Consider the following 140,828-nt stretch of genomic DNA (forward strand, 5'->3'; position numbering starts at 1 on the left):
CACCACACCAGGCTAATTTATTTTATTTTATCTGTAGAGGGGTGGGGGAATAGTCTCACAATGTTGCCCGGGCTGGTCTTGAACTCCTGGCTTCAAGCAATCCTTCTACCTTTGCCTCCCAAAGTGCTGGGATTATAAGCATGAGCCACTTCACCTGGCCCCAACTTCTTAAGTAGTAATGCTGATCAGCCTTGTCTCTCTTCTCCCACTCCCTAGAATTTACCGGGACAATGGGAACTCTGGATACGGAAAATGGGAATGATTGAAAACCTGAGAAAAGGAATTGGCAAGGTGGTGGAAATGAAGATAACTCTTTTTGATTTATAATTTTTCCTAGGACCTTTTGCTTTGTGTCTTGAAAGAAAGTTGAAATAGAGTTGAAAATTTTCTTGAGTTATGGAGTTAAGGCCTCATTGGAATGGCAAGAATATTTTAATGCTAAAATTCATTCAAGTCTCTAAGATTTAAGGGTGATTACTAATTTCCTCTTTTTAATCTTGATTAATTTGGTTCTTCTTCATGGGGCTTATTTCCTAATTTAGTCTTAATAATTCAACAAATAAACCAGCTTATTTATTGAGTGACTACTGTGTCCAAGAGGTATTGTTCTAGATCAGTGTTTTTCAGCATGGAATATTTGTACCAAAACCTCCTACAACAGGGCTTATATAAGTACAGACTTCTAGGCCCCACAACAGACTCGCCTACCTACTAATGCTAATCTCAGAGGACAGGGATTGAGCTGTTTCTCAAGCATCCATAAATACCATGGTACTAGAGCACTGGTTCTCAAACTTGAGTGTGCATTGGAATCACCTGGAGGGTTTGTTAAACCACAGAGTGCCTGGACCCACCCCAGAATTTTGGATTCAGTGGTCTGGGGCGGGTCCTAAGAATTTGCATCTCTAACAAGTTTCCAGGTGATGCTGATGCTGCTGGATCACATTTTGATAATTACTATGTACTTCTTGAGAATTACTTTGAGAATTATTATGTACTGTAGAAGTACAATGCACTGCAGTAGAGCATTGTGAGAAATATAAAAAAGTATTAGAGGCCGGGCGTGGTGGCTCATGCTTGTAATTCCAGTACTTTGGGAGGCTGTGGCGGGCGAATCACCTGAGGTCAGGAGTTCGAGAGCAGCCTGGCCAACACGGTGAAACCCCGTCTCTACTAAAAATACAAAAATTAGCGAGATGGGGTGGTGGGCGCCTGTAACCGCAGCTACTCGAGAGGCTGAGGCTGGAGAATTGCTTGAGCCCGGGAGGTGGAAGTTTTAGTGAGCAGAGATCATGCCATTGCACTCCAGCCTGGGCAACAAGAGTGGAACTCCGTTTCAAAAAAAAAAAGAAAAAAAGTATTAGATACAATTCCTGTCATTAAGGAGCTTATGCTGTAGTTGGGGGAGATACAATGTACACTATAAACATACAACAAGGAAGATATGTATTTGACAATATAAAATATAATACAATATAATATTTGACATTGATGGGGTCTTTAGGAGAAGATGGGATTTGACCTGGGTACTAAAAGATGATGAGGCCGAAGGTTCATAGGCATTCTTGGATATAAAAGAAGGAAAATATAGAGGTGTACAGGGGTGGGGTGGTAGATACTTGTTTATCTAGCTTAGAGCTTTTAATTTTTATTTTTTATAGAGATGGGGTCTTGCTATGTTGCCCAGGCTGGTCTGGAATTCCTGAGCTCAATGGATCCTCCCACCTTGTCCTCCCAAAGTGCTGGGATTACAGGTGTGAGCCACCACGCCTAGCCTGGTGTAGAGCTTTGTTTAGGACACTTATGGGGGCATAAGACCAAAAAGGTTGGTGCAGTCTGTGAAGAGCCTTGAAAGCCTGTCGTTCTCCTCAGCTCCACCCACTTCATAGCCTTACCAAAAGTGCTGCACAGCCAGAAAGAGGAAGTCTCCCCTGCTGAGTGTGCAAGAGGAAGCACAAGAAGGCTCTGAGGGCCTGTGAGCCATAATGACTGATTTCACCCATGAGCCAATTGCAGAGGCAACAGAAGACCAGCGCACCAACCAGGCTGGGTCCCTCCGCCAGAGGGTGTCACCATCTAAGCTGAAAGTGTTTGGGGAGATCAGACATTGCAGTCTGGTGCTCCTCTCTCAGTGGCCATCATGTCTTTGACATCTGCTTACCAGCATAAATTAGCAGAGAAGCTCACTATCCTGAATGATCGCGGTCAGGGGGTTCTCATCCGTATGTATAACATCAAGAAGGTAAGCATGAACAATGGGACTAGTACTGATTATTCCAACAATAATAGGGCAGGGAACCCTGAGGCGGCAGGTGCAGCAGTTAGACGCCCATCTTTTTTCCACTGCTTTTCCACTGACTATAATCTACATAATCACTCAGATTATATAGGCCAGCCAGTTCAGGAAGGCAGAAGTGGAGGCTTCTTTTCAAGGCTTCCCCTTTCTAGATATGATTCTCGCCCCAATGATGGCATCTGCTTTCCTCTGGGGATGGGGGTGAGGGTGGGGATGGGGAAACAACAGTTGTATTCCGAGCGACTTGGATAAAGGTCTGGGGTCCAACCTTCTGGGTTTTATTATTTGTTGTTGATCCTCTACACTCTGAAGAGATCTGAGGCTATGTCTCTGGCAAAAACTTTTCTGTGGAAGTGCTTCCCTAAAAGGAAAAAAATTAGATAATTAGCTATTTAGATTAAAAAGGGTAGGTGTCTTCTGAGCTGCTCCTGCGGTAGTTCATGCTGTGGTGGTTGTGTGTGTGTGTGTGTATGTGTTTAGAATAGGGACTGAGGAATTGAAAGAAGCTGGTGACAAGAGGTGGGCTAGGGGCTGGGCAAACCATAGGAAGTAAAGAGATAAAGACAGGGGTGTTTATGGGGAGTTCCTGGCATAGAAAATAGGGGACTTTGGGGGAGGGAGCTTTTGTGTCTTTTGTAATAAAACAAATCACCAGGAACACGGTTTCTCTGTCACCATGAATCCTGTAAATGCCCTTTGGGATAAGATACTTACATAGTGAACAAAACTGTGACACTGAATCTTGTACAAAGTCTGTCTCCTGAGCAGCTGCTTTTCTTGTTCCTTCCGGCTTCAGTTGAGGGGCGGGGAAACAGCTTCCTCTTTGTGCTGGGGCCAAGCAGGCATTAAACTCTACCCATCAAGACAAAATGCCCAGGTTATTATTTCGCTCTTAGATACTTGGCTTAATGTCTTGGATTTTTTTCTTGACCTACTCTCATGCTTTTTATTTTTATTTATGTTTATTTATTTATTTATTTATTTATTTTTGGAGTCTCGCTCTGTCACCCAGGCTGGAGTGCAGTGGCACGATCTTGGCTCACTGCAACCTCCGCCTCCCGGGTTCAAGTGATTCTCCTGCCTCAGCCTCCCAAGTACCTGGGGCTACAGGTGTGCACCACCATGCTCAGCTAATTTTTGTATTTTTAGTAGAGATGGGGTTTCACCATGTTGGCCAGGCTGGTCTCGAACTCCTGACCTTGTGATCTGCCTGCCTCGGCCTCCCGAAGTGCTGGGATTACAGGTGAGAGCTGCTGCGCCCGGCCTCTCATGGTTTTTAAATTAATTCCCAGGTTGCCTTTTCCTAAGACAGATTATGAGAATGAATGTTGCAAGAAGAGGTATGTTTCTGAGGAGGAGGAGAAAGGGTTGAAATATATATGGTTTCTCTCTGCAGACTTGTTCAGACCCCAAATCTAAGCCACCTTTCTTATTGGAAAAGTCCATGGAACCATCTCTCAAGTATATCAACAAGAAATTTCCCAACATAGATGTCCGAAACAGCACGGTGAGAACTTGGTCCTTCTCTCCTTTCTCTGAATAATTCTCTGCTTGAATGGCTGAAATTCTCCTCTTTTGATGCCTCTCTTCAAACTTGGCAGGGGATGGAGTAGTCTTTTTTATTAATAGTTTTCCAAGGCTCAACCACAGGGCTTCAGGTTGTTGTAGAGCTTTACGTCTTGAGCATTTTGAGATAAGATGGGATTCTTCCAGCGTAAGCTGGAGCGAATCATCACCCCTTTTCCATTGCAAGATTCATGGGAAAACATTGTTTTTGTACAAGACATCTGTATCAACCCAGCAGCGTACATGTATTTTATTGTTTCTGTTTCCCACTCATTGTTTCCTTGCTGTTTGTCTTAGATTTATGCATCTAATGGGATATCTCTACTTTTCCCTTATTAAATGTTAACCCTAGATTTTTCACCCATCTTTGTAGCATCTTTGCATTCTGTTTCTTTTGACTTTGATATAAATAGTATATCTGTTAATCTGAAAAGGTCCTTAAAATTTCCTCTCATTTAGCCCTCTATATCTGGTCAGGATCACATGCAACCATTCTACCTAGATAGACAGTCTCCTTTGTTTAAAGACCTTCAGAGCATTGAAGCGTTTCTAACTTCCTCTGTCAGTATATTTCAACCCTCTTTCTTTTTCTTTTCTTTTCTTTTTTTTTTTTTTTTGAGATGGAGTCTCACTCTGTCGCCCAGGCTGGAGTGCAGTAGCACAATCTCGGCTCACTTCAAACTCTGCTTCCCAGGTTCATGTGATTCTTCTGAGTCAGCCTCTCGAGTAGGTGGGATTACAGGCGCCTGCCACCACACCCAGCTAATTTTTGTATTTTTAATAGAGACAGGGTTTCACCATGTTGGCCAGGCTGGTCTTGAACCCCTGACCTCAGGTGATCCACCTGCCTCAGCCTCCCAAAGTGCTGGGATTACAGGTGTGAGCCACTGCGCTCGGCCTCAACCCTCTTTAAGAATGTTTTAGGTATAACCACTGTTCTTCTTGAGTTATTTGGATCAATTGTCTTATTTTGCACTTTTTATATTGTTTTGTTTTGTGTTTCAGCAACATTTAGGACCAGTACATCGTGAAAAAGCCGAGATAATTAGATTCCTCACCAACTACTACCAGTCATTTGTGGATGTCATGGAATTTCGGGTGAGCTCTCTTGAGCCCTTTCCAACGTAGGCAAGGTCTTTCAGAGGCTATTCTTTCTTTAGATGTTTATGTATTTGCTTAAAACAAGTTCTTGAAAAAATGAGAGAGATGTACTAATATGGAAGGATATCTAAGTTGTATTGTTAAATGAAAGCAAATTTCAAAATAGTATATGATACATCATATTTCTACTTTAAAAGAGTATGTATGTATATGTATTTAGTAAATATCTAGGAAAGATCTGGACTATTTTACATTAAACTGTTAAAAATAACTACCTTTGGGGACTGATTATGACGGCTTCAATTTACTATGCTATGCATGTTTTTTCTATTTTAAAAATTGTGGTAAAATAAACATAACAAAATTTACCGTCTTAACCATTTTTAAGTATACAGTTCAACGGTACTAAGTATATTAATAATGCAACCATCTTTTCACCTTGTAAACCTGAAACTCTCTACCCTTTATGCAATAATTCCCCATTTCCCTTTCTCTCCAGCCCCTTGCCATCACAATTCTACTTTGTTTCTGTGATTTTGACTATTCTAATTAGGTACCTTATATAAGTAGAATCATAAAGTATTTGTCTTTTTGTGGCTGGCTTATTTCATCAGCCTAATGTCCTTAAGGTTCATCCCTGTTGTAGCATATTGTAGAATTTCCTTTTTAAGCTAAATAATATTCCATTGTATGATTATACTACATTTTGCTTATCCGATCATATGTTGATGGACACTTAGGTTGCTTCCAAGTTTTAGCTATTGTAAATGATGCTGCTATGAACGTGGGTGTACAAATATATCTTCAAAACCCTACTTTCAATTATTTTGATTATAAACATGGAAGTGGAAATGCTGGATCATATGATAATTCTATTATTAACTTTTTTTTTTTTTGAGATAGGGTCTCACTCTGTTGCCCAGGCTGGAGTGTAGTGGTGCAATCACAGCTCACTGCTGCCTTGACCTCCTGGGCTCAGGTGATCCTCCCACCTCAGCCTCTTGAGTAGCAGGGCTAAAGGCACATGCCACCACACCTGGCCAATTTTTTATATTTTTTGTAGAGATAGGGTAACCCCATGTTGGCCAGGGTGGTCTCAAACTCCTGGGCTCAAGCTATCCACCCACCTCGGCCTCCCAAAAGCTGGACTGTGCCGGCCTATTTTTAACTTTTTGAGGAACTGCTATACTGTTTTCCACGGTGGTGTACTGTTTTACATTCTCACCAACAGTGCATAAGGGCTATAATTCCTCCACATCCTCGCCAACAATTGTTATTTCGTTTTTTTGAGAGTAGCCATCCCAATGGGTGTGAGATATTATGTCCTCTAAGTTTTTATTTGCATTTTTGCTAATGATTAGTGATAATGAGCATTTTTTGTAGGCTTATTGGCCATTTATATATCTTCTTTGAAGAAATGTCTGTTTCATTCTTTGACCATTTTTGAATTGGATTTTGTGTGTGTGTTGAGACTTAGGAGTTCTCTATACAGGTTGAGTATTCCTTATGGAAAATTCTTGAGACCAGAAGTGTTTTGAATTTCATATGTTTGCAGATTTCAGAATATTTGCATTAGGCAGTTGAGCATCCCTAATCTGAAAGTCTGAAATTTAAAATGTTTCAATGAGCATTTCTTTTGAGTGTCATGTTGGTGCTCAACAGGTTTCAGATTTTGGAGCATTTTGGATTTTCGGGTTAGGGAAGCTCAACCTGTATAAAACTATATATCTTTGCATTATTTGAGCTTTAAAAATTTCAAGTATTTTTCCACAATACTTTATTACAAACCTACTTTAAAATTTCTAGTATAGTACAATGAATATTGTCATACTCTTCTCCTGGATCTCCTAATTGTTAGTATTTTGCCACATTTTCTTATCCTTCTCTATTTTTTAATGAACTGTTTGAGTTAGCCTCATACATCATGACATTTCCTTTCCCAAATACTTAAGCATACATTTGCTAAGAGCAAGAATATTTTCTTACCCAACCCTAATATAATTATCATACTCAGGAAATATAACATTATGGCTGGGTGCTGTGGCTCACGCCTGTAATCCCAACACTTTGGGAGGCTGAGGGGGATGTATCGCTTGAGCCCAGGAGTTTGAGATCAGCCTGGGCAAAATGGTGAAACCCCATCTACACCAAAACATGAAAAAAAATTAGCTGGGCGTGGTAGTGAGTGCCTGTAGTCCCAGCTGCTTAGGAGGCTGAGGCAGGAGGATCACTTGAACCTGGGAAGTCAAGGCTGTAGTTAGCCATGATTGTGCCACCGGCCACTGTACTCCAGCCTGGGTGACACGGTGAGACTTTGTCTCAAAAAAAAAAAAAAAAAAGAAACAAAACCCCACCCAAACTAATATACAGCCCATATTCACATTTCTCCAGTTGTCTCAAGGGTAATACATTGGATTTAGTTATGTCTCCTTCGTCTTTAATCTGGAATGATTTCCAGTCTTTGTCTTGTATGACACTGACATTTTTGAAGAGTCTGGGCTAGTTATTTTTGAGAATATCCTTCAATTTGAATTTGTCTTATTGTTAATAGTTTTTGGGAGCAATACTACGTGGATGATATTTTATATGAATTTTAAATAACGAGCATGTATTATTTTTATAAACATAAAAAATAAAAATTAATATATTTTTGAAAGAAAAATTGATAAGGTATTATTAAAATTTAAAAAATTAATGTAGTAATTTTACCTTTAGAAATTTGTCATAAGGAAACAGAATTTTTTCATGGGGAAATAAAAAAAGGAAACAAATGCAAAGACATATGTATAAGAATATATTCCATTGCATTATTTATGATAGTTACAATGTGATAATTGATATATCCAATAAATAAAGGTTTGGTTAAAAGTTCAGAGTATGTGCCCACAAATGAATATTCTGTAGCTGGTAAAGTATATATATATATATATATACATATATATATTTTTTCTTTTCTTTTCTTTTCTTTTTTTTTGAGGTGGAGTCTCACTGTGTTGCCCAGGCTGGAGTACAGTGGCGCGATTTCGGCTCACTGCTGCCTCTGCCTTTGGGTTGAAGCGAGTCTCCTGCCTCAGCCTCCTGAGTAGCTGGGATTACAGGCACATGCCACCACGCCTGGTTAATTTTTGTATTTTTAGTAGAGATGGCAGTTTCACTATGTTGGCCAAGCTGGCCTCGAACTCCTGACCTCAAATGATCCACCTGCCTCGGCCTCCCAAAGTGCTGGGATTACAGGCATGAGCCACTGCACCCAGACAATAATGTATTTTTTATATTAATTGGTATAGAAAATGATCATCATATGTTGTTTAATGTAAAAGCAAATTGCAGTAAGACAGTTTAAGATAGATGTAAAATGTAAGATGTCCCTAAAATGTGTATTTACATAGGTAAATATGCATATAAAGAAGATTGGAATTTCTGATCAGTGGAATTATAGTTTAAAAAAACTAGTTAAAATTACACTTGTCGGTATTTTCTAGTTTTTTCTACAATAAACATGTATTATTTATGTATTCAAGAAATAATGCAAATTTTAGCCCTTGAGCAACCCAAGCTTGTGGTGGTGTTATAGTATTTTTTCAGATGATACAAGAATAACGTGTTCTGTGCCTACCCTAGGAAGCAAATCCAGGATATTCAGTAGATCACATAGTGAAGAGAGAAGCGAGGACAAGAAGGACTGTAATGTATGAACGAGGGTCAGGTCAGAGAGTATCCACTGTGGAATTGAGAGTAGTGGTTAGCAAGATGGTAGGCGCTGGTGGAGGCAGTGGGAAGAATGCTGGAAGCACATAAAAAAAAGTCTCTTACTGAGAAAAGTTGAAGGGCAAAGGAGATTTTAGAACACCTTCTGGTTGCTGCAGTGGTAAATAAAGTTCTGAGCCCAAGGTGTTTGGTATGGCGTGTTTAGGAAAGGAGGGGAAATAGGGACATTGAAGTATGATGCACTGTTAAGTAGGCCCTGAATTAGACAGACTTGGTTTCAAATCTCAGCTTTACCACTTACAAACTGTATGACTTTAGATAAGAAACTTTTTGAATTCCAGTTTCCTTATCTATAAAATGGGGAAATAAGATTTACTATGTGAGGCGTCTGTGAGAATTAAATGAGATAATGCGCGGACAACATCTAGCTTGGTGTTTAGCATATAGTAAGGCAATAGACCAATACATATTACTTCTGTTCCCTTCTGATTCTTGTCTGTAGAGAATAAGACCTGCATAGTGACACTGGTTGCGTGAGTGGCTGAATGTGAATTTCAGCTATATTCCACTGGAATTTGGGTGTAGGCTGGAGTTGTAGAAAGGCATTCCTAGCAAATGAGGAAGTATAGACCTAGACAGAGGTCATGTAGCATACAGGGAAAATCAAATCTCTGGGTTCAAGTTCTAGTACCATTCCTTACTAGCTCTATGATCTTAGGCAAGTTTCTTAACTGCTCTTGGCCTTGGTTTCCTTATCTGTTAATTTAGACACAGCCTTTTTTTGGAAGATAAGTAAGAAGCACTTTTCCTACACATTTTAATAAATTTTGACAAATGTATATGCCTGTGTAACCACCACTACAAAGTATTGAATATTTCCATCACCCCAAAGTTTCCTTGTGCCTTTTTTTTTTTTTCCTTCAGCCAATCCCTACGCTTCACTCCTGGCTCCAGGCAACCACTGATCTACTTTCTAGAACAGATTTTTCTTTTCTAGCAGTTCAAATAAATGGAATCTACACAGCATGTATTCTTTTGTGTCTGGCTCCTCTCACTCAGCATCATGTTTCTGAGACTGATCTATGTTGTTGCATGTATCAGTGATTCAGTCCCCCCGCCCCCTACTTTTTTTGAGATGGAGTTTCACTCTTTTTGCCCAGGCTGGAGTGCAATGGTGTGATCTTGGCTCACAGCAATCTCCGCCTCCTGGGTTGAAGGGAGTCCCCTGCCTCAGCCTCCCAAGTAGCTGGGATTACAGGAATGCGCCACCACACCCGGCTAATTTTGTATTTTTAGTAGAGGCGGGGTTTCTCCACGTTGGTCAGGCTGGTCTCAAACTCCTGACCTCAGGTGATCTGCCCACCTGGGCCTCCCAAAGTGCTGGGATTACAGGCGGGAGCCACAACACCCGGCCTCAGTCCCCCATTTTGCTGAGAACTATTCCATTTTATGGGTACAATTTATTTATCCATTTACCTGTTGATAGACATTTGAGTTGTTTCTAGTTTTTGGCCATTATGCGTAAGTTGCTACAAATTTTCAAGTACAAATCTTTGTGGGGACATATTTTTCATTTCACTTGGGTAAATCTAGAAGTTGGATTGCTGAATCATATGGTAAGAGTATATTTAATTTTATAAGAAACCGCCAAACCTTTTTTCAGAGTTGTTCCATTTTATCCTCCCACCAGTAATATATGAGAGCTTCAATTTCTCTATATTCTCATCAGCACTTGCTATTATTAGACTTACATTTTAGTTATTCCAGTGGGTGTGTCATGGTATCTTATTGTGGTTTAAATTTGCATTTCCCTGATGGCTAACATCATTCAGCATCTTTTCATGTGCTTATTATAAATATATATATATATATATATTTTTTTTTTTTTTTTGAGACAGAGTCTTGCTCTGTCACCCAGGCTGGAGTGCAGTGGGATGATCTCAGCTCACTGCAACCTCCGCCTCTCAGCTTACTGCAACCTCTGCCTCCCAGGCTCAAACAATTCTCGTGCCTCAGCCTCTTGAGTGGCTGTGATTACAGGCATGTGCCACCACACCCAGCTAATTTTTTTTTATTTTTAGCAGAGATGGGGTTTTGTCATGTTGGCCAGGCTCTCTTGAACTCCTGGCCTCAAGTGATCCTCCCACCTCAGCCTTCCAAAATGCTGGGATTACAGTTGTGAACCACCATGCTTGGCATCATATTTTTTTTATGGTATTAAGTGCCTGTTCAAATCTTTTGGCAACATATTAAAAAATGTATATATATATATATATATATATTCCTTAATCTATCAATTTTACTTTTTTAGAAATGAAAGTACCAATATTCAGTGGATAAGGCTAGGAACTAGGAACAAAATGAATCAGTGGAAGAAAGGCTGAATGAATTGTGGTATACCATGGGCTATTATGCAGCTATGAAAAAGAATGCATTCATGCTCTAGGAGATGACTCTGAGGACTTTTGGCAAGTGGGAGTGAATGAGCAAAGCAAAATTACAAGCCGGGAATAATATTATCTCAATTTTATAACACAAATAATGACCAAAAAGCCTGTTTCTCTCTCTCCCTTTTCCTTTTATAATCTAATAGTATTATATAAATAGGGAGAAAAGTAAGAAAATATTATAAGAAAAATAATATCAGGTTGTTAAAGTGGTTTACCTGGGCGTTCTGCAGGATGGAGGGTGGGTGCTGATGTTGGGGGAAAGAAGTGTCTGCAATAAAAGTGCATATTCATTTAGGTAAAATTATGTGTGAAAAGGAAAAGAATCCCTATCATACTAGAATGAGAGTTAAATGAAGTATATGCAAATTACTTGGTAAATACCTCACACATAGTGAACTGTCAGTAAATAGAAACTCATGGAAAATTGGATAGTATTCCCATTTGTTAATGATTAACTCCTGAGAACAGGAGATAGAATCCAGGAACAGACTTTCTTTGTGGTTTGTCAATACAAATGGTTTGATTTTTGGCATTTTTGAAGCTACCTATTAGATAATCTACAGTTTACAACCTTTTTTAATTTGGAGGATTGGGGCACAGGGATGATAAGCTCAGGAAAAGTGTGTGTAATATAATAGAGACTTGTGCCTGTGGAAATGTAGGCATTTGGCAGTGTAGCTGATAGGGGCCCACTGGTGGCTTACTGAGGCGGAACTTCCTCCCTCTTTTTGACAGTGACTTTTCTCTGTTACTTGGTGGCTTTCTAGGACCTCTAAGGGAGAGGTCCCTTTCCCTCAAGTTCTGGTAGTACGTCACCTTCTCTTTGTTTTTTTATTAATTCTTGTCTTCACTTCCACCCCCAGGATCATGTATATGAACTTCTCAACACCATTGATGCCTGCCAGTGCCATTTTGATATCGTAAGATCCTTTGCAATTCTCTTCTATGGTAGAGTCAAAGAAAAGGCCAGGTCTAGGTTGGGAGGTCTAGGTCTAGTCACAGGATGGGGTGGGAAGGGACTGGAAGGATGGCTATTTCATTTATTCCTTCTCAGGACTACTATAATTGTTTTGTAAAAAGTGCTGAAGTGAAAATATATTTACATGTTAAGCAGATCAGCAATGTGATTTAATTAATTAAAAAATTACATAAAAATCTTCTTCACCTTTTCCATCTCCTAAAAGCTACCTTATTTCCTGGGCTCCTTGTGTCTTGAGCTCACTTTTAGCCCCTGATTTTGTTCCAATTTTCTTATTCTTCTTTTCAATCCTGTCCTACTTCTAAATAGATTCACTCGGAATCTATTGAGCACTGTCCAGAGTGGTTGGGGAAAGAAGGAGATCCAGGTTAATTGGCCATGCTGTCCTTGGGTTCCTATGTATTTTCCTTGTAGAATCTCAACTTTGATTTCACTCGGAGTTACCTGGACTTGATTGTGACTTACACCTCAGTCATTTTACTTCTGTCACGAATTGAAGATCGACGGATACTCATTGGCATGTACAATTGTGCCCATGAGATGCTGCATGGGCATGGGTGAGTTAAGGCGAGAGTATTATATGAAGAGTCTCATACATGGTGCTATGATGTAGAGAGTCCCTCGTGCAAAGGAAATTGATGCCATGATTTCTTATATGAGAACCTATAATCTACATTGACCCAGGCAAAATAAGGTACACTTTTACATATTCAGTTGACTCTGAAACAACACGGGTTTGAACTACGCAGGTCCACTTTATACATAGATTTTTTTCAACGAAACATGGATTGAAAATGCAGTGTTCATGGGATGTGAAATCCACATATACAGAGGGCTGACTTTTTAAATGATGTGGGTTCCGCAGGACTGACTGCCAGACTTCAGTATACACGGGATATTGACACACGTGGGACTCTTGGAACCAATCTCCCTGCTATAAGGAGAGACAACTGTGGCTAACCCTTGAATATCTGCTAGTGGATTATTCAATTTGCATCATCTCTGAACAATTTTTAATCCTGGGCTGGCTTCTACTCTGATTTTCAGGTTATTACAAAAGGCAAAGAAAATTCTTTTTAGTGTTGGTAGGAATAATATTAGTAAGGTAAATCCATTAGAGGTAACTAATGCATGATAATACATTTGAAGCCAAATATAAATGGATTTTGAATTGTCTGCAGTTCTGTCCCCATCCATTGTGCAAATGTAAGTATTAAAGGGCTGAAAAAATGAAGACTAGAAGGATCAGAGTGGTTGTGGCACATTGTTCTATGATGATGTGTATTCCCACGTACCTACGTGGATACCCAGACACATGCCTTACCTGTTAGCTTTGAATATTTATATATCCTTTCGGGTTGTATAACGATTTGGATCTAGGCATATTACTTGATTTTGAACTAATTAACAGATTATAGAGTACCTATCATGTGTCCAACCCTATTTTTGGTGCTTATAAGGAAGAAAATTTCATGGACCTGCTCAAAATGAAATGGTTCTATTTAGCCATAGCTTAGTAACCTGAGCCTGGAGTGGGGTATCTTTATATGTAATTTACAGTGTAGTATGTATATCTTTGGAGGTGGTGGGGAGTGCCAGCCTATGCACATATCTTTGTCTTATATGCAAACATAAGAGTCCAAGTCATGGGTAAGGGAGGGCTGTAACCCCACTCCTCTGCTTTCTTTTAGTGACCCCAGTTTTGCCCGTCTGGGTCAGATGGTCTTGGAGTATGACCACCCTCTGAAGAAGCTGACAGAAGAGTTTGGGCCTCACACAAAGGCAAGTTCCCTGACAGTGGAGAATTCCTCAGGCAGAAGTATATTGTCCTCATGTTTGCCGCTAAGGTTTCATTTGCTTTTCCCCACAGGCTGTGAGTGGAGCCCTCCTCTCTTTGCATTTCCTCTTTGTCCGAAGGAACCAGGGGGCTGAGCAGTGGCGCAGTGCCCAACTTCTAAGCCTCATCAGCAACCCCCCAGCCATGATTAACCCTGCTAATTCAGATACAGTGAGTGCCCTTTTCCTTTTGTTAGTGGAAGCATTCTCTTTGCCAAGGCCATCATCTCTGTAGAGGGTGCTTCTTTCAGGAAATATCAGTACTAAAGAATGCTTTAGTCTTCTTCTAGGGTATGCCTCTAAGTTGAGCACTTCTTGTAGCTAAAAAATCATGGTTGGTTTGGAGCTTTTGTTTGGATCAGGGTTAGTGGTTTAACAAAAGTGATCTATAAGCAGTTAGCCTGTGCATAGAAGGAATTTAGTAAATATTCATAGAATGAATGAATGAATGGATGAAACAGAGTCATTAGGCACCTATTAAGCCTAGCAGCAACTTGATTTTAGGAATCAATTAACTTATTTTTATTTTTTTGAGACAGTGTCTTACTCTGTCACCCAGGCTGGAGTACACTGGCATGATCACTGCTTACTGCAGCCTCCACTTCCTGGGCTCAAGTGATCCTTCCACTTCAGCCTCCTGAGTAGCTGGGACTACAGGTGTGTGTGCCACCATGATTGGCTAATTTTGTTTATTTAATTTTAATTTTAATTTTTGAGACAGAGTCTCACTCTGTTGCCCAGGCTGGAGTGCAGTGGCGCGATCTTGGCTCACGGCAACCTCCCCATCCTGGTTCAAGCAATTCTTCTGCCTCAGCCTCCCAAGTAGCTGGGACTACAGGCACGTGCTGCCATACCTGGGTAATATATATATATATTTTTGGTATCTTTAGTAGAGACAGGGTTTCACCATGTTGGCCAGGCTGGTCTTGAACTCCTGACCTCAAGTGATCTGTGTGCCTTGGCCTCCCAAAGTGCTGGGATTACAGGCGTGAGCCACCGCGCTCAGCCTGTTTATGTTTTTGTAGAGATGAGGTATCACTATGTTGCCCCGGCTGGTCTTGAACTCCTGGGCTCAAGTGATCCTCCTGCCTCGGCCTCCCAAAGTGCTGGGATTACATGTGTGAGCCACTGTGCCTGGCCAGGAATCAATTAATTAATAAATGTTTTTGTTTGATGACTGTGGGCTCAAAGTCCTTCCCTCAAAGAACTTATAGTCTGGTAGGGAATATATTCCATGTAGTCATAAAAATACAACTGATGGTACATGATTAGTGATAAGTGCCAAATAAGTGATTTACACTTTAAGTGGTAAAAGAATCCAAAGGATTAACCATCACAGGGAGAAATCATGGGAAGGTTTTTGAGTCTTGCTCTCCTCATTTTATTGTTATTAAAAATATCTGAACTGTTGAAGAGAAGTTATGTTAAACCTTTTGCTTGTTCTGACTTCCAGCCCAAGTTCCTCTTTCTTTTCTCAACTGTATTGTTTTTCCCTCACTCCACTTCCAGTGCCTCATCACCTCCATTATTGGCAGGCTTCCCTGCTGTTGATTTATCAACATGCCCTAAACTAGTCTGGTAAAATAAGTTAGTTTTTAAAAAACATTTAGAGACAGGGTTTTGCTCTGTTGCCTAGGCTGGAGTGCAGTGGTACAATCACAGCTCACTGCAGCCTTGACCTCCTGGGTTCAAGAGATCCTCCTATCTCCTTCCCCTGAGTACCTAGGACTACAGGTGCACACTGTCATGTCTGGCTAATTTTTAAATTTTTTGTAGAGACAAGGTCACACTGTGTTGCCCAGGCTGGTCTTGAACTCCTGGCCTCAAGCTATCCTCCTGTCCCTGCCTCCCAAAGTGTTGGGATTAAAGGCGTTAGCCACCACCCCTGGCCAAAAGTTAGTTTTGATACTCAGATTCTAGCTTGTCCTTTCTCCTTTAGAAGAAGGCCAAGTTAAATAACTGATCATCTTTGCTTCTCTTCTCACAGATGGCCTGTGAGTATCTGTCTGTGGAAGTAATGGAGCGCTGGATTATCAGTAAGTTTAGTGGGATTAGATGGGAGTGGATGAAGCGCATGTTACATGAAGAAAGAGTTCTAAAAGTCTTCCTCTGCACTGTTTTCCCACCTACAGTTGGGTTTCTTCTTTGTCATGGGTGCCTCAACTCCAATAGCCAGTGCCAGAAGCTGTGGAAGCTGTGTCTGCAGGGCTCCCTGTACATCACCCTTATCCGTGAGGATGTGCTGCAGGTGCACAAAGTCACCGAGGACCTGTTTAGCAGTTTGAAAGGGTGAGAAACACGACAGCCAAACTGATCTTCCTTGAATAGTTTTTAGCCCCTCCCAACATCCTTTTTCAGTCTCCACAGGTGTTCCCAGATACAGGTGGTAATGATTAATTCTAACTATTGAAGAAGTATACATTAAATACCTACTGTTAGCTAACTGCTTCACTGGGTTTTAGGGATACAATAATGAATAAGATAACATGGAGGTTAAGAGCACAGACTCTGAAACCAGATTGCTTGGGTTTGAATTCAGGCTCTACCACTAGTTGTGTGGCCTTGGGCAAGTTGCTCAAATTTCCCATGCCATTACCTCAATTTCCTCACCTATAAAATGTGGATAATAGTAGTACCTCCCTATAGCCTACCTCATAGGGTTGTTGTGAAGAATAAAAGGGTTATTATTTGTAAAGCAGGTAGAAAATTCCTGATACATTGTAAGTGCTATGTGCTTGTTAAAGAAAAAAAAAAGACAGTTTCTGCTCTCAAGGGATCTATGAATTGGTAGAAAATAAACAAATTGTTTGATAGAGTAAGAGATTATAATGTGTAAACACAATGTACTGTGGAAGCATTTAGAAGAACACTTAAACTGGCCTCTCAGGATCTGGAAAAACCTGGAGACAGGTAGATCTGAAAGGCTAAACAGTTGAACAGTGTGTGTATGTGTGTGTGTGTGTGTGTGTATGTGTGAGTAATTGTGTGTGTGTGTGTGCCTGCGCATTGGGTAGAAAGGTAGGGGAGTTGCTTGAGGCAAAGAAAGATATTCTAGGCAGAGAAACTATCAAGATTTTTGAGGCAACGAAGAGCATGGCAAGTTCTGAGAAGTTCATGTAGTTCAGTGCATGGGCAGCTGGGTTATAAAAAGGAAGATGTTGAGAGATGAATTTGGAGAGGTAAATTAGGATGTTGTATACTTTGCTATGGAGTTTGAATCCATTCCAAAGAGGATGGGGAACTATTGAGTGATTTCAGACAGGGAAGTGACATGATCATATTTGCATTTTAGAAAAGATCATTCTGGCTGCATGGAAGAAAAGAAATTAGATGGGCAAAACTAGAGGCAGAGATTAATTAAGTAAATTAGGAGGAATTGAGGATGATGTTGAGGTTTCTGGCGTGGATATCTGGCATTCCTTAAGATAAGAGAGCATGTGATAAAAGCAAGTTTGTGGGAGAAAGATTGTGTGGTTAGTTTTAAACAGGTTGACTTTGAAATGTCTGTGGGACACTGAAGACAGATGTGTTAGGCCTTCTATTTTATGGTTCTGGAACTTGGGAGTGAGGTCTGGATTCAGATAAAGATTGCCGAGTTGGTAATTAAAGCCAGGAGAGTAGTTGAGATTACTCAGGAGCACATGTGGAGTGAGAACAGCATGGGATAAACCTCTGTGTATGTTGATATTTAGGGGCCAGAGAAATCAGTGGGAGATACTGAAAAGAAAAGGGAAAAGAGAAGCCAACAAAGAAAGCATTCCTAGAAGGAACGACCAGTGATCTGTTAGATGATGTTGAGAGATCAAATAAAATAAGAATTGAAAAAATGTTCATTGGATTTGGCTCTAAAGATGGTTTTAGTGCCCTTCTTGTGAACAACTTGAGTGGTGAAGTTGAAAGCTGGGCTGCAGTGAGTTTAGGAGCAAGTGAGAGATATGGCATTTAATAAACAACTCTTTCAAAGTTTGACTGTAAAGGGAAGAATAGAGAGAGGTAAAATGAGAAGGAGTGGGTTTAAGGAAAGGGTCAAAATACCAATTTTTTTTCTGGTTGCAAATAAAACATCCAGAAATGTAGAAAGTGCAAAGTGGAAGTTGACTACACTATCACCTCCCAGAATAGTTTGATGTGCATCCTCCAGGTGTGTGTGTGTGTGTGTGTGTGTGTATAAACACATAAAGGTGACAAGTATTTTCAACCTTATGAAAGTAACTTTTAAAAAGCAATGGATCCACACTCTATATTATGTTCTATGGTTTGCTTAAAAAACTTACTATGTTTTGAATATCTTTGAATATCAGTCTATAGAAACTTATTATTTTTAACAGTTGAATAATATTACATTACGTGGTTGTAACATAATTTATTTACAAAATCCTCTATTGATGGATATTTAAACTGTTTCCATTTTAAAAAATCATTATAAACAATGCTATAATGAACATTCTTAGACATATATCTTTGTGAATCTGTGAATATTTTTTTCTTTTCTTTTTTTTTTTTTGAGACTTGAATTTTGCCCTTGTTGCCCAGGCTGGAGTGCAATGGTGCCGTCTTGGTTCACTGTAACCTCCACCTCCCGGGTTCAAGTGCTTCTCCTGTTTCAGCCTCCCGAGTAGCTGGGATTACAGGCATGTACGACCACCCCTCGCTAATTTTTTGTATTTTTAATAGAGACGGGGTTTTACCATGTTGGCCAGGCTGGTCGCAAACTCCTGATCTCAGGTGATCCACCCATCTCAGCCTCCCAAAGTTCTGGGATTACAGGCATGAGCCACCGTGCCTGGCCTTGAATCTGTGAATATTTCTATAGGCTAAATTCTTAGAAGTGGAATTGCTGAAGTAAAGGGTATGTACATTTCAAATTTTAATAGCTCTTACCAAATTGTGCTCTAACCAGTTATTATCAAGAGCCTATAAGAATACTGATTTCTCACACTCTCAACAACTAAGTATTATCATCAAAAACCATTGCCAGAGTTAGAAAGAGTAAATCTGAGATTAATAATTAGAAGTTACAGGAGGTGGATTTGGGCATATGCATGAAAAAACTTTCTAATGATTATTGCTTCTAAGGAATGGAAGAGATGTTCGAAGCGTGTTCAGTTCTCCATCACTGAGAGCAGCAACTAACTTGTATGATTTATAGTTTAGGGAGTTCTTTGACATAAATGATCTAATTTATCTTCATGAAAATTCAAGAATAAGTATTAATATCTTTTTTTATAAATGAGAAAATGGAGGCTCAGTCTCAGTGTCACTTAATAAGAGGTGAAATTAGGACACAATTCCAGGTTTCTGGACTCTGAATCTTTTCTCTTTCCATTGTGCTCTGCAGAGATTAAAATAATTATCCAATAGGATTGCTGTGAAGTTGAATCTTGATTTAATTAAGATACTTTCCAATGCCAAACTTCTTTGATTTTGTGCTAGTTCAATAAAGTAGTGGTTTGGAGAAGGGAAGTGAGAGGTGATGAAGTCCCAATAATGTGGTGGCAATAGTGATACAGGACAAGAGAAAACAAATATAAGGAACATAGAGAGGAAAGAGTCTAAGGTAATGCTGGGATTCTGAGCATGGGTCACTAGTAGAAAAAAAGAGATGTGGTTAGGAGAATCAAATATTGCAGAAAATTAAAAACAATGAAAAGGCCTTCTAATTTGGTGATTCAAAAGTTCACATTGACTTTAGAGAGAGCAGTTCCTTAGTGCTTAAGGCTTTGTGGGATTCAAGGGTCAGTGAGAGGTGAGGAAGTAGAGAGAGTATAGGTGTCTCTTTAGAGAAGTTTGGTGGTGTGGGAAAATAAGCAGAATTCAGTGAATTGTCAGGGTCAAGCAAGGATCTTCTTAGAATAAGGGAGGCTTTGAACTTGTTTGTTGGGAGAAGAGAATAAGCCAGTGGAGAAGGAGAGATTAAAGTATTAAAAAGATAACTGATAAAGTGAAATTCTAAAAGGAAGTTGGTGGGAATGGGACCCAAGGTAGAGATTGAGTAACTACTTTTACTTGAGAGTGGGGCCTGTGTTATATTTATACACTGCTCCCTTTAACCCCCTCAAACCTGGAAGAGTGCCTTGATTTGAAGGAGTCAAGGCAGGAGCACAGGAAGAGAAGTCTAGCCCCAGCTTTGCCATTAAAGCCCTATGTGACCTTGACAAGTCATTTCCCTTCCCTAGGTATTATTTTCTGTATCTGTAAAATTATGAGGTAGAGTTGAATGATCTCTAAGCTGTGAGTCTTTTATTAGTAGGCTAGGGTGAGAAGCAGGGTTTGGAAAGATCCTGCCTGTGAGGGCTGCCCATGCTTCCACCAGGGTATAGGCTGGACTCTCTGAGGACTGGGAAGGTGAGGCAAGGGCCCTAATGGGTAGCATGGTCAACCCCACTGTGCTTGTGTCAATCCTCAGGTATGGCAAGCGAGTGGCAGACATAAAGGAGAGCAAGGAACATGTAATTGCAAACAGGTAAAGGGTGGTGAGTGCACTCTCTGAGAGGGGATGGAATAGGAATTTCTTCTCACTTTTGTTCTCACCTAAGCCTTCCTTAGTTTCTGTACAGCTTTATTGCCTCAACCCAAGAACTTGCTGCTGCTCCATAAATTCTTTATTCTTTTCTTTTTTTTTTTTTTTTTTGAGATGGAGTCTCACTCTGTTGCCCATGCTGGGTGCGATGGCATGATCTCGGCTCACTGCAAACTCCACCTCCTGGGTTCAAGCGATTCTCCTGCCTCAGCCTTCTGAGTAGCTGGGATTACAGGCACCCACCACCATGCCCAGCTAATTTTTGTATTTTTAGTAGAGACAGGGTTTTGCCATGTTGGCCATGCTGGTCTCGAACTCCTGACCTCAGGTGATCTGCCCACCTCGGCCTCCCAAAGTGCTGGAATTACAGGCAAGAGCCACCGCTCCTGGCCCTTTTTTCTTTTTTAAACCAAGTCTAACTTGAGCATTGAACCTTCCTTCTGCCTGATATCTCTTCCTAAATATAGCTTTCTTCTGTGCTGCCTGTGGAGGGTTTTTAAGGGTGGGAGAGGTGATAGTCATGTTCCCCTTTTCTTCCTTAGTGGCCAGTTTCATTGTCAACGGCGGCAATTTCTGCGGATGGCAGTGAAGGAGCTGGAGACTGTGTTGGCTGATGAACCGGGACTACTGGGTCCCAAGGCAAGAGGAAGAAATGTTGGGAGGGGGATGATGGCCAGTGATAAGAGACAGTGTAGCTACATGGCATTCATGAGATTTTGCCTTTCTGTGTCTTTTGTGATTCATTTGTATGTATATATGCTGATTCCCTTGAACATTCTTGGAGTATCCCAAAACCTTTTGTATCTCTTTTTTTGGCACTATACGTAGTATGCAGTGTATTATAGTTGCTTTTATACTTGTCTTATCCTCTATTTGAGTGTGAACTGATTGGAGACAGAGCTTGTTTTTTTTATTTCAAACCACATAAATGCCCAGTAAATATTTCTGAAACTTAATTTGATAGGGAGAGAAGGGTACTAATTGTGAGCCAGTGTCAACATGTGTACCTGCCTGATTGTGTGTTATATAGTTGAGGTTTTTTGGTGAGTCTGAATGTTTATTATTCACACTATTGTGGCTATACAATTACATCCATACCTATATTATCATGGTAGTTTTCTCTGTGCTTTGAAATCCATTTTTAAAGTTGAAAATTCTAATAGTCTCTACCCTCTCCATAGGCTCTTTTTGCTTTCATGGCTCTGTCCTTCATTCGTGATGAGGTCACCTGGCTGGTTCGCCACACAGAGAATGTCACCAAGACAAAGACACCTGAGGACTATGCTGACTCGTTAGTACTTGACATGGCTAAGAACCTTGTCCTTAGATGGACTGGGGACAGGGAGGCATCCGATGACCTCAGGAGGTCTCAATTTCTGCCCTATTATCACTGTGTTTGTCTCAGTTCATATTTCTAGTCTTATTCATCTCTGTTCTCATCCTAAACTTTATAGGAGCATTGCAGAGCTACTTTTCTTGTTGGAGGGGATTAGGTCTCTGGTCCGAAGACACATCAAAGTGATACAGCAATACCACCTTCAGTACTTGGCAAGATTTGATGCTCTTGTGCTCAGTGACATCATTCAGGTAATGATATTTAATTGATTATACTTTGGAAATTTCAGGATGATCCCTAGTGATTTTCCTATTGAAACCACTCTGGTTGAATCTTATGCTCTGTAAGTTGGGTGTGAAAAGGTCCAATCTAGGCCGGGCGCGGTGGCCCACGCCTGTAATCCCAGCACTTTGGGAGACCTAGGCAGGCGGATCATGAGGTCAGGAGATCAAGACCATCCTGGCTAACACGGTGAAACCCCGTCTCTACTAAAACTGCAAAAAAAATTAGCTGGGCATGGTGGTGGGCGCCTGTAGTCCCAGCTACTTGGGAGGCTGAGGCAGGAGAATGGCGTGAACCCGAGAGGCAGAGCTTGCAGTGAGCCGAGATGGCGCCACTGCACTCCAGCCTGGGCGACAGAGCGAGACTCCGTCTCAAAAAAAAAAAAAAAAAAAGGTCCAATCTGCCCATTCATATTTGTTAAAAGAAAAAGAAAGGACTAATAATCTCAGCAGTCTTTTTTTCCCCATAATCTCAGCAGTCTTTTTTTCCCCACTAAGTGAAATTACATAGAAATAGGAGAGAAAAATAAAGAGAAACTGGATGTTAGAATGGCAGGGAACCCGGGAAGTTTCATCCATCTCTTGCTTGGCTTTTTCTCTCTGTTTTTGGCACTTAGCAATTCTTTCTACCTTCATACGCTGACTGAGCCTCATGGTCCTAGTTTCTGTCCTAGGGATCCTATGCCCACTTGACAGTAACTGCAGCTCCTTTTTTAGAACTTGTCTGTGTGTCCAGAGGAGGAGTCCATCATCATGTCCTCATTCGTCAGTATCCTCTCCTCTCTGAATCTCAAACAAGGTAATTGGAGGGAGGTGGGGGAGGCAAGACATATGTGAGGATGAACATCTTTTATCTGGAAATATTGATCTTTGAGCCAGGAAGTAGGACAAGATGTTTTTGAAGAGGATCTACCATTCTACGCAGTTGCATATTGGTGTGCTGTTTATTGTTTCCTTTTATACTTCCGTTTTTCTTGCAGTTGATAATGGAGAGAAATTTGAATTCTCAGGATTGAGGCTGGACTGGTTCCGCCTACAGGTAATGATCTGTTCCTGTTAAAGATTCCCATCCTCAGATTCTTCCTCACCCACGATCCCTTCTCTTTTTATCTCCTAAATTTGCTTTACGGAGTGAGTCAACTTTGAAAACTGCTAATTGGACAAGACATACTCAGGCCAAACTGTAATTCCAAGGCTGGGGGCCCTTTTCATTCATCTTATTTTTCTCCACCCTTTCCCAACTCCAACCGCAGGCATACACTAGTGTGGCTAAGGCCCCTCTGCACCTACATGAGAACCCTGACTTAGCCAAGGTGATGAACCTCATTGTCTTCCACTCCCGAATGCTGGACTCAGTAGAAAAACTGCTGGTGGAAACTTCTGATCTGTCTACTTTCTGGTATGTCTTGGTTCAGAGCTCTCTTTAAAAAGTTTTATTGTTTCCTTTTTTCATTTTTTTCTCCATTATGCCACTTACTTCAAAGAATTTTGTTTAATTTTTTTTTTTTTTTTTAAAGAGACAGATCTCACTATGTTGCCCAGGCTGGTCTGGAACTCCTGGCCTCAAGCAATCCCCCTACCTCAGCCTCCTAAGTAGCTGGGATTACAGGCGAGAGCCACCAAGCTCTGAACTAGAGCTCTTTATCAATTCATTTGCTCTCTTGCCTGGCCTCTGTGGAGGACTGTCATTCCCCTAGACAATTGGAAAGTGTTACTGTTTTTGAGATCTCCTTAAGGTGCTCAAACTCCGCAGCTCACTTGTGTCAGCTTTTTACCAATAATCTTAAGTAATAGGAATTTGAAGTTGATTCCTTTTGTTCTGTATTCCCTTTTGTTCTTTTGTGGAAAGTCATTCGGATTTTACATAGTCTTCCCTTCTCTGGGGTAGTTAGCCCATATGTCTAGTTTCAATCTCCTCTCTTTAGAAACATCTTCAGTTTTTTTTTTTGACTCTAGGAACATTATGATTTAAAAGAAACAGGAAAAACTTTGAGTTTTAGTGGACAGGAGTGAAAATAAGTGAGAGGCCTAGAGAATAGGGACTTTGGAGAATGAGCTGAATGAGTTTGTCTTCCTTAGATAGCACTTGACGTTTTTAGGTGACCACTGTTGTACATACATAATTCCACCCTTTGAAGGATCAAACAAGGAGTATGTAGCTTATTCATTCATTCAACAAAATGCAATGTATTGTCTCTGCCTTCTGTAAGCAATGTAGTTGGGGAGATATGATACCTATATGTGAAAAGGACGTCAACATAATACTTGCAAATGTAAGAAAGTGTAAAAGAGTACATAAAGTTGAGAGAACATGGATTGAGGAAAGATCAGTCTCATGGGATTAATTTGAGAAGATTTTCTGGAGCCTGAGTGTTAAATTTTGAGAGGAATGTGAATTAACACTACCGAAGGACTTCTAAATTAGGGGGAATGGCTCAAATCGTGCCAAGGTTCTAAGGGAAGAATAGCAAATTTTGTGCAAGGAAAGGGAAGAAGATTATCATCAAACTTGTCTGGGGTCCCTTATAAAAGTCTGGAAGGATTAAGTTTCTTGGGTTCCCTTCTATCTTAAGGGTTACGGAAATTAAGGAGGGAGTGGTAAATATCGGTAAATGTTTTTTGAAAGAATGAATATTCTCTCCGCCTCAAAGGGACTAGCTCTTAAACTCTATTTTTCTTTTCCTTTATTTTTCACTCACCACTTTACTAACAAGGACTAAATCCCGATTTAAAGTCTTCCCGTTTCTCTGCAGCTTTCATCTCCGTATCTTTGAGAAGATGTTTGCCATGACCTTGGAGGAACCTACCATGTTGCGTTATGCCATTGCTTTCCCCCTGATTTGTGCTCACTTTGTCCACTGCACTCATGAGATGTGCCCAGAGGAGGTAGGTATCCTGATCTCCAGACCCTGTCATCTTTCTAGTCACATCTCATCCTTATCACCCAAAACACAATTCCAAGGATTGATTTTTGTCCCAGAAAGGGTATAAACATAGATGTATGATATGAGTCCCTAAATATCTCAGCTTGATGTAGAATGTATCCTGTCTCTGGGCCTCAGTTTCTTCTTCTGTAGGAATGGGTAGGAATCTTCTGTAAGATTCAGGCAAGGGATGAGAGCAGTATTGTGAGGAAGAAGTGGCCGTGCTGGTGATGACAGTCTCTTCTTTGGTCCCTCTTTCCCATAGTACCCCCACCTGAAGAACCATGGTCTTCACCACTGCAACTCCTTCCTGGAAGAGTTGGCCAAGCAGACCAGCAATTGCGTCCTGGAGATCTGTGCTGAGCAGCGAAACCTGAGTGAGCAGGTAGGTTCAGCCCTCTCTGTTTCACTCTCCCCTCTGCCAGCCCTCAGTGCTTTCCCCTCTATCTAACTTTGTTTCCCTCTCAGATGCCAAGCTCAGTAACTCTTCCTCTGAAGTAGGGCTAGGGCCTTTCTGTACTTGAGTTTATGGCAGAATTCTTTTCTTAGTATAGTCCCTTCAGTCTTTCCTCCCTTAGGACTGGATAGAAGTGTCTAAAAATACTCTTATTTGAACAGCTGCACTCCAACAAAATCTGTGCTCTCACTTGAAGAGTTCTGAGAGATGAGTTAACTTTCTAATTTACCCCTCCTCTCTTTGCCCTGTGTACACATACTAAGGACAGTGGCCCCCAGGTCACCTGTCTTGTCTCATCTTTCCGTCTATCTGCATCCTAATCTGTGGCTATCTGGACATTTTGAAGCACCTCTTCTGTGTTTATCCTCAAGGCTGCTTTCTTGCATTTTTCTTCTTATTTTTTCCCTCTCCTCCCTTGACTGACTCTTAGCCCCTCGTCATAATTAGTTCAACCTAAATTTCAGAAAATTTGAAAATGAGAAACTTGTTTTGCTGTTGCCGTGGAGTCTTTTGGGTTTTCCAGACTACCCACCTTTCCTGGGTTTGAGTCAGGCTTGGTAAAGGGGAGTGTGTGTATGTGTGTGTGTGTATACAGATGCACAGTTACATTATTACTTAACCTTTTTATTTTTCATATGCAAATTACGTACAATGGGGATAAAAATACTTTCTTCACAGAAGTGTCATAAGGATTAAATAGAGTACATTTAATATTTGACATAAAGCACTCAATAAATGTTACCTGTTATATTAGTTGATACTTACTGGGCACAAAACCCTGTGCTGGGTTTTTGGGTGGGGACCCAGAAGGAAGGTACACAATTCCTGCCATTGGGGAATGTCCCAGTTTAAGAGAAAAGGGGGTATAAATACATGTTTGAAAGAAATTTAAATAATTAATGCAAGAAGATATGCATATGAGTACAATTGCAGGTATATTCATTACTCAGTATGCTTAATCTCAGCCAAAAGACTGAGAAAGCCAAGAAGAGATCATCAGTCAATATGAATAACTACTACATGCAAGAACGTTGGTAAAGAGATTTGCTCAGTGCTGTCTCAGGGATGACTGAAACATGATGTGAATAATTTTCACACATACCAGAACTTTTGCAACCAAATGAGTATAGGCTTTCTAAAGTTAACATTCTGAGTAAATAATTAGTGGCATTGCCATTACTAGTGGAATTACATATTTTGGAACTGCTTTCAGAATCTGCTACAGACACATAATCTTTTGCATAATCTCAGGGTTGACACATCTTTTTCCATCAAGGGGGACTTGATTTTTTTGAAACAGCCAAGAGTTTGGATTTAAAAAAAGAAGGCATGACTATAAAGTAACAAAACTGGTTTCCTTGTGTGGGTCTTATGCTGCTCTCAGAATGATTTCAACTGAGGAGCTTCCAGGCATGCCCTGCTCATGCTCAGCAGCTCTGGAGTAAATGGAGAGAATTCCAGTCACCTTGAAGGAGATGCCTGACTAGGATGTCTGAGTGAAGACCAGAGATGCCTGGTTGATGTTTAAGCTAATTAGCAAGAAGTATGATGTTAAAAAAAAAAGTGGAAAGACAATGCTGGCCACGTTGTGAACTCCAAATCTTTGGAGGGCTGTGGTGATGTGGGTAATTGTCTCATGAGATAGAATAGGAAGGAATGTAGTACGTGAGATGATTGTTCCATCTAGCAAAAAATAACTGTTTTCCTACGTTGGAAGACCCTGCAAAGCACAATTGAGTGGGACTTTTAGATCTTGTTCTTTATACTTGAGTTTTTCCATTAAGAAAGTTTCTCTCAGGATGTGGGTGTGGGAGTGAGGCTCTGATCCCTGAAAGACACTGCCATCTTGAGACTTAGAGCCTGTACACACAGAGATATTTATGAAACCTGAAAGAGGTGAGCACATTCTGAATAGGCCCCCATTAAAGAAAGAGGTGTGTGGAAGGAAAGAGAGAGGAAGGCAGAAAGACAAAATAACAGACAACAATGGACAACAACCTTTTTATAACTGTCAGATGCCGTTTTAGCAACAAATCTCCTTTCTCCATTTATGTGTGTTTGTTTCTGAAGCTTCTACCTAAGCACTGTGCCACTACGATCAGCAAAGCCAAGAACAAGAAAACCAGGAAGCAGAGGCAGACTCCCAGAAAAGGAGAGCCCGAGAGGGACAAGCCAGGAGCTGAGAGTCACCGGAAGAACCGCAGCATTGTCACCAAGTGAGGACCTGGGCCCTAGACGGCCAGCTGGGTACTGCATCAAAGAAGGCAGGAAAGGAAAGAGGGAAGGTGACACAGAAAAAAAAGAGCGCAAGTCATGGTGGGGAATGAGGGCCATGGAAAAGCACTTAAATGTGAATTTCCTCCTTTACCTTTGAAGTCTACATCAATGTGTACTCTTCTAGGCTGAGTATCCCTAGAAACTGGGTCATGGGCCCAACACGTCCTTCCTAGACATTAGCAGGCAGTGCCAGACCTGTAATCCAGGCTCATTTTACTTTCTAGCATGGACAAGCTACACCTCAACTTGACAGAACTGGCACTGACAATGAATCATGTATACAGTTTCTCCGTGTTTGAACATACTATCTTCCCTTCTGAGTACCTCAGCAGCCACCTGGAGGCCAGACTCAACAGGTATCACTCTTTCCTTGTCCTCTGTTTTGGACAGTAGTCCTCATACCATACCATATACCTCTATGTGTAGTATGGTGGTCCTCAAAGTTGGGCCCCATTACATTCATCCTGGTGGTCATGCCACACGGTGGAGACTCTGTTGCAGTCAGTCTAGCATAGGTCCCAAGCATCTCTATTAAAAGCAAACAAAAGGAACCCCAAACCTCTATAGGTAGTTTTGATGAACACCCAAAATTGAAACCACTGGTTTAGTAGAATGAGCAAGGCCTTTGCAGTGAGCAGACCTGTGTTGACAACCTGGTCATTAGCTAAGACATTGGAGCAGATCGTCCAACTTATTTGAACCAGTTTCCTTCCTTGTAAAGCAAGGATAATGGCATTTCCCTTACTTATGGATAGTTCAGAATTACCCATAATTGAGAACTGGTAGAGAATTAAAGTTAGTAATGAGTGCAAAGCTCCTGACATATGTTAGGCTTTAATAAAATACATCCCTTGCCTCCACTTTGCCCCTCACTCCATTGCCCCGTAAAGTAAGAGGCACACCCCTTTACACTGGAATTGGGCACTACAGTCTGCAAGTGGGTGAATGGGAGGAAGAATTATTATGAATAAGTCTCAACACTTCTGTGTTTTCTTTTGGAGTATGTAGCTTATTCATTCATTCAACAAATATTTATTGAACACCTGCTGTGTGTCAGGAGTATTCTAAAAGCTGTTTATACAGCAATATACGAAACAAATAAAAACCTCTGCCTCCATGCTTATTTCTAGTGGGGAAGATAGCTAAACAAAATAAGAAAGCAGAATACATAGTAGATTAGATAGTGATAAGGGCCAAGCAGAAAAATAAAGCGGGAAAGGGAGATAGGAAGTATGTGTGGTGCTGGTGCTGGTGGTGGTGGCGGCAGAAGTAGGTGTTGCAGTTTTAGATGGAGTGGCCAGGAAAGGCCTCTTTGAGAAAGTAACATTTGAGTAAACCTGTGAGGACACTGAGAAAGCCAGGCATGTAACTATTGGGGAAAGAGCGTTCTAGGCAGAGGAAACAGCAAGTGCAAAGGCTCTGAAGTTCGAACATGCCTTCTAGGTTCAAGGGACATGGAGAAAGACAGTGTGTCTGCAGCACTATGAGCCTGGGAGAGACTGGTAGCATGTAAGGTGAGGGAGGTCAGAAAAGTGGCAGATTGTGTATGCGCTTATATGTCATTGTAAGACTTCGGCTTTTATTCTGAGTGAGATGGGAGATGGGGAGCCTTGGCAGGTTTTGTGCAAAGCTGTAATGATTAGACTTGACTCAATATTTTACTCTGGCTACATTAGCAGGGGCAAGGACAGAAGCAAGGAAACCAGTTATGAATCTATGTTTTGATTGTCAGAGAAGCAAATTTATTTTTCAATTGAGGTTTTTGCTTGGGTGAAGTTAAATTAGTTTCTTTTCATTACATACACATTAACTATAAGGAAGAAAGTGTCTCAGTTGCATACACAATGTCAGGAAGATGACAGTTTGATAATGGCCCATGTGCAAGCCTTCAGATGCTGGTGGTGGTTTCCAGGCCCTGGAGCAGCATGAGTGTGACATTCAAGTTTTACCTGAATAATCTCTGATACTTGCTTCACTGACATCATTGTTCCCAAAGCCCTAAGGCTGGCCTAGAGGTTTGGCCTCAGTGTTAACTTTAATTAGATTAGTCTTGCCCTTAGTCTGTCCCTTCTGTATTATTTTCCCTCAAGTGGTACTTAAGAGCCTTTTTCCTTTCATTTGTGGAGCAGACCAGCACCCCCTTTCCCATCCCCTCCCCTGCCATAAGCATTTTGCTAAAAAACACAAAACAAACGAAAAACTACCTCTTTCCTCTGTGGTTTACATTTTAAGGAAAAAAGTCCTTAGTCAGAGGACTGACTCTAACTGTGAAATCTCAGATACCTGGGGGAGGTATTTTGAAAGGAATTGGGGGTCCAGTGGTGAGGGGTCTTGCTGGGGTGCCCCTACAATAATATAGTGTGGATAGTTATTCTACCCCTCTAATGTTGCCTATAGCTGCATGCCAGCCACACATGATCTCTATTCATCCCTGGCGTGCCATGGCTACTCAGGATTATACTATACTTCCAAGGATTTCTGAGCATGGTTTTCCATTTCTAGCAGTGATCAGAAGTAATTCTTTTCAAGGAGAAAAGATAAATACTGGCACTGGGAATGCAGAGGGTGTGAACTCTCAGGTAGAGTTAGTTGGAATTAGAGAGCCCAGGTCTTCTACTACCTGAGCTATTTCTCCAGAGGAGGAAGAAAAGCACAGTAATTAGGGATCAAATGTTACTGGAATCAAGTCCCAGCTCTGCCACTGCCAGCTGTGTGGTCTTCAGCAATGATTTATTATCTCTGTGTCTCAGTTTCCTCATCTATAAAAATGAGGATAATAACTATCTCTAGCTTATTAGGTTACTATGAGGTTTACATGAGATAATATGTGTAGTAAAATCCTAGCACAGCATCTGGAACACAGTATACACTCAACAATTGTTACTGTATTTACCATTGTGATTGTAATTCTAATTTTTTTATTTTTTTATTTTTATTTTTTATTTTTTATTTCTGTCACCTAGAGCCATTGTGTGGCTGGCTGGCTACAATGCCACGACCCAGGAGATCGTACGGCCTTCTGAGCTGTTGGCAGGAGTCAAAGCATACATTGGTTTCATACAGTCACTGGCCCAGTTTTTGGGTGCAGATGCTTCCAGAGTCATCCGCAACGCCCTCCTGCAGCAGACACAACCACTGGATTCCTGTGGGGAACAGACAATCACCACTCTCTACACAAACTGGTCAGTGTTGCTTAGGCTTTCCCACTGCCTTACTTTGTGTTGGCACTTTTTCCTTTACATGGTAGGACCTCAGGGCCCGAGCATTTTAGCTCCTAGGGTCATAGACTCCAAAATGGAGGGTTGCTTCTCCTTGAGGAATGGAGCAATAACCTGAGACAAGCCCAGATCCCCTTCTGTCCACCACGAAGTTTCCTTCTCACCTTCACTGGAACATCCTTCGGCATACCCTGCAGTTATTTGACCTTTTCCCTCTAATATCCAGTTCTTAACCTTTCTTTTTTGGATTCTTACTGTTTCAATTTCAAATGATCTCTCTTTCTCTTTCCAAAGTTCTCTTATTTCTCTTTTTGCCCTCACTTCTCCTTCTGAAAACCATCTGCCTACTACCATCTCTCTGGAACGTCTCCTTGTCCTCAGATGTGACTATTGTTCTTAATAGAGAAGGGGGCCTCCTCCCTGCAACTGGAGAAGGTGGGAATCAGCACTGTTTCCTTTGACATGTTAAGGAATGGAAAGGAGCTGAATTTCTACCTCCCCAAGCCACTGGGTGGCGCTCTTAACCCAAAATCAGCTCAGTAGGTGACAGGCTGCCAAGAAGAACCCCCCCAGAACAAGGTGAAACAAAGTTTGCAAATGCAAATGCCAGTTGGGGCCAGGCAGGAAAGGTAAATGGATGTGCCCCATGGGCCAGGCAGAGACTTTCAGGAGTTGGAGAGAGAATACCCCTCTAAAGGGAACAGCCACCGCTTAGCTCCACCTGATTGCTGCCCTACTAAATCCTTATTTTTTATGTAAAAATCTGTTTCAAAATTTTGACAAAGAATTTTCCATAGGTGCCAGAGAAGGTGATTCAGCCCCTCTTCCCCTGTCAGCCTTTTCAGCATAAATTCAAAGGAAAAAAAAAGTTCGACTGGGTTTGGCCCACTGGCAGTTAGCTTGTGATGTCTATTAGATACAGACCCAGAGCAAGTGCCTGGGAGAGGCAGGTTGGTCAAGCCCTCCTCTACCCACATTGGCTGTAGCCTAGCTCCTTTAAGTTTGCCCAGAGGTCAGGAGGAAATATTTGGAGACTGATGACCTGTGCTCACAGGTACCTCTTTGCCCAGGAGGTTTGAGAGTATATTTCAAAGGAGTCTAATTAAGTAGTGACTTTTTTCTTGCCAGATTGAGCCTGTCTTACCTGACAGAGGGTATGGGTGAGGGGATTACAGCTGTTGGAAAAGAGCAGTGGTTGAGGGAGGGGAGTGCATGCTATTGCATTTGACGATATAGCAAAATACCCTCCAGGTTAGAGGCGAAGTGGAATTCCAGTACTGCCAGTTGTTTCTGATTCAACAGCTTGGGGTGTTAATTGGAACACTGTGCCATCTTCTTTGAGTTTCTTCTCCCTACCCCAGTCTTTTGCAGAGTTTTTCTTTCTGAGCTCAGTGGTAGTAGTAGGGAATGCTGGTAGGGAGAAGGGATTGGACCCTAATCTATGTTTTCTTGGCCAACCCTGTAGGTACCTGGAAAGTCTGCTTAGACAGGCAAGCAGTGGGACCATCGTCCTCTCCCCAGCCATGCAGGCCTTCATCAGCCTGCCCAGAGAAGGGGAGCAGAACTTCAGTGCAGAGGAGTTCTCTGACATCTCTGGTGAGCTCAGGGCCTGATCTTCTTGTCGAGGAGCTGAGCCCTTCCTTCAATGCACAGAGAATAAAAGACTAGGACATGTATTTAGGTTGATGCAAAAGTAATTTTTGCAATTAATTTTCATTGCAAAAACCACAGTTACTTTTGCATCAACCTAATAGTGAAGGGTAAGGGATAAAGTGTAAGGAGGACATTCTCCTGTTTGGAATTATTAAATAGTGGTCTGCTGTCACGGCATCTTCTTCTTCTCCTTCTTCTTTTTTTTTTTGAGATGGAGTCTCGCTCTGTTGCCCAGGGTGGAGTGCAGCGGCACGATCTTGGCTCACTGCAACCTCCGCCTCCCGGGTTCAAGCAATTCTCCTGCCTCAGCCTCCCGAATAGCTGGGACTACAGGCACATGCCACCATGCTGGACTAATTTATATATATATATTTTTAGTAGAGATGGGGTTTCACCATGTTAGCCAGGATGGTCTCGATCTCCTGACCTCGTGATTTGCCCGCCTCAGCCTCCCAAAGTGCTGGGATTACCGGCATGAGCCACCGCGCCCAGCCAGCGTCTTATGCTTTAGGGATATATTTTAGAGTCTTAGCCAGTGTTTGGATTGCTGATGTTTAATAATAATGATGATGAGATGATACATAGCATTTATTGTGGGCTAAGTTCTAAGTGTTTATACATATTAACTCACTTAATCCTCATAACAGCCTTGAGGTATAATAGATACACTTATTCCCATTTTTCAGATGAGGACACTGCGACACAGAGAGTTTAAGGAACTTGCCTAAGTCCACACATTCATAAATAGTAGGACTTGGAGTTCAACTCCAGGCAGTCAAACTCCAGGACCTGGGGGCTTAAGCACTATACAGTGCTGCCTTCCAGTGTCTAGAAGTGCTTTTGTGTCTTAGGGGGAGGCAGGTAAGGAGTGTGTAGTGAATGAGATGGGAAGCCTTTCCCTTTCTCAAGAGGGTTTGAAACCATACAGATCCTTTTTAATAAATTTGTTTTTACCAACTAATTCATGAACTATCCTACTTCTTTCTCCTTCCTCTCACCTCCATATAAATCAGGGATGCTGCATAGTATCTGGGACAAGGAGAAGATGTTCCAGTGATGCTCTCCTCTCCAGTCTTCTTCTTTGGGGGGTGCTAAGAAAGCCAAAGTACACAGTTCTGTTTTCCAGTTCTGCCTCCTTCCCATCATCCCGCCTCCATCAGTAAGCTGACCCTATGCTTTACCTGCTGCAGGTTTCAGATGTCCCTTTCTCATCAACTCTACCCACAAACTGTAGGCAGCCTCTAAAATCAGCTTTAGGTCTTGCTGACAAATGACAAGCAGCAGGAGGTAATGCTGATTCCCCCTTCTACCACCCCCACCCCAATTTCCCTGGGTTGCCATAGTGATGGGGCAATGCTACTGCAAAAATAGATAGATGGAAAGAGAAGGATGCCCTAGGGTTGCTAGCTGGGGGTAGAGAAGACTGGAGTAAGGAGCTTTGGCAGATCCAAACTGGTAGATCAGTGTGTCTCCTTTCCGTCAGCTACAGAGGGCGATTCAGCTCCTCTTCCTCTCTGTCAGCCATTGCGGCATTATCCAAGTTGATCGGTCAGGAAATCCTTTCATAGTTCTGAGCTCAGTTCTTCCTATTAAAACAGGTTGACTCTAAAAATGTCTAACATCTACTGCGGACAAGACTCTGTGTCAGTGGCTGTGACCAGTTCCATTTCCTCTGTCATTGATGAAGGTGGAGATCACTGGTCCTGCCTTGAAAGACTTGAGTGTGGAGCCTTGACTTCCATTTCTCTCTGAACTCTTATTAGCGATATTAACCTTGCCTTTCTTCTACTGGTCTCTTGTTGTTGTTACTTCTGGTATTTCATGGTTTTCCCTGCTGGGATGGCCCACAGCCAGAGATCATAGCTAGAGCTCCTTCCTATCTGGATTTGTCACTAGTGTTTCTAACATGGGATTTCCCTGGGCAGGCTTTATTTAATTCACAAAGGGCCAGAGCAGGCTGGATGGCAAGGGATAAAGCACTGGGACTGACTAGAGAAAAGAAGGATTTAGAGGAATAAAGAACTGAGACTCTGGGGGATGTGTGTTGATTATGAAAAAAGAAAAGGTAGCTCAAGGAGAGGAAAATTTGGACAGTGGGACACTAAGTAAGGGAAGTAAAGGGAAAAACATACAAAAAACATCAGATCTTAGATGAGGAAATAGTTGTACCTGCTGGGATGCAGTAAGGGGCAGTAAGACATTGCACTAGGCTTCCAGTACCAGCCCCTGCTGTGGTTGAGTGGCCTTGGACAAGCACTTAACCCCCTTGTCTGTAAAACCATGATGATCCTTCCTATGCCACATAATTCAGAGGACTCATAACATCATCATAATAATCCTTTATCCATATATTTTCCAAAGTTTTTATAATGCATCTTATTTACTCTCACATCAATTCTGTGAGTTCTTCATGGCAGATATTCATATCCTCATTTTACAGAGAAGTAAACCAGGCTCAGAGAGGTTCAATGACATAAGGTCTTACATCTAATAAAACTAGTATAGCTAGTACAGCAAGAGTAAAACCCAAGTGTCATATAAAGGAACACGGGAAAGTATAGATTCTTATAGGAAAGTAAAGAATTAATTATCATTTGTGGTAAGTCTTGGTGTGAGTACCAGTGGAGAGAGGGTAAATGTCTCATGGACTTGCCAGATTTGTCACTTGAATGTAGGATTTTAGGCCATTTTTGCTCCTTGATGTCTCATTTTCTTTCCTTGCTGGAAAACATTTTAAATATTCAAATTACCCTTTAGCTGTTGTACAAATACTCCAGTGCCTTCTGAGTCCCATCTGGGGCCTCTGTAACTCTGTTCCAGAGATGCGGGCCTTGGCTGAACTCCTGGGCCCCTATGGCATGAAGTTCCTGAGTGAAAACCTGATGTGGCATGTGACCTCTCAGATTGTGGAGCTGAAGGTACTATGGAAACAATCCCTTGGGGAAAAGATCCTACCCTGAGGAAAGAGGGTGGATATAGGAGACTGGGGGGAAAGATGTAACATTGGTCTCTTCTTTTCCTGCTTAATGTCTCTGTGTTCCTGGACTGCAGAAGCTGGTGGTGGAAAACATGGACATACTTGTTCAGATCAGATCCAACTTTAGTAAGCCGGACTTGATGGCTTCCCTGCTGCCCCAGCTGACAGGTAAGCATCCTCTTCCCCCGTAGTGAGAAGGAGCTGTGGAATCACATTGCAGATGACAGGGTTTTCAGGAATCTGGAGGCTAGGCTGGGTCTGTAGAATCGAAATCATCACCAATCCCTCTCTGAATTATCTTTTCTAACACGCTTCTTTCTCCTCAGGGGCTGAAAATGTGCTAAAGCGCATGACCATCATTGGGGTTATCCTCAGTTTCAGGGCCATGTCCCAAGAGGGACTTCGGGAGGTGAGTTGGTGGGGAGGGGTCTGTCACAGAGTCACAGATACCTCTGTGGGTAGGGTTTGTATGAGAAGTTGTGGAAGTATTGCGGGAATCAGTTTTAACTTCTGCTTCAGAAGGTGTTGGTGAGCATTGAGAAGGGGGAGCGTAATTTGGCAGAGATCCTAGAAGATACCTAGGAATAAATGAGCTTAGGAAACCTAGAGGCATAAGGAGAGGAATGGCTTGGAAAGCTGGCTAGGTTCTTATCTAAGTTGAGTGCCCCTCCTTTTTTTTTAATTTCTACACATTTTTGAAGGCATTGGTCATAGTCTTGTGGACTCATTTATCTTCTCTTTCCTCCAGGTTTTCTCCTCCCACTGCCCATTTCTTATGGGTCCCATTGAGGGCTTGAAGGAGTTTGTCACTCCAGACACAGACATCAAGGTATGGAGGAGTGCAAAGTAGAATCTAATTAGGAGACTTTTGTTGTTGAAAAGGAGGTAGCTAGGATCTTGTAAGGGAGAGCGGGTTCTGAAGAACACCATAGGGATAAGGGCGAGGGTTTGAATAGGAAAACTGGTCAGATGCATATTCTTGGAGAGAAAGAGCAGAGCTGGCAAGATGTAGGGGGATGGAGAGAAGTGGGAGGCTGGGAGACACTATGAGGGTTGGGGAGACATTACTGGAGGGGGAGGGGTAAGACCTGGGATAGTATCTGTAGGTTTTCACCTGACATGAGCACTGTGCAAATTAGATAAACTATGTGCAAACAAGTCCGCTCTTTAGTCTTGAGGTTAGGTACTGTTTGTAGGAAGATTTGTTCCTTTCATTCCCACCCACCCTGCCTGCCCTCAGTCTTTTCTTTTCCTGGCCTTTTCTTCCTCCCATCCTTAAGCTTTCTGGTTCCTCTATGTCTGTATCACCTGCCTCAGACCCCCATTTACTACAGGAGATGGTGAGAGAAAGAAGGGCTTCCGTATACAATATAAGTTAAGCATCCATTTCCCACCCATCTCCCACCTTTGAGTCATCTTGTCTTTTGAATCATCTGGAACTAAGAAGTATGCTATGGCAGGAAATACAGCTAAAGCCTAGGAATAGAATCCTTCAAATGCATAGGGCAGGCTCCTTCTCTTATAATTGATTCCTTTAACGGAGAGTGGTCTGTGTTAAGAGGAAACTGGTTAGCAGGAAGAATTAAAGTTATGTGTTAAGAAAATCTTCCTTACTTTGAGATCAAAAGAGTTGTGAAATTTCCCCCTCTATCTGCCTAAAATCATGAAGGGCAAGTGACTGTGGGGGCAGTGAGGGGGCAGTGTTTCACTGGGATAGCTGCCCCTCTTGAAAGATCTTTGATTTTAAGCTGAGCCTGGGTTTCTGGCACCTGCTGATGTTGGTCCAAATGCTCTAGGCTGTCAGGAGCTTGTCTAGCTGATATCTCCTGGGTAGCTCCAATCTTTAGGCTCTGCCTGCCTGTGAAAATAAGCAGGTAGGGGCAGAGAGGGAGGATGGCCTGTCCATCAGAGATGCTGTTACTGCCTCAGAGGAGCAAGAAGATTGAAGAAGAAAAGATAAAATCCCTTCAACCATCCCTTTCTTCCTTCAGAAAACCTCATGAACCAGGTTCCTTATCTCCGAGGCCGTGGTTCCACAAATGGTCATTTAGGATTTAAATAAGGGCAGAACAGAAGGTGGCAAAGATTTGGCTTCCGTATCAGTACCACAGGCAAAGTGTGTGTATGTTGGTATGTCTGTGGGATTCTTTTTTTTTTCTTGAGACAGTCTCGCTGTGTTGCCCAGGCTGGAGTGCAGTGGTGCGATCTCAGCTCACTGCAACCTCTACCTCCTGGATTCAGGCAATTCTCATGCATCAGCCTCTCGAGTTCCTCCTGGAACTTCAGGTTCATGCCACCACACCTGGCTAATTTTTGTATTTTTAGTAAAGACAGGGTTTCACCAGGTTGGCCAGGCTTTTCTCCAACTCCTGGACTCAAGTGATCCGCCCACCTTGGCCTCCCAAAGTGCTGGGATTACAGGCATGAGCCATCGCTCTGGCCAGTCTGTGGGATTACTTGCATAAGATATTTAGTTGTCCAGTATTAAAACAATTATCTTTGTTCTTTCAAAAAACATTTTTTTAAATCTAAAAAGGGGTCTAGATACTTAATATGGGAGTAGGGGCTTGGGGCTGTGTCCTGGGAACCTGATTGTAAGTACAATGAGAGATTCAGGTATCAATCAATCAATATTTATTGAATGCCTTCTATGTGCTCAGCATTATGTTAAACACTAGAGAAGGTAAAGAGAAATGCAAAACTCCTGACTTTAAGATAAAGGAAGAGGATGTAAAGGCATCACATTTTCTCTGTTAGTCACTAGGGTCGATGTGTGGTCTAATTTAATCTTAACAACGACTATGTTGTGTAAATGTTATTATGCCAGTTTTATAGATGGGAAAATGAGGGATCAAAGAGATTAAGTAACTTTTAGTCAAGGTCACACACTTAATAAGTGGTGTTGCTAGGACTTGAACCCAGATCTGTCTTACTCCAAAGCTTTTTTCTCCCTTCACTATGCCATGAGGTTTTAAAAAGCTATCTATTTGGCAAGATAAGGAGATGAGTCTTGCATTCTATCTAAAAAGATAACTAACACCAGATGCTGTGTGTGATCAATGCTAAGTCAGTGGTACCAACGTAAGGAGGGAAAAGATGGCTTTGGGCTGAAGTAATCAGGTAGCGCTTCACAGAGAAGATGAGATCTAAGGGATGGACGTAACATAGATATAAATAGAGGAGAGAAAAGGACCCTCAAAAGAGGGAAGCCCCTGAACCAGAGTATGGGAGAGGAAGTTGTAGTTTGGGGACAGTGAATAAATTATCCTGGCAGCACCGAATAAAGGAAGTATTTAGGAAAATGAAGTTGAGAAAGTAAATTTGTACGATGGAGTGTCCCAAAGGGTTATTTTCCCTGCAGGATAGGGAGAGCTATGAAGGGAATATATAGAAAAGATGACAATAAGCCAGAAGTTTAAAATCTATGATTAGCTGGGCACTGTGGCTCATGCCTGTAATCCCAGCACTTTGGGAGGCTGAGGCAGGAGGATTTCTTGAGCCTAGGAGTTTGAAACCAGCCTGGACAAAATAGCAAGACTCTCTCTCTTTCTCTACATATATATAAAAGTATCTTTAAAAAAAAAATTAAATCTGTGATCCAAGAGTCCTGGCTACGCATTCCTTCTGTCGAGCCATTGTGTCCTGTGAATCCTCTCTAGAATGTTATTTTCTTCTCTCCAGGTGACCCTGAGTATCTTTGAGCTGGCATCTGCTGCAGGTGTGGGCTGTGACATTGACCCAGCCTTGGTGGCTGCCATTGCTAATCTGAAAGCTGGTAAGATTGGAGAAAGGGGGCAAGATTTGGGAAAGGAGGGCTTGGGCCTTATTTTGGGTGAAAAAATGTCAGTGTCAAAGGAGCCTTTATTTGAGATTATATATTCAGAGGATATAAGCTGGGAGTGAAGGAAAGACCCTAACCTTCAGAAAATACTTACATAGGCGATTTAGATTTATCCTCAGGTTTCAACTAGTTGATCTACATTCTCAGGTTCCAACTAGTTGATCTACCAGTCAGCTAAAAAGTACTAAGTGAGAGTCTGTTTGGTGCTCTGCAAGTGCTCAAAGGCATTTACAATCTGGTTGGGAAAATAAGATTAATGCAAATGAAACAATGAGAGAACATACAAAATAGTGGGTTGTGTGGTATAGCACCCAAATTCCCCATAGTGATTTTGTGCTTTCTCCCTCCACATAATCACCTTGACACTGTTTATTTCTTCCCATCTCACACTTAACACTTATATTTTCCATTACACATTTCCTCTGATTACATTCATACCTATACACACTCAGAACAGGATGAACCAAGGGGCTAGGATTAAGGCCTTTCAAAATGGCCAGACTTACCCTTCTTCTTCTTTCATGGTGGGTGAGAACCTTTTGTCTTCTTCCTGCCTCTCTACCCTATCAGGCAGTGGACAGGCATCCTAGGGTTGCATTGTGCATCAGCAGAGCCCTTGGCTGAAAGTTCTGCCCTGTTGCCAGGGAGGCCTCCAGGACTCAGGCCCTTCACTATAGGTGGATGCTAGTCCTGTTTCTTCAGGAAAATTAAGTAATAACTTGCCCATAGGGCTTTATAAAGTGTTTTCATAGATATTTTCTCCTGTGATCCTCACAGCAATTCTGTGAAGTAGGACCCCTGTAACAGATAACTCCTGTTTGCTGACTTTATTCACTTTTCCTCTTTTCCTTTTTCCCTCTCACCAGATACTTCATCTCCTGAGGAGGAATATAAGGTGGCCTGCCTGCTCTTGATCTTTCTGGCAGTTTCTCTCCCACTCCTTGCCACTGACCCTTCTTCCTTTTATAGCATTGAGAAGGATGGTAAGTAAGGGGTTGGTTTGAGACACCAGTGCTATTCAAGTTAGTGTCCTGGGGTAGAGAGAGGAGACAGAGACACTGCAAAATATAGACTTCTGACTTGGGTGTAAAGTTCTATTTCAAAAAGCACTTGAAGGCTGGACACGGTGGCTCATGCCTGTAATCCTAGCACTTTGGGAGGCCAAGGTGAGGTGGGTAGATCACTTGAGCCCATGAGTTCCAGACCAGCCTAGGCAACATGGTGAAACCCTGTTTCTACAAAAATAAACAAACTAGCCAGGCAGGGTGGCCTGTAGTCCCAGCTACCTGGGAGGCTGAGGTAGGAGGATGGCTTGAGCCCAAGGGGTCAAGGATGTAGTGAGCCATGATTGTGCCACTGCACTCCAGCATGGTGACAGAGCAAGACCCTGTCTTACCCTGAAAAACAAAAACAAAAACACTTCAGAATGAGAAAATGAACTATGCATAATTCGATTTCAATAAGATTTCATAGGAATATCCTGCCTCTAATCTCAAAATGCCTTCTCATCCTTTTGGTGTCAAATCCTGGTGGCTCAGCCTGAAAACATGAGAAATTACCAGTTTGGGTCATCCTGGAGTGGCTTACTTTGTCATTTCCTCTTTTTTCTCTCCATCTATATCATTAATAACCTAGGTTACAACAACAATATTCATTGCTTGACCAAAGCCATCATCCAGGTGTCTGCTGCCCTCTTCACGCTCTACAACAAGAACATTGAAACTCACCTCAAGGAATTTCTGGTGGTGAGTGGGTCTAGGTTATAAAGAATGGAAGATTGCAAAGGGCTGGAATTGGTTTGACTTAAATCTGTAGACAATTATCATTGAACAGGCTTTTGAGTCTAACTTCCCACCTAATTCATTCAGTAAAGAGTGAGAAGCTGCTATGTGAAAGGCAAGAGTTTCTTCTAAATTTCCTAACAGCGGATGTTTCAGCCTCTGCTTGAATATTTGGAAAGATCATTGGACAAAGAGTCAGAAAATCTGAGTTCTGATTTTTGATCTGCCATTAAGTAGTTGTGTGACCTCTGAAGTGCCAAGATTTTGGGGCCTCGGTATTTTCATGTATAAAACAGTGAGATTAAACTGAACCCATGAATTCAGATTAAACCAAATCCGTGCACCTTGGTATGCATCAGAATATCTTGGGGAGCTTGTTAAAATACAGATTCCTGATCTTTACACCAGACCTACTGAGTTAGAATATTATAGGGTAAATCTAGGCCTCTGTGTTTTTAATAAGGCCTCTGGGAGATCAGATGCACATTCAAGTTGTAGAGACACTGAGTTTTATCATCTCTAAGGCCCTTTCTAACTCTGTACGGACAAATGATCAATGACTACTTCTCAAACTTTAATGTAAATCAGAATCACCTGGAGAGTTTCTACCTTAGTAGATTAGGGTGGGGCTGAATAATGTGCATTTCTGTTCCCAGGTAATCTTGATGGTGCTTGTCTGGGGATCTCACTAGAACCAATGGTCTAGATTTCTAGGGACTGGAACTTAAAACTAGGCAGCAGATTCCACTGTAGGTCATATCCAATTTCTTCGAAAAAAATGTTAAAAATTTTAGCCAAAATTTGATTTCCTGTAACTCTCACCATGGATCTTAGTTTTGCTTCTGGGAAAACTTAGAACAAATACAATAGGCCCTAGAATTTTCCATTCTAAATCCTCCATGGAGGAATTTTGTTCATATACTTCTGATACATGGTCCATTCCCCTCTGCCTGCTTGAGCATTCTCAGTAACAGAGAGCTTATTTCTTTGCAAAGTATGGTCCCGATATAAGAACCAGGGCCTCATCTGTCTCCTTCTAGGAGGAAACACAGCGGATCATATTGTTCTCTCAGGAATTATATCCTCATCCTGAGAAGTACATGTCAGGGATCATAAGCTTGGTTGGTGTGTCTCTATTTAAGCTGAGGCACCCAACCAGGTAGACCTGGCTCTGAGCATCTTAAATGCAAAGAGGATTCACACCAGATCTCTGAGAAAGGGTGAGAAGGGAATCCCCCACCCTTGCCTTCCCTTTTATCCTCTTTGTTTGCTAAATGCAGGTCACCTGGGCCTGGGATACAATGAATCATGTTTCTTCTTTGATCCTCTGGGGGTTTGGGGATGATGGAGATGACAGCCATTTGGGAGTTGACTGGAGAATACCATGAGCGAGTGCTGTATCTGAATCAGAGGCTCACTGCCTCTAGTCAGATGGGGAGTCAGCCGTAAACAGCCTGATGACAGTGGTGTCTGGAGGCTGCCAAGGAAAAGAGAGGTTAATCTCCTGGCATACATCACCTGCCTTTGCTCTAGGTTGTTTCCCTGCCCCTTGCAATCTCTCCCCTAGCACTCCTGGCAACCTGTTGTCTGCACTGGGAGGTCAGTGAGATCCAGGCTGGCTTATAGGCAACATGTATCTCTGAAACCTAGGAGATTTGCCACTTTCCCACCCTGAGTCTTCAGGAACATTCTAGCACTTCTTCTTAACTCTCTCCTTGATCTTTTCTTAACTTCCTGCAGCCTGAGGCTGTTTGATACTGACCTCTATAAAAATCTGCTTTAAAAATTCTTCCCTTACAGGTGGCCTCTGTCAGCCTCTTGCAGCTGGGCCAGGAGACTGACAAGCTTAAAACCAGAAATCGAGAATCCATTTCTCTGCTCATGCGCTTGGTAAGTATCTTATTTAAATTGGTCTGAGAACAGGGAGCGGAAGGGCCAGAGGGAGACTTCTGTTTAGGGTCTTTGCATCCTTGCCATTCTTGTCACCCAAAAGCATTAACTAAGGACTTAATTCCGTATAACCCTCTGAGTCTAGTCCTCACATTCTGATTAACATTCTAAACTTGTCCTATAATCCCAGAGTAGAGTCTTCAAGGACTTCTGCAAGACAGGGCCTTCGTGGCCCCTAAGCTGGCTGGGCCCATGTCCTGCAATGTTCCCGAGTCTGACCTGATAGGGCAGCTGTGCCCTTTATTGGTAATTACCTGTCCAGTACATGTTTGGTTTCACTTGACAATTTTCTACCACTGCATTTCTTGTTTTTAAGAGTACTATGAAAAGAGTGCTGGATAACACAGAGCTGAACTCAGAGGTTGAGGGGTGGGGGCTCAGAGGAGGGAAAGGATTTTAGCTAAAAAGCTGTAAGGCAGGGAGCCTGGTGGGCCATGAATCAGGCAGCTCCTTCTGTCTCTTCTCCTTGCTTCCCAAGCTGTGGGCTTCTCTCTACTGTGGCAGAAAGTTTTGGGAACTCTGACTCAGTTAACTTTAAAAGTTTTTTTCCTCATGACCCTGTTTCCTTCTCCAGCACTCTTACTCACTCTTTTGCTCTGATTCTCCATGTTAGTAATGCACTTAGGTATGGACAGGAAGGGCTTTCGCCCTGGGCCCAGCGTTTAAAAGGCCCTCCTCGGGCCTTCCTCTAGTAGAGTGTTCTGGGGCCCTCCTCTGGCCAATGGGAAGGGGTAGAGCCTGTACCCCACCTTGAGGCCCATACGAGAGATATCTGGGGACCCAGAATACTTTGCTAAGCAGCTTCAGCCCACTTGTAGGGCCTGCGTTAAACTTCTTCCTACTGAGGCGGACTGTCCTACTGGTGGATATACCTCTAGTGCCCAAGGGACGTATGGCTGGAGTTTAGATATGCAGATAAGGAAGTCTACAAGTGCACACAAAATCCCTCTAACTGAGGGTGGGAGGAGAAGGGGGACTGGGCCGGAAGCTTGTTTCTTCCCTTCACCCTGTTCTGGTGCAGAGCTTGGAGGAGCCCAAAAATTCTTAATTCAAACCTGGGCTTCCATAAGACTACAGAGGTACATTGTGAAGGTTGAAAGCCAGAATATACTAGTTTGTTAGCTTGATTTAATTAGTCATATGGTATGTGGACCTCCATCTGTATTCTTGTCCCAAGCCCAGAAATGCTAGGGGCCAGGGATTCCTGGGATTCTTTCTAGGTCTCCTTCTTGAAATACACAGGCACTGAGTGGTATTTATGCCTTAGTTTCTCCAGCCAGAAAAAGGCCTAGGCTGGGCTGGTTAAGGATTATGAGAGAGAGGAGAATGGACTGGGGGTGGAGGTATTTGTGTGGGATGTGTGTGGTGAGGCAAGAGGGCAGAGGAGGTAGATGAGGGCAGAGTGAGGGCAGTGCCCATGGTGGTGGGCTATGTGGGGCACCATACATAGAGCAGCAGCATGGCCTTGGCAAGGCAATGAACTCTTCTGAGACTTCGGCTCTCTATCCATAAAAGTGGGTAATAATCCTTATAATAGAGTGGTTCAAATCCATAAGATATTATGCGTGAAAGTGCCTAGTACATAGTAGATGCTCAGCAAATGTTAGTTGCTGTTGTCTGCTGCTCATTTTAGGTTCTGGATTATTTTGGCATGACTCTTCACTTCCTCAAGTAGTTTTCACCCCTGTCAGGTTGGAGGGGATTCTGTATTACCCGCCTGTATTCTTACCTCCTTCTGCTTAGACCCCTTCCAACACCCCAAAATGTGGAAAGTGTTTGCCCCTGTGGCCTTCCAGTGAGGCCAACAGAGTGACAGGAACAGAGCTAGGATCAGGTACTTTTTGTTGGAGGGAGAAACTAGAGGGACTAGTTGCTGCAAAGCAATTTAAATGCAAATGTTTCCACAGAGAAATTGGAAATGACTGAAGGTGAAGGAGCTGTATTCTGAGTTAAGAGGCTACTCATGTAGCCTCAAATTCTGACCAGCACTTCTGTCCCTGGGGTCTTTCTGTTTTGGCTGTCAAGCCTGGGCCGTGTCCACACCTCAGTGTTGCCAGTCTGTTCCTGGCACAGGTTTCCTGGGGAAAGACATGGCTCTTATAGAATCGTGGAATCCTAGATGCCAGAACCAGACCAGATCCTGGCAATTAGTCCAGTACTTACAAGTCATAAAGATGAGGAAACTGAAGAATAGGGAGGGAAAGATGACAATCAAGGTCTCCCCTAAAATATACGGCAGATTTGGGACTAGAACCCAAGTTTCTTGGCCATCACTCTAGGGCTGTTTCCACTCCCGTAAACTTCTGCCACTTGGGAGCCCTGCTATTTTCTTGTGCTTTATGGAGAATAGAAAGTCTTGGGCCGGTGGATTTGCTTGAAGTCATTATTCATTTCCCTGTACCTGAGGGTAGCACCTTGGAGAAGACAGCTCATCTCTTTCCCAGCTGAGGGTTTGAAAGTCTTGCCTAGCAAGAAATTCTTTGATATTTGACCTATCATCAGGGCTACAGTTTTACCAGCAGATTTCCTTTCCTTCAGCCTGCAGTTTCTGCTCTTTTGCAGCTGTTGTGTGTGCATGTGTTTGAGAATAGGAAAATCTTACACATTTTAAAACTTGAAAGGACTTCAGAGAGAGAAACACGTTAGAGTAGATATGGTAGATTCTCTTTCCTTAGTGAATTTTCAGGACTTGGAGTACCAGATATATTGTGGAGAACCCATCTGTGTGAATTGCCAGAGGATATGGGACACCTCTCCAGAGTGTGTTTTTTAGTCTCATTACCTCTTGGATAAGGAAGGCACTGAAGGAAATACACCCTGCTCCTTCCTCAGGGATGGGGACCCTCCAGTACACCACTAGGTTATGCTGCTCTTCATGAACATGCCCTGTCCACCCACCTCCCCATCTTTACCCTCACCCCCACTCTCATTCTTCTCCAGGCATCTTTATCTACCTTCCTGCTTGGCTGTGGGGGCTGCTGGGATTACCGCAGCACACAGGCTTCTAATTAAACTAATTAATCATGCCTGCTCCTTTATGCAGCATCCTTACTGTTCCCCAAGCACTGTACTGAGAGAGGGAGGAGACTGAGGCCCAACACAAGAGGACCCATGTGAATTCCAGGCCCCTTTCTGTGGCCTGCAGTGGTGTTTGTTTTTCTTGCTGCAAAGCTTTGTAATTAGCACTTTTATACATCTTTACCGGCATCTGTGTGCTGCCCACCCACATGTGATCTAGCATCCAGAATGGGAGAGAATGGGTTTTGCTGCCACTAGGAAAGTGGTTCTCTCCTGCCTGCTGCTTCTGTGCCCTTCACATAGTCCTGATGAGGGGGTCAGGTCAATGATAATGGAGCTGAAGATGCCACATTGCCTTTCTGGAGCCAAACCAAGTGAGGGAGGAAGAGGGGGGTGTGATTTGCAACCCTGTTCATTTGTAACTCTCAGGGTCTCAGAGGGCCTGGGAACTATGCAAAAGGAACAGGGTATCACAGACAAATGCCCTACCTGAGGTTCTCATCTCTTGGCCCCATCTCTTCCAGGTGGTGGAGGAGTCATCCTTCCTGACCCTGGACATGCTGGAGTCCTGTTTCCCTTATGTCCTGCTTCGAAATGCCTATCGGGAGGTGTCCCGGGCCTTCCACCTAAATGGAAGCCACTGAGTGCCTGCCAGTACCCACTGAAGAGCTGTTTGGACCTTCCTAAACCCTTGCCATAGTGGAAGCTGTGGTCACTTTCTTAAGGGGTGGGAATGGGGTGGGGTCACTAAGGAGAGGGTCAGGAGCCAGAGTTGATGAACAGATCTGTGGAAGAACAATCCAGGGCTGAGAAATCGTAGAGCAGTGAGGCAGGCTGGGAGCATGGAGGACAGTTTATGGAAAAAGTTAGGGCGTGGGGCCACATGTGTGAATTTTACAATGAAAAAAGGAGTAACGTACAAGTATATTTTCTATCTTCTGGTGACTTGAGCTTGAGCTCTGACAGGCATGGGCCTCTCCGACCTTCATCACTATTCTTAGGATGTTGCTGGCGGGCAGAGATGATCAATCATCATATTAAACCATAATGAGCTTATAATCCTCCCACTGGAGCTGCTATTGTCTCCTGCACATTCATTAGGACCATTATCTTCTCTCTTCCTTTTTCAAATGTGTTCGGCAAACATTCAGCCTGCTCCTACTGCAGAGTAGCAGCAAAGGAGCACCTCTTTTCCTTTGTGGGGCTCTTCAAGGAGTCATTGGGTCTCTTCCTTTGCCCTCAGCTTGACTGCATTTCCTACTGGGGCAAGGAGGAAGTGCCCTTCAGAGATACTCACTGCCCACCTACTCTACTACATTGTTTGTTACAAGTTCTCTCTTGCTTTAACCCCTCCTGCTTTGATAGCTCCACAACCCAGAGCAGAGGGTCAGTTAGTCTTCGTCAATTCTAGCTTACATGACAACTGATTGGCCCAGACTCAGGTGGGTTTTCCCTCCTGTACCATTTGGGGGTACTCTGCCTTTTATTGGAAGGGACTAATTTAACCCCAAATCTTTTTGTCAGCCTGAGTACAGCTGTTGCTCCAGGCAGGGATTTCTCTTCTGGATCTTAAATTTCACAGACCTCATTAGGTTGTACGGCCCTGAGAGTGGGTATCCTTGAGGGAGTACAAGCTGTTTCAACTTAGCCCTTTTCTGCGCTAATTAGAATTTCAAGTGTCACAGAGCCTGGGGCATTCAAGATAGCACTAAACTAGGTTTACTTAACTCCTTGGCAGGAGATAGTGGCCCCCATGCATCACATCTGTTCATCCACTGCCAGGGAGAAGTGGAGAAACAGATCATATATGTCACAGGTCTAGAGTGGTTGGAATTGACAAATATAATTAGCTAGTTGATTAATTAGGGTCATGTCCATATTTTTATGATGAAAGGGAAGCAGTTGTTGGTTTTCAGCAAAAACCGTTCAGCCTTCATTAAGCCTATTTGATAGCTGTTTTGGGGTTTTGCACATGTGTTTGCTTTTTATTTCTGAAGACCCAGGCTTAGTCAATACTTTCTTAACTTGGCACCCATAATCAACATACAAATTTTTCTTAGTAACAATTGTCTGCTCTTTAGGATGGAAGTGATAGAGAATCCTGCTTGGTGCATCAGCTAATCATCCTTCCTTGCCATGGGAAGGACTTATGTTCTAAAGGGTGATTCAGTGTCAGGCTTATGAGACTGAGAGTAAAGTTGATGAAGAAGAGAAGGCTCAGAAGTATCTGAACAACTACTCTATATGCTTATATTTTTCTGCTTGAGGGGATAGAGATCCCTTCTCCATCTCATCTGCATATAGAACTGCTTAAGAGGAGCCTCCCAGAGGACAGCAAGACAAGTTGCTGCAGGGGGATGGAGGGTAGACAGAATGCCTTTTTTTAAAACTGAAAATTTTATTGAGATAGTTAATCCACCTGCACTTGTAAGAAATAATACAGAGAAATTCTATTTTCCTTTACAGTTTCCCTGAATGGTAACATCTAGCAAAACTGTAGTACACTGCCACAACCAGGATAACTGACATTGATACAATCTACTGATCTTGTTCAGATTTCCTTCCCCAGTTTTGCTTATGTTCATTTCTCTGTGTGTGTGCATGTGTGTGTGTTATCTATTTCTATACAGCTTTATCACATGTAGGTTTGTGTATCTGCCACTACAGTCAAGATACAGAATAGGCCGGACGCAGTGGCTCACGCCTGTAATCCCAGCACTTTGGGAGGCCAAGGCAGGTGGATCACCTGAGGTCAGGGGTTTGAGAGCAGCCTGGCCAATATAGCGAAACACCGTCTCTACTAAAAATATAAAAACTAGCCGGGCGTGGTGGTGCGTGCCTGTAGTCCCACTACTCAGGAGGCTGAGGCAGCAGAATCACTTGATCCCAGGAGGCGGAGGTTGCAGTAAGCCGAGATCCTGCCACAGCACACCAGGCTGAGTGACAGAGTGAGACTCTGTCTCAAAAAATAAAATAATAATTTAAAAAAAGATACAGAACAGTTCCATCACCACAAGGATCCCTCGTATTGCTCTTTTATAGCAATTTTATAGCAATTTTCCCCTCCCACAACCCCCTTCCCCATCTCTAGCTCCTGGTAACACAGATATATTCTCTATTTCTAAAATTTTGTCATTTGATATATCTTTTTGTAAACATATAATTATGCACACGTATTTCTCTACCACTTATACTTTTTCAAAGTGCTTTCACATCCTTATAGCAATTCTGCAAGGTAGCCAGGGAAGGCTTTCCTATTTCAGGTCAGAAAACAGATTTAGAAATATTAAATGACTTAATGAAGGTCACATGTTTAGCAGTAGAACTAGAACTGGGACCCAAGTCTGATGTTCAGTCCTAGACCTTTTCTACTTGCCCGGTCTGCCTCTTCACAAGGGAAGACTTGGGTTTTAGAATCCAGAGACCTTAGAAGGAGCAAATTGGAGAAGGTGAGGACATGATGGCCTTTACCACCGGAAGCAAAAAGTGAATGTCCAGAGGTGAAGGGACAGAAAAGTAACAGGAGCCATCAGCATTTCAGGCAATTTTCTTCCTTTACCAGGAGGGTCTCTGTCCTCTTACAACCTGGGACACAATAAGTTGTGTCCCAGGTTGTAAGTTTGCTTTACTTAGGCCCAAAGGAACTAAAGAATGGATATCAAAAATCTCACCCCAATTGTTTTGTCTTACAGGCACAGAGTAGGTTCTAGCCTCAGCATTTTCATTAATGTAGTGTTTTCATTAAAATCTCCATTAACTTGCTTGCAGCAATGAGATGGAATTATTCCTCCCACAAGGCCTGGGGCAAGAGACTTGCAGAGGTGCTCCCTTTTGTTTGGACAGTATAAACACTGCCTCCCCTGCCATGGTGTTCAATTCTGTTGGCAGGTGGGCCAACTTCAAAGTGCAGAAGGAACTGGGTGTGGTGGCTCACCCCTGTAATCCCAGCACTTTGGGAGGCAGGTGGATCACTTGAACTCAGGAGTTTGAGACCACTCTGGGCAACATAGTGAAACCCCGTCTCTACAAAAATACAAAAAATTAGCTGGGCATGGTGGCTGTTGCCTGCAATCCCAACACTTTGGGAGGCCGAGACCAGTGGATCTCTTGTGCTAAGGAGGTTGAGACCAGCCTGGTCAACATGGCAAACTCCATCTCTACAAAAAAATACAAAAATTAGCTGGGCATAGTGGCTCTTGCCTGTAGTCCTGGCTACTTGGAAGGCTGAGGTGGGGAGGATCGCTTGAGTCCGGGAGGCAGAGGTTGCAGCGAGCCAAGATGATGCCGTTGCACTCCAGTCTGGGTGACAGAGCAAGACCCTGTCTCAAAAAAAAAAAAAAAAAAAAAAAGTGCAGAAGGTCCAGGGCCTGGCCAAGGGGATGATGCCCTGTAGCACTTTGCTTTGCAGGAAGGGAACAACTGTGCTGTGAATACCAGGATCCAGGAGGGAGGGAGGTCCCAGCTAGGGACAAGGCTTCCTTAACCTTAGGTCCTCATGCTTATATCAGTTCTTCTCCAACAAAGTTTGACTTTGAGAAGAAGCTGGCACATGGCTGAAATGCACTCACGCGGTTGGGGGAAGAGTGTTCTTCCAGTCCTCCTCCCCACAGGGCCTCCTGCTTCTCCTAAGTACCTGTCATCAAAGGAGATGAAGATGAATCCCCCTTCAGCCCCCACACCTCAATGAGTTGTCAAGTACTCTCCCTCCCACTTGAATAGGAAGCAGGAGCAGCAGGCCAGGTTGCAGGTTGAGGAAGTCAGAAGTTAACTTGAGCTGAGTTTGCAGCTCTGGAGAGATTGAGGAGCAGACTTTTCTCTTGTCACTTTGGAAGGAGAGGATTGTGAGGCTGCCCCTTTAAATAGCATTCCCGTAGGAGGCAGATCACATCCATCCGTCACCTACTGCCAAAGCATCATTTTTGGTCTCTATCAAACTCCAAGCTTGTTGGAAAGGATTGTGGGGTTAGAGGAGTGAGGAGGTAGAGCCTCCTAGGGGTAGGGGACAGTTTAGAAGCTGAAAAGGAGAGGAATGAGAAGGAGCCTGGGAAAGGTGGGGGTTGAGGACAAGAGGAAAAGACAGGGAGAGAATAGTTGTCTTTTGAGCCTCTGAGTGGAATAAGTATACCCAATTCTTATCTCTTTAGAGATGCAGCAAGGTAGAAATGGGATTGTATGGCAACAAGAGGAATGAGGTTGAGGCTAAACACCAGGACTGGTGACTAAAGAAAAGTGAAAGGAGCCACAGAGTGAAAAAGGCTAGTAGACTTGGCTCTGGTTTTATCGCTTACTCTCTGTGGGACCATATAATTTTTCTGGGTTAGTTTAGTTCTCATTTATTTTTATTTTTACTTTTTCCATCAAACTGTGTTGTCTATGAAGTTTTCCCATTTATTAAATGAAGGGAATTAGAGTAGATGAACTTTAATGTCTCTTTCATGAATAACTTTGTGTGTGTGTGTGTGTGTGTGTGTGTTTGTGTGAATTAGCCTTAAAATGAATCAGGAGCAGGGGGTCTTGGGAGAGCAGGATGTGCCTCTGTGTTAACAAGAAATGTTGAGAGAGCCCTCTGGATGTACGTCTTGCCTCTTTCCCACCTATTCTAGTTTAAAGACCTGCCTAAATTTGGAAACTCCTTAGCTCTAATCCTAATTTACTAATTAGAGCTGTTTAGCACCATCCTAATTTGCAATTCTTTTGTAGTTTCCAGCCCATTTCATTTTCAGTTGATAAGGAGGAGATAGCTCCCAAATTTTCAGAAATGGACTGTGTAGGAGTGTGACGAGGGTCTCAGATGCAGCCATTTCTTGGCTGGGTCTGTTCTTCCAGCAAGAAGGGAAAAGGGGGATGTGTGCTAAAGGTAGATGGATAGCGGGTGGGAAGTCCCATTACTCTTTCCACTTTTTTCTCCATCTCTGACTCTGCCATCTCTTTCTGCCTCTGCATTTTCTGGGAGCTGGTACTGCTGATACTTCTGCTGAATCTAACTGCTGACCTAACTTGGCAATTCTTTTATGTTAGGAGTCTTAGCTGTGACAGTCCATCCGCTTCTTCGCCCTTCCATTTCACTTCTTTTCTCCTTCTTTGACTGGGAGAGGGGGAGCCGCCACTCAGTATTTAGAACAGAGTAAACACCTTCTCCTGATCACTCCTCCTTCCAACCTCCAGAATTTTTTGAAATTAAAATTCACATTCTGGGATCCTGGATTAGTGGCCTGTTTTGGATTCAGCAGTTAGTGAATATATCTCCACTTTCTGTTGACATAGGGGTTTCCCCAGTGCCAAAGCAGGTGGTCATTAAGGGAGAGAACAATATGGAGCAAGAGAGGTGGTTCCTGCAAGAGTCCTAGGTAGGACTCGGTTGGATGGAGGAGGCTTTGCCCTTTTACAAGGTCTTGAGTTCAAATTCTAGTTCACTCCTTCCACAAATGTTTATTAACCAGCTAGGCTGTTTTGTTCTGGGCCTTTAGCTCCTAGATTTCTTTCTCTGAAGACAGAACAGAAAAAATGAGCTGGAAGTGCTTCAGGAGGGATTTTGATATCAGAATGCTTTCCTGGCTGTGTAGAGTTATTACCTAGTCAAAGAAGAAGATGTTAAGCCGGGTGCAGAGGCTCACACCTGTAATCCCACCACTTTGGGAGGCAGAGGTGGGCGGATCACGAGGTCAGGAGTTCGAGACCAGCCTGGCCAATATAGTGAAACCCCATCTCTACTAGAAAATACAAAAATTAGCCGGCGTGGTGGCCCGCGCCTCTAGTCCCAGCTACTCGGGAGGCTGAGGCAGGAGAATCGCTGGAACTGGGGAGGCGGAGGTTGCAGTGAGCCGAGATCGCACCACTGCACTGCAGCCTGGGCGACAGAGACTCCTTCTCAAAAAAAAAAAAAAAAAAAAAAAAGATGTGGTCCTGCCTGCTCTGGAGAGCTTTGAACTTGGAAGAAATTCCTATCTGCTAGGCAGGCAGGCAGAGGTACCATGGGGAAGGCCACAGTCTTGGAGACAGGTGGGGAAGATCAAGCTGAGGGACCTGAGGCCAAGTGTGGGATGCCATCACAGCTCAGGGCACACCCTGAACTTTTCCAAGACAGGAGCACAGGTGGGGTCTGGTCTGATTGGGTTCCGAGTCCGGGTCTAGCAGGGAAAGATGTGTGCTCATCCCCTGCCCCGCACTCACACATGGGACACGCAGGCAGCTAGGCACACGTGGATACATGGAACCACAACCACATACACAGAAACTCAAAACACACGGAGAGAACCCACACAACCACCCACACCGAAGTCCTGCCCGCCGCCGCCGCTGCACTCTGTAAACACGCACTCACATCTGCCAGTACAGGGCACACGCAGCCACTCGTCCCCGGCGCCTGTGTGCGTGCGCTCGCCCTTGGGCGCTTCTGTCTGTGTATGCCCCTGGCTTCCAATCGTTCCTTTGGGAGGGGGAGGAGTGGCTGTGAGGAGTGAGAGACTGGCGGGCAGGCTGAGGAGAAGGGAGGGAGAGCAGAGGGAGGGGGGAACCCGGCCGGGGGAGGAGGAGAGAGGCGAGGAGGCGGCTCTGGCAGCGCGCGGCGGCGGCGGCGGTAGCGGCAGCGGCAGCAGCAGCGGCGGTGCGGAGAGCTTGGACTGGGAGCCCAAAGCTCGGCTGGGCAGCGGGAGAGGAGGAGCCGCAAGAGCTGCAGCTCTGCCAGCTTGGGCCGAGCCTAGAGACACCGGCCGGGCTGGTCCACGCCAGCTGCAGGTGGGAAGGGCCTGGGATGGGGGGTGAGGGTCTCTCGGCTGGGGCTGAAGCTGAGCCGAGGTGCTGTCTCCTCCTTCTGTTCCGTAGACCGTGGCTGAGCATGGAGCTGTCCCCCCGCAGTCCTCCGGAGATGCTGGAGGAGTCGGATTGCCCGTCACCCCTGGAGCTGAAGTCAGCCCCCAGCAAGAAGATGTGGATTAAGCTTCGGTCTCTGTAAGTCCCCGGCCCGGGAATGGGGGGAAGGGACCTTAGGGAGCCTGAGCGGGAGGAGGAGGGGGGATGACTGGAGCGGGGCTGTGGGCTGGTAGATTCTCTTTGGCACACATGTTGGCAGGTGCGAGGAAGCACGGCCCTGACACGCGTGGCCAGGCCACATGTGGAAGGCATGTGCGGAGCAAGCCGGCCAGTTGGAGCGGGCTTAGGAGTTGCAAAGGTAGCGATGTGCCTGTGACTGTGGACCCCAGGCTGACACACGCAGCGCTTAGAGGCAGCACAGTATATGCAGTGTGGCAGGACTGCAGGAGGGCAGTAGAGGTGCCAGGCTGACTCACACATATCCATGTGCAGAGTTGTGCAGATGTGAGCCAAATGACATGTGTGTGCATGAGTGACCGTGGGTCACAGAGGTATGTGGAGTGATTGCACACAGCTGTAGATCTACTGCATGGGAATACTTGTGCCAACCTGTGGGTCATATGTATCTCAGTTGGGATTGGTAGTTTCTGCCTCCTGCACAGGGAGTGGGGTGGGGGGTACCCCATGCCTGAGCTGCTCATCTCTTGGGGCCTGGAAACTCACTCTGTGTATTAATGATGAAGGGACCCACGTGGAATCTGGAGGGGGGTTGGAGCCCCCATCTGGAAGCTGAAGGAGGTGATGATGGTAAAGAAATATTGATTGACAAAGGCAAGGTAACTGGCTTAATCAAAGTCTTTTTGTTTATATGGGGTCTTCCAGGATCTCCAAGCACATTTGGGTATCTTTTCCCATTGTTGCAGTACCAGGGCATGTGGGGAGGAATAAATGGGGGAAGGAAGAACTCAGGTATCTGATACTCCAGTCCCAGGGGAGGAAAGGAACTTTTCCCCTGCTCCTCAGAAAAAAAAGAAGATTGGGTCAAAGACAAGCCATGCACCATGTTTATCTCCCAGTCAGCTGCTGCCATCAGGAAATCTCCGCAGTTTGTTGATTCTTAATCAGGGAACAAGAGAAGATGTCCCTCTCTCCGAGATGAATCCATGGCCCCAGGAAAGAGGAAACAGATAGGAGACTATGGATGTTTAGAGAGGAAACACGGTAAACATAGCCCTGAACCCAGTTCCTCCTCAATATTCTCCATAGTGAGCACCGAAGCTTTCTATTTCTGGGTTCTGGGAGAGGGAGAGGTGGGGGTAGGGGATGGGTAGATGCTTATGTTGTATTGTTCTTTAAATACTTCACCTATGGTGATAAGATGACATCTTTTATGGCAGATGGGTCTGATTTATACACTAGCTACTTGGAGAGAGGCCTTAGGAAGAACTGAGGCCTAGTGGGCAACAAGGCTTGGAATCCAAATGTACTTCTCAATCCCCCTCCTTGGCTGCCTCTGGCCAATCCAATTTGCTGGGCTCTATGAAGCGCAGCCTTGGAATGAGTTCTGGGACGAAGAAATGGAAAACCAGATTGAATTGATTTTTGTTGGGAAGAGCACTGTGTGATTCTTTTGTTGGGAGGAGCACTGTGTGACTCTTGATAGAAAATGACGCTGTGTTAATGGTAAATGAGCTGGGGAAAGGGGCAGATAAGGAAGTAGTTGAAAGGTAAAGAAGGGCCCCAGGTCCATAAATGGGAGAATTCAGGATGGCTCCCCTAACACTAGTGGCTCAGCATACTTACCTTGCCTCTATTCCAGGTAACAGGGCCCTGCAAAAGAGTGTGTATTACTAGTTTCACTATCTCCCACACATTTCTAACCAAAAGCCTTTCCTGAAAATGAATTGTTGTTTCTTCCTTTAGTGTGAGAAGTGCTCAGTGGTGAGAGAAGAGGATTCCCAGAAGGAGGCATGAAACCTGGGAAGAGAAGGGAGTAGAGGCAGCTGTCTCTCCAGAGTGCCTTAGCTGAGATGTCCTTACATGAGATTAGGGTGGACAAGGATCCCTATTCTTATTGATTAGATCATTCTGGTCTTCACTCACTTCAGCAGTCTGGTCCTTAAGAATGCTAGCTTTGTACAATAAATTTACAAGTAAAAAATAAAGCTAGCTACATGTAATATAAGTTACCCAAAAAAGTACAATCGCCTGATTATTAATTGGCAGGTATAGATTCCCACATCCTTAAAGCAGAGAAAGTCTCTGCTTTAAGTCTCACGTCCTTAAAGCAGAGAAAGACCTTGAAATCAAGGTAGATCCCAACTTGGTCTATGTTGATGGCCTACTGGAATTTTGCCTTTTTGAATACTGGGGAGGCTTTGACTATCAGATGAAGGGAAATAAAAGGATTTAGGGCTTTGCTGGGTAAGAGGTGGGAGTTTCCCAACTCTCTCAATGGTATGGTTTCTGAGTAGGTGAGAAAGGAGATGTTCCCCCTTTTAAGTGGAAATAAATATCCCCCTGCCCCTTTGGTCAAGGTGGGAAGGGGTTGCTAAGTCTGGAAATAGGAAATAGACATGATTATCTTAGGACTGGGTACTGCTTGGAAATGGAAACATGGCATATATACTTGTATGTAGTTATCTAACTATCTATCTAGATTCTTCTACTCAACACATCCTATTTCCCCCCTTCTACCCTTTTAATTTCTAATCAGGACATCCAGACTTTCTTCAGGGAGACTAGGCCTGGTGTTTTTGACTCTGGATAAAAAGCCCACACTAATATAATCATGCAGGGCAATTTTTTGTTGGGAAGAGCATCCAAGAATTCTGTTTCCCACACTAAGACCCTGTCAAAAATAAATTCAGAATCTAATCTGGATCATATGAGCTGAAGAGAATCTCTTAACTGTGTGATTTTACCTGTATCTTCAGGACAATTTCTCTAATTAAGCAAACTCATAAACTGAGTCATGAGAAAGGGTAAAAGAGGCCATCTGGAGACGATGAGTCGGCCAGGATGATTTTTAGCATCTGTAACCTTAAGAGGAAGTATTTGACTTGGCTGTCCACCCTTCTCTGAGATCAGAGGGCTTTAGGGAATGGGAAGAAGACCAGAAGAGATAGAAATGATTTTCTGTGCCTTTTGTGAATCAAGAAAATGATGAGCAGACATTGGTTTGCCATCCTCACCTCATTTATTTATCCAACAACTATTTCCTGAGTGCCTTCTATGGACCAAGTGGCATGCTGCATGCCGAGGATACAGTCGGTGGTGGACGAAACAGACATGTCCCTGTTCCCACAGAGCTTGTAACCTGCTTCAACTCCATCAAGTGGTGTAGAGAGGCAGGGGGCTCTGTATTCCCTGTTTTGCTACACCCACCCAAGTGATAAAATTCTACTCTGGGTTTCTGCCTCATTGTTTCTTTAGGGGGGTTATATACATAGGAAAAGCATAAATATGCGTTCTCTTTTTCTCAGGATGGTACAAACATCACTCTCTTTTCTCTGCTCCAGTTTCTCTTGGAATTTTACATTTTACAGATAGAACTTCCCCCTTCCTTTGGGACAGTATAGGCATAGTCCCTTTCTCTTCTTCTTTCCCCATGTGGTACACACTCAGGACCCTTAAAGTCTAGGCTCAATGTTCTATGCTGTGGTTCAAGGTCATTATAGATGAGCTGGAGCAGGGACCCCAATGGGGATTATTTTTGCTTATCTTTGTTTCATCAGAGTCTAGTGTGATACCTTGAACATAACAGGCACTCAATAAATGCTGTTAAATAAAGGAATGAACAAATGAAATAGTGAATATATGTACATATGTTACGAGGTCCAGTTCTGTCTCTGATTCTGTGGTGCGTGTATACCTCCGTGTTTGTTGAGTGGCGGGGGGAGGAGTCGGAAATGGAGGTGGAGGAGAGGGAGATGATGATGATGTTGTTTTTTTGAGAGGGTGATGCTTAAAAGGTATGGGGTTTAGGGACCTCAGGACAGAGCCTGGAACTGAAGGAGTTACAGAGAGGATCCAGAAACTGTGGCGTTTGGATTGTGTGAATGAGATATGTTAGGATGAAATTGTGAATGCCTGCCTGACACGTATACATGTATTTGGGTAAAGGTTGATATGTATGCTGGGGACAGAGCTCCATGAAGATGTGTCTGTTTTTATAAGTGGCATGTGTAATAATATGTTGGGAAGGTGTGCACTTACCTGAATACCTGAAATTGTCCTAGTTATGAGATGATGTATGTGTGTATGTAGGTAATGGGATAATACCTATGTGTGATCTTGTGTATGTATTTGTGACACTGAGATTTTTTGACATTCCTGGGGAGATCCAGTGGATGGGAGGAAGAAGCTGAGACTGGGTGCCTCATTGATTTAACCCTGGCTTTTGCCCTCTTTTTGTATATGCCCCGTGGAGTGATCTTCTATGGTTCTTACCAGTTTTGAAAATCATGCTGCCATTCTCCTTTTTCTGTCTATGGATGTGGAGCTGCTGTGAAGATTGCAGCATAAACTATGGTTCCCTGGACCCCTGGAGAAAAAGGAGTGTCATTTTTCTCATGCCTTGGTGGGGATAGTTTTTTAGTGCTATCCTCAGCAGATTAGTCCTTCCTCCTCTGCTTCCAGCCATAGCAAAGGGAATCTCTCCTCCCTCGGTTTCATACCCCACTTTTCCATCAAATGTCTCCTGTCTCTATTTCCTCCATCAGCTTTGTCTTGAATGAGGACTGTGTGGTATCTCTGGGAAGGTAGAGGGTAGAAAATTCCTGCCTTAAGTTGAAGGGAAGGTGCAGAGGTAGGGGATCAAATTCACCCCCAAGGAAGAACTTCACAAACCTCTGGTCAGGATAGGTGGCTGGAAGGAGGGAAGCAGGGAGGCAGAGTGGTGGTAGTGGAAGGGCATGGGGAATTTTGGGAGACTTGAGTTTGAGTTCACATTCTGCTCTAACAATTACAATGGTGTAATCTTTAAGTCACATAGTCTCTCTGAGTCTCAGTTCTTCATTTAATATCATCACGTAAAAGTAACTTTCAAATGATAAAGCCTGAAGTTCTTTTTCATCATGGGAGAGCTTGCTTTGTGAAGAGGCAGGGGAATGGGAATGGATGGGCAACTATTGGCTGGGATGAGGGAGACAAAGATTCAAGAGGTAGGAATATGAATTACCTAATAGGTTTGAGCCGTGATTGAAGGAGTCTTGTTGATGGTTATCTGGAAGGAGTGAAGGCATGTGTCTGAACTTAGAGACCAGAAGGATAGGTGGGGCCAGAGGAGGGCAATATTATGAAGGATGTGGGCCACTGAGGTCAAAAGAAAGGAGAGGAACTTCCTCCTTATCGGTTTTTCCCAATGGTCAAACTGGAAATGGAGGGAGCAATTGCAGTTCTGAGACATGGTGAGTGTGGGAAGCCCAGGGGCTGCCATAGGTGGGTTCTATGAACATTGGGGAATTCCCTTCTGACATTTATCCCAAGTCCCTAGGCCTGAAGGTATCATCAGGTATACCACATCCTATTTTAGAAAATCACTGAAGTCTCTTAGAATCCAAATATCACTCTGCTTGTCCAGGAGCCTCAGGAGGTGGTTTGAAAAAAGACAGAGGAGTCCACATTTGAGGTTGCATTTGCCACTTTTGCCCAGAGGAAAGTGAAAGAGGTTGGGGATGCATGGGACTAGAAGCCAGGTGAGATGCTCAGTAGGAAAGAAGCCTGCACATCTATAACTACGCCCTGCCAGGGAGTTCCTGAAATCAGAGGAATGGTAGCTTTCCTATCTCCCAGATTCCCCGACCTTTTTTAAAATAATCTTTCTGCCACCTTCAGACTGGGATGGAGGAGCAGAAAACCTTGAAAACAGGTATTCCCTCTCTTTTTGAGTCTTTAAAGGAATCCTTGAGAATTTGTGTCCAACTCCTCTGCTCTCTCTCATTTTCTCTTCTTTGATTCTTCCATCTTCTCCCTTGCCTCATCTTTCTCTGGGTTCTCTTTCGCTGTGAAGCTCCCTTTTGCTCTTCTCCCTTGTCCCACTTCCTCTCTCTGTCCCATTCCTTTTGACTTACCCTTTTGCTCTTGCCATCAGTACTTCTCCTCCCTCATCTTGGCTAGGAGTCAGACAATCCCCGTGGCTCCCTCCCCTCACCGAGGGGTTGCTGTGGTGATGGTACACGATAAGCTTGCTATAGGTGCCCTCTGGGGCCTTAGGAGTCCAGCCCCGACTCCTGTCTTCTGCAAGGCGTGTCTTTTGCCTTCTCAGTGACCTCATCCTCCTAGTCCCTCTGGGGAGGAAGCCAAGTAATTGCCTTTGAATCTCAAGGGGCTGATTTTTCTCAGGTACGGAAGTTGAGTAGCTATTTTCCAACTCTCTTTAGGATAGTAGCAGAGAAAGAGGGACAAAACCAGGACAGCAGGTGGGGTGGAGGTGAGACAACTGGGGAGACTGGAAGTTGTTTGATAATGAAATTGTCCCCTAAGGCAGCAAGACTACATGGTCTGAGAGAACTGTGGGACCATTCCTCCGTTCCTTTGGGAAGGGGCATAGATGGGAATTGAGCAGGGAAAAAAAGAGTGACTGAGAAGGGAAAAGGATAAAATCAACTTGTTATCCATTCAATGCAGGGAGGTCCTTAGTGCCCCTGCTCTTGCTGCTCTGCCTTAGTATCCCCCAGTCCTGCAACTGCTCCTCTCCCCTCAGCTGGGGTTGCATCTATGGAGCTTATCGCTGTCTGAGAAGAAAACACCAGGTTCAGATTCCACTTCAGCACTCAGACCTGGCAAAGGTGCACTGAGGGAGCTGTGTTGGGGTTTTGGTAGAGAGGAAGGCTTGGTGGGAAAAGGGTCAGGTTGTTTTTGGGGTAAGGCCTGGGGGCATAGGGCATGGAGAAGAGCTAGAAAGGGGGTGCTTCAGGTGGTGCTGTTGGATAGAGCCAGACTTCCAGGTCAGTTGATTCCACAGCTGCAGTGAGAAGTCAGATTTGCAAATAATTACGGTGGCTACAGTGGGGTGATTAGGCTGCCAGCTGGTGTTGGCACCATTTAGGTTGGGAAGGGAACTTGGCTGGTGGGGGGTTGAGGGCTGGGGGCTGGAGGCTGGTTGTGGGGAGAGGCTGAATGATTCTCTGGCAGGCAGGACCTGGGGGAAGTTTTTCCTTTTATTCCTATCTGTTGGCTTCCCTGCTCCCCTGTTTATCAGCTCTTGCATATCTGCTTTGCACCATGTCCCTAGTTCTCTCCTCTGTGCCCACCTTGTTTGGAAACTTCTTGTGGCCTGGACTGAGTGAACACACAGGCCAACAGTATTGCCAAACTTCCTAAACCGTGAGCATCTCTCTTCCAAGCAATTGCTTTAGAAATTCCAGTCTGGAAGATGTATAATAAATCAAATTGCACTAGACACCTCAAAGACTTCTTGGTCCCTCCTGTTCTCTCCCGTTCTGCTCTTCTTTGAAATGCCAAGAAAATTTGCTGTTGTTTTTTAAATTGCAGTGAAATAAATTGAAGACAGATATGCAGGAGAACTTCCTGGAAAGTTCATGGAGGTTAGACTATGGCCTTTCTCTGATAAAGAAAAAATCTACCCTTCTCCTTTAAGCACTGGGTTAGAGCTGATTTGGGGAAGCAGTGAGCCAGTCAGAAAGGATGAACTGTGGAACTGGGAAATTGAGGCCCAAGCATCCTACTTCCCCAGTGTCTACAACCCAGTCCCTGAATCTGAGAACCATAAAGGCTACAGAGGAGGAACAGATCCCCAGAGATAGTAAAATCGGGGCAATGCTGGGACCAGACCCAAATACTGCTGATCTATAATCTGATGCTGCCCTCATCACACTTGCAATCAGACTCTTGCCAAGCTTTTAATTTACTTTCCCATCCCAGAATACCTTCAACATCTGTTAGGCCCCATGGAAGCAGGGCATCTGCTGGGAACAGCTGTTGGGATGTGGTTTGGAGGGCTGTGGGGTGGTCCATGTGGAGGGGGTTAATGAGCAAAATCATGTAGGTGTAGGGAGGGAGAAGAGGGGTGGACAAATGAACTAGAGAAAGAGTTCTTCTGGACTGGGTACTGGGAGCCTCCTCTTCAGTTTGCCTTCCTCTGACCTTCTTACCCACCCCTCCCAATTCCTCCCTCTCTCAAGGGCTGAAGTCTGACGGAAAGGTGACTCATTTGTGTTCTTGGCTGGGAGCTGGGACACCTGGGTTCTTATTGGTCTGGGCTGAGGCTCAAGCTGCTTAGATTATTCCCTTCCTCGTGTGATCTGAGTTGTGCTGGGCTGTTGCTAGGAACACCTGTTAGAAATGGCTTCTGGTCAGAAGGCACAGGCACAGGAGGAGTCTGAAAGCAATCTCTCCCACTTCTTCAGTGTGTTCCCAGCTTCTCTAATGCAGCACCTTTCAAATCTCCTTTCCTTTCCTCCCTGCCCCCTTAATACCTCCTACCCCTCTTCCTCATCTCCCTTCACCCTCCTGGTTTCTGTCCTTCCCCCACTATCTTCCAATCTTCCCTAGGGCCTGCCCCATTCCCTTTCCTCATCCCACCCCCACCCGTAGCTCCTCTGTCCAGTGCTGAGGGCTCTCACACCACTGCTGCCATGTCAACAGTGCCTCCCAGGATGGCAACCCAGCTTTGCCACCAGGGGGGCTATTTTTATCTGTGGAGCCACCCCCGCCACAGTGCCCAGCCAGCTGCCAGAACTGGGGCTGTCTGTATAGCAATGGAAGCCAGAAGCCAGGGGAGTGGGGGAGTGGGAATGCTCGGGTGAGGTGGAGAGCTGGTTGTTCTTGGTTTCTGGAGCTTCATGCTCTACATACTCTGCAGCCTCTGCCTCTACTGCCTCTCCGGGGCCTCTGGAATAAGAAGCCAGAGAGAAGCCCTAAACGTCCAGAGTGGTGGCGTCAGGGAGACTAGAGCTTTCCCACAAATATCCAGGTGCCATCTGAGGCCTGGATGGAAAGTCGGGGTCCTGGCTGTAAGAGTGGACATATGGGACTTTGTTTATGAATGACTCAGTGAATATTTGCTGAACTAACTAAAGATTTGGACTAAATAATTATCCTTCACATTCATGTATCACTTTAGGGTTCCCAAGGTGTTCTCATACCATATCTCATTAGGTCCTTGTGAAAATTCTGTGAAGCATGTATTATTTACCCATTTTACAGACCAGGAAACTGAAGCTCAGAGTAACTTTCCCAAGGTCACACATAGTAATAAAATCTAGGCAAAAGTTTGTGATTTCTTTTTAAATTTAGTTTTTTCTTTTCAACTGAGCTAGCCAGAAAAGTCTCCTGATTTTAAACTTACAACCTCTTTCTATTGGAGTTAGATGATTTCCTTGGTTCTTTCAATTTCTGAGATTTTGGAGCTTTGAAGTCAGCCAGTGAATCCCTTCCCAAGTACCCACCCCTTTACCCCCACCCACCCCCACCCCTTTTCTCTTACCAGAGGCAGAGTCTCCCATCCTTTGTTTCCTACCTCAACCTTATTCTTCACTGCAGGCTGGGCAAGCATTAGAGTTGGTTTCCTTTCTATTTTTAAACTACATTTAAGGGCCAAAGGAAAATCCATACCGGACCCTTTGTTGAGGTCATTACATTTATGTCCTGCCTGACAGCCAGGTGACAGTCTCCTTAGAGGTAGAGTGTGGGGTGTGTGTATATGTGTGGGTAAGTGTCTATGTGTGAAATTTTTCCTCAGGAAGGGATGATGGTTGATCATTATCCCTCCTTATTAGGAAGAGTAAATAATAATAACAGGCTAGGGCAAAGTATGCAGCATGCATACGTGGGCTGAAGTGGTGAGCAGCCATTCGTCCAACCAGCTTTGGTTCTAATGGGTAAGAGAGGAGAGGAATGGACAAGATATCCTCTTCGAGGCTTTTCTAGTCTAAGAAATCTTTACTTTTCATTAGAAGAGTTGAGGTTAGCACTTACTTGTCTAGAGTGGCAGGGTCCGGAGTGAGGGTACAAGACGAGGCAGGGAAGCTGGCCTGGGTTGGAGGTTATTAGTGTTTCAGGCTGTGTGCTGCCATCTGCCCCCACTCCCAGCCCCATCCTGCAACGCAAGCATGTCCACAGAACATGCCAAATGACCTGTCCTCATCTCCTGGGTGGCATTCAGGGTCTCTGACCCTGGGTCTAGTCCTTTCTCTCTAAAAATACTCATCAGCTTGTGGTCATTGTGGGGAAGGTGGTGGTGGGACACAGAGAGAAAGAGATGGATACAGAGAGAGTGGGTTTCTTCTCTCCCAAGATCTGCAGCAGCCCTGCTTCACGGCTACCAGGTGTTCACTAGAGAACAGCCTTAAGATATTTGACTTCCACTCCTCTTGTTGAGATCGAAGCCCACTTCCACTTGTCCCAGTACTCAGTGGAGCTGAGAAACAGCAGGTTCCCAGACTTCAATTATTTATAATTCTTCAAGGCTTTGGCGTAATGACAAGGTATTTTAATTTCTTCCTGCTTTTGACGGGTAGGGGTAAAGGGAAAACTTCCTGTCATAAAATCCTAGCTCTTGGCCTGTGTCTTCTCTTTTCCCTTTCTGCTGACATACTCAACCCCATTAGTTCCTTTTCCTCTTTACCACATCACCCCCAGCCATAGACCTACATCTAAGAGATTGCAGATCCCTGAACTCTTTTCCCCAATGCGTTGGGCTTCACCCGCCAGCTCTTCTCCTTAGCCCCGCCCAACTCCTCAGCTGACCAATCACGGCCCCAGCGTACATGTATTGGTGGCGTCATCTCCCAGCCAATCAGGAGGCGGGCTGGGACTGTGTGCGCACGTCCACTTGGAGCTGCAGAGGCTGGGTTCTTCCCTCCCCAGCCTTGGCGAAAGCAAAGTCTGAAGGCGGGAGAGGGGGTCCTGGTCCTCAGACCCCTTCTGGGTGCCTCTTTTGGCCCCTCCTGGGCCATCTCATCGCTTCTCCTTACCTGTGAGCTGGATTGACCTCTCTCTGGTTAATTCATGGTTATTCTCCAATTTCCATTTTACAAATGAGAAAACTGGGGCTGGGGGTGTTAATTTGCCCAACCCCTTGGTTTCTAGGAGCGAGTTCTCTTGACTTTCATTCTCTGCTTGCGGGTGGAGGGCCCTTCCCTCCCTGTTGAGCCCGGTCTCTGGATAAGGATCCACTGACACCTAGCTTCAGGAAGCCCCTCCCTACAGTTTCTTATCCTCTGTGGGAAGTTCATCCCCCTGTCTTGCTTCCATTCTGTGAGGTGGGTTAAAGCTCGTTTTGAAGAATGGCCCCAGAAAAAGACCCTGAGAGGGAGCTGAATCTGCTTAGCTCCTTTTGGGGGTTCTTGCAGGGCCCCTTCCCCTCCCGCTACAGACCTCCTCTCCGTGACAGATTCAGGATGGTTCCCTGTCCCTGCACCCTTAAGCCTCTTGCTAACCCCCTTTTTCCCAAAAGAGGAGCCCCACCTCCTCAGAGCAAGGGGCTGGCCTGTGCTATTTCTGTCCTTTCTGGGCTTCTTCTGAGAACAGATTCTTGTTTTCCGTCTGATTCAGATGTGAAACTTTTCCCGCAGCCTCCCCTCTCACCCAGTTCCGGTAGGCTGGGTCTCTGCCTCCCCACTCTCTTCTTCCTGCAGCCAGGCCCCTCCCCAAAGTTCTCTCTGGTCAGTTGCTCAGTTCTACTGGGACCTGGAGGAGGAAGGCAGGGGTCAAAGAGGAAGTTGTCCCCCCTTGGGGGCCCTGGGGCTCCCGGGGTCAGGATTTTGAGACTCTGAAGCAGGAAACTTTGATTCCCATGGCAAACCCTGTTCCTGTTCAGAGGAGCCACCTCCAGGGCCCCATCCTCAGGTAGGTGCCAGGGATGAGAAGAGGAAGGGGGAGGAGGGAGAGGTCAGGTTGCTCATGGATCCACCAGTTGTAGTTTAGTGAAGTGGAGAGATCAAGACCTGGCAGTCCCCCATATGTTTTGTGCGTGTGTGTGTGCGTGCGTGCCAACTTCACCTTTTACTCTGTCCATCTTGCCCTTTACCTTATTCTCCTCCCATTTCCATCCCCCCTACCTTTTTAAAAATTGCTTCTTCTTGACTATGGCAGGTGACTTATCATCGTTTTGTCCTTTTCTCTCCTTCCTGACTGCCAACATCCTTAGGACCTCACATTCCTTCGAAATTTCATCTTGTCTTGAGAACCCAAACTGGAAATAGAATTCTTCTGACTCCCATCCCCTATCTTATTCTAAAGTCCTTCAGAGTTAGGATCTCCCCAGACCCACTCAAAGTCTTCACCTCACTGTTCTTCTGCAGGAAGTCCTTCTCTGGCTTCCCTGTCCTAAGCCCCCTACTTATGGTGATCTTTTTGGGAATGTGGGTGCTGGAAGCAGAGGCAGCGGACTTTGGAAATCCCCAGAACACCAGCCATGGTGAGCCAAAGAAATGAACTGTAGAAGCTGGAGAAGCTGAGCTCTTCTGAGGTATTGGGGTTATAACTGCCAGAGTCTTTTCCTCCCAATGGCTGCCTAGAGCTAGGAGAGACTGTGGACTTCCAGGAGTCGGGATCTGAGGCTTTTCCAATCGTGCGGGGACTGAAGGTAAAGCAGAAAGAAGTGGTGGTGGTGAAACGGGCAGGGATGGAGTTCGAAGGAAAGTTGGGGGAAGCTGCCAGTTTTCCTTGGGGCCAGATGAGGACTGGACAGGGTTGAGCATACTGTTCTACAGGGAAAGTTACCTTTACTGTGCCAGATTCCGTGATGGCTGAAACAGAGGGCTTGGATTAAAACTGATGTTGGCGGGATAGAAAGACATCCTGCAGAAGAACAGTGAGGTGAGGACTTTGAGTGGTCTGGGGAGATCCTAACTCTAAAGGACTTTAGAATAAGAGAGGGCCCTGGCAGGCCAGAAAGTATGGGGTGTGTGTGTGGAGTGGGTTATTTGACTTCAGGAGGGTGCAGTTCAGCACCTTCAGGAGGGTGCTTTCAGCTGCTTGAGTCCAGGTCCTCTTCTTAGACTTCTCATTTGTCAAATTTATTCTTTAATCTTTTTTCCCCTCCATCCCTGGCTCCTTCTGGTGTCTGGATTGTGTTTGGTTCAGATTTCAACAGAAGCTATACAAGAGCTCCTGGACAAGATCTGTAAGTGAGGGAAGGAGAAACTTGGAGGGAAGCCTGTGCTTGAAGTCAACCTACAACCTTACTCTTCTCAGGCTCACTGTTATTTTTAGAAACCCTGGCTCAGAAATCTCCATTGTGAGCTCTGGGAGATAGCCTCACACCTGATTAATTTTCCCCTTTCCGTTTTATTTATTTAATGAACTTTTACTGAGCACGTTCTGTGTGCTCTGAGGATGGAGGCCAAGATAAACAAGCCACTGTCAGCGTCATCAAGACACTCACAGTCTCCTATGGGCCAACCGACAGAATTAATTAAGGTTGGACGGACTGAGACTGCAGAAGCTATGGTGGAATGGGTTCCAGCCTCTCTCTAAGCTAACTGCATGATTAGGTTTGTTCTGCCTTAACAGCTTCATTGTTTGGGGACACGGTTAGGTTCCATTAGCTTGAGTTGTAGGCCTTGACAACCTGACTGAGATGGATGAGTTGTGTGACCTTAGACAAGTCACTTAACCTCCCTCATAAGGAGTTTGTGAAGATTAAATGAAGTTTGTAATTGTAAAGGAAAGATCATGGCTATTATCTGTCTCCCATTTTCTCTGTTAGGGGGCTTCCTAATTACCAGCCTCAATCCAAACCAACTCAGTCTTCTCCATCTGGACTTGGGAGAGAGAAGGTACTTGATGGATTTGAAGGGAGTGTGGTGTGAACTGGGTTAGGACCACCACGATTTGATGTTGATCAGTCAATTCCTATTCAAATTACATTTATGGAGACCTTTTGTATGTGCCAGGCCTTTTAATGTATTATATCACTTAATCCTCTTATTAATAGCCCTGTGAAATGTTTATTATCATCCTTACCATTTTATAGATGAACAAGTTGAGGCTTTAAGATAAACATTCTCAAAGTTTAGTGTTTATTAGAATAATCTGGGGTGTTTTTTAAAAATGCAGATTGGGTTGGGAACTGTGGCTCACACCTGTAATGCTAACACTTTGGGAGGCCTCAAGCTGAGGATTGCTTAAGCCCAGGAGCTTGAGGTTACAGTGAGCTATGATCATGCCACTTCTAGATCTTATCCAGGAGCTCTTGTGTAGCTTCTGTTGAAATCTGTTGAACCAAACATGATCCAGACACCAGAAGGAGGTGGGGAGGGAGGGAAAGGAAAATTAAAGAATAAATATGACAAATGAGAAGTTTAAGAAGAGGATCTGGACTAAAGTGGCTGAAAGGATCCAGGTGCTGAACTGTACCCTCCTGAAGTCAGATAACACCCCCCACACCCATACTTTCTGGGCTGGCAGGACCTTCTCTTATTGTAAAGTCTTTTGGAGTTAAGACCTCCCCAGACCCACTCAAAGTCCTCACCTCACTGTTCTTCTGCAGGAAGTCCAGAGCTATGATCTGGGTGACCTTGTCTCTTAAAAAAAAAAAAAAAAGCAGGCCAGGTGCAGTGGCTCGTGTCTGTAATCCCAGCACTTTGGGAGGATGAGGTGGGAGGATCACTTGAGGCCAGAAATTTGAGAACAACCTGGGCAACATAGCAGGACCTCATCTCTACAAAAAATGAAAAAAATTAGCCGGGCATGGTAGCACATGCCTGTAGTCCTAGCTACTCAGGAGGCTGAGGCAGGAGGACTGATTAAACCCAGCAGGTGGAGGCAGTTGTGCAAATGCACTCCAGCCTGGGTGACAAAGTGAGATCCTGTCTCAAAGTAAAAAAAAAAAAAAAAGCAGATCCCTGGACTGTATCCTCAGAAATACTGATTCAGCAGCTGTGGAATGAGACCTAGAATCTATATTTTTTACATGGATCCAAGGTGATTCTGATGCTGGTGGGCTACAGACCACATTTTAAAAAGTACTGATTAAGAGTTAGTGACTTGCTCGAAGGCTCACAGCAGGAAGTACTAACTTTGAATCCAGGATTCCTGCCTCCCAGACTGGTGCTGCTGCTGGATACATCTCACCAAAGCTGCCTCCTGAGCCTTGGTTTCTGCATTGTAAATGGAAATGGCAATTCCTTCCCCGCCTCCCTTCTTCATAGGCCCATTGTGAGGATAAAATGAGATAATGTAGGAGAAAATGCTTTTAAAAATGTAGAGCTGGCAGCATTGTTAGCGATTATGCAAATGCATGCAAATGAGTGCCGTGGGTGTGGCTGCTCACTTTGGGAGCCAGTGCTGGGATGTGGGTTTCAAAAGGTGGGTTGAGAAGGGAACTGGAAGAACTTTGGTGATGGGCATTGACCCCTGGGGAAAGTTTTGTAAAAAGGGCCGAATGAAGCAGAAGGCTGGGGCGGGAATCTGGGGGAGAGAGAGAACTATAGGCAGAAGAAGAGGCCTTCCTTCCTTTTTGGGTTTTATGTCCCCAGATTTGAGGGTCCCTGGCTATGGGGACTGATCGGCAGAGGGAAGCCCCAGCTTGTGCCTGGGCACCAAAGGCAAAGCATACCTCTTTGTTCTGTGATCTCTGGGCGGGGTACTCTGGGAGACACTGGCTCATAGCCCCTTTCCAGCTCATTTAGCTGGGAAAGCCTTTTATGATATATCTCGCCTCTATTCCTCCTCCCTAATGAAGCTGGAGCTGGGGCTGAGCTTTACTAAAATCATCCTCTTACTTGTTAAACAACTTGCTGTTTCCACATGGAGATGGTGCAGCAGGAAGGCTGAAAGTGAGATTTGAGGATAGCCAACCAAGGAGGCTGCAGTGCCATCCTCCAACTTCTTTGCCACTTTCCCTTCTGTCCCATTTGCTCTCAGACGTGTCATCCAGGACTGCTAGGCCCTGAGGTGAGAACTGGCCTGTGATGCTTCCTGGGGCTGGCTATTTTGGGCACCCCATTCCAAAGCTGCCGAGACCCCGGGATTCTAGAGCTACTTCTGTTCAGGAACGCCATTGTTCTCCCTCCCCCGGCATCCCTGGGAATTGATGCTAATTTCAGCCTCTGATCCCTGACTCATTCTCTTCTCCTCCCTGACTCATAGGGTGACCTCGGGTTTTTGAAGCCCCTCTCAGTGGGGAATTATGATGGCCACCATTTCAGCCCCGGATTGGTTTTAGGTGGGTGGGGCAGCGTGAGGGAAAGAAGAGAAAGGAATGTTTAACTGCTTTCATTAACATCACCATCTGAAAAGCTTTGTTTGCTTTGTGACTGCCTGGGCTGAACTCACCAGGCTTCTAAGAAGTCTCCCAGTTAATCAACAAACCCCAGAATTCATAAGTGTAAAACATGAGGTGATTGTTCCTTCAGGCAAAGCATCCAGTGAATGGGATCCCTGGGCCCACCCCACCACTTTTATCCTGGAAGAAGCTTCAGTGGGGACAGAGGCAGGGGGTGGGTACAGTAACTCTGTCAGAGGTTCTCTCTGGTGTAAGACTGGAAAGGCAGGGGTTAACCCGGCTTTGTCCTGGTTGATGGATTCTGGAATCATAATCCATTAGCTTTGCCTGCATGGAGAGAGGCCAGGCGAAAGCATTCAGATTTGTCTTTGTTCTGTGCTTTTGCCATCCCTGCCAGGCACAGAGGGGCTGTGGACATGTAACCCCCACCCCCCACACCGTGACCAAGAGACAGTGAAATACTCTTGGGGGCCATCTTGATTGCTATTGATCCCAAAGCCCTCTCCTATGGGGGAAATAAGCAGTTTCAACTCTTGGTTATTCAGGCTATGAAACAGATCATCCTAAAAACATCACTCCAGGGCTTGTAGCTGCCTAATTCTGCTGGGCCCGGGCATTTTAAACAAGACTAAGCACTGACTAAAGAGCAGGTTTCGAGAAGTCAGATGGTGGTGGGGATGGTGGAGTCAGGAAAACCTGGCATTAAACTTTGGGTGTAGATAAACTTAATACAGGCAGTGGCAATAGCCTGAGATTAAAAAAGAAACATTAGCTGCTATTATTATTAATGTTAGAATGATTAACTATTTACGAAAGACTGAGGATGTTTCTGTAAAATGTACCTTATTAGGGAGTATCCTGTTCTCATGATAAGGTAGCTGTGCCTAAGCAGCCTCTCTGTATCTGCTCCCTGCAGGCTGCGCTACATGGTGAAGCAGTTGGAGAATGGGGAGATAAACATCGAGGAGCTGAAGAAAAACCTGGAGTACACAGCTTCTCTACTGGAAGCCGTCTACATAGATGAGACACGGTGAGAGAGACCGACAGACAGAGAAGGAGAAAGATGTCAGACATAGTGTTCCAGAGAGAAGGGTTAAGACAAAGATAGACACATATGGCATGGACAGAGACCGGAAAAAAGATAGAGGGTGGACCAGATATAAAGAGCTCTAGGTAGTGGCTCACACCTGTAATCCTAGCACTTTGGAGACCAAGATAGGTGGATTCTTTGAGCCCAGGAGTTTGAGACCAGCCTGGGCAACATGGCAAGACCCTGTCTCTACAAAAAAAAAAAAAAAAAAAAAAATTAGCCAGGCGTGGTGGCATGCTCCTGTAGTTCTAGCTACTTGGGAGGCTGAGGTGAAAGGATGGCTTGAGCTCAGGAGGCAGAGGTTGCAGTGAGCTGAGATTGCGCTGCTGCACTCCAGCCTGGGTGACAGAGCAAGACCCTGTCTCAAAAAAAAAAATAATAATAATAAAAAATAAAAAAATAAAAAAAGAGCTCCAGGTATCCAGGGAGAAATAGTGGTAAGAGATAAAGAAGCAGAGGCAGACATAGAGATGCAGAGATAGAGACAAACACAGATATCAAGAAGGACAGAAGACTGCTTCAGAGTTGGAAGGGACCTTAAAGCTCATCTATTCCACTGTGGAATACCTCTAGATGTGTGCTGCCTAACATCGGAGCCACCATTCTGGGTGGCTATTGAGCACCTCAAATGTGGCAAGTGTGAACTGAGATGTGTACATAAAATACATGATGGATTTCAAAGACTTAGAAAAAAGAATGTAAGATATTCATATATATATATATATTTATTTATTTTTATTTTTATTTTGTTTTGAGACAGAGTTTACTCTTGTTGCCCAGGCTGCAGGGCAATGGTGCAATCTTGGCTCACTGCAACCTCTGCCTCTGGGGTTCAAGCAATTCTCCTGCCTCAGCCTCCTGAGTAGCTGGGATTACAGGCATGTGCCACTACGCCCAGCTAACTTTTGTATTTTTAGTAGAGATGGGGTTTCTCCATGTTGGTCAGGCTGGTCTCAAACTCCCGACCTCAGGTGATCTGCCCACCTTGGCCTCCCAAAGTCCTGGGATTACAGGCGTGAGCTACCGCGCCCAGCCGATATCTCATGAATATATTTTATAAGGCTGGGCGTGATGGCTCATGCCTGTAATCCTAGCACTTTGGGAAGTTGAGGCAGGCTGATTGCTTGAGCCCAGGAATTCGAGACCAGCCTGGGCAACATGATGAAACCCTGTCTCTACAAAAAATTAAAGAATTAGCTGGGCATGGTGATGTGCACCTGTAGTCCCAGCTACTTGGGAGGCTGAGGGGGGAGGATCACCTGAATCTGGGGAGGTTAAGATTGCAGTGAGCTGTGATCACACCACTGCACTCCAGTCTGGGCGATAAAGTGAGACCCTGTCTAAAAATACACACACACACACGAACACACACACACACACACACACACACACTTGGTTTCATGTTGAAATGATATTTTGGAGGTATTAGGTAAAATAAAATTTATTGCTAGGCACGGTGGCTCACGCCTATAATCCCAGCACTTTGGGAGGCGGAGGCGGATGGATCAACTGAGGTCAGGAGTTCAAGACCAGCCTGGCGTGGTGGTAGGCACCTGTAATCCCAGCTACTCAGGAGGCTGAGGCAGGAGAATCGCTTGAACCTGGGAGGCGGAGGTTGCAGTGAGTCAAGATCGCGCCACTGCACTCCAGCCTGGGCAACGGAGTGAGACTCCGTCTCAAAAAAAAAATTATCATTAAAGTGAATTTCACCTGTTTCTCTTTTCCTTTTTAATGTGGCCTACTAGACAATTTAAAATTTCATATATGTGGCTTGCATTTTATTTCTATTGATGGTGCTGCTCTATAGCATCCCTGAAAGATGCGTTCCATTTCCTGCTATAACACTTCTATAGTTGGGATGCTCACTACCTCACATGGAGACCTGTTTCATTATTGGAGATGTTAGATAAAGAAATAAAAAGATATAGAAAAAGAAAGGAAACAGGGTTGAAGACAGAGAGCTGGCATGAGAGTTACTAAATGTGGGGTATGGCTGGGTACAGGGTCTCTAGGCTGTGGAAGCACCTGCTGTCTTTCCTCTGTGACTCCCCTTCTGGGGTCTCAGGCAAATCTTGGACACGGAGGACGAGCTGCAGGAGCTGCGGTCAGATGCCGTGCCTTCGGAGGTGCGGGACTGGCTGGCCTCCACCTTCACCCAGCAGGCCCGGGCCAAAGGCCGCCGAGCAGAGGAGAAGCCCAAGTTCCGAAGCATTGTGCACGCTGTGCAGGCTGGGATCTTCGTGGAACGGTGAGGCTCGCCCACACTCAACCTCCCTCTGCCTTTAGCTGTGCCCCTCTTTCCCAGCCACCCTGGTCTTCCATGACCACCAGCCGTATGATCCCATGGCTCATCCCCACATCCCCAGCTGGCCAGACCCCCACTCCCAGACCTTCATATGTGGGCTTCTTCTCATTGTTCTCTCTTAGGATGTTCCGGAGAACATACACCTCTGTGGGCCCCACTTACTCTACTGCGGTTCTCAACTGTCTCAAGGTAATCTCTGGGTTTTTGGGAAAGAGGAGAAGGTTAGGGGATGGAATAGCCACTGGGACTTCTAGACCCTGTTTATGGCATGATTTTTGCCTTCCTTTTTTTTTTTTTTGAAATGGAGTCTCGCTCTTGTCACTCAGGCTGGAGTGCAGTGGCATGATCTCGGCTCACTGCAACCTCTGCCTCCCTGCAAGTGATTCTCCTGCCTCAGCCTCCTGAGTAGCTGGGATTACAGGTGCCCGCCACCATGCCCAGCTAATTTTTGTAGTTTTAGTAGAGATGGGGTTTCACCATGTTGGCCAGGCTGGTCTCGAACTCTTGACCTCAAGTGTTCTGCCCACCTCGGCCTCCCAAAGTATTGGGATTACAGGCGTGAGCCACTGTGCCCGGCCTGCCTTCCCTTTTAACTGTTGTTCCCACATTTATCAAAACTGCTTTTGCCCAGTATAGGAGCAAACTCCTGCCTTCCTGTCTCTCCCATACTGAGAGATATATGGGAAGAAAGAGGCACACTTCACCATTTCTTTGCTTTCCTATTTACCAAGACTTTGTACTCATGGGAAGTCCTTCTTGAAGTCTAACTTCAACCCTTGCTGCTGCTGCTGGAAAGCAACATAATCTATTGTTTCTCCACAGAACCTGGATCTCTGGTGCTTTGATGTCTTTTCCTTGAACCGGGCAGCAGATGACCATGCCCTGAGGACCATTGTTTTTGAGTTGCTGACTCGGCATAACCTCATCAGCCGCTTCAAGGTTGGGCAGCATCCTACCTCTACCTCCAGGCAGTATTCTCCACTCCTCTCATGCCTGTTCTAAAAGCCTCCCAACAAACAGATTCCATAGATCCCCTCACTCAGTCTCAACATCAGGGAAGTCTCCCCATGCCCACGCCCAGCCTAGCCTTTCTTTTTTTTTTTTTTTTTTTCTTTTATTATTTTTTTTTTTTTTAATTTATGAAGTATTTATTGATGATTCTTGGGTGTTTCTCGGAGAGGAGGATATGGGAGGGTCATAGGATAATAGTGGAGAGAAGGTCAGGAGATAAACACATGAACAAAGGTCTCTGGTTTTCCTAGGCAGAGGACCCTGCGGCCTTCTGCAGTGTTTGTGCCCCTGGGTACTGGAGATTAGGGAGTGGTGATGACTCTTAAAGAGCATGCTGCCTTCAAGCATCTGTTTAACAAAGTACATCTTGCACCGCCCTTAATCCATTTAACCCTGAGTTGACACAGCATATGTTTCAGAGAGCATGGGGCTGGGGGAAAGGCCATAGATCAACAGCATCCCAAGGCAGAAGAATTTCTCCTAGTCAGAACAAAATGGAATCTCCTATGCCCACCCCTTTCTACACAGACACAGCAACAATCTGATCTCTCCTTCCTTTCCCCACACCTCCCCCCCTCTTCCTTTCAACAAAACCGCCATCGTCCTCATGGCCCGCTCCCGATGGTCGCTGTCTCTTCGGAGCTGTTGGGTACACCTCCCAGACAGGGCGGCCGGGCAGAGGCGCTCCTCGCTTCCCAGACGGGGCCGCCCGGGCAGAGGCGCTCCTCTCCTCCCAGACGGGGCGGCCGGGCAGAGGCGCTCCTCGCTTCCCAGACCGGGCCGCCAGGGCAGAGGCGCTCCTCACTTCCTCCCAGACCGGGTGGCAGCCGGGCAGAGGCGCTCCTCACCTCCCAGATGGGGCGGCCGGGCAGAGGCGCTCCTCACTTCCCAGAGGGGGCGGCCGGGCAGAGGCGCTCCTCACTTCCCAGACCGGGCGGCCGGGCAGAGGCGCTCCTCACTTCCCAGATGGGGCGGCCGGGCAGAGACGCTCCTCACTTCCTCCCAGACGGGGTGGCGGCCGGGCAGAGGCGCTCCTCACCTCCCAGACAGGGCGGCCGGGCAGAGGCGCTCCTCACTTCCCAGACTGGGCGGCCGGGCAGAGGCGCTCCTCACTTCCCAGACTGGGCGGCCGGGCAGAGGCGCTCCTCACTTCCCAGACTGGGCGGCCGGGCAGAGGCGCTCCTCACCTCCTAGACGGGGTGGCCAGGCAGAGGCGCTCCTCACTTCCCAGACGGTGTGGCGGCTGGGCAGAGGCGCTCCTCCCTTCCCAGATGGGGCAGCCACCAGCCTAGCCTTTCTTTCACTTGTTGCCTAGGGGGAGATTCTCGGTCTGCAACCATCTAGCCTGGGATTCTGCTCTCTCCCGCTTTGCTTTCTTCCCCCAACTTGTCCTCTCTAGGCTGACTTGCAGTGTGGACACTGGAGGCCTGGAGTTCAGATGCTGTCAGCCAGTGCCCTTTGGGACTAGAAACCATGTGTTTCCTGGATAAAATTGGCCACTCCCTCCCCCGTCCCCCAGTTCTGGTCTCTGTGTAAGGAATTATATGGAGAAGGTCAGCTCTTGACAGGGCTGGGGTGGGCTTGTATGACAGGGGGACGGTGTGTGAACTTCATTTGCTCTTCAGCTTGTCTGGATGGGAAGAATTATGTGAGATTAAAGTCCTCCCTAGATCCTGTACCAGGAGGGAGCATCTTTTGGGAGGGAAAAAGTGCCAGGAAAAAAACAAAACACTTTCACATGGACAAATCACATTTGGAAGTAGAGGGTGAGGAAGGTTGAAGAGCCATAATGGGGATATTGGGTCAGCACTTTGGGGAGCAGTAGATGTTAAAGGTGAAGGGAAACATGGATGATCTGAAGGGCCATAGAGAGGGGCGGTCAAAGGAGTCCAGGTGGAGGGTCCCCTCCCAGGCCGGCTTCGGGAGGTCATTCCATCCATCCTCTGCCTCCACTTCACTAGAACAAATTATCTGTGCATGTGAGCCCTTCCTTCACCCTTGACTCCTCCTTTTTTTTTGTTTTTTGTTTTTTGTTTTTTGAGACGGAGTCTTGCACTGTTGCCCAGGCTGGAGTGCAGGAGCACAATCCCGGCTCACTGCAATCTCCACCTCCTGGGTTCACGCCATTCTCCTGCCTCAGCCTCCCAAGTAGCTGGGACTACAGGCGTCCACCACCATGCCCGGCTAATTTTTTGTATTTTTAGTAGAGATGGGGTTTCACTGTGTTAGCCAGGATGGTCTCGATCTCCTGACCTCGTGATCCCCCTGTCTCGGCCTCCCAAAGTGCTGGGATTACAGGCGTGAGCCACTGCGCCCGGCCGACTCCTCCTTTTACAACTCCCTAGGGAGTTTCCAAAACTTTCCTGAGATGCTCAGTTGAAATTTTCTTAAGTGCCTTCCAGAAGCCTGTTCTGCAATTTTACTTTCTTCTTTCCAATCCTGCCCTCTCCAGGACAGAGAATAGTAGGGCTGTCTTTTTCCTAAGACTTTTCCCAGCTCATGTTTCCCCAAACTGGCTCTCAGACTTCAGTCACTAGATTCTCCTAAACTCTGCCTCCTTACCTGGAAGGACTGGGTTTGGGGGACCTCAAGAGTAGCTGTTTTGGGTTAGGTTTGGCCCAGTCCCAGTCTGCTTTGCTCCAAGGCAGTTAGAGGAAGGAGAGGGTGCTTCTTGTTTTAGTTTTCTCTGATGGCAGGGCCAGTAGCAGCTGCCCTTCTCAAACTCCACATTCTCTTCCCGGGCACCTAGCCCCTCCCCTACTCCTCCCTTTTTCTTCCCTTCCCTCCAGGGACGCCATGGCAACGCAAAAGCAAGGGCAGTTGTCATGGAAACAGTCCTTTAAAATTTCCTGAATTTGGGGCACAGCCCTCCAGGGGTGCGGGTGGAGGATGTTAGGGTCTGACTGACTAGTGGTGCTTCTTCTGTGTCTCTGTCACTGTATTGCTCATCTCTACAGAAACCTCCCGAGTCCTGAACCTTCGTCCCCTCCTAGCCTCAAGAGATTCAGGGACAGATCACCAGTCCTGTCCTCTGGGAGCCTTGAGCCTTTTGAAGGAGGCAGACATACCCTAAGGACGTACACAGAGACAGGGACCAAATTCAGAGTAGCTGGACAGAGCTCTGGCTCCTGGTGCTTTTGTGTGTGTTCTGTGGGACTGAGGGTGCGGTACTGGTGCATGTAGAGGGTAAGTGGTCAGGGAGGGCTTCTCAAAGGAGAGGGTAACCCACATCTGGCTGGAAGAGTCCTCTCTAGGTCATCTTCTTCATTCCCTTACTTCTGAGCCCTTCTTCATGGTTTTGGATGTGGGGATGGAGTGGGGTGTTTGGAAGGTAGGAGGGAAGCTTTCTTTCATTTTCTTTGAAATCTCCAGGGAAATAATAATAATTATAGCTATTCTTTAGAGAGCATTTACTAAATGCCTTGTACTTATCTCATTAATTTCCAGGTAGGTGGTATTATCTTCATTCTGCAATTAAGTATCTGAGGCACAGAGAGGCATGTGACTTGCCCAAGGTTGCACAGCCAGCAGGTGGTAGAGGCAGGAGATGAGCCAGGTTCACCTAACTAGGTCCTGTGCTCTCTCCCTATGCCACGCTGCCTTCTAAAGAAAGTTGTTGATCTTGGTCCGTAGTCACCACCATTCCTGTGGATCCTTAATATATCTCCATTTCCCCCAACCCCCCGCAGATTCCCACTGTGTTTTTGATGAGTTTCCTGGATGCCTTGGAGACAGGCTATGGGAAGTACAAGAATCCTTACCACAACCAGATCCACGCAGCCGATGTTACCCAGACAGTCCATTGCTTCTTGCTCCGCACAGGGATGGTGGTAGGTGCCCTGGAGATGATTCTTCTGTGATTCAGGGCCTATGGCTACAGAACTGGGAGGTCTAGACCGTACTCCCATTTCCATTTCTCTTCGTTGGTTCTTCTTGGGTACTCCAAAGCCTTTACAGAGTCAAACTGGATTAACTCACTCTAGAGAATTCCCAGGTAGACTAAAACTCATTGGACAGTGCTAGGGACATGTGCTGGGATGCAGTGGGAATGTTGCAGTTTCGGATGGAGGAAGGTCCTTGGCCATTCCAGGAGCTGAGAAACCTGGCTGCATTAACCAAGAGCTGGCCTGGAAGCATGGAAGGGATGGGATGCGTGATCTAGCCTGTGTGTGGAAGTTCTTGGGCAGTGACCAGCAGGCGTCACCCCTCTCTCATTCTTTCTCTTTCCTCCTGTAGCACTGCCTGTCGGAGATTGAGCTCCTGGCCATCATCTTTGCTGCAGCTATCCATGATTATGAGCACACGGGCACTACCAACAGCTTCCACATCCAGACCAAGTGAGGGGTGGGGATGTGGCAGGGGCAGGAGGGGCCAAGCGGAGGTGGGGAGGTTGCCGGAGTCCCTCCTTACAGGGGGTGGTCATGATGACCTTTGGCTTTGTAGGTCGGAATGTGCCATCCTGTACAATGATCGTTCAGTGCTGGAGAATCACCACATCAGCTCTGTTTTCCGATTGATGCAGGATGATGAGATGAACATTTTCATCAACCTCACCAAGGATGAGTTTGTGTGAGCAGAAGCCAGTACTTGGCATCCCTAAGAGACTCCCTTACCACAAACTCCATTTTCCACTTCCTGGACCTCCTGCCCAGCAGCGCTGAGGGGGCTGATTGCTTCTCTTTTTATGTCCACTCAGAGAACTCCGAGCCCTGGTCATTGAGATGGTGTTGGCCACAGACATGTCCTGCCATTTCCAGCAAGTGAAGACCATGAAGACAGCCTTGCAACAGCTGGAGAGGTGGCATCTGGTGGGGTGTGGCTGGGGCCAGGCCAGAGGGAGGGGTGTATGAACTGGGGGGTATACACAAGGGTAGTTGGTGTGCCAGGTCTTTACCTCACTGTAGAGACTCCACTGGCTTCAGGTATCAGACTGCATCTCTGTGTAAGAGAGTGTGTGTGTGTGTGTGTGTGTGTGTGTGTGTGTGTGTGTGTGTGTGTGTCCTTACGTTTACTCACAGCCTTGGCAGCTGATCCACTGGAGAGTGCTTTGGGCTGGGAATCTAAGATGGGGGTTCTCATCGCAGCTCTGGGACAGGCTTACTCTAGAATGTTGGAAAATTCATTCAACCCTTCTGCCCCAGTTTTATTACCTCTGAAATGGTGAAAATGATACACCTCCCCCCACAACAGCTTGCCCCTAGTTCCTAGTCTCATAGGGTTATTGGGAGAGTCATATGAGGTTTAAAAAAATGCGTAGGACAAATGCCATAATTACATCTAATGTTGCTTAGAAGTGAGTGGGAATGTATAAATGTGTGTGAGAGTGGACTGTGTGTGTGTCCTGAAGGTGTGTGTTAATCTCTGTGTATGGTGTTTATGTGTGGGATGCAGTGTCACAGCGGGTCATTGTTGAGAGTATAATAATAATTATTACTATTTTAAATAATATCTACTGAGCACTTATTATGTGCTGGACACTCTCCTGAATACTTATTTGTTGTTTGTCACTTAATTCTCAGAACCACTCAATATGTGGTAGGGTTGTTATTTCCATTTCAGAGTTGAAGAAAATGAAATATGGAAATTTTAAGTAACTTGCTCAGTGTCACACAGCTAACATGTGGTAGGTATAGATGTGAACCCAGGCAGGCCCTTTGATTCTAAGAGCCTGGGCTCTCAGCTACTAACCTGTGCTGCTACCTAAACACATATAAGTGTGTGTGTGTCTGTGTGTAGGGTATGTGTGTGGCTTTGGAGGGTGTTTGAAGTTATGTGAAGCCGGGCGTGGTGGCTCATGCCTATAATTCCAGCACTTTGGGAGGCCGAGGCAGGTGGATAGCTTGAGGTCAGGAATTTGAGACCAGCCTGGCCAACATGGTGAAACACTGTCTCTGCCAAAAAAATACAAAAATTAGCTGGGTGTGGTGGCATGCACGCCTGTAGTCCCAGCTATTCAGGAGGCTGAGGTGGGAGAATCACTTGAATCCAGGTGACAGAGGTTGCAGTGAGCTGAGATTGTGCCACTGCAGCCAGCCCAGGCAACAGAGTGAGACCCTGTCTCAAAAAGAAAAAAAAAAAGGAAGAAGTTATGTGATAGGGTGTGCATTGGAAGTTAGGGAATGGTCCTAACTTCCTTTTCCTAAAAGATCAGTCTCCCTTCCCTTGCCATCTGCCCCAACCAGGATTGACAAGCCCAAGGCCCTATCTCTACTGCTCCATGCTGCTGACATCAGCCACCCAACCAAGCAGTGGTTGGTCCACAGCCGTTGGACCAAGGCCCTCATGGAGGAATTCTTCCGTCAGGTAGCGTGGCATCTTTGCCTTCCCTGTGCCTATGGGGGCCTTCTCTCCCCTTTTGCCCTCCAAGTTCCCCACTCCTATTCCACATCCTCCTTTTGCTACCTGTAGTCTCTGACCTGATCCCAAATCCTTGGGGTAAAATCCCATTATCCTAAAAGCCTAACAATAGTTGCATTTCATTTGCATATATTTTATTTGCATATTACTAATTTCCAGGTCAATGGTGCAGAAATTTCACACAACAACCCCCCACCCCCGCCACCTGCCACCTGTACCCCAGATCTGGTAGGTCTGAGGTATCCTCTCCAGCTTTCCTACCCTGTTTTCTCCTCTAGGGTGACAAGGAGGCAGAGTTGGGCCTGCCCTTTTCTCCACTCTGTGACCGCACTTCCACTCTAGTGGCACAGTCTCAGATAGGTGAGTGTCCTCTCCTGCAGGAAGGGGAGGACTGGGAGGGGGAAAAGATGCTGCCTGGGTCAGGATTGCTCCAAGTCCTCAACCCCCCAAACCATTCTTCCTGTAGAGGAAAGCCTGCTGTGCTAGAGCATGGGGTCCTGGGATAGGAGGCCAGGGGGCTGCAATGGCAGGGAGGAGCTCTCTGGGGCACCAAGACATCATCCCAAAGCCTGCCCTGCATTGGGAAGTTTTCAGCCTCAGGTTACCTCTCCATCCTCTTTCATAAGCAGCCAGGGGTCCTGGCCATGCCAGCTGCATGCTCTGCCTAGCCCTCCAGATAACAGTAAGACATCTCTACGGCATTGCTCCTCCACTGCAGGGTTCATCGACTTCATTGTGGAGCCCACATTCTCTGTGCTGACTGATGTGGCAGAGAAGAGTGTTCAGCCCCTGGCGGATGAGGACTCCAAGTCTAAAAACCAGCCCAGGTGAGGGTGGCTGGGGTAACCAGATATCCTGGTTCAGGAAGGCAGTGGTAGGGAGGGATCTGGACTCACAGAGGACTGACTCACAGCCATGGTGGGGTGGTGAGGAGGCAGGCTGCTTCAAGCTTGGGAGTCCCTCTGCTGTCGGGGCAGAAGGATGGGATCAGAAGGGTGTGACCTGTACCTATGCTCCCCTTCACCATATTTTTGTTTCTTCCATTAGCTGTCTTTCTGCCTTCTGGCTAATCTTGTTTTAATTTTCCTTCTACCAGGAGGGAAGATGTGGAGAGGGAGGGGTGAAATGAGGGGGAGAGGGACAGGGACTTGGGGAGTATCTAGTAGAGGAAAAGAGGAAGATGAAGTTCCCTGAACCTTCTCCTGGTCTTCCATGTCCTGCACTCCCAGGGCTAAGGTGGTTCTGGAATGGGCTGGGGCTTACCTCTTGGGGCTGTTGGGGGGTTCTGCTTCTAGCTTTCAGTGGCGCCAGCCCTCTCTGGATGTGGAAGTGGGAGACCCCAACCCTGATGTGGCCAGCTTTCGTTCCACCTGGGTCAAGCGCATTCAGGAGAACAAGCAGAAGTGGAAGGAACGGGCAGCAAGTGGTGGGTACCATGGCAGAGCGTAGGGGTGAGAACTTGCGTGGGTGGATCATGGAGCACTAGGAGGTCCATTTTTCTTAAGCCCCTGGGGAAACCCTTCGCCGGACTCCTTGAGTTGGGAATGGAGCTGATCAGACCAGTTAGATCACAGGAAAGACTGGCTGAGTGGCTTGGAATGTTCTAAGAATGGGGTCGTAGAGATGATAGAGACAGTCAGATATTCCACAACCCAAGGGTCCCTGTGCACACCGTGGTCCCTCTAAATGGTGCCCCTGTAGATCTGGCCAATTTGGTGGCCCTGGCTGGGAAATCTCTTCCTGTGTGAGGGGGTGGTAGGGTGGTGTTGAGGGTTCCGAGTTTTAGCAAGGCTAGAGAGGCTCTTCCCAAGTGGGGATGGGTTGTATGTAGTTCAGCTTGAAGGCAGGCTGATGGATGAGAATCCCTTACATTTCTCCACATACTCTTTGGGTTCTGGGGAAGAATACTTCTTGGCCTAAGCTCAGCCTCCTTTATGCTCCTCTACAGGCATCACTAACCAGATGTCCATTGACGAGCTGTCCCCCTGTGAAGAAGAGGCCCCCCCATCCCCTGCCGAAGATGAACACAACCAAAATGGGAATCTGGATTAGCCCTGGGGCTGGCCCAGGTGAGCCTGTTGTAGTGGAGGGTGTAGGAGAGCTGGTGTCTATCATGGCATCTTTGTTGGGTCGTCTCTGGGCTCCAGTGGATGTGACATTCTCTCTCCCTCTTTTGAGCAGTAAAAGGGAGTGAGTGAAGACATAGAATGGAGCCAAAGTGTGGGTGGAGCAGGGAAATCCTCCCACCCAAGTCCCTGCAGGAACAAAGGAGGTAGTTTCTCAGAACAGCAGCAGAACAGGGTGGGCCCATGCCAGGTGACAGCTAACCTGCACTGCACCTCAGGGAGGGTTAGGGAAAAGGAGCCCAGCCAGGGCACACGGCTTAGTGAGGGCAGCTGAACGTGACTTCGACTTCAGCCCCTATTCACCCCCTTGGCTAGGCACCCTTCTGAAGGGCATTTTTTCCACAACTCTACTCGGGACTGAGTGGGGATCAGGACTTGGAGAAGGAAGGTCAGGTTGGAGGTGAAGGCAAAGCTCAGGGCACTGAAGTTTCTCCCTCTTTCCCCAGGTCTTCATTGAGTCCAAAGTGTTTGATGTCATCAGCACCATCCATCAGGACTGGCTCCCCCATCTGCTCCAAGGGAGCGTGGTCGTGGAAGAAACAACTCACCTGAAGGCCAAATGCCAGAGATTTGGGGTTGGGGAAAGGGCCCCTCCCCACCTGACACCCACTGGGGTGCACTTTAATGTCCCGGCAGCAAGACTGGGGAACTTCAGGCTCCCAATGGTCACTGTGCCCATCCCTCAGCCTCTGGATTCTCTTCATGTCCACGTGGCTGCCAGGGAGCGGGGAGCTACCTGGAGGCTTCCCAGGGCCTTGGGGAAGGGTCAGAGATGCCAGCCCCCTGGGACCTCCCCCATCCTTTTTGCCTCCAAGTTTCTAAGCAATACATTTTGGGGGTTCCCTCAGCCCCCCACCCCAGATCTTAGCTGGCAGGTCTGGGTCCCCCTTTTCCTCCCCTGGGAAGGGCTGGAACAGGATAGAAAGCTGGGGGTTTTCAGAGCCCTATGTGTGGGGAGGGGAGTGGGTTCCTTCAGGGCATGGCACCTTTCTAGGACCTGGGAATGGGGTGAGTAGGACATCCTCTTCACCCCAGAATTGCGCTGCTTCGGCCCCATCTCCAGCCTGATCCTCTGCAATCTTCCTTCTCTCCCTTTCTGATATAGTGACTGGGGAAAAAGGAGCCATTGTGACCAGGGGCTGCGGGAGGCCTTTCCTGGGACTTTCCTTGGGACTGGTCTGGGCCCCTGGGGCTTGTCGCCTGCCCTGGCTGAGTCCCGAGCCCTTTGCCTCCTTTCTCTCCCCTGGGGCTGGGAGGCTCCATCCGACCAATGTCTGTAAAGTGCTTTGAGGATCTCCCCAGCAAAGCACCTTCAGAATGTATCGACACCAGCTGGGTTAGGGTCAAGGGTGCCTGGGGAGGCTGAGTAATCCTGCGTTGCTAAAAGAGAGGGTCTGTCCCCTCCTTTCCACGTCCCAGAACTGGCCCAGCTGCAGGCACTAAGAAGCTCCTCCCCTGAGACAAGTGAGGGGTAGTGGGTGAAAGGCAGATGGACGAGGGGCTCAGGGCTGCTGCCTTCCTGTCCTCTGGAGAGAACCCAGCCAGGCGCGGTGCCCCTTCCTCTCCTCAGGCTCCTCCTTGCCCCCACCTTGCCCCAGGAAAGGCCAAAGTCCAGGTGACTGCCCTCCTTCTTTCTTGTAAATACCAACCATGCATTTGTACAGTGGGCCCTGTTCATGCGAAATCCACATCCATGGTCTCTTAGACCTGCTACCCTGGTACTTCCACCCTACCCCACCCCGAGTAGGGCAGAGACGCATGTGACTCACCCTTGCCCTTGGTCTTCCAGACCCCTGCTATAGCCAGAGAACAATAAAGAAGGGAGACCAGGCCTGACTGTGTGTGTTCACTGGGTGCAAGTTGACCAAGCATCTTCACATACATACACTCTTTCCAGCGTGACAAAATCTGGATGAGGCGTTCTCCCTCATATATATATATTTAGGTATGTATCTGGGCAAACTGAGGCCCAGGAGGAGGCCCCGAGGGCTCACAGTAGCTGCATGGCAGAAGTGGGACCTGACGCTTCTCAGGCTCTGCTCTTTCCTCTGTACCACATGCTTCAGCAGGGAGGGGGAAAGAATCTTGCCTTCCCTCCTTTACTCTCTCCCACTACCTGGGAAAATCAAAAATGGCAGCAGGAGAGAGGCCTGGCCGTGAGATCTGAGACAGCTTCTTCTCTTATGCTTGGTTTTTGTCTTATCTGGGCCCCTCAATGTCTAGGACAAGGGAACCCTTCCAGTCTCCAGCATGGGCCTCTTCATTAATAGCCACTGTGTTCTCTATCCATTGTTGCTAACGGGTTGAAATAAGGGACAGCGGTCCCACAGCTGGAAGAGGGAACACATCCTGAAGGTTGGGAATCCAAAAGGAAGGCAGCTGAGGCTTGGAGGGCAGGCGAGGAGGTATCCGCACACCACCACACCCTCTTTCCCATGGGCCAAGTGCCATGGTGCAGTTCCCCTTTTGTCCAGCAGATGGAGCCCACCGCACAGTCACAGCTGGACACGGCACAGGCCTTAGAGCGCCTAGTCTTCCAGCTGCAGGGCAGGCCTGTGAGGTGGTCGGATCGTTCCTCAATAAGAAAAGAGAACCTGGGGCTTTTCTTCCTTCTTGGAAGTTAGTCCTCCCACCTATTTGACCCTCATCTCTCTTCCCACGGCAAGTAAAGTCAGGGCTAAGGGAAGAACTCTTCCCTGCTCAAGGCTTCTGCCTAGCTCCTGTTTCTTCCTTCCCAGAGGCAGCTTGGCAGAAGGGTGGGGGCTACAGAGACGGCAGGGCAAGAAGGCAGGGAGAAGGGATTCTCCCAGTTGGGAAAGAAGGAAAGTGCCAAGGACCTAACACCAAATTTATCACTTTTAAAAACAAGAGAGTTTCCCCAAAAGTGAAGGAATAAGAAACAAATCCGGTGTCCATGCATTCCCAAACTGCAGTCTTGATCCCAAGATACCTCCTCCTCTCTCAGACCTGTTATGGGGGAAAGGGGACAGAAAGAGAAGGTGAGAGGCCAGAGGGCCATTTTGTCCCTTCCCCTTCTGGCCATCCCATTTGTCAACATCTAATGTCTCAGAAAGCTTGTTCTGATGCCTGAGAGCAGTCCTTCCTGTGTCCAGACTATGCGGGGGGCTGCGGATTGTGAAATCAAAGCTCAGGAAGTTATCTCATCAATGCATCCTCCAGGCAGGGAGAGCCACTGCCCACTTCGGCTGGGCAGGTGAGGATCTCCCTTCGGGTTCCAAATCCCCTTTATCAAAAAATCCATGGCCTACTGCTCTCACCCATTCCAGGAGCCAGAAGTCCTACACAAAGTCTAATCTCAATCCTTCTTGCTGCAGCTATCCATTTCTTTTTGTCTGTCAGAGGAGATACAAGTCTTTTTACCATAAAGAATAACTTTTTAGGGACTGAAGCTGGTTCTTTGTTTTCCTTTTCCTAGACTCCAAATATTAGCCCCTTGCCTTTGTCCACAATATTAGCCTCCTCTCCTATGACCTGGCAGCCCAGCCCTGGGGTCTTACCGAGTTGGCTCCCTTGGAATCCAATGGTGGTATATGGGTTGAGGGTGCCTTTGTGCTGGGTTCCTTACTGCCTCTCTCCTGAGTTTTAGGGATGGATTCTGCAGGCTCTAGGGAGGGAACATAGGGGTGGGAGGAAGAGGTGGCATTCATAAAGGTGTTGGGGAGGGAACTGCTTCTCCTCACTGCATCCATACCCCAGTGGCCCCTGAGAGGGCCCCAGGACCAAGTTGGGTGCAATCAGGCAAGACCAACAGGGTTTTCTTTGATCACAATTACTACTATAGGTTCACTTTTAAAAAATCTTCAATCAAATTGAAAAGAATAAACCCTCTACAAACAGTTTAAAAAACAAAACTCAATATGTGTCTAAACCCGACATGAACTCATAGGAGGCTATTTTTAGTCTTTATTCTGCTTAGCGAGACCATTCACTGGATTGCAGAAATATTATGTGTTGGATTGTAGGGTTCTCTGCCGGGAATACTATGCGATACACAGTTTATGTACTGTATCTTCATAAAATTGGAAGCGTTCTGAATTCTGGAATATATCTAGGATAAGGGACATAGCGCACTGCTACCAGCTTCCACTTATTGCATGCTCTGTATGTGTCAGGTGCTGTGCCAAGAGCCAGTCTCATTTAATAGTCACACACAACTCACTGCAACAGGCACCCTCATTATCATCTTATACCCTGAGGTTAAGTCGTTCAAGGCCTCTCGGCTGGTAAGGTAGCAAGTGGCAGAGCCAGGATTCTAGCCTGTGATTGCTGTTCCCATGAAGGTGGGTTTCCCCCATGTAGCCACAGTGGGGCTCTGAGGTTCAAGTTGGGAGGGCTTGGTGTCACTCAGTAAGGAAAAGTGAAGATTCAAATGTATGCCGAACATGCAAACAGATCCATATCCTTGAGACAGTTTTTGCCTACTACTAGGCCTCTCCGAGGCTCCAACTCTTTCCCCTCCCTGCAGTAGGTAAGGCTTGCCTCCTGCTGGACTGGGAAATAGGATGCCTGGGGCGCTCCCCAGCCTGAACATACTTTTTGCTGTCCCAGAGGTGCCCAGCCTTGACTCCACTTCTGTGTCTGGGATCCCAGGTGGGCGGGACTCCTGGGTTCCTGTGCTCTCAGCGGCCCCCTCAGGTTCCTCTCCTTGCTGCTGTTGCCCCAGGTGATGTTCAACCATCATCTGGAGCTCTGGGGACACAGATAAAGGGAGGGAACACTGGATATGACTGCCTAGCGTCTCCCCTGTGGGCCCCCAGATTCAACAGCCCCACTAAAGGCTCAGCACACATTGCTGGGTGTTTGACTTTCCCATCCACTGAGATCTGAACAAGGAGGGGACATTAGCTGGCAATAAGGAGGAATGAAAACTAGACCATAAAAAGTACTCTTTTTCACAGATAAGGGAGGCATAGGAGAAGAGGCTTTAAGAACAAGGGATACTCTTCACTTGCTGGGATACATGGTCTTCCCTGGGGGAAGGTGGAAAGGCTCAATTTAGATTCAAGAAAATTTGAGTATCTTGTACATGTTGTGCACTGTGCCGGTGAGTTCACATATATTATTTTATCTGCCATAATGAGGTAGTATTCAAGGCTCAGTAAGTTAAGCAGTTTCTCCCAGATCACCCAGCTAGTCAGTGGCAAAACTGGGATTTCAGCCTCAGTTCGTCTAGCAACAGTTCTACCATAATAAAGGCAGATTTAACGACCTCCCTTCCAAAGGGCATTCGGTCTCCTCTTCAGCTTCAGGCACAGAGGAGAAAAAGGGATGGGAGGGGTCTTGCAAACCTTTCATTGTGGGTGTGATCCTTGTCATCTTCTTCCGTTGCCGTGGAGACATTGCCAAAGTGGACTGTGAAGGGCACAGAGCACAGATGGGTGCCAGCCCCCCCTTGCTCTCCAGCCCCCTCCCTTGCCCTCTAGCCCCCCATGCCCTCCAGCCCCCCTTGCCTTCCTCCTCTGCCTTGCCGGGCTTTTGGATTGGAGCCTGGGGTAGGTGTGAGCTTCAAAAAGTGGGGTAAGAAAACGCCTGCTTCCCCAACCACCTCGACAATGGTGAGCAAGGAGACTGTGAGTGTGTGTATGTGAGTGTGTGTGTGTGTGTGTGGGGGGGGGGTGTGCATGTGTATATGTTCACTCATGCACATTTGGGGGGTAGAGGTACAGGGAAGCGGGAGTCAAAAAGATCCTACAGATGGGTGGCAGGATTTTAAGGAATAATCCCCTACTGAATGTGGGGGTTCTTTGGGCTGGGCTTAGTGGGATGGGCCAGCTCACCTTGAGATGTGGGTTGGGGATCCGGTCTTCATCTATCTCTGAAGGGAACAGGGAAAGGAGAGGGTGATAAGGACAGGAAACCAGGGATCCCCATAGAGCTGACTTCTCAGGGGAGGGGATTCTGCAGCCATGCTCCTCCTGATCTGTCCCTCACATCTGCCCCCAGGCTCTTGGCCCTCATGGCTGCCCCAGACTCCCTCCCCGAAGCTCCTCTCCTGTGCTTCTACTGCCTCCATCCCCCTGCATCTAGTCCCGTCCTTGGCTCTGTGGTCAATCTGCGTCTGCATCTTTGCCTCAGACCTGGAGATCCCCAAAGGCAGGATCTGTAGTCTTTTTGCTTTTTTTCTTCCTCTGAAGTATCCATGTCTCTTTCTCTTTCCAATCATTCCCCCACCCCAGGGTCAGCCAGAACTAAGCCCTGCATAGGAGGGAACAGTGATAGAGTACAGTCAATTTATTCTGTGCAGGGTCTGGAAGGTATAGCTGGAGGCAAGCTGGAGACTCCGGCATCCTGAACCCCAGCCTAGCTTATTAGCCTGACCCCCTCTCTTCCACACTCCTGTCAAGCTCTCTACCATTCTCTGAGAACTTGTTTTCTCCCCAGACCTTGATGGGGATGCTGGTGACCAGAATCTCAGCTGCTCCCTGAGCTACTTCTAACCTTCCCCTCCCTCTCTGGGGGCTGTGAAGAGCTGGTGGAGGCGGTCCCTCCCCCTCACAGCTGACACTGCCTCTGGGGGTGGGGGTGGCAGCATCTCAGTTGCTGGAGAAACCTGGAAGGCTGTTGTCACAGCAACCAGCACTCAGTTGACCACCCTAATTCCTGGGGGGCTTAGGAGCCAGGTGGTCTCCCTCCCTTTCCTAGCACTGCTCCATCTTTCCAAAAGCAAAGGATATTCTGCAATCCAGCCATCACCTTCCTGCCTTCAGGACTGAGGACATCCCCGCCTTCTCAGAGCTGTTCTTCTTCCATCTAGCGCCCATCTTCTCATTGGGACCCGCTGCCATAGTGGCCCCCACGCGCTTCAGCAACCTATCCTTTGGCTTACCTGGGGATGACTGGTCACTGGTCAGCACGAGGGTGGCAGGGGTGGGGCGGCGCCTCCGAATCTGAGGGAGGGTGGGAAATGGGGAAGAGGTCAAGTACACGTGGAAGCATCAAAGCCCCACTCAAAACCACTCAGTAACATAATCCAGGCTAGCCTACTTAACACACCTCAAAAAATGCCATGTTAATGCAGCTGGAGGCCATTATCCTAAACAAACTTATGCAGAAACAGAAAACCAAATACTGCATGTTCTCACTTATAAGTGGGAGCTAAACATTGAGTACTCGTGGACATAAAGATGGCAACAATAGACACTGGGGAATACAAGACAGGGAGGGAGGAGGGCAAGGGCTGAAAAACTACCTATTGGGTACTATGTTCACTCTCTGGGTCAATCATACCCCAGACTTCAGCACCATGTAATAAACCTTTGTAACAAACTTGCACATGTACCCCCCGAATCTAAAATAAAAGTTGAAAAAAAATGCCATGTTACACTGGTGAACCAGGGTGAACATCCCTGGGCTCCTCCCCCTCCTCTGGGGAGAGCTAATCCTAAGGATCCAGAAGACCACCGCCCCTCCCTGCATGCCCCCATTCCCCTGTTCTGTCTCTCCACCTCCCCCTGGTCCTGGCCCCAGCTCTCCACCTAAGCATATCTGCTCTAATGCATTGATCTCTGGCTTGCTGTCCTTCCGTCCATCCTGGATCAATGGTCAGAAATAACTTCAGAGGGCACAGGGCTTTCTTTCAGTGTTCTAACCACTCCCCAAGCAGACCCTAACATTTTGTGTGACAGCACCTGGAGAGAGCATCCTTTTCAAGCGCCCCCCAGCCTGGGAGGACAGCACAGAGGAGGATCTGAATGTGCATCTCCTCTGGACTGTGCCCCTCACTCCCTAATGTCCTCTCTATCCTTGGATACATTGCCTTTCTGATTTGTCAAGAAATGGGGTTGGGGGAATCCTTGCCATGGTAAATATAATAGCAATACAAGGAGGAGCCCTAGGCAGGACCCTGGTCAGGGCCCAAAGCTTAGCTGAAAAATCTTATCCTAGGCTCCAGGTCCTAGTCTAAGAAATTAACATATAAAGCTGACTGACTGCCCTGCCTCTGAGCCCCCTTTCCCCCCACTGTTGTTTTTTTGTCATGCTGCCAATAAAGTTGATTGTTGTTGAAGTCAGTTCAAGGACTCCTGGGAGGTGTAGTTTTTCCCCTTTCTCTGGCGGCTTTAGAGGCTTGGAAGCAAGTGAAAGGATGGGGGTTAGAGGATGACCCTCTAGGTTAGCAGTGGGGAGGGAAGGCAAATGCGGCTAGGAAAAGGGCTAAAATTATCCTGGGCTGAGAGGAGTAGGGTGAGGACACTGAATGATCAAACCCTTATCTTTGTGTGTCCATTATTTAGAATCATCACCACTGGCCGTGGGGGTATGACAGAGGTGAACACTGCCCCTCTCTATGCCCAGAAAAGTGGGGGGGGGGTACTGGCTATGGTAAGATGGGCTGTTTAAGCCTGAGGGGGGAACTCTTTCCAAAGAAGAAACAGGATGCACAGAATGGGGTTGTGTGGGGGTAGGGCATCATTTTCCCAGGAGAATTCAGTGGCATCTGTCTTTGGTGACATTTCAAGGTCCCCGCAGTACCAGTCCTTTGTGTATGTGTGTAAGTGTGCACATGGATGAGCCACACAGACATAAACTGTGAGCCGTCTCTGGACATTCCTGATACACATGGGCTGGGGACCATCTGTTTCATGTATATGGGGTGGGGGCCATCCTTCAACTAGAAGACTCCTCTACCTCTTTCCATCCTGGAGGGGCAGGGTGTGGTGGTGGTAGAAGAAGGAAAGAGACAGGGAGGGTGGAGTGGTGATCAGTGGGTTGAGATAACATCAGAGTGGGCAGCCCAAGAAAGAGACTGCAAGTATGACAGAGGGCAGCAGGGCTGTCTGGTCTTGGACAAGTCACTTCCTTAACCTATTCCTTTGCTTTGGACAAGGTTTCTAAGCACTCAGAGTCCTTGGGAATTGTGATAATCCTTACAGCAGAAATGAGGAAAGTCAGATTTCCTGAGGTCCCTCCCAGGCACCTGAACTAGTGGGAAATAAGTAGACGGTCTCTTTTCTTTTTCTCATACCTATCCCAAATCCTAGCTCTCAGGAGCATGTGATAACTTCGCCTCGGATTTCTTTCCAAAGCAGTCACGCCAAGGATCTGGAAGCTGTGGGCACCCCTCCGCCGCCTGCCACTCTATGCTCTATAACTCAGAGCTTCCAACTCCTTTTGCCCTCCCATGTTGGTCTGGGTTAGGAGCACCTGCCAAGCCTGGAGCTTTTTGCCTAACACAGCAGGAGGGGCTGAGGTTAGGCCACAGGAAGAATTTCAGGCCTGAGAGACACAAATTCTGAAGATTAGTGAAAGTAGGCCCAAGTTCTGGCTCTCTTTTTTCCCTCTGACTCCTCAGGATTGCCTTGTGCCCCTCCCTTGTCTCCTAGATCCCTGAAGCAGCTGGCCTTCCCCCTCCTCCTCCCTACCCACCTACTACACCTGCCTCCTCCAACACCCAACAGATACAGGTGTCAGGCCCTGTCCTGCCAGTGGGAGGCAGTTCTCCTTGGAACTGCATCCCCAACCTCCACAGTCCAGACTCATGAGCCCTTTTTCCTGGGTCTAAGGTTATCCCGGCTGATGCCCTGCCTCCAGGCATAGCAGCCTTTCCCCTGACTCCCAGGGAACACAACCCATGCTGATGGCTCTCCATCCTCCTCATCCTCTACAGATTTGTGAGGCTTCACCAAGATCCTTCCCGTAGTCACACCTTAGAGCTGTGAGGTGGTGGCTCACCCCAGGCCAGAGAGAGGACAGAGAGGCAGGTACCTAACCCTATCTCCACATTGGGAAGCTGAAGTGGTAGGGAGAGTGTGTACCCCTGCCCCCTTCCCTTCACATCAGACCTTATTCTACCAAACAGCTGGAGCAACAAAAATGACAAAAAACACTCTCTCCACCTCATCCCAAGAGGTCACAAAGTTTTTTTCAGGTTGGGGGTGGCCAGCCAGAGCCTGGCAGCTTGTTGGGAGAAACAGAGAACTGACCTTGTGGGAAATTGATATTCTTTAGGAACGGGAATGTCTAGGCAAATGGACAGAGATTACAAAGAGATGGAGCAATAGGCAAATAAGCAAATATTTGGCAAACAAGGAGTAGTAAGGACCACGGGTGGCCACCCTCTCCACACATACGCTCACTGTCACCGAGGCATACACTTGCTCACACACTCTCATACACTGCCCCCTCTGCCAGGCTGCTCTGAGCTAAAAATAGACCAGGCTAGGAGGCTGGGCCAGGGCCCTGGACTCCCACCCCTTGAGCCAAGGCTGTCACAGTGCTTCTCCCTTGCATATTGTTCAGCTTGGACCCCAGCCCCTGGAAAGACTCCACCTCTGGCCTCCCAGTGCCGCTGGCTCAGTCCCTCCTGGACTCCCCACTCCAAAGGGCAGGAGTTGGGAATAAGGGCCATGTGCGGAGACTTGAAGAAGGGAGCCTCAGCCTACAACTCGACCACCCCTCTCCCCTCTCCCTGGAGCCCCAGCCCTCTCAGTGGTCCTCAGTCCCTTCCTGTTACCACTTTCGGAGCCCAGCAAGGTGGCCCCCAGTTAGGAGTGGACAGGGAGAGCTGTTTCTCCTCTTCCAACTCCCACCCTTCCAGGCTCCCTCTCCATTACCGACCCCTCCCCAGGCCCCTCCCGCACTGCTGCTGATTCCCTTCAGCGCCACCACCAAGCTCAGAAACTCTAGTGGGGGTTGACTGGGTGGGGGATGCAGGGTTGTTTAAGGAGGGAGGGGTCGTGTCCTCAAGCAGGCCCCCTCCCCCAGGGCTGGGGAGGAAGAGAGAGACTCTCGCGGGGCCAGTCATCGAGTGGAGGCGCTCTTCCTTCGGTCAGTCTCAAAGAAGCACAGATTCGAGATGTGGCTCCGACGGTGGGGGAGGGGACAGAAGACCCCCCCCGCCCCCCGCAAACTGAGCGTTCGTCCTCAAAAGGGCGCACTGCTAAGGGAGGACTAGGCAGGGATCCTGGGTCCCACCAGTCCAGGGGTCCCTCGTCCTTGGCTGGGCGAGTGCCCTGCCGCCCCGCCCTGCTCCGCACCTGCTCCGCCGCCTCGGGGTCAAGGTGCGGCTCCAGCAGCGGGACCGTGAACTGGATCTTTCGGGGGCTGCTGTCTTGCTCCATGGCTGGGGCGGCGGCCGCTGGGCCCGCGCTGCGGCGGGAGGGAAGGCGGCGGGACTCGGGGCTGGGGCGGGCGCGCTCCCTCTCCGCTCCGCTCCGGCCCCGGCCCCAGCCCGGCGCGCTCGGCTCCCGGCTCCCAGCACAGCGCTCCCAGCTCGCGGCTCCGGGGACTCTGCCGCCGCCGATTGGCTCCGCACCCGCCCCTCCCGGCCCCCTCCCCCTCCCCCAGCCCGGAACCTTAACCCCGTCGTGGCTGCACCGGCGGCTGCGGGGGTCACCGCCCCGCGGGCCGCCGAGTCCGGGCGTGGCCCGGGAGCCGTCGTAGTGGACAGCTCAGGCAGATACCTCAGTGTCCTCGGAGTTTTGGGCAGGGCGTTGGGGTGGGGAGTGGCTAGGAAGAACTTCTCCTAGCCGGAGCAGGTTGTCGGGGCCAGGAAAGTAGAGGGACGCTGCAGGAGAGGAGACTGTAAACGCGACAGGAAGATTGCATTTATGATTTTAAAGGGGGTTGTATTATAGAGAAAAGATGGAAAGGGGATTTAGGCATGCAGCAGGAGGGATTAAGGTTAGACTTCGAGAGGGACTTTCCCTTGAAGGGAAAACACTAGGCGGAGGTAAAAACTTGGAGGGAAATACGAAGTCTGCACACCCGTCCTGTGTTCCTACAGTGCCAGGGAGAGGAAACTGAAGACTTCAGAGGGTCTCCGGAGGGCGCGTTTCTCTTGAAGTGCCTGTGGGAGTGGGTGGAGGGCTTGGGGAGAGAGGACCATCTGGGACTCGGCAAAAGGAATAACGAGGGTGGGGAGCCAATCCTGCTTGTGAAATCGAGTTCACTTTCTGCTTGCTAAATTAGGGGATGGTAAAGTAGGTGAAAGGCCTGCAAGGGGAAAATGCCTGGGGATGGAGAGAGAAACTCCTTTGGTGGGGTGGCTTGTTTACAGATAGGGTTGGTTTCTAATTTCACTATTGGCAGGATATTGAAAACGAACTGCTGTAACTGAAGGAATGGAGGTTAGACTATGGGAAGAACTGACTAGTTTGGTGGAAGACTAAGATGCCAGTCAATACGAGCCAGTGAGGGAGACAGGATATTCACAGGAGCTGGTGTGCTCGGTCTAAGGACTGGGGATCACTAGACGGGGGAGGGGATGTGCTGGGCACTGGGGAGGGGTAGGGCTGGATGCATCTTTTCCGGAGGAGAAGGTGGAGAGAACAACCGGGGATGGGGAGCAGGGCACAGAGAGTCCTGGAAGAGGGGAAGGGGTCTGTCTCTTTAGCCTTAAACCAAGCAACTGGCAAGTTCCATACAGATTTATGCCTGGTTCTTGGAGAACCGTATGATCATCTTCTCTTCTAAGGTGTCAGCCTCACCTCTCAGTTGCCTCCTCTCCTGGGCAGCCCTTCCCGGACCTTGATTTCACAAGGCCCCTTCCCCTCTAACCTCCCAAAATAACTTGTCCTGCCCTCCCCCCAGCCATATCTTTTTACACATGTCGGGCTCAGTTTTCTCAGGGTAAGGCTGGGGTTATGGGGACCCAGTGGGCCAGCTGGACCTCTGTCTGCATGTTAACTGGCCCCTGTTTTGCTGTCACTTGGACTCCAGGATTGACTCCTTACACCCAGCCTGCACTTGCAGGGCCCCTTTGCTCTCTGGTGTGGCAGGGCCAGATGGAAAACAGCTGGTTGGGCTTCCCCGTCTCCATTCCCAACCTTTGCGCAGATCCCCCCACAAGAAGTGACAGTGGAGAAAGAGATCATGACGGCCCTGAAGCAGAGAGTATAAGGGTTGGGGGCTAGGGAGATACCTGGCCCATTAGGGCCCAGTTGCTTGCTCTGGCCTCCTTCCTACTCACCCCACCTCCTAACCACACATCCACAGAGCAGGATCCCAAATATCCTCTAAATAGGTGACTTGTCTATTCCCCATCCCATTCTACCAGGACCATCGGAGGTGAAGCCAGGATTCCCACATCCCTATGTCTGGGGACTCAGGCTTCTCTCATGAGCCTCCATCTCATTTGTAAAACAGACAGAGGATCCCACCTCCTAGGGTTGAGTATCATCTCGGATAGAGTACCTGGTGCATAGAAGGTCTCGGTTAATTGTAGCTGCTGGTTTTATTGTTATCTCCTGGCAGGACGGCAGAGTTGAGGGGTGGTCACCTCTCGGAGTGGTTACTTCTCCACCCCCACCCCAGACATCCAGGCTGCCTAGTCCTCTTTCGTATTCCCTGCTCTCCCTCAAACTTCGGTCTGGTCATGGAAATTCCTCCCCAAGTCTCTCACCCACCCTATGTTGCCTTCTCAAGTCCCAGATTCTCAGAGTCATTTGTCCTGAAAGCCACGGGTAAGGAGAGACCAAGAGAGCTTGAGCTCTGGAGAGATGGCTGATGAGGGGCTGCGTGGGAAGAGGGGTCCTGGCAGCAGCTGGTGCTCGGGTAGAGGCAGCGGAGGAGAGAGGAGGGAGAGGGAAGAGGGATGGCTCCCAGTACTGGTTTTGGGAGGAGGAGACTGGGGAAAGTGGGCGAAGCGTTTATGGGTAGCAGGGAGGTGGAGTGTGGCTGGGTGCAGCCTTTGGTGCTGGGTAAACTGGAATGGGTCTGTCTGTGAAGGTGTGTGTTTATTGTCATTTTGACTTTTATTTATGTCCATAGCTATGTGAGTGCCTGTTGGGCTGGTGGGTGTATGAAGGTATGGGTTGCTCACACACAGGCCTGGGGCACTGCGAAGGGCCAGACGCCTGCTCTTGGAACCTTTCCTAGAGTGAGTAAGAGTTAGAGCTTGCCTCATCCCAACTCCTTCCCTCAGCTTGCATGTTTCTATGTTAGGCGCCTGTGTTCACAGCCCTGCTGCAGTCACAGCCTGGGCTGGAGGAGCAGCAGCTGTATGTGGTGCACTGCTGGCTCCATGAAATATTTAAAGTTACAGGGATGTGACTGGGTGATGCAGTCACTTAATGACTCTCACCATCCCCTATTTTCGGCGCTGGACTCTGGGTTAATGGGGCTGCTCTTTGTCGCTCTCAGCACTTTCTGCTTTTATCTATCCACCCTTCTCACCCCCACTAACCCTCACAACCACCCAGGAGGGAGGGCAGGTATTAGGGTGTTTATTTTGCTTCTCGAGGGGAGGGTAGTATAGAGAGGTGTTGCTAAGATGGGCCACCGGGGCCAGGATATGAAAGGTCAGGGTTCAATTCCTCCATCTGCTACCAACTCTCTGGGTGACTCTGGGGTTCCTCCCCCAACCCCCAACCGGACTCAGTTTCCTTATCTTCAAAATGAAGGGGACCGGGTGACTATGCAGGTTTCTTCTGCTCTAATATTCTGTTATTCTGAGTTGAGGGTGCTCCTGTCACACAGCCAGGATGTCTCAGAAACAGGGTTAGAACCCAGGAGCCCCAGGACCTTATCTGTATCTTTGCCTTTCTCCCTGCCTGGCCAGTGTGGCAGAGGCACACTCCAGCTTGTTGAAAACATGATGCACACACACTTTTTATACACACAGCTCTGAGGAGATAAGGGCAAAGACTGCTGTTATACACCCAAAGGAGCAGCGACCCCATCCAAGTGGTCCCCCAGGAAGCCATATGCTCGTGCCAACGTGCTACAGTTTCTCAAACATTTCTGGAAACTCTTGGAATCATCTCAGAGCTCGAGGCATATGCTCTGAAAATCCCCATGGGGGCTGAATCATTGTCTTTTAGGGTGGCTTTGCTCCTTTGGAAATGACCAAGAGCCTTTAGGAGCCAACCCTTGTGAAGACAGAGGGAGGCCAGGTGGGGAGTAAGCCTTCATCTGGAAAAGAGATGTGGGTCCCCGGCAGTAAGACTGTGTGTCCTGCGGGGGTTTGAGCCCATCTAGAAGACTTCCTTGCAAGAAATTTCCAGAGCTTCTTGTGAGCCCCAGAAGCAGCATTGGAGTAGACGGGTGGCCTCCTAGGGGATGACTTGGAAGTCCAGCCTCCTCTGACTGTGCAAGTCCTGGTTTGCCTGTGAGAAAAGCCCAGAGTTGCAATTCTGTCAGGCTTGAGTGCACACCCTCCCCTGCAGCTGGCAGTCTTGGGAATGGGGCCAGAGCTGGTGATTCAAACAGAGGGGATGCTCATTTTCAAAGTGCTTTGCCTCTTCGTGAACCCCCAAATCCACTGGTAGGGTGAAAGAGACTTCAAGAACAGCCAGTTGAACCCTTCAGGCTAGAGAGGAGAAATCAAGGCAATGGGGAGGAACAGCTCTTCCAAGGACCAGAAGCCAGGCCAGCACTTTCCCCAGTAAACCAGATTTGGTGGCTATGCCAGAGTAATGGCTGAACCTAAAGCAAGGTCATGGACTAGATGACCTCTTGAGATGCATTTTTTTTTTTTTTTGAGACAGAGTCTCGCTCTGTCGCCAGGCTGGAGTGCAGTGGCGCGATCTCAGCTCACTGCAACCTCCGACTCTCTGGTTCAAGTGATTCCCCTGCTTCAGCCTCCTGACTTGCTGGGATTGCAGGCACATGCCACCACGTCCAGCTAATTTTTGTATTTTTAGTAGAGACAGGGTTTTCCCATGTTGGCCAGGATGGTCTCGGAGACGCATTTTAACACTATGATCATCAGCAGTCCGGAAGACCCAATACTTAGCTAGTAGCTAGCCTCTAGCTAGCCCCTTCTATCCCCAACCCTCTAAAAGGTTAAATTTCTTCTTTTAACAAATATTTATTGGATATTCCTATGTGTCAGATATTATGCTAAGTGCTGGGGATACAGTGGAGCATAAAAGAGACACAGTCTGTCCACTGATACACAGCTTATGGCCTAGCGGGAGCCAGGGCAGTGGTGGGTGAGTCATGATCAGCCATGAGTTACAAAAGTGGAAGCACAATATGCTACAGAATCAGGGGCATCAGGAAGGAGGTCAGCATGACCTGTGACTGCAGAGACCCTCTTCTGCCCCTGCACACTAGCTTCTGTCAGCGTTGTGGTTAAACACCCAGCCTCTGGAGAAGTCTGCCTAAGGCCAAATCCTAGCTCTGCCATTTAGCAGCTTTGTAACTTTGGGCAAGGTGCTTAACCTCTCTGGGCCTCTGCAGTGGTGTGATCTCAACTCGTGGCAATCTCTGTCCCCCGGTTCACATGATCCACCCTCCTCAGCCTCCCTAGTAGCTGAGACCACAGGCGTGCTCTACCACGCCTGGCTGTATTTTGTATTTTTAGTAGAGACAGGTTTTCACCGTGTTTGTCAGGCTGGTCTCGAACTCCTGACCTCAGGTGATCCACCCACCTTGGCCTCCTAAAGTGTTGGGATTACAGGCGTGAGCCACTGCGCCCGGTCCTTCTTCCCTCTTGTGTGTCTGTGTTCTCTCCTTTTCCAACAAGGACACTAGTCATAAGTTTCTCACCCTTAAAACTGGATTAACAATAGGTATCCCTATTATAATAATATATAGTGAGAGGTAGGATGAGATAATGTCCATAATGTGCTTAGCGCCCCTTAAACACTTGCAACTGTTTTCTCCTTTGATTCTTGAAAAAAAAAAAAGGGCTGAAGAATGGGGATTTCAGTGCTTTCAGAATTTAGGGGGAAGTTGTCTACAAAAGCACAGCTCCTGCCTCTTTTCAGCCAGGTCCTGCTTCTCCCCAGCCTTGTTGGATCAGCTATTCTTGATGTCCAGCTGTGTCCTCATCAGCATGGACAATCATCCTGTTTTGCTAATTAACACCCTCCCTGTTAATGATTAAATCTAATGACTTTAACTTGTGGGTGGGAGGATGGAAAATTCCCCAGCCACAGGACGGGATGAGGGTAGGTTTCCAGGAATGGGAGGGCAAGGGCCCCTTGGGCTCTGGACATGTTCCTCTAGGTGACCGGGGAGCAGATGCCTGCTTTTCTCTTGGGGCTGCTCAGCAGGGGAGTGTGTATAGGGGGGTCATTTGAAAGTTACAGCCCAGCCCTCCTTCCCTGGTCCTCCCAGGCTTGGCAGAGGGTACTGGGCCCCAGCCCCAGCCCAAACCTTGCATTCCTCTTGCCAAGGGTTAGCCGTTGCTTGTTGCTGTGGCTGGAGCATGGGGTGAGAAGTGAGAAGTCCCTAGGACTGCTGTAACAAAGTGCCACTAACTGGGTGGCTTAAAGAACAGAAATTAATTCTCTCACAATTCTGGAGGCTAGGAGTCTGAATTCAAGGTGTCAGCAGTGCCATAGACTTTAGGGAAGAATTCTGTGTACTTATTTCAGCTTTTAGTGGCTCTGGTGTTCCTTGGCTTATGGCAGCATAACTCTGATTTCTGCCTCTATCTTCACACAGCCTGCTTCCCTCTTTTTTTTTTTTTTTTGAGACAAGGTCTTGCTCTGTGGCCCAGGCTGGAGTGAGTGCAGTGGTGTGATCTCAACTCATGGCAATCTCCACCCCCCGGTTCACATGATCCACCCCCCTCAGCCTCCCGAGTAGCTGAGACCACAGGCGTGCTCCACCACACCCGGCTATATTTTGTATTTTTAGTAGACACAGGTTTTCACCATGTTTGTCAGGCTGGTCTCGAACTCCTGACCTCAGGTGATCCACTCACCTTGGCCTCCTAAAGTGTTGGGATTACAGGCGTGAGCCACTGCGCCCGGTCCTTCTTCCCTCTTGTGTGTCTGTGTTCTCTCCTCTTCCAACAAGGACACCAGTCATTGAATTTAGGGCCCACCCCAAATCCAGTATTATTTCATCTTGAAATTGTAATTAATTACATTAGCAAAGACCTTATTTCTGCATTCTGAGATTTTGGGTGGACATGAACTTTTGGGAGACACTAATCAACCCACTATAGATGGTGAGAGTGCCTGACAGGGCAGGGAGATGGTGAGTGCTCTAGGATTAGGATAGGGGGTCCTGCCAGAGCAGGCATAGGAGACCAGTAGCCTTCTGTCTCTCTCCCCTCCCCAAGAAGAGGAGGATGTGTTGAGAATCCCTGGTTGGGGTTGGGCTGGTCTCAAGAGGTCTTAAAGAGGAGGCTACTGGTGGTGAAGAGGGGGAAGAGATGGGAGCAGCGGTGTTCTAGACTGGAGAAAAGAAGGCTGAGAGGAGGACTTGGAAGGGAAAACCTTGGGTCCCTGTAATTTAGTCCCAGTGAAAGGGGAGACCGTAACATGTGTGATGAACAATCACAACTTGTCGTATGATGAAAAAATGAAGTTGCATTTTGCTTACATAGTCCAAGATGCATTTTGGTTTCATGATACTTGTTGTTTCCCAGCATTCGTTTATACTTTATTGCGGGGGTGGACAGGGGTAAAGTTTTCCTTGCTTCTGGGTGAAAACCCAGGAAAGCCTCTGAACCTTGCTGCTCACTCTCAGGTGAGGGATAGTCTCTATTCAGAAATTAGAACAACCAGGCCAATATATGAATCAGAACCTGAAACCATTTAGCGTCACTTCTCCAGGCTGCTGGGCCCTGCTTCAGTCAGAAGCTTGCGTGGGAAAGCAGGGAGTGAGTGGCTGGCTCTGCTCCACTTCTCTGTCCTGCTCTCCCTCCTGCTCTGCCCCTAGCCCGGCCTTTCCCCCGCCCTCACTAGAAGCTGTTTCAGAGTGAGGTGTGTTGGTGAGGGGTGGGGTGGTGCAGAGCCGACTGGCAGGGGTAGATCAGTTTTGAGATCAGTTGGTACTCAGCGTCCTCCATCAGTTGGTCTCAGCCTCCTCCATCAGTTGGTACTCAGCCTCCTCCATCAGCTGGTACCACCCTGACTCTTTCTCTGTGTTCTCTGGTGATTATTCTCTCACAGGTGTTTTCCTGGGTCCTCAGGATTCACCTCACCTGTGTCCCAGGAGTTGCGACTCCTTCCTCAGCTGCTGGGGTCCTTTTGTTCATTGAGGTAGCCCTATTGCACAGGATCCAAGATGGACCCAGGGGAATGCACCGGTCTCCTTCTCAGGGGCCCGTAGCTGGTTCTGCCCTGATTAGGCAAACCCTGTGGTGCAGGGTGTCTCAGCAGTAGCTCTGCTGGAATGCCCACATGTCCCCAGTCCTCTCTCTCCTTCTAAACTTCTGGGCAGTACCCAGACTCCAGAACACTGTGTTCCCAAGGCTGGGGGCCACATTTTCAGCTCTTCGGGTAACCCGTGCAGGCATCTCACTGGGTTTGCTGTAAGGGAGTAGGCGCCTCTCTCCTTCCTTGGGAGGGAGGGGATGAGGCTAACAGCACAGTTTTCTCCATACATTTCCTCTTCGCAGAATCCTCCCTCCCCTCCGTACTATGACCGTCTTTTATATTCTTGATCTGGCTGAGGGGGTCAGAAACCAGTTTTTAAAATTTTTCATATGATGATTTGGTGCCTCGGTTTGAAATTTCCTTTGTTGTATCTTGGTGCCTGGAAATTATACTTTTATATCCTTTTACAAAAGGAACTGGGGTTAAGACTGTGCCAGGAGGGAGGGGTGTCAGGCTCTAAGTCTATACTAGCAACTTCGCTTCTCTTTGTCCGGGAAAGCTGGACACAAAACAAACATTCCATCCCAGAGGTGGAATGGCCAGCAGAGGGCAGCAGATCCTGCTTAAAACCCTGCTTCCCTCCTTGACTCACTGGTGCTAGATTATTTCATTCAGTCTCCAGAGGCCACATGTCCCCCACGTGCTGGGGCTCAGCTCTCATGGCATCTCAATCAGTTCCCTGGCATTAGCCCTGCTTCCTGGCTCTCTGCAGTCTAACTACCGTTCTTCCTTTTTGAAGTATCAAAAATGAATCAGTCTGCATTTGATGCTAACAGCCGTGTTACTAAGCACCTATGTTGCAATGAGTGCAGAGATCAAAGCCATACTCTCTGCCCTGGAGAAGCCCAGCTGGTGAGGGAGACTTGTGAACAGACACTGAGAGCTGCAAAATAGTAACTGCTGTTGTAGAGGCAGAAATAAAGACTTTGGGAGCATTGACGAAAGGGCAGCCTGAAGGAACTAGAGAAGGCTTGCAGAGGAGGGTGAATTGGAGTTAGGCTTTCTTTTTTTTAAAAAAATTTAAAGTTGAGTCGGACTTACGGGAGGAACAATGTGAGAATAAGGGGGAAGCAGATGGACACATTTCTGGTGGACAAGGGAGGTGAAATTAGCAAGGGAGGCGGAGAGAGGGTAGCAAAGAGTGGTGGCTAGGGCAGTGTTTGGAGACTAAGGGGAGACTGGGGTCTTGGGGGACCCTTGGGGAGACCCCTTAGCAGAAGAAGAGCTTCCTTTTCCTCTCCCAGTTTCCAGGAAGAGGGTCTGAGGCTCTGGGGCTGCAAGGATTTTATTGAACTTATAGGTTATTGGAAGAAATGGAGGGGGATGGGAGTCTTGAACTCTTCAGAGAAGCAACACTTGAAGGATTCGATGTTCAGCTGGGAGAAAAAAAGATTCAATGTTGTGTAGCTGAGTGGGTGAGCTTGGCATAACAGAGGGAGTGAGAGCATGGGCTTTGGATGGAGTCAGTCTGGCGTTGGAACAAATCCTGATTCTTCCAATACGCCAGTGACCTTGGGCTGGTTGCTTTACTTCTCTGATCTTATTTCCTTATCGAAGAAATAGGAATAATAATAATTCCTACACCTTAGAGATGTTTCAAGTACTGAATGGGATAATATACACAAAACTCTTAGCACAGTTCCTGGTTAGTTCTCATTAAATGGTATTATTTATTATTAGAATGATTGTCTTTAGATGTTTTAAGGGTTGTCATGTGGAAATAAGAACCCACTTACCTGTGCTGCTCCACCAGGTTGAACAAGTTAGAGGGAGACAAGTTTGACTGGCAGGGAGGCAGAAGGCCCCATCTGAGCCACCAGGGCCTGGAGGAAGCTGCCTCATGCAGAAGGAGTTCTCTGCTGATGGAGGGATCCAGGCAGAAGCTGTCCGGGGGCTCTTTCCAAATCAATGCTTCAGGATCCTGGGTTGTTCTGAAATTATGCATCAATCTATAGGTGAAAGATTCTGTGATTCCACTTGAAGGAAAAGGGCCCCTGGGACAGGAGAGAAGGAGCTGGCAGTAGAAAGAATCAGTGCTTTGCTAGTCTAGAGCCTCATAATCTGAGGCCTCAACTGTTCTGTCTCCTTGGGTGAGGGAGGACTTGCGGAGGGCTCTGTGGAGGCTGTCCTGGCCCTCTTCCTACCTCCCTGTGATGGAACTCCGTATTCTGTGTAGGAAGTTTGGGAGTGAAGGGGGACATTGTTTTTTTGATAAGACCCTTTCCCACCCCCAATAAGAGAAAGTCCCCATTTTGGAGTCCCCCTACCTGAACATGTGTTGAGAAGGCCTTTCTGCGCTATAGCTTCAGGCTTCTTCACTTCAGGCTTCCTCTGATGCTGGGTTAGGTTCTGTGGGCAGGTGATCTTCTCCTCACTTCTGCAGGAATCCCGTAGAGGTGAGGGGGGAGAGCACTGGGCTTTTGAGCAAGAAGGCTTCTCAGCCCCTCCCAGCATCCTTTTCTTCTAACCACTCTGGGAAAGGGAGACCCTTATCTGCTGCCCCATCCCTGTGCCCATTTCCATTAGAGGGGAGGACTTTGCTCCCTTCTTCACACGGGGGTGGGTGTCAGAGTGAACCCTTCTAGCTTCTCGCTGTTCCTTACTTGCTCTTTTCTAGAAGAAATAAGTAGCTAATTTTACTGATCACTCATTCGTTTGTTTATTCAATTCACTCATGAATTCAATTCAAATTCATTCATCGAACTTCAACTCTTTGCCCAGTAATTACTGTTCAAGGTACTGGAGAGAAAATAGTGAATAATAATGATTGATACGTTCCCAGGTTTCATGGAGCTTACATTTTTGTGAGGTAAAAAAGTATATAAACAAGTAAATAAACGTATAAATAGGAAAATTTCAGAGCACAGGAAATGCAATGAGGGGAATGAACAAGGTGAGGGGACAGAAGTAACTGGGGGGAGGATGGGTGGGAGTGGCCAGGGAAGCTCTCTGATAAGATGACATTTGAACAAAGACCTGAAGGGTGAGAGGGAGTCAGCTATGCAGACAGCAAGAGGAAGAGGATTCTAAGCAGAGTGAACAAGGATGAAACTGGGAAAGAGGCTGGTGTGTCCAAGGACCGTGAAGGGCACCAGCATGGTCATGCTGTATTGGGCAGGAGAGCGGAATGAGATGAGGTTGGGGGGATATTTGGAAGCCAGACCACACAGGGCCTTGTAGACCCTGGTAGAGAGTTTGGATTTTATTTGAAGTGTAATGGGAACGACCTGATAATTTTAAGGAGCAGACATGATCTGATATATACTTTGAAAAGACCACTTGTCTAGTTACTGACGGAGCCTGGATTGTAAGGGCTTAGAGTGGAGGCAGAGAGCTTACTCAGAAAGCCATTGCAGAGGTTCGGGTGGTCAACAATGGAAGTGGAAACAGGGTGGTGGCAGAGAGATGGGGAGAGAGGGGTGAAGTCAGGATATATTTCAGAGATAGAATCTATAGCCTTGTTGGTGAATTGATTGTGGGGATTGAGGGAAAGGCAGAAATCAAGATTGACTCTTAGGTTTTTGGTTTGAGTAATTGAGTATATGGGGGTGATACTTAACGAGACAGGAAGATGAGGTGAATAGGTCTATTAAGGCATTAGTTCAGGGGTAGTAACAAGATTGTAATGGCATGGCTTCAACAGAAAAGAAGTTGAACAGAGATAATATGGTGGCTGCACAATATTCTGGACATTCTATCTCGTTACCCTTTCTTTTCAATATGTAGCTTCCATTTAGTAGCCTAAGAGGGCTGCTCTAGCTCCCATGCCTTTATCTCATTCCAGTCAGCGTGAAGGATTTAGAAAGGAGAAAGGGAGGACACACTCTTTCTGTCAAGGACACCACCCATCATTTGCCCTTATTGTATTTGTTCATATCCTCCTGGCCAAAACCTAGTCACACGGCCACATCTGTCTGTAAGGAAGCTTGGGAAATGTAGTCATTAGCTACATGGAAAAAATGGCAGGGTCAGCGAATTGGAGGTCTGGCTATCAGGTCAAAGAATTGTTACAACTGGACTTCTACTGTAATGGAGATGGAAGGGCAGGAAGTTGTGGACAGAGCGTGGGATTCTTGAATTTAGGATTTTGGAGTGGCTGTAGTGACGCATAGGCTGAGGTACAAAGGTTAAGGACTGAGAAGCCAGAGTGTTGGGGGGTCATCGGCATGAACACTGACCGTCCTAAAAAAAGGACAGGAGCAAGTGGGAAGAGGAAGACCAGGTGCTGAGGTTAGGGGCTCCCTGTAAGGGAGAGGGGTTGGTAGGAGGGGGCAGCATGTATTCTGAGCTTCAAAGAAGGGGAGATTTTGGAGTAGAACGGAAGAGGAATGGTTTAGAAGCGGCAGTGGAGAACAAGGAGGAAAATCCTTCTTCCCACCTTCTGATTCTGAGGCGGTTGGTGGCTAAAGGAGAAAGCAGTTTCCACTTGAGAGTGTAACAGAGGTTGTCAGAGTCTCAGAAAATCTGAAATTATTATTATTATTATTTTTTAAAGGACAGGTTCTTACTCTCTCACCCAGACTGGAGTACAGTGGCATGATTGTAGCTCACTGCAGCCTTGAACTCCTGGGCTTAAGTGATCCTCCCACCTCAGCCTCTGAAGTAGCTGGGGCTACAGGCACGTGCCACCATGCCCAGCTAATTGTTTTTATTTTAGAGACGGGGTCTTGCTATGTTGCCTAGTCTGGTCTTGAAAACCTGGCCTCAAGCGATCCTCCCACCTTGGCCTCCCAAAGCTCTAGAATTACCAGCATGAGCCACCACACCTGGCCTTAAAATGTTATTTTAGATTAGGCAATATCAGTTGAAAGACGGGAGAAGAAAGAAGAAAAAAAGGGTATCAGTTGAAAGATGGGAGAAGAAAGAAAAGAAAGGGAGATTAAGCAATAGAGAGAAAATTCAAAACAAGACATTGGGAATATCAAGGAATTTACTGACCACCGATCAGGAGTTCTAGAGGGCATAGTAAAAGGGTTTGGCAGAGAGAGACTGGGCAGAGAGAACTGGGCTAGATTTGGGGCCGACAGAACCAAACAGGGTTGGGGTTCTGGATGACAAATATATCTGAAAGCTTTGGCTTGGTCCTGGAAGTGACTGTGGTCAACAGAGAGACAGGACCCGAGGATCTTGGTTGCCCACCTTTCTACAAGAGGAATCAGGACAAGGAATAGACCTCGGTGCTGACCTGAATGGTTTCAAGGCCTTTGGTGACCGATTCCTGTGGCTTAAGGGGGGATGTGAGTGGTGGCTAATCCCATGGGAGATGTGTGCGAGCGGAATAACTAATGGCTCCACGAAGAGGTCCACGTCGGAAATCACAGAACCTGTGAGTGTGTTGGGTTACACTGGCAATAGAGAATTAAGGTTGCAGATTGAACTGAGGTTGCTAATCAGCTGGTCTTAAAATAGGGAAATTCTCCTAGATTATCTGGGCGGGCCCGGTATAATCTCAAGCATCCCTAAATGTGGACAAAGGATTCCAAAGAGAGAACTAGATTGAAGGCAGGGTGAGAAGCCTTGGCCAGATGGGGCTGGCTTTGAAAATGGAGGAATGGGGCCATGGGCCAAAGACTGTGGACAGCCTTTAGAAGCTGGAAAGGGCAAGGAAATGAATTCTCCCCTAGAGGCTCCAGAAAGGAACGCAGCCCTGCCTGCTGACATGCCTTGATTTTAGCCCAGTGAGACCCATCTGGAACTCCTGAACTACAGAACTGTAAAATAATTAATTTGTGTTGTTTTAAGCTGGTAAATTTGTGGTAATTTGTAATTAGAAAACTAATACAAGATGAAAGGCTCTCTTCTGGGTGACTGCTCCTTCCCGCAGGGTGAGATGCTATGACAGCTGGTGAGACAGAACATTTATTACACCACGTTTCACCAGGGGGTGGAGTTAATGCATCAATAGGAATGTTCCTCAATAGCTTTGCCTCTTTCTTTCCTGCCCTCTCTCATGAGGGTGCACACTTGGACAGGACTTCACCTTCCCACCTCTTCCCTGGGGGATGCATTCTGTTTCTCTCACTGTTTAGTGGCTCAGGCAGGACAGAGAGAAAGCCGCTTTTGGGCTTGTGTCTCGATAGCATTCTCCAGCTCAGCCTTGCCAGAGAGGTCAGAGTGCTGTGGGTTCCCCGGCACTTGTCTGGCTATTAATACAATCGATGTTTTGGTTTCCTCTTTGCTCCCTGTTCTCTGGACACCTTCTCCATTGGCCAGACTCAGAGGGGCAGAGGGATGATGTGCTGGTGGCCCTCCCTGGAGCTGTGATGGTGAAGTCAAAGACTGGCCTTGGGGGACCCAAATACAGTGGATTTTAACAGCAAACGCTCCAAAGGTAACTCTGACCTGCAGCTGCGTGGGTGCCGCTGAGGCTGGAATGAAATTATCCCAATTCCACTTGGGTACAGAGCATAAGGCTGTGAAATTTTGGCTTTAGATGATGTGTGCTAATATTTAGTAGGTGATGCTAGGTTGGCTGTCCAACTGATTGTCTAGTTTGGTTTCTTTTATGTTGTTGTTCACTTTTTTTCCTAGTTGTCATTTAACATTTTTCTCTTGTTCTTTTTTCTGACCCACAGATGCAGGTCCCAATGTCTGCTTTGTTTTGAACTGCATTTAGGGTGGCAGGAAGACTCGGGAGGGATTTTGTTTATGGCCTAATCACGGGCTCCTGGGATTATTTCCTACCACGTAGTCTCAGAGTGGCTTGGGGTTGTACATTTATGAAGCTCCAGCCAGGGTTTCAGATTTCAGAGTCCCACCGTGGGATTAACCACAGAGGTGTGGTCGACTTCATACAGATAAAAATAATGGGATCCTTTATGTGGAGGAAATGTCACTGTGGGTGAAAGTGAAGAAAAACTCCATGGAATTACTATAAACTTGAAGAGTACGGGAGAAATGAACAAGTCCTGTACCTGGAAAACTCTTTAGAAATCATATTTTCCTAAGAATCAAGGAAACGTGGGGTTCATATAAGGTACAAGTCTTGGTCTTACAGTGAGAAAAGTCAGACAGAAAGGGAAAAGAAAAAAGAGGGCAGTTCTGTTGATTGAGTTGGGAGAAAAGATGAGATTTTCTCAGGAGAAAGTTTGAGTTCATAGAGGCCATGCTTGAGATACATTAAAAGAGAAGGGAAATGGCTCCATGCCTAAATAGTTTTAAGGATGGAACTAGAAGAGAGCAGAGTATTTATTTATTTCCAGATCAGGGAGGGTGAATGGGGCCTGGAGAGATTTAACAACGATGCAAAACGGTTTGAGGCCGCTAGAGGGAGCGTTGACCCAGTCACTTGCAGAGAGTGAGGGAAGTTTAGCGGTGAAACATTATTTATAAGTTTCAAAGGAATGCAAGTTTTTTTTTTTTTTTTTTAATGGGGGTTTGGGGGCTGTTATTGCCCATGTCCCGAGGAAGCATGCCACAGAATTACTGAGAAGATGAAATACACTCTAAAGGGAATTCATGCGTGAAATAAATAGATCTAGTCACATCTGAGATTCTATGTTTTCTAAAAATTTTTAATTTTTTAATTGACAAATCATAGTTGTATACATTTAAGGGGTACAATGTGATGTTTCGATATATGTATACATTGTGGTATGATTGAATCAAGCTTAAACTTCTAAATATCATAAGATGATAGCAATATCCTAAGCCCCCACTTTGAGAGAAGAGGCAGTATACATGATCCCACCCTCTGAAGGCAAACTTAATGCCAACATTAGTCACCCCACGAGAGATTTCTCCCACTTGTGAATTCAAGGCTTTCTCTCTTCTTGCAGATACCACTTAGTTTCTGCCACAGTATGATGCTGGCATTAGCCATGGGATTCCTGAACAGCTCAAGTGTTCCATGTGTCTTTTGAGCCTTGAGGAGGAGACTGACATGGAGATGCCTTGCCGTCCCCTCTTCCATTGCAACTGAACCTTCCGTGGCTAAGCAAGACAAATTCCTCCTGCTATGCTGCTGTGAGCTGCTCACTGATAATGACACGTAGGAGGAGCACAGATGAGATGAGGCCCACAAGCAGCAGCAGAAGTGTGGCTGGAGAACCTGCATGGAGCCAGGTACACCTGAGGCACTGTGGCTGAGTGCTGGCCCTCCATGACATCTTTCTCCTGCACCTTGAACCTGTGTAAAAGGTTTTTTTCTTCCACCTTCTACCCCTGCAAAAAAAAAAAAACAAAAAAAAACCCCCCAAAAAAAGACCCTTAAAAGCCCCACAGAAAACCATGCACTAGGGCCTGGGCACGTAATTGCTTTGGGGCCTGAGAATGTGCTTGTGTTTTTGAGTTTGGTTGGTGCGGAGCTGGTGCATGGTATTTCATGTATCCTAGTTACTCTAACTTTGAAAAGGAGGGACCCATGAGCTCCTTGGGGTTGGATTAAGTCAACCTTGTAGATGCTAGAGGAACTACTCACATTTCAGGGGGAAAAAGACCAGGATGCAGCCAGTCCCCTGCCTCCAGGCATAGCAGCCTTTCCCCTGACTCCCAGGGAACATGCCCCATGCTGGTGGCTCTGTGTCCTCCTCATCCTCTACAGATTCGTGAGTCTTCACCACGATCCTTCCCGTAGTCACACCTTAGAGGTCTAGGCGGTGGCTCACCCCGGGCCAGAGAGAGGATGCAGATGCAGGTACCTAACCCTATCTCCACATTGGGAAGCTAAAGTGATAGGGAGAGTGTGTGTACCCCCCCTTTCCCTTCCAGATCTTATTCTACCAAGCAGCTGGAGCAACAAACATGACAAAAACCACTCCCAGGCTGGGCGCGGTGGCTCACGCCTGTAATCCCAGCACTTTGGGAGGCCCAGGCGTGCGGATCACAAGGTCAAGAGATTGACACCATCCTGGCCAACATGGTAAAACCCCGTCTCTACTAAAAATACAAAAATTAGCTAGGCCTGGTGGCCTGTGCCTGTAGTCCTAACTACTCAGGAGGCTGAGGCAGGAGAATTGCTTGAACCCAGGAGGTGGAGGTTGCAGTGAGCCGAGATCGTGCCACTGCACTCCAGCCTGGTGACAGAGCGAGACTCCGTCTGAAAAAAAAGAGAAGAAAAAAAAAAAAAAAGACAACAAAACCACTCTCTCCACCCCATCCCAACAGGTCACAAAGTTTTTCATGTTTGAAGGCCCAGCCAGAGCCTGGCAACTGGTTGGGGGAGACAGAGAATGAGTTTTTGGGAATGGATTTTCTATTTATTTATTTAGAGACAGAGCCTTGCTCTGTCACCCTGGGCTGGAGGGTAGTGGCGCAATCATAGCTCACTGCAGCATTGAACTCCTCGGCTCAAGCAACCCTTGTCAGCCACCCAAGTAGCTGGGACTACATGTGTGCACCACCATGCCCGGCTAATTTTATATACATATATATATATATATATTTTAAATAAGGATGGGGGTCTTGCTATGTTGCTCAGGCTGCTCTCAAACTCCTGGCCTCAAGTGATCCTACCACTTTGGCCTCCTAAAGTGTTGGGATTACAGGCGAGAGCCACCATGCCTGGCTGGGAAATGAATTTTCTTTAAGAATGGAGATGTCTAGACAAATGGACATACCTAGATGCCTTTTGAATGAGACTCTGGGCTAAGGATGAGTAAAACATTGGGAGGGGAGGAATTTTGGACTTTACTTTTCTTGCATTGAAAGAGTGTGTTTCAATTTTGTTCTTTGTTCCTTTTGAAATTAGGAGGATCGCTTGAGCCCATGAGGTAGAGGTTGCAGTGAGCAGAGATTGTGCCACTGCATTCCAGCTTGGGTGACAGAATGACAGAATGAGACCCTGCCTAAAAAAAACAAAACAAGAAAGAAAGAAAGAAAAACTAGAAGAGGGTTTATATTCAAATTTAGGACTTTTTTTTTTTTTTGCTGGTGTTGAATTATTTGATCTTTTATGCTGCTACATAGTACTTATTTGTAACCCTCAAGTGAGCTCTACTGAGCAACATGACTGAGCAGATTGGAGAGAGGAAATAGAGTCTAGGGAACAGTACAGTCTTGGAGTTAATTTGTGTCCTATTAGAACTCAATTCAGGGGCTTGGGTACCAACAGTAAACTTGTCAAGCCACCAATTTCAGGAGGAAAGAACTGTGGTGAGGAGCTGTACTTTAATTTTTTTCATCTGAAAATGGAGATAACAAACTTTTTAAGTCTTTTGCAAGGGCTAAATTGGTAAATATGTATAAAGCATTTGCAACTAGGGCCTGCCACATAGTGGGAGCTACTGTATATTAAATCAGTGGGCATATGGTAAGGCCACTTTTTAAGGCCACAAATGGCCAAATAGCTGCAGGGTAGAAGACCACTCTGATGTGCTGCTGGTCTTCTCTCCCGCACCCCTCCAATCACAGCTGTGGCTGATCGCAGATCTCAGGCTCACCTGTTAAACCCAAAGGCTTCGGAAGAGAGAAGGCTCTCTTATGTGACTCTGTGTTGGGGGCGTTCTTTCCTATCCCCTCCCAACAAGAAGAGCAGGTTGGAGGGAATACTTCCCAGCCTACCTTTCCATTCCTTCCTTCCTCCTCCCTGGGGAAGAGTAGTTGATCTTATAGATGAGAGCCTGATAGTGGCTTCTCCAGCCCTGTTTCTGTTCTTTCAGTGAGTCAGTCGGGGTTGGGAATGTGGGCAGGGGCCCTTTAGCCTGAGGTCTCCTATCCAGTTTCCACAGACAGCCCTGTGCTGCGGGCTGTGGCACAGCTGTCCAGCCATTAATAAGATGGATGCTTTGATCCTTACTGGGTAACAACTCTCATATCCTTTTCTGTATTGGCCTGAACTGGAGGATCAAAAGGATGAATCTGGGGCTTCTTAATCTGCAAGACACTTCCATGTTCCTAATATCACCCACTCAGGAAATTTCTCTCCAATTTTTTCCCCTGAATTTCACAGGCTCCTACCTTCCCTCCTCTGTCATTTTGAAAATAATTTTTGCCTTATCTTAAGCTATATCTTGAGAAAGACCCATAGTAGAACTTTCGATCTAGCTTGGGAGATGTTTTTGGCAGAGTTGTGTGTTCTTCCACTGGGGGGAAGGTGGGTAAACTAGGGAAAGTGGACATGTGGCAACTTTCTATACTAGGAGAAAGCAAAGGGAGGAAGTAGATTATTTTATCTGCCTCCAGGTCTGAACGTATTTCCAGATTTTCCTGGGCCAGGACAGACCAGCTCTTCATTGCAGTAGGTCAGTTGCTCTGTTGATCTTCTGAGCACATCTTTTTATGTGTCCTGGAGGTAGGACACTAGAGATCAGAGATATTTCCCTTCCTGCCATCCTACCTGCCCTTGAGTGACAGCTTCCCTTCATCTGTAAGACAGAAACCTTAATTTTGCCATGCTCTTCTTTACCCATTGAATCTCATGTGCTGTTACAGTGAGAACTGGCCAGGGTTGGGAGGAGATTGGCACATATTAGGTAGATGCGCCTGGCACATAGTAAGCACGTGGGGGGTGTTTGCCGAGTGGGGGAATGGGAGTCATCCACTCTGTGGTGAAGCAGAAGTCTTGGCAGATGAGGGTGTAGAGGAAGGGGATGGAGAGAAGACAAGAGGTTACAGGATGAGACGCTGGGAGCACACAGTGTAGTCCAAAAATGTGCTGCGAAAGGAACAGGGAACTTGGAGAACTAGGAGAGGGCAGTGTCCTGGAAAGTTAGTGAGGAGAAGTTTATAGAAGGGGTAATCGTGTCCAGTTCTACAGAGGCCGTCACAGGATTTGTTGATGTTTGTGACTCTTTGGAGAGCAGTTGTGGAGGCTGGATGGGTGCAGATGGTAGACTGTAGGGGCATGAGGCGTGCACAGGAGCTGAGGGGCATGGGGCAGTGCAGTGGTGAGGTGGGGGCAGCAGCGAGGAGGGTCAGGACTTTGCAGAGGATGTTTTGGGATGTGGAGAAATGAGCAGGTTTGCAAGCTTAGATGGATGAGAGGTTTCTGCTCAAAGGGATAGGGTGACTAAGAAAGCAGCCCAGTAGAGTGGGGGCATCCTGCCTCTCTTCCTGAGCCCAGCAAAGCCACCAAAGGGTCAGACTTGGGACACAACGCTTTAACGCACGAAATTGAGGAGCTGAAAGATGGGTTTGGGATACGGCCTCTCCCACAGCCCAGCCTGGAATTCAGGCACCCTCGTCATTAGGGCCTCATGACATCATTGGCGCTAGGGATTAGATTGGCGAGAGAGGTGGAGGCTAGGCTGGCCAGCAGCAGGACCATGAAGAACTTCATGGTGGAGCTGTAGCAGGATCAGTTTTTCCTGGGGGAGGCTGCTTAGAGTTGCTGAAGGGGCAGCCTGGCAGGGGCTTTATTTATTTTGGGGTAGGGATGGACTCTGGGGAAACTGGACCTGGGAAGATACTAGGTTTCCCCTCCTGAGTTTCCCATTCTGGATAGGTTTGTTTTTGGGAACTGGAGTTTCTGGGAAACCGGTTAACTGGAAAATAAGGCCCCCAGCCTTCCCCCTGGCTTGGACCATGCCGAAGGTGTGTCGGCTCCAGGCTTCATCCCCAGAAGTCCTTGGAATAAGGACATGGGTGTGAGTTTCCCTCTTTCATGTTACTCATTACTGTGTAATTTTACTTTCATTAGTATGATCATTTAATTAACATCTATCTCCTCCAGAAGAATGAAACTTCCAAAATGGCTGGGATTACATCTGTTTTGCTTGCCATTGTTTTTCCAGTACCTAGCAGGTATCTGGCACATAGTAGAGTCCTAGGAAATATTAGTGGAGTGAATGAATCAAGGAATGGTCAGGCTGTCCTCTAGGGCAGTGGTCCCCATCCTTTTTGGCACCAGGGACCAGTTTCATGGAAGACAATTTTTCCACGGCCAGGGGGAGGATGGGGATGGTTTCAGGATGAAACTGTTTCACCTCAGACCATCAGGCACTAGTTAGATTAGCGTGCAACCTAGATCCCTTGCATGTGCGGTTCACAATAGGGTTTGCGCTCCTGTGAGAATCTAATGCTGCTACTGATCTGACAGGAGGCACATCATGGTGGCAATGCTCACTTGGCTGTTGCTCACCTCCTGCTGTGTGGCCCGATTCTTAACAGGCCACAGACCAGTACCAGTCCGTGACCTGGGGGTTGGGAACCCCTGCTCTAGGGTGCAGATAAAACTCCCCATCAGTTCAGGAACGAAGGAGTGAGGCAGTTACAGAAATTCCGACTATATGCCAGGTAGTGTCCTGAGTTTGTTCCCATGGGATATCTCATTTAATTCATGGTGGTTTGGGAGGTATGTGTTATTTACCAAGGGAAAAAAAACTGATGTTCATAGAGGTGAGGTTACTTGCATAAGGCCACATATATGGGTGGATTTGAACCCAGGTCCGTCTAACTCTACATCTGGGGTCTAGTGGCTCTAAAAGCAGACAAGATGGAGCAGTGGGATGCCCAGAGAGGCATCTGGAGAGCAGATGAGGGTTGTGCGTAGGGCCTGGGTCTTGGTTGTGGGCCTAGGAACTGATCTAGTTGGTCTCGTGTCCTCCTCCAGCTGGAAGTTTGATATTCTCTCTGAAACCTCTCCAAGAAGGAGAAGGCTGCTGTACCCTAACACTGAGTCTCTTATCCTCAGCAGGGGGCATGGCTTGCTGGGCATGTGGGTAGGTAAGGTAACGCCTAGAGACCACAGTTGGCTGTGCTAGCCAGTGTGAGGCCTTTGCCGGGGAGAGCCCTAAGGGGCTGGCAGTTGTCCTCCAATTGTTCCAGCAAAGCTCTCTCCTTAGGCAAGGTGGTGCAGTGAAGGAAGTTTGTCTTGGGCTGCCTCCAAGCACCCCTTCCTCCCTGACTCCCCCTCTCACCAGCTACCTCTTCTCCCATAGCCCAGGGCACTTGGGAACAGGACGGGGGCAGATGAGGGCCTTCACAGCAAGTCTATGAGGGTAGGGTTTCAGCACTGCAAGCTTATTTCCTAATATACATAATTCACATGTTGAGGCTCTCATCATCTCCAGACTAGGCTATTTTAGTTTTTCACTGCTCTTCTGGCTTCCAGTCTGTCTCCACTACGGTCCATTCTTCATGCTAATGCTGGAGGGATCCCATGAAGTTCATGCCACTTCTGTACTCAAAAGTCTTTAATCATTATCCATCACCATGTGATCGAAGTCCAAACTCCTTGGCCTTCCACCTTCACAGCCTCATTTCCTACCCCTGTGAATTATTCCCTACTCCTGGAGTGTTATACTTGGGTTCATGCCGTTGCTCTGTCAGGAATCTCTTTCCTCTCCATCTGTCTATGTTCCCACAGCATGATCCAGATCAGATGTCATCTCCTCCCTGGAGTGAACACAACCTTCTCACCATCCCTCCTCCCTTGGTTAGTCACTCACCTCTGTGGTTTCATGACGCATTGTTGATATCTTTATCTTTTCATTATTACATTCCACTATTATTTATTAAGTGCCTGCCATGCAGCAAGATTTGGAGATATAATGGTGAACAAAATCACCTGGACCCTGGCCTTAGGCCTTTATTGTCTAGCACTTATCACACTCTATTGTAATAATCTGTTTTGAAATCTATTGCTGTTACTGGTCAGTTACCATGTTGAGGACAGGAGCCATAGCTTACTTGTCTCTGAATCCCAATTTATTTAGCACAGATATTAACTCTTGCTAAGTTTCCAGTCTGGTTTTGTCAAATGAGTCAATGTGCCTTTTCAAAGATGGCCCCTGGGGGATATGTTGGTTCAACAAAGTATCTCTTTAGTGTGTGTGGCAGGGGACTTCTGAGAGACCTTCTCCCGCACAGAGTTCAACAAGAATGTCTGCCCTACACCAGGTATGGTGTGGATGCTTAAGCTCCAATGCTGAGCAAAACAGACCAGCTCCCTCCTCTCCCAGGTAAGGGTGCCAGATAAAATATAAGTCACCCAGATAAATGTGAATTTCACAGAAACAGTGAAAATGTTGTCAATATGCCTCAAATATTGCGCAGCACCTAAGTATGTCTCAAATATATCTGAAATTGCATTTAACTGGATGTTCTGTGTTTATTTGCTAAATTTGGCTCCGAAGGTTCCAGACCAGCCTCAGACTTGGATTAGAAGCAGGCAAGGCTTTCCGTGTCCATCCTTCCTGATCTGTCCTTCTCAGAGCCCAGTCTCATCCTGGGTACTCAGTTACGGGAAAGATGTCCTGGAGAGGTGACCACGTGTCTGCCACACATGTAACTCCCTTCTGAGAAATGAGGTCACGTGGTTCTTTGCACACAAGATGCCAGACTTTGGGACGGATGTCTTTGTTACCCTAACCACTCCTATTTGTGAGGAAGTCTGGGCTTATTCAGAGGTAACAATCAACAGGCTGGACACAAGGGAGGCCATGGCCTCTCAGGAGACCTGTCCACTTCTGGGGCTTTCTACTGGATAGTTTCTAACCAAGCGGACGAGGTCACTCTCAGTGAAGTTTGAGTCAGAGAGACAGAGAGAAAGAAAACTCAGAGATGTGAAAACAGTAGAAGAAGAGAGAAGCCAGGATAGAGGGAGGGAGAGGTGAAGACTCCTGTCTAGGGGAGCCTCTGGGCCTCAAGCTATGACAAAGTGACTGTCCACAGAGCGGCTGGAGGGGCTCACAGCCCAGCTGGTCTCTGCTTGGTACTCCGTGAAGCCTGCTGAGATGGTTTCCTGATCTTCCTTCCTTCCTTCTGTCACTTAATGGAAACTGAGTGAGTCTTCTAAACTTGAAAAAGCCTATTTTTAAAGCTCCACCCACCCCACCTCAAGCATCATTAGCTTTTAGTGAGGACACCTGGGTCCAAGATTCAGCTCTGCCACGGACTCACTCTGCAGTCCTCGACCGGCAGCCGCACCCCCAACCCCAGCCCCACCGCCACCTCTCTGGACCTCATCCTTTTCCTCAGCAAGGAGAGGGAGAGTCCAGATGGATCTCCAGGGATCTCTAGGACTCCTGTTCCAAGACCTGACACCCTCTTGGAACAGGGGTGGAAAACTTCTTGGGAGATTTTTATTTCAAGAAGAACAGCATCAGGCTGGTTGTTCTCAAACTTCACAACCAGCTGGGGAGTGCATTTGAATCCCCTTTCCTCTCCATTTAGTAGGCCTGGGATGCAGCCCAGGAACCCACATTTAAAGAGCAGCATCCAGGGCAGTTCTGATGCTGACCACAGGACTACCCTAGGCAGACACAATGGCTTCTACACAAAAGCTCAAACTTCTTTTCTGGTAAGGATTTTGGGAGGTAGAGAGTCTGTTGTTTTGGTTGTGTGAGTGTGTGAGTGTGAGAGTGTGAGTGTGTATGTGTGTGTGTGAGAGTGTGAGTGTGTGCCTGTATGTGTGTGTGAGAGAGTGTCTGCATGTGTGAGTGTGTGTGTGTCTGTGTGTGAGTGTGTGTGTGTGAGAGAGTGTGTTTGTGTGTGTGTGTGTGAGAGAGAGAGAAGGGGGGACATCACCATGGGGGTTGCTCCCTGGGGCAGTGGGGCTGGAGAAGAGAAGGGGGAAAAGGAGACCAACATTCTGTGATGTCTGACCTTGAGCCAGGTGCAGGATTATTTAATTCTCATAATAATCTACAGGGTAGTATTGACAGTCTCTGACAGATTGGGAAAACTGAGGCTCAGAGAGGTTAAGTAAATTTACCAAAGTGACATAACGGCAACTGGCATGGCTGGGATTTGAACCTGGAACTGCTTGGCTCTGATTCCCGTGCTCTTCCCATAATGTCCCACCCACATCAAGCATCACTAGAGTGAATGTCACAGTACAGCAGCCATAAATCCTTGGCTTCCTGGTGGAACTCCATTTCACACATTCTGTGCTGTTTCCCACATATCCGTTGACTATTCTAGGAAATCAATGTTTCTGCCTCCAAACACTTCCCAAACTTCACCTCATCCCCTGTTACTAGAATAGGGAGGAAAAAAAGCCTTCAACAGGGGAGCTTAGTAGGTAACACAGCCAGAGGGAGCAGGTCCACATTAGAGATGGGAGAGTCATTAGAGAAAGGAGTCAGGAGAGCCAGCACAAGGGAGATAACTGCAGAGAGGTTCCACTGCTGTGGGACCCTGGTGTAGGTGGGAAGGCGAGCAGCTTCTGTTTTGTTCCCAGTCTGGATCTAGCAGTTCTTTCTGAGTGAGTGAGTCTCTATTCCCTTCTTCAGGGTCCATTGCTGTCATGTCCATTCCAGCTATACCCAGTTTCTCCACAAGAAGCTCTGAGCCAGACTTGGCTCAGCCTGGGCAGTCTGTGAAAACACACTCTCTCTCCATCTGGAAGATGGGGCCTTGGGAATGTTACCCACATGGGCTAGCTGCTCAGTGTCCCACATCCAGCCCCATGAGTCGGGTTGGGAGTAGGTGTGTGGCTGTGGGTGTGGAGCTGGAGGGGCCAGCTACACGGAAAGCTGCAGTTCCTGGCATGCCTCATGATCACTCACCCATCCATGGGTAGGCTTTTTCCTTTCTTCTTCAAGCCCTTAGGAGCCATCCATCAAACTACATCAGCAATTCCCAAATTGGATGCTTCGTGTCAATAGCTCTGGTCAGCGGGGTTATATTCCAGTGTGAGGACTGCAAGCTGTGAGAAGGGGCCACAGCAAATCAGGATGGTTGGAGGGTAGACACCCTGAAGGCCAGGGCACCTGTCCTTCCCACTTGCACATCAGGAGAGGAAATGCAAATGGCAGAGTACACAGTCAGAGGGTGGAGGTTGTTCTTGGGGAAGACTGAAGATCAGAAAGTTTTGGAATTCTGAATCTGGAAGGAATCATGTGACTTGTGAATCCACAGAGAGGACTCTAAGTAAGGGAAAACCAAAACACGTTGTGGTTGTGACCCACCATGGTCACATCTATGTGTTAGGGAGACTTATAGTCCCACTAATTCCCTCCCGGGTGTGGTGAGGAGGGTTTAACACTGGGGCCCTTGTTTAGGGATGTACAGGCTTCATAATATAGACTTCAGATGCAACCCAGAGCACCCAATTTCCTACATAGTCTGAGGTAGGATGCTCTTAGCGGGGAATAATGGGCAGTCCAATTCAGTTGGCTCAAACAAAAAAAAAGGCTTATCTTGTTATGCAAGAACACTAGAGGTAGGCTTGGTAAATTCAGCAGCTTAATGAATTTACGAAGGACTTAGATTCTTTCCATTTCTCTATCCTATTCTTCTCTGTCCAAGAGCCTGGTCTTCTGGCTACCTCTCTTCAGGTAGCAAGCTGGCTGCTGCAATACCAGGTATTACATCCTCACAATGTCCAGAGGCAGAAAAACGACCTTCTCTTCCTGTGTTACCTTATGATCAAGAGAATCCTTTCTTGGGAGTCTTGATAGCATACTCTCTCTCATGTCTCGCTAGCCAGAATGGCATCACGTGTCTTTGTGTGACATGTCAACCAGGCTTTGGCAGAGGCAATGGGACCACTTTGATTGGCTCTGGCTGACTGTGATTCATCTCCTGATGGGGTCTGCCTCCCCAGAAACACACGGCCATGAGAAAGGGGCATAGGGAATAAAATCAATCTGTCCACAAGGAGAAAGGGAGATGCAGCTGTTAAAAAGGCAACCAATAGCATTTAATGGGCATATTCAACAGTCTGAACCCGGGGTTCAAATATGTAATTGTTTTATTTTCCTTTAATTGCTGCCTTAAAAATGCTCCGGGGAACCTCCATTTCTAATCCTTTAATAATATCTCCGGTATATTCTATAGGTAAGTCCAGTTTAACATTTCAATTTCACATCCAATTCAACACTCACTTTCTCCACCTCCTTTTTCTTCCTTCTAGTTCGTTCTCTGCTCCTCCCAGCATGTTTAAGCAAGGAGAGAATCAACGAAAAGAAATAAACATCCCTTATCTGATTGCTCTCAGACTTTTCTCTCGGCTAGCGCTGCTTCTCGGGCCAAGACTGGCTGATCATGTCCTGTTTGTGGCAAGAGGCCAAATGATGGCTGTCTCAAGGAAGGGGTGCATATGCAAGTCTTTGGGACACCTGCGGGCTCCCTACTGTACAGTTTTCTCTTTCAACCACCCTAAGAAGCCATTCGGCAGTCCACCCTATATCTTCTCACATCGGGGGGTCCGCTTGTCAAGCGACTTCCCCTTTTGAGTGGGATGCCAACAAGATGGCTCAAGCCACAAGATCTGTTTAATCCACAGGAAACTCTTGCCCTCTTTCCATACCAATCAGTATAAAAGGCTGGTCATCACACTCCTCGCTTCCTTCTAGTCTTCTATTTTTTCCTCTGTTTGAGCAGGCACAGAGGGCAGATCAGCAAGTCTGCTGTGCAAGCAGGTGTTGAATTTGGAATGAGATTTCATTCTCCCTTTTCGCAGGCACCAAGCCCTTGCTGCTTGGCTTGAGGGTGGAGGGAAGGGATGACAACTCATGATCCTGAAAAATCTCCGGTTTTCCTTCTCACTCCTGTTCTTAACACATACTGGGGAGTAGGGTGATGGTGACAAGACAAATTCTGTGACTTCTGAATCATCAATCCTGAGGGTTGTGTCTGGTACCTCCTTGTTGGCTCTCTTTAGGTTGTAGAGTACTCAGCACTTTATAGTTTTCAACTTGTAGCTATAGTTACAATAGAGATTTTATTTGGCATCTTTCCAAATCATCTCCCCACCCTAGCCTTTCAAGTAGCTGGGACTAAAGGTGCATACCACCATGCCTGACTAATTAAAAAAAATTCTAGCGGGGGATAGAGACAGGTTTCTCTATGTTTCCCAGACTGGTCTTGAACTCCTGGCCTCCAGCGATCCTCCCACCTTGGCCTCCCAAAGCATTGGGATTAGAAGTGTGACACATGCGCCTGGATTTATTCAGCATCTTATTTTAGGTGTCTGCTACAGTTCCACCTTTGGCTGTCCATCGTTTATAAACATCGTTCATCACATATACACACTTAAAATTTTTTGTGCTAGGTGAAACACAATGCCTCCATCTCTAAAGAAGGTACTCGAAAGCTTCTCATCTGTTTGCCGTACCTAATTGCAGATCCAGATCTCAAGCCTAGCTGCAATTCCTTGATGTCCTATGACCTATGTTTAAAAGATGTTATACATCATCGAAACATCCAGTATACAATAGTGGAGAAGGACTCCAGTAACTCCAGTAACATAATGAAAAGTTCTATCAAAAAAGGAGTGCTGGGAAATTTCTCCAGTAACCAGTGATTCACGGTAAATATTCTGCTGGGCAGAAACAGCAAGGGTACCCTGCCTAGCATTGAATTAGTACCCTTTGCTGGCCAATTTGGCAGCCCTCAGGTCTGTTTTCTGGGAGGATCTACTGTCTATTGTCGTCCTTGAAGGCCATTATCTCTAGGGTGGACATTGAACAGAATGCCTTTGAGGGGATTTACTTCACTTTACAACCAAGCCTATTTAAAGGATTGGTTGTATTCGTTTTGGCCAATTCCTACCACACTCATTCTAAATCAGGCTTTCACCCAAACCATCCCACTGAAATTGCTCTTGTCAAGATAGCAATATTGCTAATTCTAATAGTCAGTCCTTAGATCTCTTACTTTACCTATCAGGAGCGTTTGACACAGTTGGTCACCTCATCTTCTTGGAAATATATTTTTTCTTTCGGCTTCAAGGACACCACGTTTTTCTGGCTTTCTTCCTACCTCACTGGCTGCTGCTTCTTTGCTGTGTTTTTTTTTTTTTTTTTTTTGCTAACTTTCCCCAACCTCTGACTATTGGAGGAGACATTTTTCTCTATTTATAGTTCTTTGGCTATTTCATTCAATTTCATAACTTTAAATCCTATCTATATCTGATCTATGTATTAATTGGTCCTAAATGTGTATCTTCCAGCCTAGACCTCTCCCTTCAACCCCAGCAAAGAAATAGAGTGGAAAAAATTGCTGAAATATTGGTGGGAAGGAATAGGATGCCCCATATCTATATTTCTTCTCTAAAAAGTACTTCATGTTGCTATGTCCCTTTGGTCTTCTTCTCCCACATCCTGCCATGTTAATATTTTCTAGAATTTTAGTTTTGTGATGTTATAGATTTAGTTCTATGACATTCTCTTCTTCCTTTCTTTCATTTCTTTAGATAATAATTATTATCATTTCCCATATCTCTTGGGGCATGTTCCTAGATTGATTTATCTGAATGCTTCTATGATTGTTTTCTAAGTAGAACTTTTTGTGGCAAACCTTTTGAGTATGGTTTTATTACCACTACCACTTAAATGATAATATCACCTTTAAAAAATATGAATGTTGAATTGTTGTCAAAGTCCTTTGGAGCATTGTGAGGATATAAACGTATGCTTTTTATTTGTTAACCATATATATATATGCACACACATATATAATATATTTATTAACCATATATATAATATATATAATTATATTCATACATTTCCTAATATCAAACCATTCTTTCACTCCTGGCATGGACCCTACTTGCTGCTAGATTTTATTGATAGTATCTTATTTAGAACTTTGCCCTAATGTTTGCAAGTAAGAAAGATGGATCTATATTTTCTTTTTTGGTGGGCAGTCTTTTGGGTTTTTAAATAAATAATCTGCTGACTTTGATATGTATTTGGAAGGGTTCCTCCTCCCTGTGTTCTGGAACAGTTTAGTGAAATTGGGTTCCTTAAAGGGATAGAGAATTCGCTTGTAAAATTCTCTGGGTGTGGTGTTTTTTGGTGTGATAGCTCTTGATATTTTCTATGTCCTGTATCGTAACTTATCTGTTTGTAGTTCACCTCATCCAGGGTCAGTTTTCTTGGATATTTTTTCTTTTTTCTTTTCTTTCCTTTTTTTGTTTTTTTGAGATGGAGTTTCTCTCTTGTTGCCCAGGCTGGAGTGCAATGGCGCAATCTTAGCTCACTGCAACCTCTGCCTCCTGGGTTCAAGCGATTCTCCTGCCTCAGCCTGCCTGGTAGCTGGGATTACAGGCATGCACCACCCTGCTAATTTTGTATTTTTAGTGGAGACGGGGTTTCACCATGTTGGTCAGGCTGGTCTTGAACTCCTGACATCAGGTGATCTGCCCTTCTTGGCCTCCCAAAGTGCTGGGATTACAGGCGTGAGCCACCGCACCCAGCAGGCTTAGCTATTTTTTTTCTAGAAAATAATTCACTTCACACATGTTTAAAAATCAATTTACTCAGGTTTAAGCAAAATAGTCTTTTCATTATTTGAATTTCCTTTTTATCTTTGTAATGTCCCCATTCTCATTTCTTATTCTGGTTTCTCTCAAGCCTACCCTCTTTACCTCTCTCTTTTTTAAAGTTAGATAATAGTTTATATTTTCCATAAATAATTAGCTCTGGATATTTTAAATTTAGATTCTATAATTTACTGTTGTCTATTCAATTATTTTCTGCTTTTACTAATTTATTCTTTATGTTTTCATTAAATTTAGTTCATTCTTTTGAGTTGGGTGTTTAATTAATTTTTAAACATTTTTTGATTAATATTAATATTTAAGACTTTGAAATTTCCTATGCATGCTGTTTTAGCTGTATCTCATAGATTATAATATATAGTATATATACTATAATATATAATATATAATATATAGTATTTTCATTATTGTTTTATTTTAGATAGCAATTTTGGTTTTGTTTTCTTCTTTGAATCAAGAGTTGTTTAAGAGGGTTATAAATCTCGTATGGATAAGATTTTAAAAATTACTTAGTTCTGTTCTTAATTTCTAGTTTTATTGTGTTATTATTGGGGAATGTTCATTTGCATCATTTCTGCACTCTAGAGTTTATTCAAGTATTGGTTAGGAGTGTAGACTCTGGATCCACACTGCGTGGGTTCAAGTCCTGGTTTTCCCATGTATCAGCTGCATGACCTCAGGCAGGTTGTTTAACCTCTCTGTGTCTCAAGTTTTATCATGGGGTTGTTATGGAGATTAAAATAATTAAGATCTACAAAGTACTTACGAATAGTACCTGGTACATTTTAAAGTTCCATAGATAAGTTAATCATTAGTATTCATATAGTTGTTTATCATATACTTTTTGATGCATTTTTCAAAAGTTTCTGAAATGAAAGGATATTCTGGTTTTTCAGGAGCATTAAATTAACTCTATTTTCCTGTTTAGGTTACTTAGATACTCTGTAGTCAAACTTTTCTTGTTTATTTGACCTTTATGGCTTGAGACAGGTGAATTTGAGCCTGTCCAACTATGAATCTCTTTGCATTTCCTGAAGTTTTGGTGCTCTTTAAAAGGTGCAGAAATCTTTGTGTCTGTTTTTAGTGCGGAGTGCAACCTTTATTCTTTTTTTTTTTTTTTCTGAGATGGAGTTTCGCTCTTGTTGCCCAGGCTGGAGTGCAATGGCACGATCTCGGCTCACTGCAACTTCCGCCTCCTGGGTTCAAATGATTCTCCTGTCTCAGCCTCCTTGTAGCTGGGATTACAAGTGCCCACCACTACGCCCGGCTAATTTTTGGTATTTTTAGTAGAGGCGGGGTTTCACCCTGTTGGCCAGGCTAGTCTCGAACTCCTAACCTCAGGTGATCCGCCCACCTCGGCCTCCCAAGTGCTGGGATTATGGGTGTGAGCCACCACGCCCAGCCGCAACCTTTATCCTTATAAATACTTCTCCTTGTCTCATTTAATATGTTTACTCTGAAATAAATATTGACTTGATATTAAGATCAAGTTTCTGTTTTTTTCATTTGCTTGGTGGGTTTTTGCTCATCTTTTGACTTTTACTCTTTCTGAGTTACTTAAATATTCTTTTTCTATTGAATTTTTCGGTAATTCCTACAAACAAGGACATTTCATCATAACCTCAATGCAACCATTAAAATTAGGAAATCAATATTTGATACACTACTGATATATTATAACCATGTCAACCACACACCCCATTTAGATATTTCCCATTGTTTCAATAGTGATCCTATGACAGAAGGATCCAGTCCAAGATTATGCATAGCATTTAGTTGTCACAGTTCCTCGAACTTTCCATGACTTTCATGACATTGCCACTTTTGAAGATTATAGACCAGTTATTGTGCAGAGTGTCCCCAGTTTGGGTTCACCTTATGTTCTTCATGATTAAATTTCAGGCTTTTCACTTTTGGCAGGAATATCAATCAGTCATACTGAATTCTCTGCATTGCATTCTATCAGCTGGCACATGATTTTGATTTATCCGATTTCTGTGATGGTACTGATTAAGGTGATGTCTGCCAGCTGTCTCCACTGTGAAGTTACTCTTTTTCTTCTAGTGAAATTAATAAATATTTTGTGGAAAGGTACTTTGAAATTACGTAAGTATCCTTTTCCTTATCAAACTTTTACCAATTAGTTTTAGTGCTCATTGATGTTTCCTGGTTGAATTATCACCTTGATTGTTGCTGATTAGTGATTTTCTACTTCAATCATTCTTTCTGAATTCATTAGCTACCATTCTACTGTAAGAAAAACCTTTCTCATATCCCCATTTACTTATCCATTCATTTATTTAATCAATATGGACTCATGGCTTCCTATTTATTCAATGATTTATAATCTTCATTTCTTTTTCTTTCTTCCTTTTTTCTCTTCTTTTCTTTTCCTTTCTTTTCTATTTATTCAATGATTTATAGTCTTCCTTTCTTTTCCTTCCTTTGTTTTTTGTCTTCTTTTTCCTTCCTTCCTTCTTTCCTTCCTTCTTTCTTTCTTTCTCTTTCTTTCTTTCATTTTCTTTCTTTCTCCTTCCTTCCCTTCCTCCCTCCCTTCTTCTTCCTTCCTTCCTTTTCTTTCTTTCTTTCCTTCTTTCTTTCTTTCTTTGTTTCTTTCTTTCTTTCTTTCCTTCTTTCTTTCTTTCTTTCTTTCTTTTTCTTTCTTTCTTTCTTTCTTTCTCTTTCTTTCCTTCTCTTTCTTTCCATTATAATCTTTTATAATACTTTTCCTTTCCGCTGAATTTTGTTAGTCTGAGATAATTCAATACTATTGGGATTAAGCTAACCTTCTCATTAGATTTTGTATTCTTTTGGTATGACTCCATCATTTTTTGAGCATTTTCTTACTTTCTGGTACAAGTCATTCCAGCCTTATCACGTACTTTCTCTGTCCTACCCCTGGTGTTAGCCATTTCTCCAAGGATCCCTGTTCTCTTAATGGTATTTGGAAAAGAAGATATAGGCTCTACATATGCTCACTGTTCTTAGGATGTTACTGCTTCTAGGTCTCCCAGTGGTCAAGCTAGGAAATGTATCTATGCACTTATATATGTATGTGCATTCCTATGAATAAATTATATATGCACATTTACATCTACGTGTATTTCTACGTTGAATTATATATCAAAGACCATAAGTTCTCACCATTACCTCCTATTCCAATCTAACACCACATTGTTCAGGCTCAGTCACCCTGCACTACCTATACCCCCTCACTCTGTTTGAGCTGCAACCCCCCACATCAGGCTGGATGGGTGCCCTTCTCATCCTACTCAGGCCCTGATGCCCCATGCCAGGTCACCACTCCCCTTCACCCACTGTGCTCCTGGTAGATGCCCTCCTCATCTCCTGTTCCAACACCCTGCTCTGGCTTTCTCAAAATCCCCCACTCCCTGTTCATGCAGATGCCTGCCTTGCTCGGCTCTACCCACTGGCTTTTGTACTGAAATTCAGAAAGTAAGGCAGGAATATAGGCAGGCAGGAAGGGAGGCAAAGTAAAGCAGTTCCATTGTTCTTGATGTATAATATTTTTGAATCCATTGTTTATAGTTTGGTTTTGCTTTATGCCTTGATCTGAGATTCTTGCTTTTTATGACATGAATTTGTTCTATTTTTGTTTGTTCACATGAAAGGCATGTTTGTACTAGTTATATCTTCTTAATGCCATCCTTTTATTTTAACTATTTAAAATGTATATTTTCCTATATGATCTGTGTTTTTTCCTTTTTATATATAGTTCTGCTAATAGAAAAGATTTATAGTTTGTTTATAGTCCTATTGCTTATCTTTATAATGAACTTCAAATGATGTACTCAAATCTTTATTTATTCAGAGTTGACTCCCTCTACTATCAACTATTAAAACAGTATACTTCTACTTTCTCCTTTTCCCTTCCTTTTCATAGTCTGGTTTTCATGGATTATATTATTATGAATTCTTCTAGTGATTTACTTTAAGCCTTGATTATTTGATTTAGCATGTTAAAAATATTTTTTGATCCTTCAACTATAAAACTTGTACAGTCCACCTACTTATATGAATTCCCTCTTTCTCTTCCATCTGTATGCTGATTTTTTGTTATATTCTCATAGTTTATAACATTTACCCCCTACTCTGTAACCATAATTTCCACAGCAGTTTTAGGTTTGTTCTGCATTAAAATGGATTTAGCACTCATAGCTACTCCTTTTACCTCGTATTCTCCATTTATCTCTTGGCTGGCTGAAGTTTATCTTCTAATGGTTTTTTAAAAGAGTGAATAGAATGGAATTCCTTCAATTGTTGCATATTGAAAGTATTTGTCTATTGCCTTATCCTGGTAAAATAGCTTGACTAAAGACAGAATGCTTGGATATCACCTTTCTTCTCCCAGAGGACTGTGTAGGAATTTCTCCATGGTCTTTTGATGTTGAAGTCAGGAGCTAGCCCGATCTATTTGTTTTCCCTTCAGTCCGTGTGTTGATAGTTTTGGCTGGATGCCCAGATGATTCTTTCTTTATTTTTGAAGATAAGAAACTCTATTAGGCCAGTTCTTAAAATTGATCTTTTTGAATCAGTTTTTTTCTTTCAATCTGTAGATTCAAGTTTTTTTTAAAATTAAAATTTTTATTTGTGGTAAAATACACATAACATAAAATCTACCAGCTTAGCCATTAAGTGTACAGTTCAATGGTGTTAAGTATATTCACGTTGTTATATAATCAATCTCCAGAACTTTTGCATCTTGAAAAACTGAAACTATATTTATTAAACAACTCCTTATTTCCCCCTGCCCTCTGCTAGATTCAAGTTGTCTTCCCTCCTTTCCCTCCTTCCCTTCCTCTTCCCCTTCTCCTTCCTTCCTTCCTTCCCTCCCTCCCTCCCTCTTTTCTTCCTTCCTTCCTTCCCTCTCTCCCTCCCTCCCTCCTTCCTTCCTTCCTTCCTTCCTCTCTTTCTCTTTCTGTCTATTGAGAGACAGTCACACTATGTGCAGGCTGGTATTGAACTCCTGGGCTGAAGCAATCCTCCTGCCTCAGCCTTCAGAGTCACTGGGATTACAGGCGTGCACCACTGCTTCTGTCTAGAATTTTATTTTTAAGAAATCTTTTTTCACTTTTGTTTCCTATTCCGCGTGTTCAGTTCTCTTTTTCAGGAGCACTCATTATACATATGGTTGCTCTGGTTACAAACAAGGTGACCTTGCTTTTGCTCTTCTGGGTATGTCATGTACTTTAGAGAAGTCTGCATATTGCCAGCTCTGCCCATGATCTGTTATTACGGGACACTGTGTCAGCATCCTCCCTCCATTTGGTTCCAGTTTCACTGGAATTGGCAGAATTTCTTCAAAGAAAGTGTTATTTGGGGTTGTAAGGGCTTTCTATTTTCATCTAAGATGGAATTTACATATCTGCATTTATTTTCCTTGTTGTAAAATTCAGTTGGTTTCAGAGGTAAGAAATTAGTAGACATATCTTTATTTCTTTTCCTTACATTTAGAATTATGTTATTGAATGTTTTCCCCATTAATTTGTATATAATTTATTTAGAATATCATCCATATCTGAATGTTAAAACTTCCATAACCTCAGAAAGCAGGAAAACGACTGTCAACCCAGAAGTAGCCTGTTTTTCATTAAATCAGCATTTCAGTCATTTCATGAAATATTCAGTGGAAAGGGAGGTAGAAGGCTATGCTCAGCCTTCCATCTGGTACAGATGTGTTTGTGTATGCCTTGAGTAGTTTGAACATTCCAGGGTCCACCCTGTCCTCACAATAAAGTCACATAGTCCACAGGCCTGTGCCACAAGGGGGAACTATCTGCTCCTTATTTCTCATAGACCCTTTGGATTGCTGCCATTGTCTCTGGGGTTGGTAGGGATTTCATCAGGACTGGGGTTTTCTCTGAAACAGTATCTGGGGTTAGCTCTTGCCCCTTCATCAGGCTTTGTTGTAATCACTGTGTGTCCAAAGTCACCAATTTGTGAATGTGAAATGGTTGAAGTTTTCTCTCCTTTGAGGAGGATGAACCTGGGGAATTTTGGGGGTGCTGTAGGCAGGTAATCCCAGAGCCTGCTTCTCCTTCATTCAGTACACAGACAACTGGTTAACCTCCTGTTATCTGCTGAGTGTTAGGCATTCTGAGATCAATTCCACCTGGACTTATTTCTGAAGTGTTGCCTCTCTGGTGAAGAGGTATAGCAGACATGAAAATGCATATTCTAAGAACAGAGAGGATGGAGACATTCATCTCACAGGATATAAATGAGGAGGTGGGTGGAAGTGGGTGAACTCATTCAACATTCAACCAATGTTTCTTGGGTTCTTTCTGTCTTCCAGGCACTACTCTAGGCACTGGAGATATAGAAGTAAAAGAGCAGACAGAAATCCCTGCTGATACGGCTTTGCTGTGTCCCCATCTAAATTTCATCTTGAATTCCCATGTGTTGTGGGAGGGACCTGGTGGGAGGTAATTGAATCATGGGGGCAGGCCTTTCCTGTGCTACTCTGGTGTTAGTGAATAAGTCTCATGAGATCTGATGGTTTTATAAAGGGGATTTTCCCTGCACAAGCTCTCTTCTCTTGTCTGCTGCCATGTGAGATGTGCCTTTCACCTTCCACCATGATTGTGAGGCCTCCACAGCCACGTGGAACTCTAAGTCCAATAAACCTTTTTCTGTCGTAAATTGCCCAGTCTTGGCTATGTCTTTATCAGCAGCATGAAAACGGACTAATACACTAAACTGGTACTGTATTAGCACTGATTAATACAGTAGAGTGGGGTGTTGCTGAAAAGATACCTGAAAATATGAAAGCAACTTTGGAACTGGGTAGCAGGCAGAGGCTGGAACAGTTTGGAGGGCTCAGAAGAAGACAGGGAAATGTGGGAAATTCTGGAACTTCCTGGAGACTTGTTGAATGGCGTTGTCCAAAATGCTGATAGCAACATGGATAATAAAGTCCAGGCTGAGGTGGTCTCTGATGGGAATGAGGAACTTGTTTTGGGAACTGGAGCAAAGGTGACTCTTGTTATGTGTTAGCAAAGAGACTGGCAGCTTTTTGCCTCTGCCCTAGAGATTTGTGGAACTTTGAACTTGAGAGAGATGATTTAGGGTTTTTGGTGTAAGAGGTTTCTAGGCAGCAAAGCATTCAAGATGTGACTTGGGTGCTGTTAAAGGCATTCCATTTTATAAGGGAAGCAGAGCATAAATGTTCAGAAAATTTGCAGCCTGACAATGTGATAGAGGATAAAATCCCATTTTCTGAGGAGAAATTCAAGCCGGCTGCAGAAATTTGCGTAAGTAACGAGGAGCTGAATGTTAATCCAGAAGATGGTGGGGCAAATGTCTCTAGGACATGTCACAGGTTTTCACAGCAGCCCCTCCCATCACAGGCCTGGAGGCTTAGGAGGAAAAAGTGGTTTTATGGGCCAGGCCCAGGGTACCTGTGCTCTGTGCATCCTAGCGACTTGGTGTCCTGTGTTCGAGCCACTCTAGCCATGGCTGAAAGGGGCCAACATAGAGCTTGGGCTGTGGCTCCAGAGAGTGCAAGCCCCAAGACTTGGCAGCTTTTATGTGGTGCTGAGCCTGTGAGTGCACAGAAGTCAAGAACTGGGGTTTGGGAACCTCCACCTAGATTTCAGAGGATGTATGAAAACACCTGGATGTCCAGGCAGAAGTTTGCTGCAGGGGTGGAGAACTCATGGAGAACCTCAGGTCTATGGAAAGTTTGGAACTCCTTAGAGATTAGTTAAGTGATTGTGACCAGAATGCTAGTTGAAATATGAAGAGTAAGGCCATTCTGATGAGATTTCAGATGGAACTGAGGAAGAAGGTATTGGAAACTAGAGCAAAGACCATCCTTGTTATAAATTGACAAAGAACTTGACTGAAGTGTGTCTACATTTAAGGGCTTTGTGGAAGGCCAAACTTGAGAGTGACAAACTAGAGTATCTGCAGAAGAAATTTCTAAGCAAAATATAGAAGGAGATGCATGGTTACTTTTGGCCACTTATGCTGAGATTTGGGAGCAAAGGAATAATTCAAAGACAATTATAAAGATAAAGAAAATTTACATTAAATGGGAAGCAGAGTGGAAAGAGTTGGAAAACTGTCAGCCTGGCCACATGAAGAGTGAAAAAGTGCATTCAGAAGAGGAGATCAAGGATGCAGCTAAAAAGATTAGCACAGATAGAAGGGAGCCAGATGCTATTCCTCAAGACAATGAAGAAAGACCTGAAATGCATTTCAGTGATCTTTGAGGGTGCCCCTCCTGTTATAGGCCCAGAGGTCTAGGAGGGCAGAATGGTGCCTTGGGACTCTGCCCTGGAACCCCAGTGCAGAGTTTCATGGCTGCCCTAGCCAAGGCTCAAGTGACCCCAATTGTAGCTTGTGCTGCAGTTTTGGAAGGTACAAACCATAAACCTTGGCAACGTCCAGGTGGTGCTGACTCTGCAGGCTTGCAGACAGCAAAAGCTGTGGCAGCTTGGTAGCCTCCACCAAGATTTCAAAGGATATCATCAAAAGCCTAGGAGCCCAGGCAAAGATTTGTCACAGGGTCAGAGCCACTGCAAAGAGTCCCCATCTAGTGGAGCCATGGGAGTGGTGCCACCATAGAGAGTCTCCATTAGGGTAATGCCTAGTGGAGCTGTGGGAGTCGGACTACTGCTGGGACCCCAGAAGTGTGCAGTCACTGGCAGTATGCAACACCCACCTGGGAAAGCTTCAGGCACCAGACTCCAATACCTAGGAGCAGTCGCATGGGCTGCACCCAGCAAAGCCATAAGGGTCAGGCAGCCTGAAGCCTTGGGGGCCTAACCCATACCCCAGTGTGGATGGGAGGCCACACACAGAGTCAAAAGAGATTATTCTTCAGCTTTAAGATTTAATGTCTGCCCTGATGGGTTTCAGATTTGCTTGAGACCTGTTACTCGTTTCTTTTTGTCTATTTCTCCATTTTGGAATGGGAATGTCTGTTTTATGCTTTTACCACAATTGTGTCTTAAAAGTAGATAACTCGTTTGTATTTCACAGGCTCGCAGATGATACTCTGGACTTTGGGCTTTTGAGTTGGTGCTGGAATGAGCTAAGATTTTGGGGCTATGGAGTTGGAATGAATATATTTATATTTGAGAAGGACATGAGTTTCAGAGGGCCAGGAGTAGAATGGTATAGTTTGAGTGTTTGTCCCCTCCAAAACTTACATTGAAACTTAATCCCTAAAGTAACAATATGGAAAGGCAGGGCTATTAAGAAATGATTGGGTCATGCTGGGTGCAGTGGCTCATGTCTGTAATCTCAGCACTTTGGGAGGCCTAGGCAGGTGGATCGCATGAGGTCAGGAGTTTGAGACCATCTGGCCAACATGGTGAAACCCCATCTCTACTAAAAATACAACAAACTAGCCAGGTGTGGCGGTGGGCACCTGTAATCCTAGCTGCTTGGGAGGCTGAGGCAGGAGAATTGCTTGAACCTGGGAGGCAGAGGTTGCAGTGAGCCGAGATTGAGCCATTGCACTCCAGTGTGGGCAACAGAACAAGACTCTGTCTTAAAAAAAAAAAAGAAAAAGAAATGATTGGGTCATGAGGTCTTTGCCCTTGTGAATAGATTAATCCATCTATGGATTAATGAATTAATGGGTTAATGGATTAATGGTTTGCCACAGGAGTGAGACTGGAGGCTTTCTAAGAAGAGGAAGAGAGACCTGAGCTAGCATGGACAGCCACCTCACTATGTGTTTCTTTGTTCCAGCTTGGGATCCTGCAGAGATTCCCTGCCAGCAAGAAAGCTCTTGCCAGACATGCCCCTTGACCTTGGACTTCCTAGCTCTAGAACTGTAAGAGTACATTTTCCTTCTTATAAATTATCCAGTTTTAGATATTCTGTTATAAGCAACAGAAAATAAACTAAGATGGGGTGAGAAGAACAGTCTAGAATCAATGACTCTGGGCATGTTAAAGAGCAGAAGACCATGTGCCCGGCCTGGGGAGGGGTCTGGCAGAAGATCTGACTGCTTTCTTTGCCCCCTGAAGTCATGAGTGATCTTCCCTGGTTTATCTGTGTGCAAGACACAGCCATGAGCTATAGGGGAGGAAAACAAAGTTGCAGGAGGAGGAAGAGGTGACCGAGACCCCTTTGAGAGACTTTAGTCCTTTGAGGAAGATAATTTGCACATCTAAAACACAGTCAAAAGTGGTTTCTCTGCACCACATCACAAGAATAACTTTAATGGATTCAATTGGTCTTTTTAGTAAAGTGCCAGTTGTCACTGTAGTGGCTCATTACTTTACTGTCTGACCTAATTAGCCATTGCCAGCCACTTTGGCCCAGTGGAGAATGTACGAATAGAAGGCAGGAGAGATGAATTTTCGATAAAGGTACCAGAAAGTGGCTTTAGTATCAATGGCCCAGGCTTTGATTATTTTCAGGATGATAAATCCTGGTTCTTCAGAATTTGATTTAATTTTTGGAAATGCTCAAATGTCACTAGGAGTAATATGTGAAGAATAAGAGGTGGACAAAAACTGGAGTGGCATTTGGACTCAAAGGAGGCTTAGCACATGTGGATGTGGCTCGAAGTGAATAAAAGGGCTTGTTAGAGGCTCCGCCTTCTAGGCAGGCTGTGACTGGCCAAGGGCCTGGGTCAGGACATCCTATGCTTTGTGTTGGTCCAGGGAGGGCTTTTCTCCCCGCCCTTCCTCCAGGGCCCATCCCATAGAGCACAGGCACACAGCAAGTTGGATGCTTTCGTTTTAATAGCTCTGGGCTACAAGGGTATTTAAGGCTTTAAGTCCAATGATCCCATTCTTTTCAGCTTCTCATGCCCATGGTTTTAATAGACTGAATTTCTTCAGTAATTTTTGTGCAAATTCACTTCCATCTAGAGGGAAAGATGAAACAAATGAGGCTTTTAGGACCCCAGGCACCAGCTCCACCCCTTCCATTTCTCCTCAGTTCCATCTTCTGCTTTCCAGACTTACTGAGACTCTGGAGAGGCTTACACAGAAGTTGGAGGGGTTGAGATTAGATTCACCAGACCCTGAAGGACCTACCCTCTTCCCCACCTTGGCAGGGGCAGGGGGCAAGAAGAATAGAAACAAGCAGGCTCTGCTGTGGGAAGGTTGGGGGTTAGTTAGACCCCAGGTGAATCAATATCAGACAACATGGCACATTGAATCTGTTCTTTTTTTTGAGACAGGGTCTCTCTCTGTCACCCAGGTTGGAGTGCAGTGGCACGATCTCGGCTCACTGCAACCTCTGCCTCATGGGCTCAAGTGATCCTCCCACCTTAGCCTCCCAAGTAGCTGGGACCACAGGCATGTGCCACCACGCCTGGCTAATTTTTGTATTTTTTTGTAGAGATGGGGTATCGCCATGTTGCCCAGGCTGATCTTGAACTCCTGGGCTCAAGCAATCCACCGGCCTTGGCCTCCCAAAGTGCTGGGATTACAGGTGTGAACCACCGTGCCCAGCCGGCAATTTGAATCTGGATGAGAAATTGGAAACATATGAAAGCACAAAGTGAGGCGTCTTCAACAGCAGGGGCTGTGGCAATTCCAAGTCTCATATGTGAGGTGGAAATGGGGGCAAGTTCTGTCCCATATCCCACCCCTGGATGGTGGGTGGTGAGTATTCTCATTCCCACAAAGCCTTGCCTTGGGATGCACTCACTTTCAATGAATTGTTTTCCACCTGGCACGCCTCCATGCATTCCTTTTCCTGCTCTTGCAAAGGCTTGTTCTGTTAGTAAGATACTTTTCTCCACTATGGATTCTAATTTTGGAGCAGAACAATCACATCAGCAGAAAAGTCACCTCATTTAAAGAGAACTCTGCATTGCCCTGCCTGCACCCGCCCCCCACCCCCACTCCACCCAGGACATCATCCCTACAGAAAGTCCTAAAGTGCAGAAGTTTTGCTGAGGGCTCCAGCACTTCTCTCATAGGAAGTTGTGTGAGCCAGGACAGAAACCATGTATAGTGCAGGCCACAACATCTACAATTGTGGAAACGTTGTGTGTGGGTGCAATGCACAATCCCATTTGTGCCTTTGTGTTCAGGTGTCTGAGTCTACCTGCTTCTCACCAGGCTTATCTCTGTGCGTGGAGGTGTAATGTGGGCCTGCAGCCAGAGACTTTTCTAGGTTGTTGATCTGGCATAGAGACAGAGACTTACTCAGGGGATTTAGTTCCTGCCTGCTTGAGGTGACCTTGGCTGTCCCCTGAACTGCTGCCGAAGTCTCCTGGGCTGTTGTGGTTGTCTCTGGGGGTGAAGCTGGTTCTGCTGGACCTGAGATCTCTTCATTAGGCTTAGCTGTGAATGCACAAATTGATTGATTTTAGCAAAGTCAAAGTGTTTGTTTCTTTTGGAATGGGTTGCAGGGCCCCAGGATACCTAATGTGTGCTGGGTGCCAGGATACAGAAGTGATATGGCTTAAACGCTGCCCCCTTAAGGGAGATGAGAATCGGGGAGCACTTCATAGAGAAGCTGGATCTTGAAGGCAGGATGTTAGCAGGAGAGGATGTACCAAAGGGGCTTCCCTGGGGGCAGGCAGCGAGTAAGAGGTCAGGCAAAGGCATGTGTGGGATAGGTGTGGGGAATGGAAACAAGTTCAATTTAGCTGATGTGGGTGCGACATAAAAGAGAGTCATGGAAAATGGGGTTGGAAAATGAGGTTAGAGGCCAGATAATGGTTGTCTTGCTAAGGAATTGGGAGTAATGGGAGGTGTTTGCAGGTGAAGGTATTAATGCCATGTGAGACATTGCCCTTACCACTTAACCTCATGTTTCTCTCCCTTTTATTCACAATAACCTTTTCCCCATGCTCCCTATTGTCCTTGCCTCTCTGGGTCATCCTCTTTGGTCTTTAGCCTTGTGCCATTTCAACCCATGCTACCTTCTTTATTATATTACCTGCGCCTCCCCATTACCACCAAGCGCAGAATCCAGATCTCCTCCCACTGGCTTCTTCTCCCAGCCACCACTCACATCCCTAACTGTTAAACCTTCCCAATGAGGGCTAGGGCAGGAGGGAGAGGAGGACTCACAGGTCCCAGCTTCCTGGTCAGGATCAGCATCTGTCGAGGCAGAGGAGGCATCTTCTGCAATGGAGGAAACACGCCAGATGAGAGCAAGGACCGAACCGGACCTACCCGAGCCACCCTCCCCTCCCATTCCCAAAGCTTATCTCCTGGGAATGCTCATGGATAGAAGGGGATCAATTTCCCTTTTGGTTGGACATGCCCTTCCACCATATCAGCGGGTCTACTGGGACACTCTCTGATGTTTAACTCCTGTGGCTTTTGAAACAGGTTCCCCTCTGAGAAGTGTAATGTCTCTTGGAACAGTGCCTTCCTCCTGACTGGCCCCTGGCTTGGGAGGCTTCCCTGAGGTGTCTGTCAGGGAGCTGGCCATGGTCAGAGGGGCTCAACTTCCTCTGTGGTGGAGGAGGACAGTATGTGGGGGTCATGGGGCCATATTTGAGCTATTTGCAGGATTGAGACCCCAGACCTGATTCCCTTTATTCTTTCAACACAACATTTATGCAAAGCTCTGTGCCAAGAGATGGAGGTGCAGTGCTAAAGAGGGCAGACAAGACCCCTGTCCTAACAGAGCTTACATCTGTCCTTTTACGAAATTATTTAATGGCTGGTGTGACAGTGCTGGAAGGGAACGTGCAGCCTGGTGCGAGAAGGGCACATGGATCTAATTTGTTCCGCATGTGCATGGAAGGCCTTTTTGGGGAATTGTATCTAAACTGAGATTTTCTAGATGAAAAATCACTGGCCAGGTGACATTAGAGTTGGTTGGGGGAAGGGGCCAGGGAGAGGGAAAGCATTCTAGACGAGGAAAGAACAAGAAGGAAGATCCTGATGTTCAAGGAACAGCAGGATCATCATGGCCCAAATGGTGCTTCTGTGAATTAAAAAAGGCATCCCAGCTGGGCGCAGTGGCTCACACCTGTAATTCCAACACTTTGGGAGGCCAAGGCAGGTGGATCACCTGAAGTCAGGAGTTCGAGACCAACCTGGCCAACATGGTGAAACCCCGTCTCTCTTAAAAATACAAAATTAGCCAGGCATGGTGGCGCGCACTTGTAGTCCCAGCTACCCAGGAGGCTGAGGCAGGAGAATCGCTGGAACCCAGGAGGGACATTGCAGTGAGCCAAGATCGCGCCACTGCACTCCAGCCTGGGCAACAGAGGGAGACTCAGCCTCAAAAAAAAAAAAAAAAAAAAAAAGCTTCCCTTCCTCCTAAGAGACACAGCCAGGGGCCAGGCTCACTGCTTGGCAAGTAGAGTGTCGGCCAGATTTTAGCTTCTACCACTCCTTGCCTGGGCACCCTTGTGTAGGGGACACCCTGCTCAACTATATGCAGGGGACACCAGAGAAGCCAGTGTAGCTGAGGCATAGTGGGTAAACAATGGTGTGTGAGGAGATGAGCTGGGAGGGCAGGCAAAGGCCAAAGAGTTCTGGGTTCCTCTGGCCAGTGGGGTGCAGAGGCCATGTGTGGAGAACTGGGAGAGGAGTCACTTGCAGAGGCAGGGAAGCCAGAATAGCACTGAGAGAGGAGGAGAGGGGTGAAGGCAGGAGTGAGGGCCACCTTGGACTGGGAGGACTCTTGTGGGGCGCAGAGGAAAGGCCATACTCACCAGCATAGACCAGGGCCCCTGCTATAGCTGCCAAGAAGAGGAGAGTGGTGAATTTCATTCTTTGGGATGAGGAGTGAGTATAACCACAGAATCTGCAGAAGGTCGGGGGAATAAGGATGCTGAAACTGCTGGGCCCTTTTAAGGATATCAAGGGCCAATGGGAACCAAGCCTGGAGAGGTGTGACTTCCGCATCCTCCTCCCCTTCTTCCCCAAACTGTCACCTGCTAAGTCAACAAGGGCTAACTTGGGCTGGCTGATACCTGGGATCCTTGCAGGCAGGTCCTGGATAGGAGCCTTTCTCTACTAACTCCCAGCCGTCCCTTTTCTTTCTCCCTCCTCCCTTCCCCACCACACCTGCCCTGTGGGTTCACACCCCTGGGCTCTCAGGGACGGTAGGTAGAGCACATTTCACTTGGGGAGATTCTGGGATGTGTCTGTTGAGGGTTCTGGTAGAGAAATCTTAATTTTGTCATCTCTCCAGGAGGAGGTTGAGGGCTCAGGAGATTACATTGTCCACCTTCTGTCCCAGTCTACATAGGACTCAGTGCAAGGTTTGAAGGTTTCCCCAAACTAAGTGAGCCCGTTTCCCTGGGAGACCACACCTAGAACACTTGAGGCCTGAGTTCCTGGCTGCTTTCTCCCCATGAGGGGATGGGTTTGAAGGCGTGTGTGCCTTCTCTGGAGTTGTTCTCTGTTCTTGACATTATCCAGCCCCTAAAAAGAACTCCTCCAGGCTCACATAGGCCTGCCAATCTCTGTCTTCAGGCCTAATCAATGGGACCCCACATTTCTGAGAGAATCTCCTGGTCAAAGCATGATGGTGGTTCACTGAAATTGGAGCTTGGTTCTGACTTCAAGTGGGGAGCTGACCCACGGTGTGAATAATCCAGAAAAGCAGATTATTCTAAAGAAGCTTCTCTTTGACTTGGCGTTTCTTCCTCTCCTGATCTGGGACTCTGGAGGTCTGGATTTTGAGTTCTGGCTTTGTCATATGAAAATGTTAGGATTTGAAAAGTGATAGGATTTTTATTTGTTGTCTAGGAGTTGTGGCTCCTATGTACAGCATAGTGGTGGAGATTAAGTGAGATAATATACGGCAAAGCATTTTTTTAGACAGAGAAGTTCTATGGAGTTGTGTGGGGTTCTTGTACCATCTTTCCAGGTAGGTTTTTGTCCGGGCTGGTGCTGAATGCTAGATATTAATAGAACGGGCTGTGGAGCAGGAGTCAGTTGAGGGGCTGAAGGGTGGAGAGTAAGGTGCTGGATGTCAATTTGTGACTTTCCCCTTGCTTGGTGTTGGCAGTCACCCAGCCCCACGTGGGCTGACTCCGGAAGCTTCTCTGCCTCATGGTAGCTCTGAAGATGAGTGTGAGAAGAGGGTATTGAAGAGTTTTCAACATGAGGGTGTTTTGGGTGCCAGGGTTTAGAGCATTAATCTTTTCAGGAGATAAAGGAAGATAAAATTAATGGGGTGGGACATTAAAGCCTTGGCAATTGCTACCTGCCTGAGGGTCTGGGCCTGGGAGCCTTGAAGGTGGCGGTGGCCTTACCTGGAACGGGGAAGGCTGAAGAACAAGAGAAAGTTTTGATGGCACCAGTGCCCTGGGTTTGTGCACATACGTGTGTGCACGTGTGTGTACACTGCAGAAGGAGAAGTCCTGCAGATCCCAAACAGATCTAGATCTCGAGCAGTCTCCATGAGCACATTAAAAAAGTCAACAGGAGCAAATTATGCTATTTGCACAAGACTTTTCTAAGAGGAAATGAGAACTTTGGCATCAACACTAGAACTGTCACAGAGCAGGGTCTTTCCAAATGTCACCGCATAGCCCTTTCCTCTCCCAAATCTTCCTCCTGGCCTCAGTAATTAAAGAGGCAAGGATTTACATAAATAGGGATGAGGTGAAAGTAAGGACATTTGTTTTATAGAAAATTTTCATTGCTCTATAACAGGGCCTGGAGAAATGTTACCCCAAATTATAGAGCCTGGGAAAGAATTGGGT

General features: G+C 46.1%; 4 protein-coding genes across 6 annotated transcripts; 2 read left to right on the top strand and 2 right to left on the bottom strand.

Annotated features, from left to right (window-relative positions):
* Positions 1 to 216: 216 nt before the first annotated feature.
* On the top strand, positions 217 to 53,047 carry NCKAP1L (NCK associated protein 1 like). The gene is made up of 32 exons (XM_054445206.2): positions 217 to 291; positions 1,873 to 2,242; positions 3,693 to 3,803; positions 4,868 to 4,960; positions 11,985 to 12,041; positions 12,515 to 12,657; positions 13,792 to 13,882; positions 13,971 to 14,108; positions 15,924 to 15,972; positions 16,069 to 16,225; positions 20,343 to 20,399; positions 20,999 to 21,095; positions 21,638 to 21,747; positions 21,911 to 22,043; positions 22,791 to 22,872; positions 23,054 to 23,112; positions 23,327 to 23,472; positions 24,827 to 24,959; positions 25,263 to 25,382; positions 27,525 to 27,670; positions 27,956 to 28,087; positions 30,695 to 30,913; positions 32,415 to 32,545; positions 35,423 to 35,520; positions 35,654 to 35,747; positions 35,906 to 35,988; positions 36,328 to 36,408; positions 39,261 to 39,354; positions 40,287 to 40,403; positions 41,056 to 41,165; positions 43,002 to 43,091; positions 46,694 to 53,047. Exons 2-32 carry the CDS (start codon positions 2,141 to 2,143, stop codon positions 46,811 to 46,813), a joined length of 3,393 nt encoding a protein of 1,130 aa, XP_054301181.1. The 5' UTR covers positions 217 to 291; positions 1,873 to 2,140; the 3' UTR covers positions 46,814 to 53,047.
* Positions 53,048 to 53,067: 20 nt separating this feature from the next.
* PDE1B (phosphodiesterase 1B) lies at positions 53,068 to 84,894 on the top strand. Of its 3 annotated transcripts, none has more exons than XM_054444058.2 (16): positions 53,068 to 53,899; positions 53,991 to 54,116; positions 71,093 to 71,206; positions 73,332 to 73,514; positions 73,694 to 73,760; positions 74,394 to 74,510; positions 78,272 to 78,412; positions 78,819 to 78,919; positions 79,026 to 79,151; positions 79,279 to 79,380; positions 80,765 to 80,885; positions 81,218 to 81,299; positions 81,658 to 81,766; positions 82,235 to 82,365; positions 82,888 to 83,008; positions 83,512 to 84,894. In XM_054444058.2, exons 1-15 carry the CDS (start codon positions 53,310 to 53,312, stop codon positions 82,989 to 82,991), a joined length of 2,214 nt encoding a protein of 737 aa, XP_054300033.1. In that variant the 5' UTR covers positions 53,068 to 53,309; the 3' UTR covers positions 82,992 to 83,008; positions 83,512 to 84,894. The 3 variants fall into 3 exon arrangements, with proteins under 3 accessions (XP_054300033.1, XP_054300035.1, XP_054300034.1); XM_054444060.2 differs by having other exon boundaries at positions 53,711 to 53,903; XM_054444059.2 differs by lacking the exons at positions 53,068 to 53,899; positions 53,991 to 54,116 and adding an exon at positions 65,209 to 65,792.
* Positions 84,895 to 85,899: 1,005 nt separating this feature from the next.
* PPP1R1A (protein phosphatase 1 regulatory inhibitor subunit 1A) lies at positions 85,900 to 94,324 on the bottom strand. The gene is made up of 7 exons (XM_054444061.1): positions 94,060 to 94,324; positions 89,913 to 89,973; positions 88,864 to 88,901; positions 88,375 to 88,438; positions 87,620 to 87,775; positions 86,584 to 86,690; positions 85,900 to 86,032 (listed from the first exon to the last, which is right to left on the bottom strand). The coding sequence occupies exons 1-7, from the start codon at positions 94,141 to 94,143 to the stop codon at positions 86,027 to 86,029; spliced, it is 516 nt and encodes a 171-aa protein (XP_054300036.1). The 5' UTR covers positions 94,144 to 94,324; the 3' UTR covers positions 85,900 to 86,026.
* A 40,586-nt stretch (positions 94,325 to 134,910) lies between these two features.
* On the bottom strand, positions 134,911 to 138,936 carry LACRT (lacritin). Its single transcript, XM_054444285.1, has 5 exons — positions 138,825 to 138,936; positions 137,221 to 137,274; positions 136,348 to 136,485; positions 135,845 to 135,946; positions 134,911 to 135,053 (listed from the first exon to the last, which is right to left on the bottom strand). Exons 1-5 carry the CDS (start codon positions 138,880 to 138,882, stop codon positions 134,992 to 134,994), a joined length of 414 nt encoding a protein of 137 aa, XP_054300260.1. The 5' UTR covers positions 138,883 to 138,936; the 3' UTR covers positions 134,911 to 134,991.
* Between the last annotated feature and the right edge of the window lie 1,892 nt (positions 138,937 to 140,828).

This window comes from Pongo pygmaeus, chromosome 10 (genome assembly GCF_028885625.2).
Source record: "Pongo pygmaeus isolate AG05252 chromosome 10, NHGRI_mPonPyg2-v2.0_pri, whole genome shotgun sequence".
Taxonomy (NCBI): Eukaryota; Metazoa; Chordata; class Mammalia; order Primates; family Hominidae; genus Pongo; species Pongo pygmaeus.

Bases quoted from the DNA above. Each gene is read 5' to 3' on its own strand.
- NCKAP1L (XM_054445206.2), top strand. From the start codon at position 2,141: ATGTCTTTGACATCTGCTTACCAGCATAAATTAGCAGAGAAGCTCACT. The intron at 22,873-23,053 runs GTAATTGGAGGG...TTTTTCTTGCAG, and splicing joins CTCTCTGAATCTCAAACAAG to TTGATAATGGAGAGAAATTT. The intron at 35,989-36,327 runs GTGAGTTGGTGG...TCTTTCCTCCAG, and splicing joins CCCAAGAGGGACTTCGGGAG to GTTTTCTCCTCCCACTGCCC.
- LACRT (XM_054444285.1), bottom strand. From the start codon at position 138,882: ATGAAATTCACCACTCTCCTCTTCTTGGCAGCTATAGCAGGGGCCCTG. The intron at 137,275-138,824 runs GTGAGTATGGCC...CCTCCATTGCAG, and splicing joins AGGGGCCCTGGTCTATGCTG to AAGATGCCTCCTCTGCCTCG. The intron at 136,486-137,220 runs GTGAGTCCTCCT...GTGCATTCACAG, and splicing joins TGACCAGGAAGCTGGGACCT to CTAAGCCTAATGAAGAGATC.
- PDE1B (XM_054444058.2), top strand. From the start codon at position 53,310: ATGTGTGCTCATCCCCTGCCCCGCACTCACACATGGGACACGCAGGCA. The intron at 79,381-80,764 runs GTGGCATCTGGT...TGCCCCAACCAG, and splicing joins GCCTTGCAACAGCTGGAGAG to GATTGACAAGCCCAAGGCCC. The intron at 81,300-81,657 runs GTGAGTGTCCTC...CCTCCACTGCAG, and splicing joins AGTGGCACAGTCTCAGATAG to GGTTCATCGACTTCATTGTG.
- PPP1R1A (XM_054444061.1), bottom strand. From the start codon at position 94,143: ATGGAGCAAGACAGCAGCCCCCGAAAGATCCAGTTCACGGTCCCGCTG. The intron at 88,439-88,863 runs GTGAGCTGGCCC...TGCCCTTCACAG, and splicing joins TCCCCAACCCACATCTCAAG to TCCACTTTGGCAATGTCTCC. The intron at 86,691-87,619 runs GTATGTTCAGGC...TTCCCTCCCTAG, and splicing joins CACCTCTGGGACAGCAAAAA to AGCCTGCAGAATCCATCCCT.